General features: G+C 42.9%; 6 protein-coding genes across 11 annotated transcripts; 2 read left to right on the forward strand and 4 right to left on the reverse strand.

Annotated features, from left to right (window-relative positions):
* Positions 1 to 1,619: 1,619 nt before the first annotated feature.
* Positions 1,620 to 50,799, reverse strand: tmcc3 (transmembrane and coiled-coil domain family 3). 3 transcript variants are annotated; one of them, XM_084345832.1, is made up of 6 exons: positions 50,651 to 50,799; positions 49,386 to 49,492; positions 8,727 to 8,891; positions 6,484 to 7,265; positions 4,890 to 5,025; positions 1,620 to 4,271 (listed from the first exon to the last, which is right to left on the reverse strand). In XM_084345832.1, exons 2-6 carry the CDS (start codon positions 49,467 to 49,469, stop codon positions 3,969 to 3,971), a joined length of 1,470 nt encoding a protein of 489 aa, XP_084201958.1. In that variant the 5' UTR covers positions 49,470 to 49,492; positions 50,651 to 50,799; the 3' UTR covers positions 1,620 to 3,968. The 3 variants fall into 3 exon arrangements, with proteins under 3 accessions (XP_084201958.1, XP_084201957.1, XP_084201959.1); XM_084345831.1 differs by lacking the exon at positions 50,651 to 50,799 and adding an exon at positions 50,248 to 50,340; XM_084345833.1 differs by lacking the exons at positions 49,386 to 49,492; positions 50,651 to 50,799 and adding an exon at positions 30,108 to 30,342.
* A 737-nt stretch (positions 50,800 to 51,536) lies between these two features.
* Positions 51,537 to 53,692, reverse strand: ndufa12 (NADH:ubiquinone oxidoreductase subunit A12). Its single transcript, XM_084345435.1, has 4 exons — positions 53,556 to 53,692; positions 52,191 to 52,276; positions 51,925 to 52,012; positions 51,537 to 51,795 (listed from the first exon to the last, which is right to left on the reverse strand). The coding sequence occupies exons 1-4, from the start codon at positions 53,642 to 53,644 to the stop codon at positions 51,615 to 51,617; spliced, it is 444 nt and encodes a 147-aa protein (XP_084201561.1). The 5' UTR covers positions 53,645 to 53,692; the 3' UTR covers positions 51,537 to 51,614.
* Positions 53,693 to 54,889: 1,197 nt separating this feature from the next.
* On the reverse strand, positions 54,890 to 74,346 carry LOC311252559 (FYVE, RhoGEF and PH domain-containing protein 6-like). The gene is made up of 21 exons (XM_084345806.1): positions 74,096 to 74,346; positions 70,204 to 72,277; positions 66,169 to 66,280; positions 65,084 to 65,151; positions 64,958 to 64,988; positions 61,925 to 62,076; positions 60,668 to 60,824; positions 60,197 to 60,284; positions 59,472 to 59,522; positions 59,325 to 59,383; positions 59,164 to 59,235; positions 58,800 to 58,868; positions 58,560 to 58,643; positions 58,245 to 58,324; positions 58,048 to 58,150; positions 57,818 to 57,961; positions 57,629 to 57,731; positions 57,449 to 57,543; positions 57,227 to 57,355; positions 56,986 to 57,134; positions 54,890 to 56,436 (listed from the first exon to the last, which is right to left on the reverse strand). Exons 1-21 carry the CDS (start codon positions 74,103 to 74,105, stop codon positions 56,394 to 56,396), a joined length of 3,873 nt encoding a protein of 1,290 aa, XP_084201932.1. The 5' UTR covers positions 74,106 to 74,346; the 3' UTR covers positions 54,890 to 56,393.
* Positions 74,347 to 74,658: 312 nt separating this feature from the next.
* On the forward strand, positions 74,659 to 89,485 carry vezt (vezatin, adherens junctions transmembrane protein). 3 transcript variants are annotated; one of them, XM_084345635.1, is made up of 12 exons: positions 74,659 to 74,904; positions 76,133 to 76,270; positions 80,955 to 81,044; positions 81,142 to 81,326; positions 81,754 to 82,038; positions 83,277 to 83,434; positions 83,524 to 83,672; positions 83,812 to 84,185; positions 84,405 to 84,598; positions 85,017 to 85,123; positions 85,228 to 85,435; positions 86,656 to 89,485. In XM_084345635.1, the coding sequence occupies exons 1-12, from the start codon at positions 74,869 to 74,871 to the stop codon at positions 87,216 to 87,218; spliced, it is 2,487 nt and encodes an 828-aa protein (XP_084201761.1). In that variant the 5' UTR covers positions 74,659 to 74,868; the 3' UTR covers positions 87,219 to 89,485. The 3 variants fall into 3 exon arrangements, with proteins under 3 accessions (XP_084201761.1, XP_084201762.1, XP_084201763.1); XM_084345636.1 differs by having other exon boundaries at positions 83,289 to 83,434; XM_084345637.1 differs by lacking the exon at positions 74,659 to 74,904 and adding an exon at positions 75,082 to 75,357.
* A 1,553-nt stretch (positions 89,486 to 91,038) lies between these two features.
* On the forward strand, positions 91,039 to 99,029 carry metap2a (methionyl aminopeptidase 2a). Its single transcript, XM_084345171.1, has 11 exons — positions 91,039 to 91,219; positions 94,003 to 94,098; positions 94,190 to 94,252; positions 94,430 to 94,532; positions 95,929 to 96,090; positions 96,516 to 96,697; positions 96,956 to 97,050; positions 97,137 to 97,233; positions 97,467 to 97,570; positions 97,703 to 97,818; positions 97,929 to 99,029. The coding sequence occupies exons 1-11, from the start codon at positions 91,075 to 91,077 to the stop codon at positions 98,179 to 98,181; spliced, it is 1,416 nt and encodes a 471-aa protein (XP_084201297.1). The 5' UTR covers positions 91,039 to 91,074; the 3' UTR covers positions 98,182 to 99,029.
* Positions 99,030 to 101,062: 2,033 nt separating this feature from the next.
* On the reverse strand, positions 101,063 to 111,882 carry usp44 (ubiquitin specific peptidase 44). 2 transcript variants are annotated; one of them, XM_084346404.1, is made up of 6 exons: positions 111,825 to 111,882; positions 107,640 to 109,353; positions 105,939 to 106,137; positions 103,765 to 103,873; positions 102,956 to 103,188; positions 101,063 to 102,795 (listed from the first exon to the last, which is right to left on the reverse strand). In XM_084346404.1, the coding sequence occupies exons 2-6, from the start codon at positions 109,188 to 109,190 to the stop codon at positions 102,671 to 102,673; spliced, it is 2,217 nt and encodes a 738-aa protein (XP_084202530.1). In that variant the 5' UTR covers positions 109,191 to 109,353; positions 111,825 to 111,882; the 3' UTR covers positions 101,063 to 102,670. The 2 variants fall into 2 exon arrangements, with proteins under 2 accessions (XP_084202530.1, XP_084202531.1); XM_084346405.1 differs by lacking the exon at positions 111,825 to 111,882 and adding an exon at positions 111,283 to 111,623.
* Positions 111,883 to 118,415: the final 6,533 nt, after the last annotated feature.

A 118,415-nucleotide genomic window follows, 5' to 3' on the forward strand; every position in this document is an offset into this window, starting at 1 on the left:
AACAGCTTTTAGTATCAGGTAATAAAGATCCTGGATTTTTAAGGATCCATAAATTCACATCTTTAATGACTACACCTCCTCATGAAGGTCATTAAAGCTGAAGTGAAATGAACACGCCAGCTCGCCAATAACTGCGTGACAGGAGGCTTTAAATCAAGTTTTATGTCTCTAATGTTTAATCTGACCTGGTGATTTTCTTTTAGAAGTTCACTCCATGAGTCCTTCAGATAGTTTGAGTCCTTGAACATCAGTTGAGTGATTCTTCATCTCCACACTAACAACATCTGACAGCTACATCCAGTCTGCCCGCCACATCCATCATCACACACTGATCTGTTTATCCACGCTAATAAACATCTCAGTCTGTCCGAGGCGCGTGAGGACGCATCATTTACATTGATAGTTTATGATTTAAGTCTTTGACTGATAGCACTCTTTTATTTTTCTGTGAAACATTAAACTAGTTAGCTTAGCTTAGCTTAGCTTAGCTTAGGAAATGGGGGAACAAGCTACAGTTGCTAACTTTGTCCCAAATTTGACTACAGGAAGTCACTTAACACCTCAACCTGTTGTTTTTATTAGTGAGGTCTTTGTATCGAGCAAACAGACAATAAATAAATAATCAATGAGCTTTATTGGTCGTGACAGAACCAAGCTAGCTGTTTATGCTAGGCTAACCCTCTCTTACTTTAATAAACAGACGCAGCTGTGGGTGTTTTTAAGGGCCAAAACTAAATATAACAAAATGCTTATATGAATAATTATACAAATTACTGCTAATAAATGTATGTTTTTTAAAATAAATGCTTGAATTACTGAATGAATTCTCAAATTAACATATAAACAATTAGTGTCATACATGTGATTTATTTATGCTGACAATTAAGCATTAAATTAAATATTTATTCTTTCGCTAATTTATTGAAGCACTTACTTCAAAATGATATATTCATGAAGCATCGAGTTGTATAATTATTTATTCATTTAAGCATTTTGTTATATAGTTATGTATTTATTTATTTATTTAGTCCTTTATACAATTAATTATTTATTTACTTTTAGCCCTAAAACCGCTCTACAGATGGTGGTATTGACACTGTTGTCATTTAGATATTAGGAAGAAAGCTAGGAAGAGTATTTTAGCTACGAATATGAAGGTGTTTTTTTTTTATTTAAATGTGTGCCAGCTACCTATTTATATCCATCCAGAAAATAAAGGCTAAGCACAGTTAATATTAAAATAACTCTATAAATCTCAGTGACCCAGTGTTTGCTACAATGTTTCTATATGTGGTTCATGTGAGGACGTTACAGCAGCACATAGTGAATAATTCTGAGTGATGAGTTGAGTGAAACACTGAAATATCTGAAATATTCTTTGCAATACTAGAAAGAACAAGACTTCAGAGGTTCAGAGGTACAACAGTGCTCCACGCTGCAGCTGGTGGGTGTTTGTCAAAGTCATTTACACCCATTTTATGTATGAATTCCTTATGATGCTTGCAGAGCGGTTTGATCCCCGTCCTTACATCAGACAGCCCGTCTCGTGGATAATGTTTAATAGATGAGGTTCTCGTAACAGAAAGGAAACCGGCAGGAAACAGAAAAATCAGAAACACTCTTAGAAAAACAGATTTATTTTCTCATTTGAAAAAAAAATAATGTTACGGAAATCCATAACCAAGAAACTAAAGCACACAGAGGAGACAAATGTGAAAATATACATTATGGATTTACAAATACAGCTTTGGGAATGAGGTGCACATCCCTCCTGAGGAGCAGACGGAAATAGTGTTCGAGCCAATTTGGTAAATAAAACATCAAAAGATTAATGGTGAGCGAAAAAAATAGGTAATTTCAGTTTTATTTATAAAAGGCTGAGGTGCCTTAAAAATCTCCACATTTGGCTTTCAAAGGGACGCAAACAAAAGAGGAAATAAGCTGCATTGAAAAGGCATCGGTCCCATTCATCCCCCTCAGCATCACAGTGATACAGGGCTCGGGAGCTACATTGTTCAGTTTCCTCTGTCTGATCTGTAACGCTGCATTCACGTCACGTGGGAAAAAACACTAGCAGAAACTCTTACATCGAGTAAAACAACCAGTTTTCATCCCGCGCGTCATTACAATTCACAAGTCTTTAAATATGACGGCGGGGCAGGACTTTCTGTGCCAGTTTCAGACTTCCTCTCACATGAGTCACTCCCCAGCTGTGAGAGAGAGTCGAGTGTGAAAATGCTGAAAGGAATTATTATGAGCATTTCAAATGTATTAGCAGGAATCACCCACCGTCTCCCTGTGGCTTCAGACAAGTTTCTACAGGTGGGAGTCAAGACTTTGAACTGTAAGAGCATCGCTGCTGTTATTCCCACCGGACACGAGCGCAGCACGGCATCAAAGGCTTTCACACGCGAGATAGCTTGTTCTGTTCGCCTCGTTAAAAGGCAGTTCAATAAAAATCAGGGTGCTCTAATCGCACAGGCCTTCCTCACAGTCGACACGCCAGCTGGTGGATGCTAAAAACTGAGTAAAGCACTCACGGACCAAAAAAACATCAGACAGATTTTACATGACGAAAAACCCCGCAAAGCATCAAATTAACGAGACAGGAGGCAGTCTATGAATTTTTGACGTTTTGGGAAATATGCTTGTCAAGAGTTAAATGAGAAGCTCGATACCAGTCTCATGTCTGTTAGCTTAGCTTAGCTCAAAGACAGGAAACGGCGGGAAACGGCTAGCCTATCCAAAAGCCAGGCTAGCTGTTCCCCTTTCTTTCCACTCTAAATACGAAGCTAAGCTAAGCTAATTGTCCCCTGGCTGTATATGTAAGAATCTAAACTAAAATGATCAACAGAATGTGAATAAACAGCAGTTTTGACATTATCACCCCTATGTGTTGTGTGGCTACTGAAGTTAGCATGCTAACCAGCTAGTCCGTTGCAGTCCAAAGCCTCTGTGCTAGCAGTGTTAATACTAACACTCATCTGGTCCCCGAGCTCCCAGCCTTGAACGGCTATCTGCACGGCTAACTGGCTAAGCCACGGTCAGCAGCAGTTAGCGGTTACTCTCATGATATGCCGCCCCCTATTTGTTTGGAGTATGAACTTGACAGATATTGCACCTGTAATCTTCTCACCTAACTCACTAATAAAGCGAATATTTCACTAAATGTGAAACAGTTTCTTTAAAAAAACACAGTAACGACACACACACACACACACACACACACAAGCAGGCGTACAGTACATGAATGCACACTCCGACACAAACACACCCACAGTTTAAAAGAACAGCTTAAAAAAAATGTCCGTTTGAACGAGACGCACGTCGTCACATAAATACACGGCACAGACACACGGTACAAATCAACCTTCAGGTGGATGTGTCATTGTGTTGTCACAGCTAGCTGGTGCACGAGGAGGCGTACTGTGCAGGTTCAAGACTGATCGACTGGCCGCGTACTGCCAGCGAGTGTTTGTTCAGAGGTGTGAGGCGGTGCTATAACAGATACACTTCCCTTTAAGGGCAGGAAATAACCACTGTATTCCCATGCCACAATAAAAGCTCACTCCTCTATATTTAGGTTCAGCGTCTGTTGTTGGTGCGACCAGATGAGAGCGGAGGGAGTCCAACATCCAGTGACACGGCTTTCATCCGAGTCCAGCTGATTCATCTCCTACTGGACCGTAGCGATACTTTGCACCTTCAGCCTCGTAGACAGCATGTTGTAGAGGTTTGTCACAGTTGTTATATCAGCTTACATCTGTGTGTTGTTTGTTAGAATTACTGTGAAGGTGCATTCTGGGAAAGGCTTTGTGGATTCGCATGGACCCCATTTAGACATGCAAACACAGAGCCATAAATCAAGTCACTGTGGAGCCTGAACTCTCCGGGGGACTCGGGCTGGTGTAAGGCTACATGTAAACTCTTCCCCAGGCTCGGACAACGTCTTTAAATGTGCTCCTCCATCAGTGCGGGAGGACCAATCGTTCCAGAGCGCACTGTAAATGTTCCCAGTTCTTCCACAGCAGCGCTAACACGGACAAGCCCACGCAGGTGAGCGCCAGGTGGAGGCGGCTACGCAGCAGCGGGGCGGTGAACTTGGCTGCCGTGGACACGCACACCAGGATAACGGTGACGATGGCCAGCATGATGTTGATGCATTTTCCCAGCAGCACCTTAGCGTCGGCGTTTTCCACCTGAACCGTCTGGTTCTGCTGCTGCTGCAGCTCGAGCTTAGAAACACGAGTCTGACACGACTCCAGCACCTCCTGCAACACACACACACACATACAAATACACAACATGGTAAAGATTAGGGAGACGCTGGAGAGCAGTGACTCAGAGGCAGGGATGCTGACAGGGAGGGGACAAATCAGGTCAGCTGTCCTGGACACTGGGTCATGGGAGGGCCCTAAAAATAATCTGTAGTTCATCCAAACTGACCAAGAATCTGAAAATAATGAAGTGAATCCATCAAAGCTTCAGACTCCAGTCGATGTACAGTTGTTCTTTAGCTTCAGTGTCTGTGGGTGGATGATGCTTACAGAGATGTACGTCGGGATTGCAATGGTTAACTTATGTTACATACGCAAACAACACAACGTTTGATCTTTTGTACTGATAATTCAGCACATGCGTGTCGAAGCCATGGAGATGCTCCAACTCTCAGTCACCACCAACACTGTGTGCGAAAGCTACTTTTACATCAGCAGGGGCGGCTTAAATAGCTCCTAGCGCTCGATAACTCAATTCCCAGCACTGTACTTCAAATATATGTCAGTTAAACGCTTAATGTAAGTGTGTGATGTATTATACAACTGCTACTTATTGTATAGGCTACGTGTGTGTGTGTGTGTGTGTGTGTGTGTATACAAAACACACATTACCTGTATGTCCCTGGCCCTCTCGTAGGCCTGGTAAGCCACCTTCTCTTCTATACTGGCCAGCTCCTGCTTCAGATTACTGGTTTCATGCTGGTGGAGCTCCGTCAGGTCGTTTAACTGGTCCTCCAACCGCTCATACCTGACAGACGGTAACACACACACACGCACACACACACACACATACACACACACACACACACGTAGAGTAGGTGGAGGCAGAGAGCCAAGGAGAGAGGGAGAAACAATGCGTAATTGAGTGTGTGTGTGGGCGACCAACAGTACAGCAGTTTAGCTACTACTTGCAACTAAGCTGCTGAAAACATTTGCCCTTGGTTGACTTAGCAACCGTCTGGGGGTTTGTGTGTGTGTGTGTAAGCGCTGCCATCTATTTTTGGTTTACAAAAGCTGGTAATAACGGCCCCTCTAAAACTGTCAAAAGCTCTTTAAACTTCAGCAGCAGATGCACAAACAGACTCTGCCCGGATGGGAGCGTTACAGCCGGGGTGAGAAACGTTGGATTTTCTTGGGATTTGAGACACCCGGAGCAGACGTGTGAATATCTGTTGGCATCGTACTGATGTGTGGGGATATTTAAGGCTGTAATAAACAGCTGATCTTCATTAAAGATCCCCTGCAACCTTCATCACTGGTTACAGTGCAGCCGAGCACTATGAGCTGTTCAACCAAAGACTAATCTTTCCCTCTGGGAAGGTTTTCAGAAGGACTTTAAGAGGCAGCAGGAGAGTTTCTCCTTCTTATCGCTCTGATCTTCATTCATCTTGAGTCATGGCCTTCCTGGTTGGAAGTCACTGATCTTTATTACAGGACAAGTATTTATAAAGAGGCACTGAACGGATTTTATGAGTCAAATATTTACTTGAGACGGCAAAAATAGTGAAAACAGCTGTTAAATGTCTTCTGTGGCTCATTATTATTATTATTATTATTGTGGCTCTCATTATCTTGATCTTCTGTCAAAATCATTCAGTTTCATGTAATTAAAAACAAGAAAAAGGGACAAATTAAGAAGCTGAAGCCATGAAATGTTTCAGAAAAATACTTATGTATATAATATACTTCGTCCTTCATCAAAACTGTCACTGATTCATTGTTTGACCACTGACTGTTTTGAGCTCTTGTTTATTTTTCTTCATATTGCATCATATTTTCTTCTGTTCTCCGTGTTTTGAGTACAAATTCTTTACTTTTAAAGTAACTAGTTACTGCAGCTGTGAGATAATGTAATGTAGGAGTAAAAAGTACTGATATCGCTCACCTGGTCATCATGCTTTTGATTTTATTTATCTAAATTAAAGGTTTTGTCACGTTTTCCCATGCTGATTCAGTTGTGATTCATCTTGTTGTACTAATCACAGTGGTGTACATGATGTGCAGACTGACTGTGGATGAGGCTTCAATGTGATCATGTTGTGTACGATGTGTGTACTTTAAAGACTCCCTGTCCTCACACACTGAGGAGAGCAAAGCCTAAAACATCCATGTGATTAGTTTTGCTTTTAATTTAACAGAGTGCTGTTTCAGTTTTTCAATCTCTGGTACGTGTGTCCTCGGTGGCAGAGGTCTGTGCTGTACCCACCTGTACCGCTCCTCCTGCATCATCTGTGTGAAGTAGCTGTAATCTCGTTTGAACTGTGTGTTCAGAGTCTCCATGTCCTCTGCCAGCTGGTGCTGAGCCTCCCTGATCTCCCGCACCATGTCCAGCACCTCCCCAATCCGCCCGTTGGAGTCTGACCTCCCTGGACCTCCAGACCCCGCCCCCGAGCCTCCGGCTGCGTTCCCATTTGATTCTGCTGACGCAGACGTCCCTGTGGAGCACTCGTCGTCACTCGGGTACTTGCCCGCCTTGGCTACTGTGGTGGCGCTCCCGCTCAGACCCCTCGCCCCGCCCTCCACCTGCAGCCCTGAGCCCGACTCCATGGAGCTCTTGAGGTGGGCGATGTTGTCTGCGCTGCCAAACTTGTTCTTGATGAGGTTGGCGAACTCTCGCGACTTGCTGAAGAAGAACGGCGGTGAAAGCGACACGCCGGGCCCAATTGTCTTCACTTTATCCAGCGCCGGGTGCCGGCCAGTGGTGCTGATGTCCTTCAGGCTGCCCTCCTTGCTGTGAGTCCCAGACTCCTTGCTGCTGCCATCTTTGTGGCTGTGCTTCCCGTTGGTCTCGCTGTCCTTCATGCGACGGTGGTACTGCTCCAGCTTCCTCTGCAGCCGGACGATCGACTGCGCCGACTTCTGGTTCTTCTTCTCAAAGACCTGACGTATCCGTCCTACCTGCTGCTTGTCGGCGTTGTTCACCAGCTTCAGGTACTCAGCGACATTCTGGTCACGAGCCGTCTGCTCCACCTTTATCTGCTCCGTCACCTGAAGGGAGAAGACCCAAAAATGTAAACCTCTGTGCAGATGCATGTATGTTTCCAGAGCAATTTGAATTTCTTGATGCAAAATGTCAAAAGGCCCCGAAACTTAAGGGCGGTCCACGCCATCTAAAAGTGACTCCAAAAAGACAGTTTTTACATCATCATATTTAAACGTATTGTTATAGTTATTATTCTTCATATCATGTTAGAAAAGTAAAGGTAAAGGTCCAGTAAAGGTCTATCACTGCCTTCAAATGAAAAGAGAGGAAGTGGGGAAGCATTAGCCGTCGCTTGTGACCTCGTGTGGCACTACTGAGCTGTTTTTCTCTGACAGGGTACCTGTTGTGTTCGTCTTGTACACATGAAGGACGCACATGCACATTTCACACTATCCCAGTGATGTGCAGATGGTGGTAACGCACCAGTAAACACAGCAAGGTGCCAATAAATGCAAGGAAGAAAAACAACCAAGCCAGTAAACATGGCTGTCAACAATGCTGGTTATAAAACGTTTTTTAAAAAAAGCTTTGCAAGCATTTTATGAGAAAGCAAATGCAGTCAACAATTTAGTTTGCAGGGCTCCAGGTTGCTGTAAAGTGCGACTGAACACTCAGTGACTTTTTTTTTAAACACAATTTTAAATAATTGAGGTTGTCACCTTTTCTTGCTGTGTGTGCTGTGATGAAAAACATTAACCTGCACCTTTACTCCTGTTTACAATCATTTACATAATGCGTTAAGAAGTGCAACCAGCGTAAAAAGTTAATCTGGAGTCCTGGTCTGACTTAATCAAAACAGATAATGAGTTTTGGTGAGTGGACAACAGCGAATGTAAACATCATTTTGGTTTGCTGACAATAAAAATCCACAAGGCTCCTTAATGATTTGCTTTGTCGACAGTTACAGTACTTTGCTCACTTTTTGTAGCTTGCTGCAAATAAAAAACTTTTATTTTTACTTTTCATTGCTTTGCACAACTCAGTGGGAGTTGTAATTCATAACATTATCCGTTAATCATCTCTTCATTTGGTTTCAGTTACGGCTCCAAAACCATTTGGATCAACCACAAAATCAGCTGAAAGTGATCAAACTAAATTGCATTGAAGTCTAATCCTCCTATGAGGGAATTAAATTTCACTCTGAAAAACCTTTTTTAATAAAAGCTGAGACAACAAGGACGAACATGAAAATGAATCAGAAGGTGAGGTGCAACAGAAACGCTTATTAATTCAGCAAATTAATTTAATATCTTTTTGATTGGTGTCTCTTGTATCATAGCTGAAATCTAAATGGGAAACAGCTGATTATTGGATTAGAAGATACAGCTCTACAATCTGAGCCAACCAGGTGTTCAATTTAGCCTTTAACCCCCGTGTGATGTTTGTTCAGAGGGTCCACGTGTCACATGTTCACACAGTGAATCTACAAAGAGATCACGCAGGAGGGGACTCGTGCTTCCTCTGACCTTGAGGATCTTCTGCTGCAGGCTGTCGATGCCCAGCGCTCCTTTGGTGAAATCCAGGCCGACTCCGTCATCGCCGACGCTGTCCACCACGTCGAGGTTGGACTCTGAGCCGCCGCGACGGATGGGCACGGGGATGCTGAGGACATCGCAACTGCTGCGCTCTGCCTGTGGACACGCAAGAATGAAAGTATATTGAGAAAAGAAGCTTACACCATAAATGTTTTGTCTTGTTCCAACAGCCTAACCCCCCAAAATGATTTAGTTCACAGTGATATACGGCAAGGAAGAGCAGCAGATCGTCTCATCTGAGAGCCTGAGACTAAAGTATGGTGACATTTTTTCACAATTCTTTGAGAAAAATCAAATTACAAAGTATTTTATACAGCAATATTTGTCTTAGATATTTAGGTTGTGTTATTTATTGTTGTGTCTATTTGTATTGTGCTGGTCAAAGCAAATTTAATTTCCCTGGTGGACAATAAAGAACATCTAAATCATCTACAGTAATAACTTTCGCCCATCTGAGGGTTTTCCTGCTGCATCACATCTTTTGTTGCTCATGTGTGTATTTATTTGTCTGTGTGTAAACCCATAAAATCGATTATCAACATTACTGTAATAATTTCTCTGTCCATTGACTCATCGACTCAGCTGTAATGATGTCATTTGCAAAACAAGGATTCAAGGTGTGACTATGAGCGCAGCCACAATCCACAGACGCATCACCTTTCAGAACAAGGTGTACCTATGATAATGATACCTGTGGTAATAACTGCTTGTGGGACTCTGAGAGGCGCAAAATGACATAATGCCTCGTTCAACAACCTCAGAGAGAAAATGACAGCTCTTCTGAAGTAAACTGAGGGAGTGTGATTGTTAGAGAAACTCGAGAGACAAGAAATATTTTCATATTTTTCAGACAAAAAGTCCTGTTCTATACAGGCTTTCAGACTGAACTGTGTGCCAACAGACTTTCTTTTGTCAAACAAACTCTTGATTCACTGTTATACATGACAAATGAAAGGCAGCAAATCGTGACATCTAAGAAGCTGGATCCAGCAAATGTTTGACATTTTTGCTTGAAAAGTGACTGAAATAATTAGATGATTGTTGCAGCTCTAGTCTGTACAACCCTTCAAAGAGTTGTCGAGATATTACAGTCCGGACAACAGTGGTTGCTTGTTGAGTCTCATTCCCTGGATGTCAAATAGCAACATTTTGGGTTGGTAAAGCATCACGAGTGGCATTTCGAGGGAGACAGCTGCAGATAATCCCTCTCTGTCTGTTTCTGTCTTGTTACATCTTTTACGTTGTTTTGTCTCGCTGCGTCAGCCGTGCGTGGTATGTAGTGATAGGTTGACATCAGTCGTGCAATGACGCCAAAATAATCAATAATTCCCCTCAAATGCATTTTAAATAAAGTAACAAATCTGTTTTGAAAAATTAAGAAGTAGTCAAGTAAAGTACAGACACCTGAAAAATAAGTACAGTAAAGATGTACTCTCTGCTTAACACATATTGTATTGTATTTAGAAATTTAAGAATAAGGAAAAATGTTTAACTCCTACTTTCAGAGGCATACTGACAGTGAAAATCAAGGAGGGATATAAAATACATACAGTATATTGCAAACAGAAAGCGCAACTTTGGCGTCAGAGGCTGCAGTCTGTGCAGGCTCTCAGGCCAAAAACCTGCCGCACAATCCTGCGCCATTGATATAAAACATCAAGTGTGTTTATGTTGCCTCGCGAAAAAGCTCTTAGAAAGTCCACACAACCATGTTGGCAGAGAAGAGAAAAGAAAAAAGACAGAATGAAAAGAGCATTGAGTGCATATTCTTGAGAGTCTTCTTGTGTTTAGACTGGAGGGAGGGAGGAGGAAAAAGGCAGCTGATGAGACAGTAAATCTGTCTGAAGACTCAAAGTGGTCAGTTCGTGGAGCAGCGAGGAGCCCAGGGCTTCGAAACAACCGGCCCCCGGTGCCTCTTGCAATGAAAATCCACTCTCTATTGACAAAAGCAGACGATTATGTAAGGCAAACTAAAATATTAGTATGTGGTAACTCTTGTTGCCACGGCAGCGAAGCACACAAAGACAGATGAAGCTCTAAATCACACACACACACGAGCAAACTGCTGACATACCCCGAAGGCGGCTTTTTTGGCTTTATTCTTTCGCCTTTTTGCGACTGAATGCGTGACGCTTTAACTGTGTCCTGTGGCTTTCGGCTGAACAGCCTCTCATATGTCATACGGAGTCCGCAATCACCATCCACAGCAGTGAATTAAAGTCCCACAGCATCGATGAGTTCGTAACTTAAAGTGTTTCTTAATAACCGAGAGTCATTCATGTGACTTCGCCGTTCTGAATCAAACTGGACTTCTTGCCACTCCTGAGTACAGATGGCTATTACCGTCAGAACATCACACGTTCATCAGTCCAACCAGACGGCCAGAACTGCAGCCAGAACAAACCTGTGTTGTAAATAACGCTGATACAATCAACATTAAATTAAAATATCGAACATTTGCTCTCTGTCGCTTCAAAAACGGAGGATTTGTTTGGTTTCTTCTCTTTCAAAAGATGATTTTTTGACTGCTGGTGCAGACCAACAAAACAGTTTTTACACTCTGGTAGCTTGATATGAGATTTTAACAATTTATAGCCACGAGGTTCAGGACTTTAACCCTTAAATGCCAAATTCCCTGAAGACTTCATTTGTTCACTCTGCCGCAAAAGATCCTCACTGAGGGCTGGAGCAAGGATCTGAGAAATATTGAGGTCATGAGTCCAAATTATCCCCTTAGAAATAATATACTCGCCACTAAAAACGTCTGTAACATTTGCAAATCAATCTCTCTTATTATTATAGTTGTGTAACAGTTTATTCATGGAGTATTCCCTCCCTACATGATGATCTAAATGGAGTTATTGAGAAATGCTCCTACACATCCCTTAATTTTAATTTACTTATTTATCTTTGTGTGCCTGAAACACAATCCACTGATTTTGCAGCTCAAAGTCTGTTTACAGTTCTCAGAGAGAAAAACAAATAAATCTGATGAATCTTAAAGGTCAAGTTGGAAAGAAGTGAGCGCCGCAGACCATAACCGCCGCTCAAAAGTTTATGTTTTTCAGGAAAACTAAACTTTATTTCATCAAATGAAAATACAGTCTAGACATGAACAGAGCTAGAAATAATACGTTTTACTCAGAATAATAATTCTGCCCTTCAAACTTTGCTTTTGTTGTCTTTGTCTGTGTTCTTCGCCCATCCTAATCCTTTTATGGCTTCTTCTCTGCCAGCGTCATGGAGTCGCCTCTTCTCCACTTAATGAAGCCGCCCGCTGAGGACCTGTGAGACGTCTGCTTCTCAGACTAGACCCTCTAATGTACTCGTCCTCTTGCTCAGTTGTGCACCTGGGCCTCCCACTTCTCTTTTCTATTGTAGTTTGAGCCACTGTGTGCTGTTCTTATGAGATCTTTAGTTTCCTGAGCAATTTCTCGCGTGGAATAGCCTTCATCAATCACAACAAGAACAGGCGGACAAGTTTGAGAATAAAGCTCTTTTTTTTTCTGGCCATTTTTCAAGACTTGAATTGAACCCACAAATGCTGATGACTAAGGAAGGCTGAGCTAACAAAATGTGCCCTTGGACCACAGAAGAGATGCTTGATGACAATAGCCCTCTGTACACCAATGTATTATAGATGTTCCAATAAAAATAAACTATTTCCAATTGGAAAAATGTGCTTTTCTTTCACAAATAAGGAAAAAGAAAAAGTGATAGTGTAGTCAGTATTTTTCTGCAGTTACATGGAGACACAAATATGTGTTCAAAATTGATATATTAAGAAGTTAAGACAAAAAAAAAACTTTTAACTGTATGTCCATCATGAGTCTGACAATGTCACAGCTAAATTAGCGGACTAAGATTGAGATAAATGAATAATTAAACCTGATTCAGTCAATTTAATTGCAGCATGAGTTATTGACACGTCTCTAATCATTTTATCATCATTGTAATGCAGTATAAAATAAACCTCCTGCTTTGGACTCTCATTCACAAAATAACACAACCTTGAAATCAACTGGATTAGACTCAAGGTTGTGTGTTTGTAAAACATTTGTGGCCAGATCACGCTTTGCATTTGCACAAATCAACATTTTTTTGCCTTCCCCTCCTTTCCTGCCTCTGACACACACCAACAGCCTGGTCATAAATCAGCCGGCTGCAGGAGATTCAAGCGTTTGAACACGCAGCCTCAAACTCTGCAGTCCGAACACGTATCGAACACACACTGGAAACTGGGTCTGAGGGTGAGAGTGGGGGAATTATTAACATGTGAACACACAGAGGCACCATATGTCTCAGAGGACACACGTGTCTGTTTTACAGAGCAAATATCTGGCCACTACTGGCCCTGTGACCCCCGCCTGCACTGAGGCCATTTAGATTATCATACAGATGGGTGGACACACCGCCAAAACACACAAACACAGCGGGGCATTCGTCCACTGAGAGATAAAGAGGAGAGATTCGGATATCCGATAACTTGTCAGAAACAAGACAAGTCTACTTTTAGAAATGAAAAATGTATGAATGGATGTGAATTCAGAATGCACTTGACAAATGGGCTCCAGTCCTTCTCCTTGGAGGGAACTAATGGTCGTAACACTGACTGTAAAATTCCTCTAAATTTGACTTTAAAGACAAGGGAAAAGGCTGATTGTGTCTTTACGCAGAGATGAGCAGACACAGACCGACACAGAAAAAAAAAACCCTCCCACACAAGATCATCACACAAGTCAACAGTCCTTTTGACTTCATTGTTGCAGAAGGAGCAACGTCCTGCTTTTCCAGGAACACATAACAGGCTCTCCGTTATAAATTCATGAGGTTATTACAAGCTCTGAGTGTAATTACAAAAGATGACACACTTTTTTCCACTTCAGGCACTGGTTTAGTTGTTGAATTTTCATAACATCTGCTGCTTCCTTGGTTGAAATCTAAAGAAATCTCATATTCTCCTCAGTGTTTTGTTTCTTTCAAGGTAGAATGATCTTCTCAACTACAAACAGTGACATAAATACATGAATACTCCATTAGCCGATTAATTAATTTGCAGATGAACTGCTTTAGTAATCATTTAGTCATTCATCAACCACGACTCATTAAATATGGCTGCTCTGCTCATGGGAATGCACCTAATATTTTTTTTTTAGACCTTTATTAAAAAATGCAGATGTACCGTACAAGAGTAAAAGGGTCAGGGGACAAACAAAGGTCTGCACATGTCACACCATCTGGTAGATGTCAGCCATGCTGTAATCTATAGATTAACTCATAATGGAAAAAAAACTAATGTTCAAATGCCTAAACTATCGCAATTTGAAGAAAAAATCAACATGTAAGCATATGAGATGAGGCAGATATAGTGTGTCTGTGCGTTGGCGTGTGATGTGCATTGGCAAGACTAAAGACTAGAGAGGAAGGAAGCTTGCGGTGTGTGCTGTATGTGACAGAGACAGAGTGAGCCAACAAGTAATACTCCACCTCCCACCAGGACAGCTCATTGATGGGAGCTGGGAGTAGGGAGCTTCCCATAGGGAGATGACGGCCTGGCAGAAACACGCAGGAAAAAGGTGAGGGAAACCTTTCTTTTGTTGCACCCAGCGTGGAGTCAGAAGCTTTCTACTGCTGCATCCGATCCATCAATTTATTTTCGACTAACATGAGCCAGAGGTAGAGACAAATCAGAAGCACGTAATCTATGAACTTGAGTCCCTCAAGAACAACGCAATCATCCTCCTCAGCCAATCAGTGTGATGTCGTCAATACCGAGAGGTGAGACTCAACATTTTGTCAGAAACCAATCAGCTGTTCGACAGTGAGGGATGAAGAAATCGATCCACGACACCAGTCCATCAAGTCAAGGCCGTCGATAGGAACTGTGAAATCTATAAGCAATTCATAAGAAAAGCATTGAGAAAATAATCTTCAGTTTTACTGATATAAAAATGATTTATCTGCAGCCCTGCCACAGAACATAAACCAGCTGTGCTTTATAACCTTTCTTTAAAAAAAAAAAAAAGACAAACATTTGCTGCTTTTGGCTTTCAAAGGGTGAAAACTGACCTTCAGACAATTAGAAGACAACTTCTGACAATAGACAGATCAAATGATTAATCAAGTAATCAAATAATTAAATAGTATCAGGGCACAAAATTAGCTCAAGCACCAGCCAAATGCTGGTTAAATCTTCAAATGGACGGTGGTTATCAAATGAGTGGCTGGTAAAGGTGGACAGAAGTTAATATTGCACCTTGCATAGTATACATAAATAAAGAAAACTGGTATCTCTGTGCTCAACACCACTGAATGTCACAGAGATTTTCCCACATTAGTGGGCTCTAACTCAGCAGTGTCTGAACCAGCACACCAGATTAGCATGAGCCGAATTAAACTGGTGTGTGTTTGAGTGTTGGGGAGGAAATAATGGGATTTGGGTGAAGCCAGATCAAGAGATTTAGTGGAGAAGATGTAGCTTCTTAAGCCAATGACATGAAGCCACATCACCACAGAGATGACACGCAACCGCCTCATACATGGATAGAAGTTGAGTAGAAAACACATATCTGGACACCATAAAGACATGCAAGTAACCATGGCAACTATCCTCATGCATGATGTGACATCAGGGGAACCATAAACCATAAACTTCAACTGTGAGATTAACAAAACATGCGGTGTACTTTACAGTCTACAGTCATGCTAGCAGGTCTGTGAGGCTGCACGAAGTCAGGACACCCTTCCCTCAGGTGTGACGCGAAAAACAGAGGCATGGGGCTAAGTTGTAGGGGCGAGGGTTGATTGGGATTTGGTTTTACTTGCCAAACATCATTATATTTGGACCCTGAGTTAGGGAGTTAACAACCAGCGGACTGATAGACCAAACTCCCTGGAGCCACATCACTAGATTGGCTAAAAGGACGATGATTTAAAGTTTTTACGGTTTGTTTTGTTACGTAATTGCCCATGCCATCAGTCCTTTACTCTGCCCTAAAAATCTCTTGCCTCTGCTCTGTCTATATATGCACAATTACCCTCTCAAACAGTATCTCTTTTCCTAGCTAACGGCACAGAGTATACAGCAGCCCTTTGCACAAATATGGAGATGTGCTCAGACAATTTAGATACTCAGGTTTTGAAAGGCTAAAAGCAGCAAACTCTGTTATGTGTGCCAAGGCCACTCTGTTCCAGCAAGACTTGAGAATAACACAGATGAGTATCCCTGGTTATTTATGACTTCCTGAGGGCTGCAGAGAAAGGCTCATACATTAAGGTAAAACATTGTGCTGCCAAAAAACCAGGTACCTGTTATACAAACCACTGCATCAGGAATTGAATTCAAATCTATCCAGCGAGACACACATCAGCACTGAAATGTTGAGCAGGGTTTTGTGCAGGCTGATGACTAAAACTAATCAGAACGGGTAAAAAAAATTGTTTGTGCCTTATGAATCATAAATGAAACGCAGCCTCATACTGAGTTTTAAGAGTGCTATTCATCATTAAGATTATATTGTGCACTATGTGGGCTACTACACACTGAGCCGTACACTTTTCACATATTGTTATTCTGATTTCCTAGCTTTTCCATCACCACTGCTGTGATTTGAGGGCTCAGAACTTCTCCGATCTCCTCAGGCGACTTCAATAAAAACTAATTTTAATAATAAAGCAAAGTAACTTCCGATTTTCAAGTCTCCAATTAAAGCAAAACCTCTGAGTATCTTTATACTGCATGATTTTTTAATGTGTGAGATGATGAAATAAACAATATAATGAATATTTGATGTGCTATTGTCCTATTAAATTAGGGGATTTACTTGTGCCAGGACAGACAGAACAAAATAACAACTAGCTTGGATTTTGTGACAGAATATCTTCTTTTTTAGCCGTTCTCATGTTTTAAAATGTATTCAAATCACGCAGAGAGAGAGAATAGAGTTGCGAGTTCACCTATGATAAAAAACAGGATGGTATAAGGTGAAATGAGACATTCAGCTCATGTGAATTGGACTGGAGAGCTTCCTGCCCGGAGGGGATCAGCCGTGACTCTGTGACCAGAGATAGGAGTCTCCTGTGGGGAAGAGGAGCTGGCAGACAGCCACGCCTCCCCATGGGAGGGCTCCAGAGGTACAACAGAGAGACTACCCAGAGAATACATGGGGAGCAAAACAGACACACAACACACACAAAATGGAAAATGGGCTAGAATACACACAGGGACAGTTGAGGAATTATTCATTGTCGCAGTCAGAGGTTTGACCCTTTGAGGGGGAAACCAGAAGAAATCATTTCACCCTCGCTGAGTCTTTCCTTTTCTGATCCAAGGGTGTAATGATAGAGGTTGTTATACACTCTACAGGTGGTAAAGACCTCGTGATTTGTGTGTTTACATGATCACAGAATATCCTGAGAAAGCTCATACGTGGAGGCTAATGCATTTTGTTGCCAAAGAATCAAGTAACAGTTTATAAAATGTCACAAAAGTAGTGAAAATGCCTGTCACAGGTTCCTAATGCCAATAATTACACTCCAAAACCCAAATATATTTAATTTTACTATCACAAAAGACAAAAAACAGCAAATATTCTTCGTATAAAAATTGTTCCCTCATTGGTTGACTGACTAATCCTTTTACTTGTAATCTTGACACTGATTGAAATTGTCAGGCAGTTGGTTTAAAATGCCTGTGGGGACCTGCCTGATGAACTCAGACTTCCCCTTTAAAATCATTTCTGAAAACCTCCTTGAGTCACAGCCTTCTTGTAATTAAATATGAGTACATGTGCATGAAAATATATGCAACATTTATATGTGAATATTGGAATTTAATCAATCATTTTACCGAGGTAGACACTCGATAATCACTATCATACTTGATAAGTGTGGCTGAGACTCAGCAAAACAGGGAGATCCACACGCTGTCAGATCCACACACACACACACACACACACACACACACACACACACACACACACACACACACACACACACACACACACACACACACACACACACACACACACACACACACACACACACACACACACACACACACACACACAGAGGCCAAACCCAAGGTGGGGCAGAAGGGAAGTAAACATTGTGAGCCTGATTACTGTGACGCTGCATTAGCTGAAAAAACGATTTCAAGTCCGAACAGGCTGCCCTCGGCACACACCCACACACACACATTGAACTCTTGGCGAGCTGAACAGGACACGTCCACAATATCTGGAGGCTAAGACACACATAATTCAACATCTCTGGCCAAAAGGTGACGACACGCTGCAGTATGCACCGAGTTGCCAAGTTGTTCAATGCATCTTTTATCACCTTACTTAACAATCATTTACAAATTACATTGGCACGTTACATGTGTAATCCTGCTCCTAAAGCCACTTTATACGATTCAATAGCACTCCAATCATATGTCAAGTTATTATAGCGTCTAGAGAATTAATGGAAAGTATATGAATGCATTTAGCATAACTGAACAATGAAACTAATGTACAAAAAGCTAAGAGAATTTATAAAAAAGGTTTATTATTGAAAGAGGATTTAATTTAAGGAGGTCACTATTAACATTTTTGGCTGTCTTGCTTTATATGCAGAGGAATGAGGTTTAAAAGGTAAACAGGCGTTTTACTATATTACAAAACAGAAAAGTTAACAAACATCTGGGAGTGGGAATCAAAAGCTCTAACCTCACGTAACTGAATAAAATTCGCATTATACTCAGTGCTTTACGACACTTCAGACGTCTGCAGTGTGTTTGCTGTGAGATAAGACATAAAAAAACATTTATGGCCGTGCTCTGTAGTTTCTCAGACTGAGATGTTTATGCAGTATTAAGGTGTCATAGTGTTGCAGTAACATGGCCTAAGAAAACCCCCCAGAGCCTCATTAACTAAACACAGATGGAGGGATGAGGCAGGAGAGCACGCCCTCCTCCTCCTCCTCATTTATTCCCCTTTATACTGGCTGTAAATTCAAACTGTGATCAGTTAAGATGTACCCAGAGGAAATATGGCCGGGGACTACTGGTGCACACTCACACAGCAAAGATGAAATGCATGAATTTGAAAAGTCTGTCAAGGTGCTGCTCGAGCTAATACATGCTTGATTTTCAGCTGCATGCAGAGAAAACTGGGAGAGTGTTCATCGACAGTTAAATTATTCAGACAAACATCGACAGGAAGAGTCATTCAAACAAAAGAACAAACTAGTCTGATGCATTTAAATGAATATGACTAAGCGTCTACAGCCATGCTCGCAGCGCTGTGAGGCTGAAGATAATGTCAGCATGTCAACATGCTGCTGAGGTTCAGAAGGTATAATGATGGTTCACATTAGTCATCATCCCTGCACCATTGTACCATTGTGATTTAAAAGGAGCTCCACCAGAGAGCACAAAAATGAGTCTGTCCCCTCAGAGGTACTGTAAGGCAGAGCTGTTGGTGTCTTTTTCGCGTGGGAGAGAAAATGAGAAGAAGTTTGAACGTCTCGATGTCCTGTTTATTATCTCCTTATTAACCCACTTAGGAAAACCCAAGACGCAGTGCTCCTTTTACGTGGGCTGCTGTAAGGGTGTTTTTCTCAATCCTGCCGTTGTGATTTCCTCTTTGTTGTTGCTTAGCTTTTTCAGCATAGCAAGCCAGCTAACTTTGCTGCAACCTTCTAAAGATGAACACAGCCAAGTTACAAACACGAGGTGCGGATACGAAGACTTGACACAGGGATTTACTGTACGTCAGACGCTCACCAGGCAGAGTGAGAGCTAATCTGAGTCTCTTTGCTGACGAGGGCCAAGACGACTCTCTGCTGTACGAGACAGTTGGGGGCTGCAGTCAGAGCGTCAGTGGGGAAACAGCAGTGACTAATTGAGGGCTAATGAGCAACTCCTGTTTTATGGCAACTCTGTGGGGACAAACTACTTCAAATTCAGAGAGACAGTCTTCATTAACAACCCTCCCCTACCAGAGATGGCATCGTCCAATGCGATTGGTAGAAACTGTGAACTCCAACAACACCAAATTTGTGTTTGCGAGTGTTTTGAGGTTCATTAAAAAACTAAAACCGTGAACCTCATTATGGCACCGGATGAAAAGTCAGGGAATCACCGCAGTCAGCGTCTGGAAACCAGGAATATGTGTACAAATTGTTGTGCCGACAGATCTAGATTAAAGTGGATTAACCGACCGACCAACCAACCAAATGACTAACCTTTCTTGCAGCCAAACCTCTCATGTGGCCTAAAACAGTGGTAGATGAATGTGCTCTGCACTGCATTTTGTTCTTCAGACCACATTGCTCTCTGACTCAAACAGGATGCTGCTACTTGTCTCTACTCTCCAGCACTTCTCTGCTGCAGAATGAGAAGGATTAGAGTTGATGAAAGCCTTTTTCAAAGCATGAAGCCGACGCTACCAAAGCAGTACACAATACAGGATCTGCTTAGAAATGATGCACAATGTTAAAGAGAGTGTGCAGCCGCCAATCTTCAGTAATTTGGTTTCATCTGTTTGTAGTAATTAAGATAATGTCTCTGAATGCGTGATGTTAATGACATTTAATGACACAGTGCTGTTTTAAGAGAAAGTTTATCTGATTTCAAACAGCGTTGATATGGAGCATTTTTCTAAATTTTAGGGGATAATTCAAGCTTGCTCTAGTACAAGCCTAAATAAACCTTACGTAGAGCTCTTACAGTCCATTTTCATCAAAACACAGAGGAGAATTAAAGAGCAATGCTCTTTGGGGATGAACACTGTGAGGTGATCGAGTCAACTGCGTTTCCATTTTGACCACACCAGAGAGAAACTATGTAATACAGTGAATCGATGAATCACAGTCCGAAAGAGAAACAGAGTGGATATCGAGTTAAAGATCAATGAGCGGTTGGCAATCCATTTACTATCTAGGGAGCTCAGCTTCAGCTAATGACTTGAGCTGACCATTACAAAATCTAACAACACACGTACACAGAGCTTTCAATCCGAGCACAGCATGTACAACACGAGCTAAAGAAGGGTTTATCAGTATGTGAGATAACTCTGCAAAATCTGAACCAAGTGTATGTCGTATATGACGTGCTTTACACACACACACAGGCAAAATAAAGTTGTAATCCCTCCTCTTCTCTCTCTACCACTCTTGTAATCTGAGATTTTAATCTCTGCTTTCCAGAGCAAAGATTACCCAGCAGCCCTCACTCTCATTGAAGCAGGGACCTAAAATGCTCCGGAGGAAAAAAAAAAAAAAAGAGGATACAGATGTGTGAGGGTGTAATCTTGAGAAAACGACTGAAATAGTGGAAGAGATTTAAAGGGCGTGGAAGCAGAAGTGATGGAGATACGGAGTGACAGAGAAGAAGGGAGTGAGCGAAAAAGAGAGAAAATCCTGCTGGAACATGGCGAGGTCAATGTTTGAACTCCACAGGTGGACCAGCACAATCCGATTAGAGATGGAGTACTCAAACGAGTTCGGGTCAGAGTTTATAGTGTGGCCTTCAACTGAGCATTTGGCCATTTTACATTTCTATTAAAATGTACAGTCTAGTCAGCTGGACTTAGCCTAGTTTACACGACCCCTTAACATACTGACATAAATTTTGATGAATAGATGGATGACTCATTTTATGGCCCATCCTTCACGAAGATTACTCACAAATATTATGATATTTTTACCCAGCACAAGCTAACAGCACAATAGATATCCAACAGGGGGGTAGAGAGCCTTACCTTAATAGTAATATAAACCAAAACTATAAATACAAACTAACTAGGGCTGCGACTAATCATTGTCATTATCAGTTAATCTGGACATTGTTTTCTCGGTGAATCAATATATCGTATTGTGTGTAAAATGTCCCATCAATCAACAGTCCAGGAGGCAAAATGATTCTGTTAATCATCACATAAGACAAAGAAAGGCAGGAAATTCTCATATTTGAGAAAAAGAAACCAGCAAATGTTCACATTTTTGCTTAAAAATAATTAAATATCTCAAAATCAATTGATTAAATATTAAAACATTTGCTAAATAAGTTTCCAATCAACTTATCAAAGCAGCTCCAGAACAAACTGATCTGAAAGTATGACGCTTTTATCTCTCTAAGCTTCAGGAATATATTCAGAAAACACAAAAACATTGATGTAAAGGTATTAAATTACTATATAACCCTGTTTAAACATCACGTCAAGATGTCCCATGACCTGATGACTGAGATTCTTCGCCTACATCAAGTTTGTTTCTTTCAGTCTGCCGGGAGACGTCACGGCAGCTCACACCAGCTTCTGACATACAGCGAGTGAAGCTTATTATTTATTTATTGCAGGGCTGTTTCAGCTAGGCGTACCTCATAACCTGTCAATCAGGTTCAATGTCAATCTAGAGAGGAGTGTCAGCGTGAAACTATTCTACCTTCAACTCCCACATGAACTAATACAAGTGTTAAAATAGATGTATTTTTACCAAAGAGACAAGTTAGTGGCGCTGTTTATCTGCTGAGAAGCAAAGCAACTCTTTCTTTAAATGTTAAGTGCTTCACTCCTTTCAGTCAATGACGCACACAGTTTGGTTAATTACTTTTTCATGCTACTCTGCAGCTCAGTCGCAGCGCTGCGTGTGAAGACCAGCTTCAAGTCTGCTTTTACAGCTAAAGAAAAAAAAAAACAGGTGAGAAAAATCTGTCTTTTGCATCCCAGTCAGCCGGCAGCATCACCGAGAGCTGTCGACCACGACCATCAATCAGTGCTCAACTTACTCACTGAGATCTTATCTTTATGGTACATTTATTTTTAACTTTATTTTGCTATGAGTAGCCCTCCTGTTTCCTTTGTGCGATGCATTCTGGGAGAATAAAAAAAACAGTACTCTCAAAAGTCAGAGGAACACGTTCGCCTACATTCAACACCTCTACAAAGAGACGCTCCATTTTTGGACGCCCGATTGAGAACATAGCACTGCTCTGCACTCAAAACACACACGCTGACACACCGCTGTACTCACTAGACTTGAGTACAATGAAATGTTGGCATGAGTACAAGCTGGAGCTCTGCTGATAGTAACTTTGAATGTGTCCACGCAGTCTGAGTGACCCTGCTTTCTTCTGTCAACAGAAAACCACATGCAAACACTCCCTGCGAATTACATAACAGTGACTGGCAGCTGTGTGTGCAGCAGTGACTCTATATTATTTATGACGCAGACTTAAGTCATACTAGAGCTGAAATAATGAGTCGATTTTTTATATATTTCTTTTTATTGACCAACAATTCTCGACAGTCAATCAGTCTAATGTTAATAACGGCTGGTTTTCTAAGTTTTTTATGATAGTTAATTGAAGTTTGGGGTGTTTCGGGGCTGTTGGTGATTATTTCCTAAAACATATTGGTTGTTGCAGCCCTTATTTACACACAGTGCTTTTGCTGGAATATGTATACTGCCAGGGCTGCAACAAACTTTTTATTTTGGAATAATCAATGAATTATTTAGTCTGTAAAATGTCAGAAAATGATGAAAAATGCAAGAAATCACAAATTCCCAGAGCCCAAAGTGATGCCTTTAACATCTGATCGTAAGCATAAAACAGAAAATCTTGGGCCCTTCTTAAAACAATCCATCTATCGTGTCAGACGTGTTTTTCACTTGCTCGTCTCACGCAACAGACACGCTCTCATTTTGAAGCATGCAGCTGTCTTCACCAGCTCCTGCAGGCTCGCATTACACCTCTGTCTCATGGACGTAAACCCAACATGAGGCGTTTAATTCAAGCCTACATTTTCAACATTATGGCTGTAAACGTGAGGTTGATGCCCACTAAAGAGGCACTGGATAAATATTGATCTACATTTTGCAACCTAGGTGGAGCAGAGTGTGCTGCTGTTCGTCACCCCACAGACTCTCCCTTCAGTTTTGCCCAGCAGCTGGGCAGCATGACACGGGCACTTCTTAGGGAGGAGCTGCAGAGTTTATTAATTGTCAAACTGTAACCTACACTGTGCATTTATTGCCACAGAGCAACTTCACCTCCACCCTTTTCCTCAGCTCCTATCGCCAACACTTTCTGCTCCGAGTGCAATAAGCCATGTTTTACTCTTGTAACACAATCACATGCATCGGTGTTGATGGAAAAATGTATGAGGAATAATCAAACGCATCAAAGGAAAACTGCACACCGAACAGAAAGTGCTGCTGCTCTGTAACGTTTTGAAATTCACGGACGAGATGAAACGGGTATAAACGGACGCTTCACTGTCTCGTGAATGTTGTCGTCACATGAGCGCACCTCTGACGTGACGTCTAGACACGGGGTTACACAACGTGGGCGCTGGGTGTGAAAGTGACAACTGTGTCGGTCGGAAACTGGCAATGACACCTGGACCTTAATATTATAGAGAACAAATGGCCACAATTTGACAACAACAACAATTGTCTAATTGATTAATCATCTATTCATTTCCGCTTCAAGTGCGACTGCACCGTGCTGAAGGGTAACCAAATGTTTCAGTTTTCAGGGTAGAAACACGAGCTGAGCCACACATTTCCACATTAATGTGTCAATTACACTCCTGACTAATTATAGCAGGTTGTGATGACTATGCAGAGGCGGTACTGTTGAGTTTGAGTGGTTTCAAAATAAAACACCAGAGCAGCTGAACCAAATTTAGGCCGCGAGCTAAATACATCTGCTCACAGAGTGTAATAATTGGCAATGAATCAGCTTTACATGATATGACTACAGGGAAAAGGGCCATGTGTGCGTGCGTGTTTGCCCCACACAGGATCTCGTTGATGGAGTATTTGTGTGTTAGTTAATACACACCCTGTTACTCGCACACCCTGCATCACTGCTGGTGTGTGCCTATTCACTGTCAGCTTATCCCACTCAAATCCTAATCCAAAACACAGAGAGAAAGAGGCAGAGAGATAAACCTGTGTACCTACATGTGAAATCATTTACATTTCACAGACTGCCTCCTCTTGTTGCACTCCTGCCTCCTCTCTCGCTCGCGTCCTCCCTCGTTTTTTCAAAACGTGCGAGGGTCGTTTTTTTCCAGGATGCCGCGCAGATTCCACCAGTTGCCCCGACAACGGACGCGATTGAGTAGATTGCACCTCGCCGTAATAGCCAATGAAGCGAGTCGAAGGCGAGGACCATCAGTCACCTCCCATTCAGCAACATTCACTCCTCCCATTCTGCTCCCTCTCAATGGCCAAACAATGGCCGTAGCTTAGCTCATCACTGTGATTTGTGGTGCTGATGGGGGGGACTTTGTATGTGTGTGTGTGTGTGTGTGTGTGTGTGTGTGTGTGTGTGTGTGTGTGTGTGTGTGTGTGCTCGCAAGCTTGCCCATAGGCCAACTGCAAAAACTGGTTTCCTGTATCCTTCAGAAGCGGGGCAAAACAACAAGCCCTGACCTGCTGGGTATAATTAAATGTTTGTTGTTAAGGGCAATAACTATCAACACCCAAGGCCAGGAACACATTAACTAGATCTATTTTGTTTCTATCTATAGTCTGCTTGTTCATGAGAGAACATTATGATAATATAGTCTTAAATGAGCCACTCCTAATGGGCTTATGAGAGATTACGAAACAGAAAGTAAACTAGAGCTCATTTTCATTATTAAGTGCGAGTGCCAATGATTTAATGAAGAGAAAAATAAGAAGACAAACACCTGATGTGTGAATTTATGGGACTTTTTCTCCTGGCTTAGCCCTGAAAGATTACAAGACACTAAAAAAAAGGCAGAGAGTAGAGTCTGTTCCTGTCTTTGTTTTGGTTGTTGTGCCAGCCAGCAGTAAAGGGAGCTGCAACGTAGGTTTTTTTTTCTTTTTCAACAAGTTTGATAATCAATTAATTAAAGTATTTTTTCGAGCAAAATGCAAAAAAGCACCAAGATCTTCAGCTTATCGTTCTCTTATCCGATTGTAAATGAACTATTTGGGGGTTTTAAACTGCTGGTTGGACTAAGCACGACTTTTGTAGATGTCACCTTGAACTGTCAGAACAACTTCTGACATTTTATAGAGTGGAAATCCGTCAATAGTTTTTAATTAACCACAGGTGAAAACATAACCTCCTTGGCAGAGGTAATAACTGTGCTAGAAGGTAGCACTGTTACAATATCAGATTTAATAGAAGAATTCACAATAACGATATTGTCGTGCGACTAGTCTCCCTCTTGTCTGTTATCTTCTTTGACGTGATTTTGTACAGCAGTCGTAGCCACACATTGTGGCCGTAACCAATCACTGCGTCTTCCTCTTTTTTCGGTTTTATGCAGGTGGCAACAAGTATTAAGGTGCATTACTTCCACCTACCCTGACAACGAGAATATAAAAAAACAGAAATGATTAAAGAGTCTATGTATTATTTACATGATATAATCATGTGCATTATTAATATAGCAATATTCATTATATATCTTGACAGCAGTACAAGAAGGAATACTTCAAGACTGCATCTGAAAATAAAGATAATCCATCACATCCACTCATGTTTGCCACAAGGTGGGATAAAGGATCATGCACGGTGAGATTATTTGTTTTTCCTGGATATCTATTGATCTCACACAGAGGCCTGGTGAGGAACGTCTCCCCAGGGTGGATTACTAAGTCTCTGCACGCAGCATTTCTCAGCAAAAATAAACTGAACGCATGAACAACCCGTAACCTGGTTTGACTGATGGCTGACGCGTACTATTTCAGTCGTAAACAGTTCCTCTTATCTTTCTGCCGAGAAAATGGAATTAGTCCTTGGGCGAGGTAGACGTCTCTTTATTGACATGAATGTAAAGAAGAATAAATAAAATCTTGAAAAACACACTGCTGCCAAGAGGGGATACTGCCAGGAGCTCAGAGGAGGAAACACACCCTCATCCTCATCCTCTTTCCTCAACATCAAACACACAAACACAAACACACACACACACACACTGAAGTCAAGGCAGAATCTTCCCCTGTGGAAGCGATATAATGACAGAAAAGGCTCCTCGATGCATTAATTATACACCACCACCCCCCTGCACACACACTGTTTAGGCATATGCAAACACACGGGACTGGGCTGACCTTTAAGATCCTTCCACATGGATATTTCGATATACCAAGTCAACTCTGGTGCTTCTACCTGCCTGAACAAATCAATTTCCTCACTGATATCAGTCGCGTTCCCTCTTCATCGCCGAGGAGGTGAACTCGGCAGGTCTCCTGCATCTGTGTGATCGGAGAAACTGGCCCATTAACACACATACTGCAAAACAAGTCTCTGTAGCTGCTGATCCTTAAGAAGACCACGACCTCTTGAACTGAAAAGATGCCGAGGACATGCCAAGTGTTTGAGAGTGCATTATGTAGAGACACATTTTTCTCCCAGCTGTATCATATTTAGGCCTCCAGCAATGAATAAATATCCTGTAAAGGGAGCTTAAACATCAGCATTAAGCTTAGCCTATTCAATATTGATATTACATTTTGGAAATTATCTGTGTGGGAGTTTGTATAAATTTAAATCTATTAAAATTAATTGTACCAAGGAGGAAAATGAACCAGAGTCCCATTAAACTTCACAACGCAGGTTTGAAAACATGCTGAAAACATTAACGTTTTTTATCATTGTCCATTTATCTGTTGATTATTTTCTTGCCTAATCAATTAGTTGTTTGGTCTATAAAATGTGTGATAATGGTGAAAAATGTCCATCGTAGTTTCCCATAACCCAGGAAAGATCTAAAGATTCATTGATAATTAAAAGTAATCGTTAGTTGCAGCCCTACTTGAATTAAAAAAAATCTAATTATCCGTCCTAAATTGAAAACAGCTGAAAAAAACTGGTTACTGAGACGTAATGAAATTCAACCAGTGAAGAGAAAGAGAGAGGTGTAACAGCGAAAACAGTTTCTGCAAGCTTTAGTGTTCAGTAAAAAGATACACTACTCTCTTCTGCCTCGGCCACAGACACTACACTTTCCAGCTACTGTCTGGAAAATGTGCTTGAGGAAAATGACTAATACCGAATCTTTCTACAGCAACTACCACTCTGGTGCCCTTTGGCAGGGATCCTCATCCTGCACCAACAGAGCTGCTCAGCAGTAAGATGTTTGTGCTGGTCAGCTCCCAGGTGTGAATGTGAAGCGTCGCTGGAAAGATGCTCAGTCGACACTCTCGTAAGTATCCCCTGGGTGTTGTCAAATAAAGGTTAACACCCGAGGACGGGATGGTCTGCCTCCAGTCACTGAACAGCTCATAAAGATGTCATGAGTTGAAAAATGCCTTGGTGTACTATCTAGTGTACCTGGTGTACTGATGCCTAACACACAGCAGGACGATGTACCTCAGAGATACTTGTAAGTGCTTTATAATGACCTGGATAACTGAGGACCTTCATCAACATCTCAGAGATACTTTTCAAAAGGTGTGTATGTGGGTGTCTCAGCTGGCAAAACATGCTGTTCCCATCTCTCTACAGCTTGTGGGGGCTTGAATGGCTCTCTTAACAATTACATTCAAATTAACTGAAGAGGGAAATGTGATTTTAAACTAATTTCTTTGAACCTCTAAAATGGGGTTCACTCAAGAGCCAGTGCACCACTATGGCGGACCAAACTCGATCGGTACAGGTGTTTTTTTGTGTCCAATTGCCAATAAATTAATTTAAAAATGAGCTACTTTGGCTCTGATGCAGGATCCTCACAAATCCATGATCCCACTCAATATCCCGTTCACGACACTATCTGATAGGTTTACACATCACAAGTAATGGGCTATTAACACTGAATAATCTGAGTCAAAGTAACAAGTAACAAAAATGATCAAATAAATGTAGAGGAGAGGAAGTATAAAGTAGCAGAAAATGGAAATATTGCCTCAAATGTGCCTCAAAATTGTGATTAAGTACCTGTACACTAAATTTTAACAAAAAAGATTTTCATTTTTTGGTTCCAAATATTGGTTCTCTCTCTCCTCTCTTCGGCACATGTAATGGCATATTGATTCGTTTATGGGCAATTTATTCATTTTTTATTTTGGCAGCTTCGGTCCTCCATACACTTCATACACACTCTTTCGAAAGCTGTCATACACCTCTTAGCATTGAAGTATGTTTTTCTGTACAGAGCTACACACATTAGCAGCGATCTGCTTCCTGTAATTGGGTCAGAGAAGAGTCTGTTTGTCTGTCATAACACGGTAAGTTATTCACCTTCAGGAGGAATAACATAGTGACAGAAGTATGTCACCATAGCATGTGTTGCATCCATTCAACACATAACAGGAAGGCACATTGCTGGATGGCCAGTTGCCTTCTTCCAACAAGCAGCCTAGTGATACAACAGGAACTTTAACACAACTTAAGAAAACAGAAACCTCCCATGGCATCTCTTTGTTTTCATATGATGACAGAGAAAAAGATGAAGATCTTCACCTGAAATATATGAACACCTGCAGACAGTCTGGATAAACCTGCCCCACCACTTGGCTTTGCCTGTGGGTGCTATAATTTGCTTCGCCAACGGTCTATATGATAAAAATGTCTAGATGATACAAGGTCACCTGAGCACAGTTGTATGACGGGCTCAATGTCAAATGATCTGTAAGAAGCTCAGCTCAACTCCACCAAACTCCATTAGAAAATCACCCAATTTAAGGTTGCCTCGCATATTGGAGCAGATAGGAAGCACCAGCAGATAGGAGCGCTTCCAGAACAGGCTGACACTTTTCCAAACGGCTAACGGCAATGCATTTTGGCAGACCACGATGATGGGCATGAGAAAACAGCAGGAGACCCATATTACAAATGGAAAATTTGAGGGAAAATGCAGTGACAGGAGCACTGGACCTTTGCCGAAATGCACAGAGGCTCTTGAAGATCCATAAGGAATGTGTACATATGTTGTGATATTGCCGATATGCACATTGTGACACTATAAATGAAACATGTACGAGTTTTTAAATGAGCTTCGGCATGTTTCTCACAGACGAAAACACAACGTGTCGGGACTAGTCGGCTGAAAGCGGTGTGTCAGTTGTTTCACGGCTGATTGGAAAAGAGGATGATTTCCAACTCCACTTGTTTTCTACTGACAGAAACTCGACTGTTAGCTCGTTGTAAACACATTTATGCGCTGAAACAACTTGTCTACTTTTGGTGTGTTTGTTAAAACTGGACGTTGACGTGGCCAAACGTGACACAACGAGGCAACAACAAGTCAGTTAGGTTTACCCCTTTAGCCATTTTGTTAAAAACAAGTTTGCTAACGTTAGCTTACTTAGTGATAGCAAAAACACAGAAATCATATTTACCATATTAGCCCCGCTGGTGTGAGAGTGTCCCTACTTCTGATAAACTTTTCTCCACAGCAGCACAACCAGCTCCGGACATAATCTCTGGACACAAACTGGGTCTCCCGGTTTGTCGTCCTCAGGTGTAAAGTTGCCCGTTGTCCGCTGACACCGCCGGTGAAACACATGCCATCACGGCTCCCAGTTCTCCACCGCTGCCGCTGCTGGAAACTGACCCACGTCGGCAACGGTACGTTTCGTTCGCCAGCCAGCCCGCCGCGGTAATCCTCCTAAAGCCAGCGAGCCAGGGAAGCACAATGTGTGATCACGCCCCGCCCACCGCGTTACACCGAGGGAGGGGCTGCGGGGGATATCGAATACACCCACATGAATTAATTCATGACCACAGAGTGAAGAGCTGTGAGCTCCACCACAGCAAAACAGCTGTTTTACTCAGATCTGATCTGTTTTTTTAAAGGCTTTTGAAGTCAGAGCAGTGGTGGAAGTATTTATATATATTGTAAAGTATTCCTTTAGTGTCAGTATATAATTTACATACACTGGATTACTATTGTTATTAATGACACATTACTATGGAAGCAGAATTTTAATGTGGCTATTTAAAATTTAGCTACTTTTCACAACTTTGATGATACCTTATAAGTATTCACTGTATACGACATGTAAGATAAAAGCCAATCCAAAATAGTTGTATCGTGATATTGTGATCTCCACCTCCCTACACTCGAATTTATATAATCATGTTGGGAAAAACTACTGCTGGACCGCTCTAATGCGAAATAGTGCGTGGATACCAGACCCGAACCTGTTGGGGAGCGATCGGTCACATGAACTGACATTATGCTTTCAAGTTATTTTAGGGTATTTTCGTGAAAATATAGGCTAATGTCAAAAAAATAAATACATTTAGTGTAAAAGTAAGTGATATTTTGTGATAAACAGCATGCCTGTTGAGTCCGGGTCAGTCTCAGTTACTGCTTTTTCAGACTGAAAAATGCAGCCCAAGCTACACTCTAATGCGAAGGTGCCTCAAACCTGCATTCTTTCTAATGGCCAGCAAGGGGCGACTCCACTGGTTGCAAAAAGGAGTCCCTTTGTATGTAAGCTTATGAGAAAATGACCCCACTTTTCTCTTGATTTATTACCTGAGTAAAAACTTTAGAGTAAAACAGATGATAAAGCAGGGAAAGCTTTAGGCGAGTGGGTGCCTTTTGACTGACGAGGTGCTACCACCTCGAGTTCTCTGTCAGATCCAATCGGGATATCCTCCCCGGCTCCACGCTCTCCAAATATAGTCACTTCTGGCTTAAAAAAACACTAGGATGGCGACAGCTGAAATGCCAAACCCAAGGTTTTAAAAGAGTTATCTGCAAATCAATGAGTCACCTTGGGTTTGTTTACTTTCCACCGCTGTAAGTAGAATCAAACATACTGTTAGTTATGTGATGATTCATGCATCAGGTGGTTGCTTGTCATCATCAGCTCCTGGTTATTTTAACCTGATAGGCATTTCTAAATATAATCCGGGCCAGTAATCCTCAACTCTTCTCTTAAGTACTTTTCCTTTCAGTGTAGGCCAACTTTTTTTAATCAGCCGATGATCACAGCTGACAAAAACACACAGTCATCTTGATAATTAGAAACAGATAGCTGAAATAGATAGACATGACACCGGCCATATCTCAAGTGAAAGGATGGATGAATTACACCACAAAGGTCTGGGGAATGAGTCATTAATAATTTAAATGCACGGCAGGTCTGCTCTGGCCCAACTGATAAAGAAACCAATTAGTAAGGTTAGTGTCCCTGTCATCTGATAGGCCTGCTGATAGTTTAATGTCCAAGACTATATTTTGTATTCCCCCTCACAAAAACAGCCCACTCTTCCAGCTGCCATCTTAGAAAACACTGACACACTCACAGAGGTTTTATCTCTGTCTTACGCTCCTGTCATTCCCCATCGACCTGAAGCATCCCGCGTTATGAGGACGGTAGTGAGTCAGCCACCTGTTAATCATTGTGACAAGTGTGCGAGCTGACAGGTTGGACACTCCGAGGCCGGGTGATTCAGCCTGCAGGGCAGCCAACAGCACCTGGCACAGAGGCTGCCTCCAGGGGACGAGAGCTATTGAAATTTGAATCTGATCCAGGCTGATTCAATCACTCCCTCCCGTGAGTGCGTGTGTGCATATTTAGAAAGATCATTGCATAACTCTGCGATTGATCCACAACATATCTTTCTGCTATGATCAATCCTAATAACCTAATACACTTCCAGTCCATTTCCTCTGGGTATTAGTTTATAATATCCATGCGTGTGCATGTGCGAAAGAGACACAGGAGGTAGAGAGTTAAATGTGACATTTAATTAAGTCCAGATTTGTACTTTGGGAATTGATTTTGTGCGGAGAGGGCACTGGCTGTGAGTTGACAGGAAACAACTTATGTAAATGCCATTAAGAGCAGATCTCTGATGGATATTGCAGCACTGCTTGATACTTGTGAGGCTGGAAACAGCTGGAAAACGGCATTTTAAGACAAGTCTCTCTCTGCCTGCTTCGATTCACTGCATTCACACACGTACACACACTCTCTGACATTGCAATTATTCATTCAAATGTCACCACATTTGACTTTTAATAAGTGCAGTATAGTTCAAAATCCAATTATCTGACAAAAAGAGAGATGTGGCACGGCACCTTCTCTGACCTGCGGTGTACTAATGTCCCAATTTGTGGTGAGACGATGATGTCAAATATGTGTGCGTCAAGGATCGAAGCGTTTGCGTGTGTATCCATAAAATTCACTCTGCTAATCACAACATGCTATTGTTCCTCTTCCTTCACCAGCCATGTTTGTGTTCTTTAAGGGCTTCCTGCAGCGCTTCCTGTCTCCATCTCAGCCGTGACATCAGCACTGACCCACGGTACACCAGAGACTTCCAGACAACTGACACCGGTCCGGAGAATGTAGGCGGGGACGAGCATCAGAACGTTCTGTTGCGTCTCTGGAATGTTAAGGTGAAGGAATCAGAACGTTCCCGTCGGATCCGAGAATGTTCAGAGGAGAAGCTGGAACGGTCCGTGGGGATCTGGAATGTTTAAGTCAGGCGTGGTTCAGGATGTGCTGGTGGGATGCTGCACACTCGGGTCAGAACTTTCCGGCGGGATTCTAGAATGTGTAAGGGGTATCGAGTTATTCTGTAGGGATTCTCCGATGCCAGGGTTCAGAGGTCAGAACTTTCTGATGGGATTCTGGAATGTACAAGGGGGATCGGATCAACTCTGTTGTGGTTTCTTGAATGTTTTATCGTGGGGGGTAAAAATGTTCTGGTGGGGTTCTTGTACAAATTATATGTTAAAGGGACCGCTCACAGTGACGAACCCAAAGAGAACTTTCACCTGAATTTGTGGTTCTTTCAGATCAGTGTTCACGGCCTGTAACTTCACTGTTCTGATGCTCTGATAAACCAGCTGTTCGCTTCCTCTCCAGCAACAAATGAAAGACGGTCATAGTCATAGGGGGCCTTTCCACCAACATGGAACCGGTTCCGTTCCGGTTTGTGCACCAATTTGCAGCATTTTGACCAAAAATAAATTGGTTCATAATCTGAAATGTTCGTTCCCAGATGCAAAAAAACCTAGCAGGTTTTTTCCTTGACCTGCAACCAAATCACCAGAATAAATGTTAGCTAAGTACATTTCTGCAAACCCCAGATAAGTTCAAGCTGAACCTTTCTTTATGTTGCAAATTTCCATTTGTTTAGGTTGAATTTTCTATTTCTCTCTTGTCAGTTAGCTTAAAATACCAAAATGTCTGACTTCCCATGAAAAACACTCGCTAATGATGTGTCAAAAAAAGATGGAAATATCCCCAGGTCCTCTTAGTAACATCCACTGATAAGACTCAAAATGGAATCTGCCTTTTGGTGGCCTTATTGTCTGTAATAACATTAATACCTAATAAGCATTTAATTTGAAAGTGACGTGCCACGTTTGCCACACATGTCAACCTTGGACTTATCTGTGGTTTGCAGAAACACTGACTGGTGGTTTACCGGTTCAAACACCAACCATCATTTGGTGGAAAGGGTGTAACTGGCTGGTTCTCTGAGCCTGAGTTGATGTCTACAAAATACCTGCAGTCTAAAACCCAAACATTTTCAATTTGCAAAGATAAATAACAGAGAAAAGCCGCTTATCCTCACAATTGAGAAGCTGTAACCAGAAAATGCTTTGCAATCGTCTTGATAGCCGACTGTATGACGAGGCAGAATTTATCACTGCAGCGTTCTTTATTGTTGATGTGCAGCGTTGTTATCTTTATGGTTGCTGAGTGCGTCTTGGGTCCACCATATCCGACATCAATGCTACTTACAGTACGCCACTTACTGGCAGTATAACCACAAGCAGCATTAACGTCACTTTCATGCCAGTGAAACTGACGTAAATACTAATATCAGTTCCCATGCATCACTGAGTGACTTCATCCAATACGTGTGGGAAATAAAGTCAGACACCGAGTGAGAAAGTGAGACAAGAAACTGAGACTTAGAGCTAATTGACAAACAGCTGTTCTAATCCGGGCTGGTTATTGCTGTGTCTCTGAGTCAGACAGGAAGGGAAACTCTCCAGAGCAGACTGTGTGTTCTGTCTGTGAGAGGACACGTCTTAGCTTTCTCATTTCCTTCTTCCTTGTAAGACAGCGGTGCTACTCAGACAGAGCTGGACACACAGACAGACAGATAGAGGCACACAGTCACAATTTATGGGTGTAATACAGACTGTGACATTAAGTGATGGCGCGGAGATGAGATTAAACCCGGGAGAGGTCATGTTTAATTAATCCTGCACTCGTTTCTATTCATCACAAAGACAGAGGATGTATGTGCTATAGAGTGCCATGACAAGTAAATAATAACATATCGTATTTACTCCAGGAAGAATGACTTATGTGGAGAGAATTACATTAAGATCATCAATATTTCACAGTTATGACTACTGCCTAATGTCTCGCTCATATCGCAGTCACAGAGACGCTCTAATGTGTTTATAATTGAGCGCTCTGTGATTGCTATTGTCAGTTGGGAATACAGTAAGCCTCCATCCAGATGAGCACAGAGGCAAAAAAAAGCTGCGACCCACTGCTGCGCGCATCCGCTGATATAACTCGTCTTTTATCCCTCGTGTCACGCAGAGCGAAGACAGAATTAACATCAGCTCAGTCAGAATCAATTGAACAGGGAGACGTTTGCACATATAATTGAAGTTGCGGTGTAGTTTTGGGTTACGTAACCCCCAGAGAAGCCTTATCCCAAAAAAAGATACATCCCTTTTTTCATTTCATGCCCCTTTTCATCGCCGTGTGATGCATGTAACCTCAAATCACTCTCTCTTCTTATTAAATCTGTCAACCTCCTGCTCACTCTCTTTATTATGTCAATGCTTTAGTGCCAGCAATTACATTTTCTCTCTTGATTTGTCTCCTTCTCAAATGATAATTTCCCCTGTCTCTTTCACCTCATGGCTTTTATCTCTCCGACAATCTTCCCTTCCTTTCCCCCCTCTCTTATTGCTGCACCTTTACAACGCAGCTTTTCATATTCAGCGGGACCTTAAAACGACTGCCGCCTCGCTTCAATCAAAAAGAGCGTGTCACTCAGTTTCACCCTGACAAAGTACAGCTACTTTCGACCACATAAATGTTCTTTCCACCTTGTGCTATTGATGCCCCCATTAGGCTCGGCAGAGGACGAGTAATGATCCCTACTCGCACACAAACACAAACATGTTGTGACAGAGCAGGGTTTAGAGGGGAGTGAGGGAGGCCGCTGCAGTTGTGGCTACCGTTTGGCAACAGGGACGGTGTCTAATCAGTCCGAGCATCCACATATATCACCAGGCGGAATTAATCAGCGGGGATGACATGGTATTATCAAACAATGCTCCAGTGGCAGGGTCAGCCACGGTACCAAGTCAGAATGAAATGTAGAGCCAAGGACACAGAGTCGGAGACCGAGACCGAGTTGTACCAGCCATGCATAAATCCAAAACAGTGCATCCACGTACTCCTCAGATCGTCCAATATCCCGGTTTCGGAGATCTTTATGAGCTTTCAAGTCGTAAAGTGGAAACAACATGGACGCTACAAAGATGTGTTGTATTATAAAGTGATTTGTTGCGGACTTGTTGTTGCACCACTACAATCCCCTAAAACTACTAAGCTATAACTTTACCTGACCTGTAATCAGGGCAAAAGCTGACAACAGGTTTTCTAACAAATCTAGATCTAGTCACTCTACATGGACAGCAATGGTTAATGCTGTCCGCATTAACCATTGCTGTCCATGTAGGGAATATCTGCGTATGCTAACCTCATGCTAACATCATTGGGTCATTTAGCTAGTATAATTGGCTCATCACCTTTTAGCACTTTATTAACATCCGGTGCACATGCCACTGTATCACTAATTCAGTTTGCTAGGTAGCAGTTACACCATAACAGTTTCTATCATCTAAAATCTATGCAATACTTATTAAATGTACATGTCCACATAGTAAAGAGCTTTTGTGATCTAAGTTTGAACCTAAGAGCTGGCGAAACGTTCTCCAGACCCTTTTTTTAAATCACTTTCCACCTTGCGGTTTTTGCCTTATCTCCTGTCTTTGCTATCTCTACCTATAAAGCAATTCTTTCTTTCAAACGACTTAAAGGAAAAAGCTTCACTCCTCATCTGTTGCTCCCTCCTCCTCGCGCTCCTCAAGGTCTTTTCAGCCTCAATAATAGACTTTCTTCAGGGAGGGCTAAGGTTCCCTGCTCTCCAGCCGTTTCTTTTGTCCCCGCCTAGTCGGGGAACTAAATCAATGGTGTGCTTGAATAGACATGCTGGGGATGGAAAAGGGTTGACCGTTCTTCAGGGACAGCTGGCGGTAAATTTAAGCTGACTTGAGTTGAAGCTCTGCAGCAGATAGATGCAAACCTGTCAAGGTTAATCACACGGTCACATTTTCACAAACCCGGACGCAGTTTTGCTGCATACAGTAGCTGCACAAATGGCGCTGATGATGCCAGTAATGATAAAAATACAGTGGAGCATTTATTTGACAATAAAACAGGTGGTCCTCTGAAAAGACAGAACAGAGACGGGGGTTTTTGTTGCCCAGAGATGAAAGGACCGGGTTATAAATCCCACATGCTTTCGCGTCTCTTAGAAACTACTGCAAAACTGTATTCACAATAAAGTAAAATCATCTGATTATGCCAGTAAACACTCAAACTATTGCAGATAGGATCTCTGAAGTAGTTTTCTCTGTTTTGTTTGTGTGGAGTTTACATTGAACAATTAAAATCGTACACATAGTGGACATTTTACAGGCTGATAGCAGCGTTTTAGTCTTAATATTCATTTATCTGTCTACCTTCAGGTCAACAAAAATACATTAATAATGTTTAATTTAACAGTGTATATTCCTTTGACTGTGAGATGTCTTCTTCTCTTTCAATTGTGGACTTAATCTCTTACTTTCATTTCATTTATTGAACTAATATTTTATTTCCTGAAGTGATATGAAGGTGTTCTTGCCACCGTGTCACCGCCAGCCCTTTCTTAAAAAAAACAATACTGCTTGTTGCATCAGTGTTAAATGAAATCCCTTGCCTGAGGGCTCAGACGCACCAAACTGACATCAAAGAACTTGCAGCAGCGAAGGCTGGATGTTGCGTCACCTCACATCAACTTGTGTCTCGGCCAAAATGCTGCACTTGAACACACCGCAAAGACCACAGCTGACAGCCAACTGCACGAGAGGACACACGCTCCATACAACCAGGAAGTCGTAGTCTGTACCGGTAATTCAAAAAGGGAAACTGGAAAACTGACTGTGTTATGATAAAGCAGCGTGGTTTGACACCACTCTCGCTGATATAGCCATTTCTAATCAAGAATATATCTAATAAAAAGTGTCAGTGCATTGCATTGGCATCCATAATGTATTGAAGACTAACACCCGGCTCGATAAATTATTCAGAATTTCTCCACCTAGATTTTACTCCTGACAGTGCTGGGACAACTTTAAAACATTTAGATGTTCAAGATGGGAAATAAAATGGACAGAAAATACAACTGAACTGTCAACTGAATGAATAAAACAAAAATGACGTCTGGGAGGCTCCCGACTTCAGTATTTCTAAAATCTTGGCCACGTGCCTTGTTGTGGATCACCACCCCGGGTCTCAGCATTTCAGGGGTTATTGAGTCTACAAGTGCTGCACAGTGATGTGACTCATTGGTGACACTCGTTACTTTATCAAACTTTGCTGCCTGGAAGCAAAATTATTTTTCTGCCACATGTCTACGTGCTATGTCATCAGAAAGCTGCGCACACCCGCAGGCAGCTTCTGTCTGTTTCCTCGTCACTTTGTTCTTGATGCACGAGAAGCCTTTCATTACGTTTCCTCTCACATTTGCATTTGCTTGACACCTTTACGCTCGTGATCATCATACCAATCAGAAATCTGTTGTCTCCCTGCTGACTGCATGACGCTGTAGTATAGCAGCAATTACTAAAAATGACATGCAGTTGAAACAGCAATGCTGCAAATTAGGGTAAGCATATTCTATTACATGCAGGCATAGAAAGACAAAAACATGTCTCTAAAAAAGGTGCCTGCACACTGAGTTGATGATGCCAACTTTGTTTTGTCCCTTTATCAGGATCTGTACCAAAAGTTAACTGGGTTTATTCTGGGCCGAGACCCATCCTCCATCCAAGTTTAGTGGAAATCTGTTCAGTAGTTTTTGTGTAATCCTGCTGACAAACCAACAAACATACAAGAGGAAACTTTACCTCCTTGGCAGAGTCTGTACAGTAACATCTTCCAATCCTCAACATTACTATAATCATGTGCAAATATTTTTATATTCATATATTTAACATGTTTAAAGTGGCAACAGAAACTTTCCCCCCTAATGTTTGCAAATAGTATTATTCATGCTGCCACTGTTGCAAAGATAACTGGTTAGTTTCCATTTTCCCCAGAGTCGCAAATAACAACAACACAGGACAAAACATCAGTTTATTCAGTCATTTAGTCTATTATAGAAAGTTAACTATGTATTGTACGGAGCTGCAACAATTAATCAATAAATGATTAATTGTTTCAGCAGTTTATAGCAAAAAAGTCACATATTTATCGTTCCAGCTTGAAAAATAGGAGGATTTACTGCCTCTCTCTGTTTTGTTATCATTGTAAGCTGAATGACTTTGGGTTTTGGACATTTTGTTGGACAAAATAAGACATTTGAAGATATCAGCCAGGCTTTTGACATTTAACAGACAACTAGTTGACTAATTAATTGAGAAAATAATCAGAAGATTAATCGATAATGGAAATAAACATTAATTGCAGCCCTACAACTGTTTTTATCTGTTTTTGCAAATGCATTTTATCTTCTCATCACATGTGGGGTTTACTTGTGAGACTGGATTGTTTGAAAGCATCATTGCTGACGATCGTTGGTTTCATGTGATGCCTGTTGCATATTTTAACCGAGCTTTTGTCTGCCGCCTCTGTACTTTGCGAGCTGATCAGACTATGAGAATGTGTGAAAGCTTTCATAAAGGACAGTGTGGCCTCTCTGAGCGAACGCGGGCACCAGAGGCCGTTTGAAATAAATATCTAAGGGGTCACACTTTCAAAGCGTGTGGAGGAGGAGGAGGGACGGAGGACACCAGCCACGCTTTCATGTGCCGTCTCGCTACATGCCTACATCACCGCACGCCCCGCGCCACCAGCTTGTGACATTTCAGCCCCTTTTGTCTTCGACTGAGTGGTTCGAGGTCTCTTTGGAGAATTAATTTTTTTCCAGAGTAAATGACAGCTGCTGTGAAATGTAGGCGTAGCGAGAGAGACAGTTAAAGGTGCTGAGAGATATAGAGGTGTGACATTAAAGAGGGAGGTCAAAGAGATAAAAGGCGACAGGTCGACAGACTGACATATGACGACATCATCACCATGAATCTGTCAAGATGTCACATAACTCAACGGACAAATCTCTAATATTCATACGCTGTTTGGAGCAACAAAATTCAACAGAACCAAAAACCACAGCCTCCAAAATGATTTTCAAGTTGTTTCAACACCTCTAACAGAGTTTGAAACAAAACTGAACATTAAAATCTTCATGAAAGTGCGATTTACGTTTGTACCAGAGCGAGGAAAATCTAATAAACTGGCAACTGCAGCGTGCGTGAAGACAATACAGCGTGAAATTAAGAACAAAGGGAGATGATAACGTTTCTCTTTTCTGCTGACTTGACTCAGAAAACAGATGACGACAGAGAAAAGAATAAACCTCTGTTTACAGTACAAAGCCTGTTTTCCCCCTGTAGACGAAGTAGCTGGAGGCTACTGACACAGACAAGGTTATATGTTAATGAAGATGAGCACACACACAAAATCCACCCCCCCCCCACACACACACACACTGTTCTGTTTAACTGTTATTTAACCAGACAAGTCCAAATATGAATAAATCCTCTCATATCTGGTGTCATGTCATTCACACGAGGTAAGAAAAACGTGCTAACTTGATTTAATTTTAAGGATAAGGATATCACGGAGCAGTGAGGAGTTAAAGCAGCTAAAATATAACGAGACGGATGTCGTCCGACCCGAGCTGCCAACCCAGACCATCAGTATTTGATGATCTGGGAATGAAACTCAACATTCAACGATCTTCATCCAGGAAGTTTCATTTTTTTTTGTTTTAAAACCAGCTGAACACAAAACACGAACACTTTAATGCATCAGGAAGGGGCTGTTCCGCCTGACGGGTAATTTCATTTTTGATGAGTACATTTTGCTGCTACTTTATCTCAAGTAAAATGTTGAACGCAGAAGTACAACTTGTACTTTGAAGTGTTTTTCAAGGATCTCAATATTAATACGATGCTAAGTTTCAGATGTTGAGAATGAGGACGTTACTTTTGGAAAACGACAACAGTTTCCTCCACTTGTCTCTTCAAAGGATTGTGTAAACGTTAAGACTTAGTTTTAGGGTTTGAATTCGCTGGATATTTTTAAGGAGCCCTGCGGAAATCTCCAGACGTTTTTGTGGCGACCCAATCCGGCTATTTTTCGCAGGAAGTTGGACCATCTCCATCTGTGAGCGTGGCGACTAAAAACAGGATACTAAACTAATAATAACACATAAGACACACACGCTGTGGCTGGGTTATAGGTTAGGGTCAGAGGGAAACAATGACAGTCCCCACAAGAACAGAGAAGCAGTCATGTGAGCGTTATTATACGTGTGAGTTGGTGTGATACAGCTGAAGCCAAACGGTCATCAGTGTGGAAAGACAATCAGTGGCTGCTAGCATCATGTTCCGTTGCCATGGCGATAAATTGAGTGGCGCAAACATGATGAGAAAAGGATGATGCATGACGCTAAATGACGACAGCTTACAGTTTGTTTGTGTGTGTGCAGAATTAGAGGCTGGGGTCTGCGGATGTAGCCTGCAACAGAGTATTTTTTTTAATTGGTCGTCAGTGAAGGTCATCATCATCAGGGGGATAATTGTATACACGCTGAGACAAAACACGTAGGCCCGGGTCTAATCAGTGTGACCATCTCGGAGGGAGGCCTGAGGTTGATGAGGTCGTCGTTCAGGTTGTGTAGGTCTGCGCTTTGTGTCCTCGGGATGTTGGTGACGGAGATGCAGCGGTTAATACTAACACTTCACGAGCATTTAAAGTCTTTTATGCATCAAATATTATCTGGTTCCTGGATCTAAAATATGACTTTGCCTCTGTTCTTTCTCTTTTTCTCAAAATATTTTGGCTTTTGACTGTTCATTGGACAAAAAAGCAATTTAAGGACGTCACATTAGACTCTTGGAAAATTGTGTTTGGTGTTATCTGGACTGTGGACTATTTTCATCCGGCTTTCATTGTTTTATTGTGTCACTAAACTAGGTCATCTTAAAGTGGCTGCGATCAATATTTTTCTTGTTGTGAATATATCAAACGACAACGTGAAATGAGATTATTATCACCTGAATCTGCAGCTTCACTCGGCTCTATGGAGCTCGATAGTGAGATTAAGCTCATTGTTTCGCAGTCAACTTTACTCTTTTGGTTCCCTCGCTGCTCTCAGGCGTCATTGTGAGACACAGCAGGCAGCAGATTTCAGAGAAAAGGCTCTAACAATCCACTGTACACTCGCTGCTCAACAGCAGACAGAAATGGTCGGCCACTAGCTAGTGCACACAAAGAAGCATTTAGCAGCTAAAGAGCCAGATATTTCACTCAGGAGTTGGTGGAGGCCAAAAACAGAGCGGAAAGACAGACATAAATTCATCAGACGCCAGGTTTAACAACATTTGTACATACACTACACATAGCACAACATACCATAGTGCAGCCATGGGTTCGGTGCCTGTATGTCTTCGGGAACAAAATACTTTTTTGGCCTCTAGGACCCCAACTTGATGTCCAGATGGGAACAACTCAAACTCTGAGTGCAGGGGGCGTGAGATATCTGCACTTATCTGTTTTGCCTTTCTATGTACAGCCCTGTCAAATATATTGCAAAGTTATTTTTGTGACATGTCAATCACCTTCCCTTCAATACTGGCAGAGAGCTTTTATTTTGCTCTTTGCACTCAAGTTGCCGTACCGAGCTGTTATGTTAAATGACAAACTACTTTCAACCGAGCTCTTGTACGCCGTTTCAAATATATGTTATCTAACAGCTGCACGGAAAAACATGCTGAGAGGAAGACGCACAAACTTGAACACTCTCCGACATTTATCGCTCCCTTGCTTCACTTTGAGGCATCACAATTACTAAAACTGTACTCAACATATTGCAGCCACTGGCCGTTCAACACAGCGAGTCGTTTCTGGTGCAACCAACCTTTTTAAAATTCAGATAAACTGAAAAAATAATGTCAGCTATGAGCAACAGCAAATGAGAGTGTGGGTTGACTTTTTCCGCTCAAAGCACGGCTGACAAACTGAATACACTTTTAAATGTCTGGTGGCAAAAATGGAAAGTAATTACTTTAGCTGGAAAAGGTGAGTGATAATGAGACTGCACTTTAGCAGTGGAGACAAATAATGAATCAGAACCAAACATGAAATATCTTCTTTTTTTCAACTAAATAATTGAGATGCTTATTTTGTTACGCCGGGGATGAATATTCCCATTAAAGCATCTTTCCAATAATTAAGATGACGTATGTTTTAGTTTAGAAACACGGGTGCAGACCATTATTCGCTGAGGGAGAATTAATTTTTATTAGAGCCAAAAAGCAGCAGCGTAGCATTTAATCACTGACGTGGGAATAAAAAAGTTGCAGGAAGTCTTTGGTGATTTTGACCTCTTCTTTAGTTTTTTTACTTCATGCTAGAAATCCAAAAGGGGAAGCAGCTTCACAGGAAACACACACTTGTAGAAAGCACTGGGGAAGTATAATGTGCACCAGTGATTTGACACTATCTCTCAACAAAACCTTTATTTAAATTTTGGTTTCAGGGGCGGAGGTGGGGGGTTTTTACAGTCAAACTATTTAGGGACAATGGTGCTTGAGCTAAATGCTATCATCAGCATGCTAACATGCTCACAACTGAGCAATGTTTAGCAGGTATCATGTTCACCATGTTGTGCATATAGAGTGCAGCTCAGTCCACATTTATCTGATATCTTTACTTTTACTCCTGTATGACTTTCGGGAACACTGGTATCAAATTTCATAGCAACTAATCTAATAGTTACTGAGACATTTCACTTAAAAACAACTAATATCAACCTCACAAACCTCGAGCCTCACAGCTAGCATACATAAAAATCCAATCTGGTTTACCTGCCACAAAAGGTCTAATACACAGAGATGTCAAAGGAAAAGCTGCAGTGCACACGGCGTGGGAAGAAATCAGGCTGTTGACAACTTAATGTCATCTCACTTTATATATCATCAGGTCCATTAACCTGCTTCAGTTCTAATCTAAAAAACCTGGAAAATGTCCTCACAGGGTCATCATCATTTTCTTCCTGAGAACATTTAGGTGCACGTAAGGATAAAAGCACAACAACACACTCAATGAGCTGATGTTGACACGTTACACCGTGATGTCCTCGTGAGATCTGTTATGGCATCAACACTCGCAGCTTAATGAGAGAGAACGGGGGGGAAATAAAAGCAGAGCTGACACCGAGGTCTTAAAAGCTGTGTGTCTGAGACACAGCGATGGTTACCATGGTAAACTGATGGAAGTGACCACAGCAGGAGGGCATCTGCATGTCTGAAGCTCTGAACGCAGGATTAACAAAATATCAGGGGTGCAGAAGCTGTGAAAACAGTGATCAAGGCTGACGAGAACTTTTCTGCAGAGGACGGTGAAAACACACAACACAACGACGTCCTGCTGCTCCTTCCTTCAACTGTTTCCTTGTTTGTGGCTTGACAGGAAAAGCCCCATTATACTGGAAGGCTTACATAACATTAATTTTTATAGCGTTTTGTTGTGCATGTACTTGCAGACTGAGGCACATAATGAATGCACGCACGAAAAGACACAGTGTCAGCACAATAAGGGCAGCCCAGAGCACAGGCAACCAGCAAGGGGTAAGTCTCAGGGACGGCTCTGTTTTAGCTACAGAGCGCAACAACCGGAGATTGTGACGGACAGATTAAGACAGGAGGAACATAAACATGACCTCCTGCTCGAGCACCGGGAGCCAGAACGGAGAAACTTCTCTGAGGGCGAGCCAGACAGAGAAAGAGAAAATGAAAAGTGAGCTCTGCAGTTTTAAGAGGTGTGCATGATCTATGGCGGGCTATACACATTCCTGAGATATTACTCAAGTAGCAAAGGCCAATCACATGCTTCAAACAGACACTAATAGAGAAAGAGACGTGGTGAAACTTGTCTGACTCAACTTTCAACTGTTGTCAACCAACTTCCTTGATTATATCCAATCGCAAGACACAAAAGAGCTCATTTATTAGGAGTTGCGATGAGGACGGTCAAGAAAACCAGAGCTTCCCCGACAAAGCTATCAAAACAATAACTTCTTCTATACAGTTCCTCATGCGCCTTGGGTAAACGTCAAGCCCAAGAGGGCAATAATACACTGCTGATTGCATGTGACTCTCGCCTGACTCCATTCAACCTTCCACAGTTTTTCACTCATGCAGCAGAGATTTAAACAAAAAAGCAATAGATTCCCTGATCGATCGCATCAAACACACAAAAACCTCAACGAACAGAAAATTTACAGTCGTAACAAATGCAAAACGCTACCTCTGTCACATAGATGAGCGGAGTAGCACTGTAGTTCTTCCTCATGCCTCCTCTTCCTCACAGCCTGAGGTCAAAGTGCATGCTACAGGAGCTCCACGAGAAACCCCCTGCACATCAGACAGCCCTGTCTGCCTCTTTGAAGTTTGAAGGACTACCCTCTGAGGGAGGAGGAGGAGGAGGAGTGTGTCTGCCTGCCTGCCTGTCACTTATTGTGAAATCTTTTGCTTCCTGTGTGAGCAGCAAACCGGCGGCTCCCTGTGCATCTCCTCACACTCAGATCCCAACCTGCACTACGCTTCCTCGTCCTGAGGTGCGTTCCCAAGCTGCACTGCTTCTGCCCGGCCGGGGGAAAGACCACCTTAAAAGGCATGAAGCAGCACGAGTAGGAATTTTTATCAGCCATATCAGGCACCCTCCACTGGGCCGGAGCGCACACTTCGCCACGGTAACAACAACCTCTGGCTGCCAATCGGGAGGGAGCAGACAGGATGGATGGAGAGCCGGTGACGGCCACCGAGAGAGGGGGGGAGGAAGGGGAGAGATTTAAGGGGATGAGTGAATGTGGGAACGTTGAGTTTGTGCAGGAATCTCCTGGCAGACTCGCTCCCTGAGGGGTGAACGCACTCTGCAGGACGGAGACAGCAGTTCTAATCTGCAGAGCCAGATAACAGCCAGTGTGTGTGTGTGTGTGTGTGTGTGTGTGTGTGTGTGTGTGTGTGTGTGTGTGTGGACTGCATGCACCCACTCCCACTCATGCTCGAAGGCAGTCTTAACGAGTGGGAAGGGAAGTGACTGCACATAAGTTAACTTTAAGTAGATTTGAGGGACTTGGGCTTTACTTGAGTCACAGAAGGGCCATAAAAAAGACAGAGTAAAGAAAATAATCACAGAAATATAAAGAGGAACTAATCAATTAATCAACTAATCGTTTTGATTGACAGAGAGTTAATAGAGTTAACAGAGAGTTCCCCCTCAACCAGCTACAGCCCGCTTTTAGATGAATGCATGAGTCATAATAATCTATTTTTCTGCATTGAGTACTTTTACTTTTAATCCTTTAAACGTCCAAAAAGGTGTAAGAAAGTTGTTTTTGCGTCTCATCCCCGACTCATCAAATACTGACGACCTTTAAGTACAGGACTTTACTTTTACAGTTTGGTATAACTTTTACGTAACTGCCACTCGGGGTCTGTCAATCATGGGAGCTGCTGGCTTCATTTTTTAAACAACCACGACTGCTGAGGAAAAACCATCTACACGACTCAGGTAGAAATGTTCACCGACGAGGTCATTTAAAGTTTTATCTCAACTTTCTTCATCACTCTCTTCAGTTACAGCGACAGGCGACCAAATGTTAGAGTGGATCATCGAGTGCTGAGTATTCAAGGCTATTTGACTTCCTTCAGGTAAATGTCACCTGCCTGGTCTTAATCAGGAATCAGTTACAGGACTTGTTAGCTCTGGCTGGCCTTTAGTGTCCATGAGGTTAGATTCACAAATTTATCTTGGGACAAAATACTTAATTTCAAGGTTCAGATGGATGGATTAGATGGCTTTTATTAATTATTAATGATTACATGCATGATCCAGGCACAGACAAAGTGATGAAGGCAATGAAAATGGACTGAATTTAAAGTAACTCCGTCATTATTTGTTGGAAGTGTCAACAAACATCAGTCAGTCCAAGCAGAGGGATCTCTCTTCATCTTTATCGCCACATTAAAGACTTTTTTGGGGAGATTTCTTTATCTGGATCGAGAGTCTAAAGGAAAGAGTTTAGGCAGGTTGTTCACACCTTTCAGGCAAACTGTGACTTGTGACGCTGGGTTATATAAATAAAACTGACAGAACTAAAAAGACCTGTGAGGCTGAAGGTGGAGCGATGCTTTGACTTGATGATGGCGCGAGATAAGTCGCCAAAGTCATTAAGAACTTTTCTTTTAAATAAAGGAACAATTAGCAGCTTCAAATAAAGATGTGGCTTTAAATGTGTTTGTGTTCTCACAGGAGACGTTTTGACATTTCACAAGCTGTGGGTGTAAATGATAAAACTAATGATGTGTGAATGTCATTTAACGGCTTCAGTTTCAGGGTGATCTTGTGCATCACCGTCACGACTCACTGGGACTCGTGGATAGAACAGAACCATTTACACCTGCGCTATAAAAAAGTCCTGTAACATCTGGCAGATAAGATCCAGCATGTCAGGCTGAGGCTTTACTCCTTTTTTAGTGGTTTAAACATCAAGACATTTCTTTGTTTCAATCTGCTGTTTTCGTTCTGTAAAGCACTTTGTCACCAGGAAAGTCTTATATTAATACAGTTTATTATTATGGTCACATGTCCATATTAATTACTTCCCACTTCACACTTGGCATTTAGGAGATTTAGGAGGCTACATGTGCATGTTGCAGCTCTGGTAATTACTACTGATGGTAACACCTGTGCTGTTTCTGCAAACAAGTCAAAGACGACCTTTTTCGCAGCAGTCATTCTGACGTGAAACAGAAGGTAAACATTAAACACTGGTGTTGCTAACGACGTTAACGAAGGTTGCGTTCAGTTAATTAATCTGATTGCTAACACCTGTGTTTCCTGGCTGCTGTGAGAAAAGGTCCATATCTCCTAAATGCCAAGTGTGAAGTAATTAATATGGTGAATTAACATTTGCTGTATTTAAGCTTTTAGTTTAGCAGCGACAGTGAAGACCTTGGCTTCAAAAAATGTGCCAAATGTGTCTTGAGCATCTGAACTGTGTGCAGCCATGTTGGTTGTTTATTTGCAGTTTAAAGTCCTCGTCTACTTCTGTTGTTCAGGAGAACGCTGCAAAGATGTTTTGCTGACTTTTCACCTGACTTTCCATTTGCATTTTTGGGGGAAAAAGAGGAAAAACTAACACTGTTAGGCAGAAAAAAGAATAGTCTGCGATCTACAGTAAAAAACAAGGAGGGAGATTGTGAAACAGCAGCAACTGGCACAAAAGATTGAGACAAAATTCAACAAAATCTTCCTCCATCTAGCTCCACTTCCTCCCTCTTCTGTGCAGAAACACTCGTGGGGGAGTGGACAGAACTGGGACGCTGGTATTTTTGCACCAAAATGCTCTGGGGTGGCCTAAAAAAAAATAAAAGACCCAAGGCAATGACTCTGACCCATTAAGCACAACGAACATTTGGAGGGTTGGAGATAAAAAATGGGAAGTCTGGAAATACTCATTAAGGATCTCACACTCGACTCTGGGAGTCAAATCCATGCGAGGGAGGAAGTCGGGCATGAATGATGCAAGAGGAGAGGACGGGGAGAAAAAAGCAGAAGACAGTGATGTTAAAGTGAAGGGATGGAGAATCGAAGAGGAGGAGGAGGGGAGCAGATATGACAGTTGGCAGGAGGGAAGATGGGAAGAGGAGCGAGGGCCAGACGTGGAGTGTGTCTCGGCAACAAGATGACCCTCTTTATCCTCTTTCTGGTGCCGGGCCGGCATCACTGGCAGCTGCCACTTCAGTATACTGCTGCCTCAGCAATTATACGCACTGGGGGAGATTATCTGCTCCATTTGCAGAGGATGAATCAGACAATGGCTATCAGCTAATGTAAGATGCAGACAAAACCGAACGATTCAGTGAATACAAATGTAAAATCTGGTTACCAGAGCACATTACATGCCACTCAGGGCTTACTGTCGTCTGTCAAAGCTCTTCTCGCCCATTATTCTTAATTAATTGCAAAGGATTTGAATGAATCTGCCTCCATTCTCAGAGCAAAAGTCTGCTCTGGTTCCTGAATAAAGACGAGAGAGGATTGTTGCTGACTCGAGAGGATGCCAAAAGCCGTTTTCATTCTCTCCCACTGATCCTGCAGTGATACAGCCGGGTGACAGGGGCTGACTCACAGGCGTAAATCAACAGGAACGATGCCCCCTCTTGGACATTAAACACTATTACAGACAGGGTGTGTGCTGGAGCTTACATTGAGCTGACTGTCCTCTTTCTCTTCATCTTCCTCCAGAGTATCCCCTCGAGGAAAAAGGGATGAAACAGTGAGCCTCCTCATTTAACAGCTCCAGATCCCTGAAACTATCAGAGCAGATAAACTCTGTTGAAACACACATTTAATTTAATATTACCATCATGTCATCACTACAATCAGTCCCTTAAATTACATTAATAGACATTCGGCTCAGATCTTTTGCTGTATGACAGTTTGATGGATGCATTTCTTTTGCAGGTGTATGAATGGAATATTAAACCAAACTCCATTCAAAAATATCAGAATTTAAGAATAGACACAGATGAAACGCTCATATCTTTTAATTGATTAAAAGTAACAACACTAAAGTGTAAATAATCACTTAATTCATATTTTGTTTTAACAATCAAAGTATAAGTTAAAAGTAAGCTAACAAAAAAAGGAAATACTTAAGCAACATTTACAAGTAGCGGTTGAATTAAAACTAACGGCTAATGCTAGTGGAATTTAGCTTAGTTAGCTAGCCACATTCAACCACTGCTGCTGGATCGAGGACGTTATATTAAATAAAAATAAACGTTGGACACATAAAAGGAGGCGTCAACATATAATTCCAATGTGTATAAATATAGACTGAAACGTATTTCACCCACTTAATAACTATTTAAACAAAGTAAACAAAACACTGCCAGCTAGGTGCTTTAAGCTAGCTAAACGTTAACGTTAGCATGTTAACCCAAGTTCACCTGCTAACATTTGCTACGTAGCAGCCCAGTTCAGTTGATAGGAACGTTAACTAGCCTTATGTCTATTTATTTGGTCATAACTCAAATTATTGGATAAATTATAGTAATTAATTGACCTGTGATGGCGCCAGATGAAAAGCCGAGGCTCAAAGTTAGCATATTTCCCCCTCAATGTAAATCCATTAGTAGCTAACATCATGCTAGCTCACGTTTTTTGTGTTCAAAGCGAAATTAATTCAACTTTTGGGGAGATATTAGTTTGCATATCCATACATATAAACAGGGTGGACAAAATATTAGAAACGCCTCTCAGTATGATGCAACATACTGTAACAGCAGCACAAACTACATCCTCCAACATGACTTCTCTTTTAAACAGGTCCAAACAAACCTGAACATCAAAACCATCATGGAGGTGGGGTTGATGCAGGACAGCTGTATCAGATTACATTAGTTCACATGGCAAATGCTAGAAAATACACCCATAATAGTGAGGAAGGAGATAATCAAAGCACCGACCTGTCCTGGTCCTGGTCCTGGCTGGAGTTTCACAGAGACTCTGGCACTGACTCATTATGAGTCTGTTGCACCTCCAGTCACTTTCACACACTGTGACCAGGCGGCTCTGGAGGATCTCTGCACACCTCAGTGTGAAATGCTGCAGCTTGCAAGTTTCTCTCAGCTCAGCATAATCCTCCAGTGATTAACACGCAGCAGAGACACAGTGCTGTAAGCTCACTGCGACACTGGACTCGGGCTCGGCTGCTTGTTCTGACAACTGTCCTCACAGTCAGACCTGTGTACAGATGTGTGGTGCTGATGCAGATGTTTGATCACATCATCTTTTAGATTGGTTGTCTGTGTGACATTTTCATCAAATTCTTTACAAATATGCACGAAATATCATTACAGGGCGACAAGTACACACTGAGGAGTGAGCTGTTGTTACTTTAAGAGACAACTACCAGCATCATAAACTTGATCTGGGTTATTAAAATGATATTTTTTTACTATTTTGTGACATTTTATGAAGAAAACAATACATCTGCTTATTAGAGAAGACATTTGTAGATATCCAGCAGCAGGATAGATATCCAGTGGATGTTGGGAACACATGGTGAAATGTCCCTGAGTTCCTGAATCAACATCCTTCAAGAGTTCACTTGTGTAAATTGAGTTAAATTAGGAGTGAATGTGTCTGACACTGCCTCACATTTATTATGTATGTTCCTCCAGCTCTTTATTAAAAGCATTTTTCATCAACTGGAAATATTCTGGAGGTCTTGTGCATCATTTTCCCTCCAAGTTTGTTCCTCACATCATGAAACTAATGACTCATCTGTGAGATAACTGAAGCTCAGACCAACACATATCAAGTTTCGTTAAAGGACTGACGCATCATAAATGTCAGTATAGAGATTTTATTCAGGACACGGTGGATACAGCGGCAGGAGACCATAATTTACAAATATGCAGTCAGAGTTCACTGAGCTCCGGCTTTGGGTGGAACCCACTCGTGGATCTTCTTGCGGGTGGTGGAGTAGGGCACGTACTGCTGCGCGCTGCCGCTCACGTTGATCTGGTGGACCTCAGCCAGGAACTTCTTGGGCTCGGGTGGGTGTGTGGTGGGGGGGTCGTCCGTCATACAGTGCAGCCAGCGATGCCTGAAAAGTGAAAGAGAAGAAAGAAACTTTAAGTTTAAGTTTAAATAACATCGGTTTGCAAGCTAATTCTGCATTTTTATTCATTTTTGGGTTTTTTCAAGTGTTATTTCTATAAACTGCAGGTCGTACCATTCAGCTGGAACCATGCTGCCGTCCACCTCCCACAAGGTTTTCTTTCCGTTCATCTCTGTGGTGTAGATCACCCAGCGATGACGTCCTGGACACATTTTTGACAGAGACAATAGTTTATTTACCAAATCACACTTGTGTCACTCAGACACAGGTGAAGTGTTTGTCTGCTTATAGAGAAGAGTGAGAAAACAGCACACACATCTGAGCATCCTGAGCAAAATCCTCCTGAAACTTCAGGAAATCATGCACATTTGGGGACTCACCAAAGAAGTAGTTTTTGTTGTCCTCAAAGTATTTATTTCCATATTTATCCACACCGATCAGAGTTCCTACCTTCACATCATTCACCCTGTCAATGAAATGATGATAGTCAGGTTGACTGCTGACAGACATATAGACCACTTTTATATACTGAGGACAGAGGAGCAGACTTTTAAAATCAATCAATCAAAAACATTTTCCTCCTGATTAATAAAGGCAGACACACTCAGTTAAGCAGGTCTGTACTACCGCAGTGTGAACCAGTGACATCAGCTCTAGTAAACAGTGGTGGATGACTTTAACTTGTTGGCCAAAGTTATCAGTGCTGAAGTGACCTTCAGCAATACTGGAAAGTAACTAAATGTAAGATTTTTCCAGTTTCACTACATTTTTAGAGGTAAATTTACTTTTAATCCACTGTATTTCTTTCATCATTTTAGTTAGTAGTTACTAGAGCCTGATCGATTACCCAGTTGGTCAATATTACCAGTTGATTTTGGCCTATTACAGACATATTAGTATCGGCATATATGCGCCCGTGTGAAAGCTTTTTATGATAAATTATAATATAGAGAAAGATGCTTTGGACAATTTATAATCTTTAAATACACAGTGGAGTTTACAGCGTCAGTATACAGATGTAATTTTAGACGTGGATAGTTAGACTGTAGTATATCCTGCCTTTGTTTCATATTTTTGGCACATGTTTGATAATCACATTTGAGGGATCATTGCAAAAAAATGTGCATACATCATGCATCCATGTATCTGAATCTGAATCTTACACTTCCTAATTCTGATTTTTGCATCAGCCCCAAGATTCGAGTATCGGCGGGCTCTACTTGTGACTTCACAGATTGAATATAAAATATAATGAATTCATACATGATGCATTATTGTTTTATTATTGTATTCATATTTAACAACCTTTATTCTGAAATTGGCCAGACTGCACGATGAGTACTTTTATTTTGGTACTTCAGGTGTATGTTTATGCTAATGCTTTTATACTTTTACTTGTTAAAAGTTTGAATGCAGTATTTTTACTTTGTCAGAGTATTTCTTCTTTTACCTCAGATTAGAAACGACGAGTACTTTTACCAACACTGACATTCACCATGTTTAAATCGGCAGAACTGGTGCTGAACACTTCCTTAAATTCAGAGATTTTTGAACGGGGTTTGGTTTGCTTCAGCCGTTCACAGGTTTGACATCATTAAACGTTTGTTGGTGCTCCTGTCTCAGTTAGCTGTCAACATGCTAACTGGGCTCGGAACATAACACCCGGGTCACACATCCTTCTGACGCCTTCACGGTCACCAACAGAGGTTCAGTATATACATTTAAACTTTATTAATCCCACTGACCTGAACAACTGAAGGAGTAAACCTCGGACTCCACCATGACCTCCTATTTGCCCCAAAGCCCTTCGGACGAGGTTTGCATACTCCGCCATCTTGAGACGGAAGAATTACGGAGACGGACTGTTCCGCGTTAAAACAGGTCCGAGTACAACCAACAAGAGGAGGAACCTTTAGCATTAGTTCCACATGCAAATACAAATGTATGCGCTAATAATAATACTTAATAATTTATACCATCACAACGAGAAACGATTTTTAGTCTTTTCCTTATTTTTCCAAAGTTGTATGCGATATTTATTTAATGTTCTACACTAAAATATAAACAATTTGACTTTTTTTACCTTGTAATATATCTCATATTTATGACTTTTTATTTAATATTTTTTACTCTTTATCTCATAACAATGACATTTTATCTCATATTTATGACGATGTCTTATAATGTTGACTTTTTTAATCTCATAATGACTTTCTATCTCATAATTCTTACGTTTTATCCCCTATTTATGATTTTCTGTCTGATAATTTTGACTTTTTTATCATACAATAGTGACTTTTTATCTCATATTTACGACTTTCTCTCATATTTATAACCTTTTAACCCATATCTATGACTTTGTCTTACAATCTTGACTTTTTAAAGTCTCAATATGATTTCTTGTCTCACAATTTGGGCTATTTTTATCTTATAATATTGACTTTTTATCTCATGATTATGTCTTTTTATAGCAGAATTTCATTTCTTTATCAAACTTAGTTTTCATCAAAAAATTTTTTTTCTTTAAATGCTGGTAAATGGGCTTCCATAGTAAACAGACAAAACATAAAGAACATCTAATAAACACAAACATGTTAACAAAGAGGTGGTATTCAAAGTGGAAAATCAAATGGGTAAATCTGCAAATTCAGCATTAACCCTGAAATATTTGGCGGGTTGCTCGAGGACACTTCAGCAGCAGAGTCCGTCTGCTGACACAGCGTTGAACTCATGCCTCTCAGTTAAAGGACAGCCTCTTGACGAGCTGCATCCCTCTGCTGCCCGGTAGGGAGGATCTAACACGGCCACAGCTGAGGGAGATGGAGGGGAAGTAGAGCATGAAGCCACAGTAAAATTCAGTCGCTCATTAAAAACGCCTTATCTCTCAGACCGGCGCTTTGATCGCTGCTCAAAGGGAGACCCAGACCATAGATACATAAGACAGACAGTTGAACCAGCGACTCCCACATTCATCTGTCTGCACTCTGCAATTAAGTAGTGACAGTTTGTGACGCTCCAGAGCTCACAGCTTCTCATCTTTGAAGTCACAAAACAGGAAATGAATACAGCAGGACAGGAGTTATATTTATAGATATTTTATTAAAAACTGTTGCCTGACAGTTTAGACTCATTGCTTATAGGAGACTCTAGATGGTCACTGTTAATGTACAATCATGAAGAAATGTGTTTTCATACCAGGCTGCAGCACATTTCTACCTCCCTAGACTAAATCTACAGCCAAAGATCCATAACGACAGTATTAAAAGTAGGATTTGGGTTTCTTTAACCGAGTGAAATCAACTAATTTGCCCTAATGGGGTAGTGCAACATATGGCAACTTAACCAAGAAGAAACAGACTTGTCATTTTAAAGCTATAAACCCAGAGTACCCTGGTTAGAAAGTGAGTAGTCATGCTTAAATTTGTCCTTACTTAGTGAAGAGCACCTATATTATTGCAATTTATCTCAAAACAGGAGATGTAAGGCACAATTTCTGCAAATGTTTTTTTCCTTCTGAGCATTTCCTAAAGAAATATAGTTCATGCGTACTTTCCACAGCATTTGCTCATTAAAAAAATCTCCTTTTCTGTAAGTTTCTCTTTTAGATTTAAAAGAAAAATGATTTAAATGGAAAAAAATATTTCCTAACAAACCCTGACTCCCAAAATAAGTGGCAGCCTGTGCTTTTCAAACAATAAATCTTCCTATTTTATAAATATTAGCTCTTGGCTTCCATATAAAAAAAGGTCAATGTTGCTCTCTCATGTCCATATACACAGTTTTACCTGTTAACCATTTAAATGTGGCTAAAAAAGGCAAAAACACATTTTAACTGTATGAAAAATATCTACAATATCCATGATAGTTCCAGTTTTCTCCAGGATGCTGTTTGTAACTCATGATTTAAATGTTTTGTATGTTAAATTTAAAAATACAGGAGTAAAATCTCTTAACCAGAGAGATTGACCTAAAGAGCAGAACATCAACTTCCTGTTTCTCTGTAGAAGCTGGATTTTCACAGTAAAATCCCACCTTGTTACATCATTAAACTCTTGAACACACATCAGTGAGACTTTGCATCCATGATTGAAATTTGTGTACATTTTTAAAAGCTTTCTTTAGATTTTGCCTTGTGGCCGATGTCAACGTGCTCGAATGAAGGCGCACAGTTTTGTTTATCTTGTTTCACACAGAAGTAATTCCTTCATCCGTTTGCAGTTAAAAATAATTCCCAGACTTCCAAGGATTCCCGAGGGCTTTAAACGTCCCTGGTTCTGTCTCACTTCCACACACTTGCTTCTGGACTTGACCTTTGACCCACAGCTGCGACAAACAGCATCAGTAGATGTTGTTGGTAGAAAATATGTTTAGAGAAACAGAATCCAGTTCTTCGAGGGAAAAGCAGTCTGGTTTTTCCACATCCAGTCTGTGGCGCTCTGCAGTGGGTTTCTGTTCAAAGACAACAGTCCGTCCGGAGTCACTTCCTGAGCTGGTGACCCTCGACCTGACGTCAATCAGGGGTCGTAAGTCGTCCATCAACTGGCTCCGGGGCTGTGATGTGACTTCACTGCGGTAAAACCAAGTTACTGTTCGAGAATCATCGCCTCTTGGAAGGCTTCGATCCATCTAGAGACAAAAATACAGAAGAGAAATCTTGAAACCAACGGGACAAACATGTTGAAGTACCTTCAACTATTCCTGAAAAAAGACAACTGAAAAGAGAGAAAACTGAAAAAGACACACATGCAGACAGCCTACTAATGTCAAAAATATTAAAATAACTTTTTATTCTTGCACAAAATGTATCAATTGAAGCACTTTAAATGACCCATGTCTATTTATGTCAATATAAAAAACATTTTCCTCAAAGTCACAAACATTCAAGGCACCTACAGTCCCTTTTCTACATTTACTGACACTGGGTCAGTTTTAATATTGCGAGGCAACACATTTTTCTGTGCTCTCTACTCCGTGTGCAGCATTAAATCAGATCACAGGTACGGTTTTCTTTCTCCAAACAGCTTGAGTTTGTTTGGCTGCGCTGTACTCAGATACACCAGCTGCCCGAGGAGCGTCTGCTGTAGTGTTAAACTGCACTTGTTGTTGCCACAGTAACCAGGACTGAAATCTCTTGTAGGATTATAATCTTAAAAGGTATCGTCTCGGTTCGGATACCTCTGTGCGGTGGGGATGTCGTCAGCTTTAAAGATGTAGAACAGCGTGTTTTTGTGATACAGCTTAAACTGCAGCTTCTGAGCCGGCCCGTTCTTCTCCTCCCTCAGGAAAAACCCGAGCAAGGGCTGACTCTCCAACGCTGCAACATCCTGCAGCGAGAAATAACAAGTCAGCCAAAGGGTACAAACACTTCACAGAGTTAAGAAAGTAAAAAATAGGAACAATCACACAGTATGGGTACCTCGCTGGCAGCGTAGGTGTACAGGACTTTATTCTTAATGACAAACCACAGCCTCTTCCACTGCTTCTTGTTGCCTTTTGACCTGTTTAAGTAGCCGCTCATGGAGGAGTTCTCTGTGTTGGCGGAAACCTGGAAAAACCATCATGGGAAAATGTAATGTGTCAATTCATATACTCACGACACGAAAAATTAGAAAAGCTGAACAGACAAATAGTTTCTTGCCTCTTTTAGTGCAGCAGGAATTTTCTTCTGTTTCCTGGTGAAGGAGAAAGCTCCAGATTTGATGGGAGATACTGAAGATGAGGCACAGCGGTCACCTAAAGCAAGAAATGTATTAATTGGCTGTTTTGGTAAATAATGGACTAACGCTCCAATCTAATGGTCCAATCCTCGTTTACTTACTGTTCTCCTGCAGTTTGGCAAAGCAGTGATCGCACACTCGTGCTGGCTGGTTCTTCAAATACTCCAGGTAGTACTTATTGGCAGAGCATGCCTGACACACCACCTATCAGACACACATGTAACTGTGGTGAGAAGGAGGCTCATTAAATCATGTGTTGTTAGAGTCGAGGTAGTCAGAGTGGTACAGACCTTTCCACAGGCGCGACAGTGATGCCTCCTCCAGGTGAGGGTGAACTCGCAGGTGCAGATCATGCACATGGTGGCCCTCAGGTCGGGGATCCAGATGGGAGCCTTTGAGCCTAACGGGGCCCCGCTGTCAACAACGCACTCCGCCTGAATCGAGAGAGACTGAGGGTCACCATGGAGGCATTCAGGAGGATTTTATACTCAAACACACCTGCACAGATTTATAGTTTTACCTCCTCCTGACTCCGACTTGATATGAAGGTTATTTTCTTCTTTGTGTAGTCATCGATGGCCTTTGCAATGGCCTCCAACCACTCGTCTCTCTCTGTAGCAGAGCTGCGAGCACAAAACACATCAGAACTCTGAGCAAACACGGAGCAGGCATTTGTTCGCAGCTCATGATGTGAAAAATCGGAGGCTGTGTGCTGACCTGGCTGACAGGATGAAAGAGCGCTCAACGCTTTCGATGTTCAGCTCGTTCTGATAGGCCTCCTGGCTGGGTTTACTCACCTGGAGAACAGAGCAGAAATCCATAAAAAAAAACAAATTACCACCAGAGACCGTGTACACTCGAACTCAGCATCAATAATTCACTAAAGCCCATATTTCATGTGCTGGTGTGGATCAACACCAACACATTTATGGACTGGGAATCAAAAACAGAGCAACAACATCCAACATGAGAACAAAATCTGATAACAGAAGAAAAAAAAAATGACTGTTGTGTTTTCAGGTTGTTTCTAACCTTCATCCCAGCCAGAGAGAGGACACTGTTGAGTTTATACTGGCCAGACTGGACCGGAGTGGTGTACATGAGAGCATCATTAAACTGAAACACGGGAACAATACAACTTCAGAAAGATTTACGGAGGAGCAAGAAAATGTAAACATATATGAAACTCTTTTTTTGAGAAGAAACACCAGTAAAAGCATAACATGAACTGGATTTAATCAGAGGCAATGACTGAATCCATTTATTGCTCACCAGGAAGAACATCCGTGGCTGCATGACTTTCCTGGACAGCTTCATCAGCGTGCCCTCCTTCAGGAACACCTGCAAACATAGACACGTTTGGTCTTAATGGGCTGCTTTTACAACATCTAAAGTAGTTAAATTATAACTTTTGATGACTTTAAAGAATTTAAAATAACCAAAACCAAGAAAAAAGACAAAGCAAAGAAGAGGGTGATTCATATATTAAAAGATTTTTGGTTTACATGAGCGATTGTGCTGAAACACCAGACTTCTGTGAGAATTTACACCTTTGTGAAAAACTGTCCCACTGTGACAAACCTAACTGTGAGATGAACTGTGGTTTGGGTGAGATGTTGAGTTCGTCCTGACTTACCCTGCCCGGCTGAACGATCTCATGGTGACCGTTGAGACTGTACTGAATGTGCATCAGCTTCTGAAAGTTATCCTGAAAAACACAACATCACAGGAGGAACGTGAAGACACGGGAGGCTAAAGAAGACAACACATGAAGCTTGGTATAGAATCAGGCCTTACCCCTTGTTTCATGATATCATTAGCATGGTTGGCCACTTCCTTCACGATGCTGAGGGCAGCTGCACGGATGGCAAAGAGGAAATATTAGCGTTTCTCTCTATGTAAGGCACAAATGATCGTCCTGGTGTGTGTTGTCTTTTGTCTAACCTTGTGTGTCTTTATAATCCTCAGAGTCTTCTGGGAGGTTCTTAAGATAATCTGGAAAAGAGCAAAAAGGTTTCAGTTTATAGAAACTGCAGGACAAAAACAAACAGTAAAAAAGAAAAAAGGAGTGGCCACGGATATTTTCAAGATCCCAGAAGAACTTTTAAATGCTACGTTTTAACGTGCGAGACAAACATCAGGATAGATCTACACTGCTGATTAGCACAAAAGCTTGATTCAGTGCAGTTTGATGGATGAGTGGACTCATTCAAGGGTTTGCGAACAAGGAATGTTTTGTACACAGAGAACAAAATGGTTACAACCTGTTTTCTATCCTGTCATGCAACAGTGTGGGGACATCAACTACACAGGAAGTTTAAGTCATTTATTTATTCTGTTTTTTGGGCCGTAACTATTTCTTTCAAATGTAAAACATACATTTGGTGAAAGAAAAAGAGAAAAACATCAATATAATAGTTTAATTTGAATAACTGTTCTGCAGAATTTGTCTCTTGCGTCAAACATGTTTCTATGATTGTCCACTGGGTGTCAGTATGGTACCAAAACCTGACTGGAGCCAGAACAGACGGACCTGACTTCAGTCCAAGTTTGCTTCACGTGTGTTCAATAAAAGAGCGCCGTAATTCAATAAACCCCGGACCTTTAAACTGCAGAGGTCTGTAGAACAGAGCAGAACCAGGACTGATTGTGTGTCAGGGTGTTTGTACCTGTGAGCAGCAGCTGGTACTGAGGGATTCTCTGCACTGGTTTCAGCAGGTAGTGTTTCAGAGCCAGGCTGGCACATCGTGGACTCATCTGAGATAAAAACAAAACAACAAAAAGTTGTTTACACACATGGACAGTGAAGCTTCCAGTCAGCTGCTTTAGATACAGGGGTAGAGTGATTTTACGACCGTGAATGAAAGCAACAAGTCTGGATTGAAGCTGCAGATTTGTTTGACAGTAAATCACAAAAATTCTTAATCAAGATTAATTTAGATACCAGGAAAATAAAAATGTGCTGGTTACCGATGAAGAAGAAGAAAAGACTTTAATCGACAAAAAAGAAAGAAATTGTTAACTGGAGCCTTATTTAACAAATATTACAATAAGAATCAATAATGATGTTCTGAATTTCGCTTTAAGAAAACACAAAGTACTCAATAAAAGCAAAAACACAACCGTTTCTCCAGCTCTACCTCAAACTCTTTGACGACAGCGGCGAAGGCGGTGTTTTTCCTGCACTGCTCGTCTAACAGCGCCACGTTGTTGTCAAACTGGCGGATGTAGGTGGAGTACATCTTCAGGTAAGGACCCTTCTGGACAAAGATGTCTGACAGTCTCTGGTGATCGCTCCTGTAAGCACACAGACATAAACAGCTCCCTTCAGTCAGCGAAAACAAGTCATTCATCATAGTTATAGAAATATAGCCACAAAAACAATTTAATTTGGAGAACAGTGTTCAGTTATTGATACTACGGTGAGATTACTTCTTTTAAAGGAAAGTTACATAGTTTTTTATCTTTTTAACCATATTCTTTGCAGTGTGTATGATAATGTTTCACTCACATACTCGACTACATGCTGTAACATTGCTAAAGATCAGTGCAACAGAGCCTCAGAAGAGCACTGAAATGATGTCAGAGGTTGTAAACAAACATCCAGTAAACACAAAGTAAGTAAAAACGCTTATTTAGAAGAAAAAAAAATAACAGTGACTCTACCGAAACTGATCATTACATTTTTTAAATTGCACTGTAAAACTGCACAATGACAGTGATTACAGTCAGACAATGTTGAACCAGGAAACTGCTCTGCAGAAACCAAACACTGGACAGCTCGGACGGTGACTTAAGCGTTCACCTTTGTTTAAACTAACTTACAAGTGGTTCAAATGAGGGGTTGTCAAACTGTGAGGTGTGCGTGGGAGAGCAAAGACACTACTGAGTTAGTTGTTATACTTGGTGCCGGTGGTTTGGCTGCTAGTCAACAATACTGCAGTTGGAGCTGCAGCAGAGGCCATGACACACAGCTCATGGAGATATTTAAGGTGTGTGCACTAAAGATTTCAAATCTGAATGCACAGATCTCATTATCCCAAACGTCCATTAATCTGCTTAGAAATCATAGAACATATAACTGCAGAACTTCATTGAGAATCTTCACATTTTTAAGTGTTTTTCAGGAGTAAAGTAGTCGAGTGATAGTTGTCTGTGCATCCATGGGCACACTGCAAACAAGAACTGCTAATAGCTAATTCGGCATACTTTAATGCTGAAATAATCAAATAAAGGCTAAATATAGGAGTGGAAGTTCACGTCATAACTCACTGATTTAATCCCCCTGAGCTCCAAAACTTAAGAGCGTGATCAGAAGTAAAGCCGTGCCCTCTAAACACTTTTTGACATTATTAATTAACATCAATGAAAAAACAGGTGTGTGTGTGTGTGTTTACCAGTGTGCCACCCTCTCCTCCAGCTCCCTCAGCAGGTCTCTGTTGAGCTGGTACAGTTGGGGCAGGTAGTACAGGATCTGACTGAGGATCCTCTCATCCACCACCGGCTTCCCATTCTGACGTGTTGCCTTGGCAACAGCATCCCGAAAGTCCTGAAGAGACACGAGGGGAATTATATCATTATTTGACACACACACACACACACACACACACACACACACACACACACACACACACACACACACAGGGTGTGGGTACAGGGTGGGGTGACACATGACAACATACTGTATTGCAGCTTAACAGGAACACCTCGTAAAGTGCCTCCTCCTACACACCGCTGCATGTATTCTACAGCACACACACACACACACACACACACACACACACACACACACACAGAGCAGAGCAGAGTCAGCACTCTTGACTTTGTCCTGCGTGCCAACACACACATCCACCTGGAAGGAAGCAGGGAGGCCACGCAGGATCCTAAAGTCCTGGTTAACATGTTGTCTCTCTCTCGTTGTCTCTCTCTCTCTCACACAAACACACACACACGTGCACACACACGCACACACACACACCAATATTAACTTTTATGTGACAAGCAGAGTCCGACTCGACATCACACCCATCAGTGACATCTTTTTTATAGATGCAATCTGAGGTGATGTCACTTTTCAACATGGCCACATTAATGTTTATCTTGTTCCTCCTCACTTTATCATCACATCTAACAATTGTCGAGCATTTTCTCTTACTTACACAACCACCACTTATCCTTGTCAAATCTTAATGATAATAAACATCCACGTCCAGTCTTCTCCAGGTAAACTTAATATTCACAAAACACGTATGAACTTTGGTTACAAATAAACCACTTCAAAAGGGGACAAAAATGTAAACACTTTGGATGACTTGCCACAAGTATGAACACACAGTCACCAACCCACGCACCCACCTGACACATGCAATACATACTGCACGCACGCACGCACACACACACACACAGGGGATTATCTGAGGTATGTGTGTGTCTGGAGGTCGTCTCTGTGGCCTGAGGAAGCAGCTGCTGTGCGGCCGGGCCGTCCGCACACAGAGAAGAATGCAATCTGACCTCCTTTCTTGGACAGAGCTCGACGCCTCGCCCTCCCCCCCGTCAGCCACAGGACGACGTTTTCTACTAATCCTGTGGAGGTTTCACTGAAGCCACGTCTGAGGCTGACAGACAGGTGGGCCCTCCGCCCTCAGTGAACCCTCTCACCTGGGATTCCCCTCGGGACAGACCGACCACAGAGTCTGCCCTTGACTTAAACAAATGCTGAGCTACGCAAAAAAAAGTAGTCAAGAATAAAAAGAAACACATGAGGCCACTTGATCACTTCGAGGAGTTAATATGGTGTAGGTCCAATTTAATGCCCCAATCAAATCACTTTTAACAGCAGTACATGAACACAGAGCTCAGCATAAAAGCGTAAATGTACAAATAGCGACTTTAGAAGTCACAAGACCGGCCTGAGCACGCTCATGTCATGTCTACAACCACCGGGTCACATGGTTCCTGTTAGTCTTGCCTTCATTCAAAACAGAGAAGCATGCAGCATAATGGGTGGTAATAATACTAGAGTATTTTTGGCAGATTTATTTGGAACAAAATCTTTCAGCAGAGCATGAACTGTAGGGAAACCCTGCGGTAGTTAAAAAAAAATCAAAGTAAGTTTTTTAAATGTTGCAGCTAGGGCTAATTATTTTCACTGTCGATTAATGTGTTGATTATTTTCTCGATTAGTAGATCAGTTGTGACATCTACAAAGTGTTTGCAGTGAAGTCTGGACTGCAAAAAAAAAACATATGACATGTGATTTTTGCAAATCGGATCCAAACCACATGTGGAGGTGGTTTAAAGTAAGATTCAAATCGGATATCTGGACAGAGAGACAAAGTCCATCAGGGTGGCTACTAGCAGAGCTGTATGAAGACAACACAGACAACAACAGTCTGTGGACAGTCCGGCTTGAATAAACTGTTTGCTCTGCGACTTGACAGCGTGATTGTTTGGAGGGGAAGATGATGGATCTATATTTCTCATGTTTGTGTGTTGGAAAGACGTGTCAGCATTGTGACTGACGCCAATATCGCATCACCACAGCGACCCATGATGAATTGGTGCTGTCTGGATATGAAGGTAAATATGTAAAATTATTGTGATTCAGATTTTCCTACAAAGTCTTTCAGGGTCACACTAAAAAAAACAATATCTACAAAATAAATATATTCAGTGTAGTGAGGTGAAGTTGCTCTTTTGCTACATTAAACACAAATAAATGTGTGGCACAGGATAAATCTCTCTTTATTCTCTCTTGGCTGCTAGCAAGAGAGCAATCGTCAAGAAGATAAACTGCATGGAGGAACAGTTTTTTACTACAAGATGAGTGATATAAAAAGTACTGGAAAAGATTTACTGACCCTTCCTGTTCAAGTAAGGTGTTGCCTGTTTTACCTCACTCATTAAACTAGATTTTAATGAAAATAAAGCGGGAAAACAAACATTTTAGCATTCAGACAGACTTGACAGACACCAGTCAGAAGACAAACCAAGAACACCTCAACAGATCCAAACCAAACCTCAACAGAAAACAAGCTAATAATGTCTCCTTTTATGCTTTCATTTCCTCACACAGAAACACACATACTCTCTTGCCTGACTGTGATCTTCGTAATGCGCCTGATCAAAGCGCCGCCCGCCCACTCGTGGCCGTGCATTTACCTGCCCACGGCTGCCCCCAGGAAACCAAAATCCTCCGACGCAGCAGCTTTAAAAGCCTCAGCTGTGCAACAACTGCATTATTCAACTCTGAACGGGCACTTGAGCAAAGGCAACACTGGCCGAGACCTCATTAATTCGCGTCCGTCCGTGAAGAAAAGCTTTGATCGCCATTCAAAACAATCACACCATACAGGACTATTTATTATGCTAGGCACTCTTCTTCCCTCGTCAACAACATATTCCTCTAATGTAATAAACGGGACACTTACTATGTGAAGGAGCTTGAGGACATCCACAAACCTGATGAAAGAGCAGAAATACATTAGTTACAGCCATAAAATGCTGCACATTTCATTCACTTTTTAGCACTTTAGGGGCGACATAAAAGCACTCACACTTTCTCGGAGCTCATTATCTCCTGGGCGATGTGCACCACCTTCTTCCTCTTCATCTCGTCCTCTTGCTGAAAGAAAGAAGAGAAACACAAAACAGTAAAGCAACGCGACAGAGAAGCTAACAGCGACTGACTTTGCTAAATCTGATCACGTACAGGCTCACTGCAAATCACCATGATCACAGGATCCCGTTTTCACTCGGTAAAACCATCAGGATTGAGTTTAAAACAACGGCTCAATCAGGCCTGAAAGTAGAGCAGCGACCTTCCCCTTCTCCCTTCTCCCTTTTCCCTTCTCCCTCCCTCTCTCCTCTCCCTGGGTCTCTCTGATGGTGTGTGTTGTTGAATGGTAATAGGGCGGTCTTTCAATGACTTAATTTGGACAGTGGCCTTGGCCCCCCGCTTGACTGAAATGTCCTACTGGTCCCGTCGGAGCCTGCGTTTGTGATACCCCGGAGCTTTGAGTGGCATCAGACACAGGCGCTGACAGTATCATAGAGAGGGTCACATTGGACGAAGAACGAGAGGAAAAAAAAAAACTCTTTCAGTCACCGGGAGAGCTATTCTTGAATCTGTGTTTGCTCACCATCCCCCCCTTCCAACGCACACACACCCTCTTCTAAAGCTGTGACAGACAACAAACACAGTTGGCAGCGGACATGTGCACAATCTCCAGTGGCTGCAGTCACAGTTCATGATACGAGACGTCACTGTAATCTGTAAACGTCATGCCAGTTTAACATGTTGGCATCATGTCTGAAAAGTCTTCTGAAGTGTGTTTCCATGTATCTAAAGTGTGAATAAAAGCAGCCACATGAAGGGGAAACCACAGAGGGGTCGCAAGATAAATCTGAGCAACAGCTGATTAGCTTTTTAACCAGATCTTTGCTAGAATGAGTAACCTCTGCTGTTATGTCAGTATAGAAACCACCTGAATTTCCATTGTTTTGGTATAAAGCATAAAAACAATTCGTCATCCTGTGCTGGAAAACGCTTCGGTTTCATTTTTACACATACCTAATTAACTTCATAGTCTTTGCTGTATAATGGCTGAACTGCACTCACAGTTCAGAAGGAGGTGATTACCTGTCGGTCTGCCTCGTCCAGGTGCTCCTTGCTGGAGGTGGAGCTGTTGTCCTCTTCGTCTGAACTGTGGATCTCCTCCTCCTCAGAGTGGACGTCCTGCATCGGCCAGCCGCTGCTCGCCAAAACACAGACACCACACATTGAACACTACAAACAGTGACGGAGTGACGGTCAGCAAGAAATTAGATGGTACATGCAGCAGAATTTAGCTCCGCTTTAGGAGGAATGTTAAAATGTGTGAATGAGAAGCAAAGCAGCGCTGGAGAGGAGCGTGAGTGTGTTCAGAAAATCCCTCCCTGGATAAACAGAGATTAAAAACAGTCATGTGTAGCTTTTGTGCAAGAGTTGATAATTGAACACACTCATAAGAAGCATATGAGTCAGTTAAGACTCATTCAGAGATTTTTTACAATGGAAAATACTGATTACGCTCTGACAACATTCAGACCAGTAGGAATAATTTCACCATCGTAACTTTCGAGGTTTAAAGAAAATGATACAATGGTTGGGAAGATTTTTAAAGTCTTTGAGAGATAAAAATGCTCTCGGAAAAAAAGATAATCAAACAACCCCTAAAAAAAGAAACATCTTATTTGATTTGTGCCATTGTTATTACTGTTAGCGTTGAAACAGTGAGGTGATGAATCATTTAGCAATACTACTGACCTAAAGACAGTCTGCATTAACATCGAACATGACAGCTGGTGAACGATGACGCGTTCACTTGCTGTCGTACACACTATCTTTGCCTTAACTTAACTAAATCCTAACTTTTGCTTTGTCACATCATAAAACTGTCATTTGGAACAGTGACGCATTCAATTACCTTTGAATGCACTGAATTACCTTTGAACAGTGATGCTTTCACTTACTGCTGTATGTAGTGAAAGCACATGAACTGTGATGTGTTCACTTACTGCTGTAAATACTGAGGTGCATTTGAACTGTCATGCAACCATCTAGCTTAGGAAGAAAAGAAAACTACATCATCAGTGACTGAAATGATCTGAATAAGCAAAGTGAATTGTGATTTCCACCTCTCATCTTTTTGGTATCTATTAAAAAAAACAGCTGGCAAGGCTCTTCATTTTTAACTGTAAGGTTGTGTATAACTGCCCGATCGTGATATACAGTATTGATTTCTGGTCTCCATCTCCAAAACTTTTCCTGCCAAAGAGATTAAAACTTGTATTTCTGTTTTCTGCTGCGTCTTCAATCCAGCTGTTGGCAACGAGACAACATGTTGGCTCAGCTCTGCCAGCTACTAGTGTTGTCTGCCAGGTTAGTACAAGCAGCAACATGCGTCTGTGTGTCACTAATGTCTTCATCTATCTCTCATCGTCTGTTCTGTGGATTTAGGCTGTCTGATTTATGAAGTGAGACAGCAGAAGAGGAGGATTTAATGTGTTTTGATTTTGCCTCTTCAGTCCTTTCCTGCCCAACTTTCTGTTCAGAGGCCTGTAGATGTTGTACCTTTGCAGAAAGGGGTGATGGCTCAGAATAAACATGAGATAGGAAAGACTGTGGGACTCCAAAAATCCTCACATTTCCTTTCACTCTCATCAGCAATAGCCCGCTCTCTCCACTTCCTTGTTTTTCTTAAGAGCCTCCTGACAGTTTCTTTTACCTAAATCGAAATCCACACTCCCTCTTCCTCAGCTTCTTTCTCTATAGTGGAGAATTCCAACACACTGGTTCAGGCACAGAGCGCCACTTGTTTACAGCCTGAGGCTACTTACATAAACTTAACAGGCTCAGATGCCTGGGAAACACTACAGATTCACTCGCTCCCTCGTCTTCCTCTCAAAACACACAAACACTCTGCCAACCACTCTGCATACCAGACAGCATTAAGAAGCAGGGTACATCTTAATTGTTTTAGCGTCTGATTTCACTCCGCTGTATCTCATCGTCACCTAACGTAGCCTCGATTTCATCGCAAGTAGGACACAGTAGTGCCACAGTCTGACAGAGGGAACATGCCATCTATCATGGGAACAGTCTCGGCTGACCATCAAGAACGGATTAACTCAATGGGATCTTAATAGCATGAATGTGACCTGGTGACAGAGTGAAATTTGCCGGCGGTGTCCATGAACTGTTTTATTAACACTTATTACTGGAAAATAGTGCTGAAGAGATTAATCAATTCTGACAACCAACGTGTGCAACGTACCGGGCAAAGGTTTTAGATTCTTAAAGCTGCCATAATCAATATTTTTATGTCAACTATGGAGCAAATGATTATACATAATGTGAACAGGATCATCATTCGACTCACCAGTTCTACTCAGCGCTTTAGCATCTTTCAGCTCAATGTTTTGGTTTTCGGTTAAAGTTTGTACCTTTATCTTTTGGTTCGGTCTCACTATACTCATCAGTGTCGTTTTGTAGAAGACGAAGGCAGCGGTTTTCAGTGGAGCTGCGATGCTTAGTATGTTCTGATAAACCCACTGAACGCTACATGCCTAGCTCTTAGTGGCAAGTAGAGAAAGTTAGTGGCAAGCGAGTGAAGGTACAAGAGCATTTAGCAGCTAAAGAGACAGATATTTCTCTCAGGAGTTGGTGGAGAACAAAACAGAGCTTTAAGTAGTGTCAATATAAGACATTTTCATCAGGTGGCCAGAAACACGACTCTAAATTGATGATTATGTTGCTATTTGTCTGCTGGATGTGTGAAAAAGCAACTTAAAAAGGTGATATGTCAAATGTTGTTTAAAGGTCTTTCTGCTGCCCCCAAGTGGCCAAAAAAATAATCAATTAATGCCGTTTTAAATGTTTTACATCACTGAAAATAACTAGACATTTTTGACACATTTCCATAAACTTTGGTGAACAGCTGCTTCATGTCTTTAGGCAAGAAACACTTAACTGGATGTCATAAATGTCATGAAACAGCTCGTTTGAAACCGGTTTATTGCTGGAGGTGTCCTGATGTGATTGCTGTTGCTCCCACGATAAATCATGCCTAATTTTTTTTTAAATATTTTAATGTATGCCTCTTCTGTTCAATGTCACTTTTATCTCCAACTTAAATATTTTAAGTTTACCTTAACTATTTCACTTAGATCACTTCTCCTGCCATGCATAGTTCTCAGCAACCTGCTGCTTTTCCACAGGTGTGATGTGAAAAGATGTGTGCGTTTACCAGGATGAGAACAAAACTCACTTCAGATCTTCTCACAGGGGAGAAAAATGGAGTGATGAGGTTAAGAAGAGGCTAAACAGAGTGCGAGGGCGGGCAGCGTCAGGAGGAGGAGGCTGGTGGTTGCTGGAGGTTTATTTTCCCTGTTCTAGAGAGCTGTGTGGCGTTTCTGCGATTCTCAGACATTTCCTGCCCTGGCCACTGAAAATAACCCACAGGAAAACAGGCCGACCTGCTGCACATCAATGCTCTATTCAAATTCACTGCCACTGGCTCAAAGGCTGACTTTCACACTCTTGTAGATACAAACCACTAATGTCACCTGTGCAACCTGTCGCACTCAGCGGTTCCCACACTGAAGCTACAGGTCGGCTGAAATTACAGGTTAGCAGCAGGGGTTAAGTGCCGTACAGCAGGTCTGGACCTCGTGCCTACTTCCACTTTCTTTTTCCTCACACACACACACACACACACAAACACAAGCAGCCATTGTTTGTTGTATGAAAATGTCGCCTTTCTTCGACTTTTCTGGGAAATGTCTTTGATAATTGCTGTTAAACAGACATGTTTTCAGCCTTTTTATTATACTGAGATTGTTCTGATTGAGACTGGACATAAGTTTTAGATACGACACCTGTTACTGCTGGATCACTTTAGAGATCATCTATCCAATTAATTTATCTATTAGCTGTTCGATAAAAAATAAATCATCAGGGTTAGGGTTTTAACTATTGATCAATTAGACATACATCACACTACACTGTGTGAGTAGAGAACTGTAATCTTCATTATGTCATTAAATGACACACACATAATGAAAATAGACACATGGATCAATAATAAACAGAATCTTCAGTTAGACAAACTTCTAAACATGTGAATCACCGTACCTCTCGTACTCATGGTCCTGGTATCTGTGATAGGGATCCTGCACCTCATAGATGTCTGAATCATCTGCGTCGGAGTCGTGTGGCCAGCCCACCCTCGCACTGTGAAACGGCAGGTTCATGTACTCGGGGATCTCCTCATACAGTGGAACGTTCTCGTACTCCACTGACTCCTCTCCGTCTCCACGAAAATCAGCCTCCCCTATGCAGCTCTTGGGCCGCTCCAGGCTCTTGTCCCCCCGTATTGACTCCGTGCTGGTACAGTCCAGAGACTGGCCTCCCTTGGCCAGCAGCTTTGGCAGCATCTTGACCGACAGCCTGAGCTCCAGCAGCTTCCGGAAGGAGAGGCTCCTCTTTTGAGAGTCGGCCCGGGTTGCCAGGTCAGCTGCGGAGAAGGACTGTGCCCTCTGCTTGCCCCCCAGAGCTGGAGCTCGGCCCTTTGGCGGCACGCTGCTCCTGGTGGGCATCTGTCGGCTGAAGAAGGTCACACAGGGTCGGGTGAAACGCCAAGCTGTTTTCTCCTGGGGAGGAGCAGGCAGCTCCCTCATCGGGGTGTTAGCATGTGGAGGTGCAGGAGGGCAGAAGGAGGGCGGAGGGGGTGCTGGCAGGCTGTGTCTCTGAGGTTTTCTGGGTGGTGCCCTCGGCGACTGCTGATCCTCGGCGGAAAAGGCTTTTCTCGCGTTGGCCAGAGGAGGGTGACAGCCCAGTTTGATCTGCTTGGGGAGGCTGTGAGTGATCGGGTAGCGCTCAAAGTCGCCATACCCGTCCTCCTCATCCTCCTCCACCCGGTGGTACTCGTCCTCTTTTTTGTGGCTCGTTGAGTCAGATTGCGACAGCATGACCAAGGAGTGGGAGGCGTTTTTGTTCAGAGAGGGGACCGATCTGTGAAGGCGAGGTGAGAGGGAGGTCTGTCGAGGAGGGGGGACAGGAGCATCGATCTCATCCTCTCCTAAACCTGAGTCTTTCTGGGGTAAAGTATCCTGACATGTGTCCTGTTTGAGCTCCTCGCTCTCTGAACTGAGAGACAGACCAGCTAGACTCAGTTTCCCTTCAGCCTCTCCCACCTCAAGCCCCAGTTTTTGTTCCTCCGCCGCCACCACCTGATCCTGGGCACTGCCCTCCACACCATCCTGCCTCACCAGGGCCGGCTTTTTAAGTTTACGTGGGTGAGGGACCGGGAGAGGCTTACTGGGGGCAGCAGGGACCTGTGAATCAGGGTGTAACCTGGTAGAAGATGCTCTGCTGATGGGCTCACTGCGTTCTACATGAAGGAGTTCAGGAGGGGACTCATGGGGGGTGATGCTTGAAGAGAAAATGATGCTGCCTGCAACATCACAGGCTGACTTAGAGTCTGTTAAATCTGTGTTTTGGGCCACAGTCTGTACATCCACTTTTTGAACATCAGGCTCAGAAAAAGCAATGGCTTGATGTTTTACAGTCTCAGAAGCTTTCCCATTCTGGTCCTCTTTGTTTACTAAGACCTTATCCAGGTGTCTCTGTCTTTGAGGCTTATCCCTGGGCTTTCTGCTCACCCCTCCACCCTCACCCTTCTCCACAGCCACTCCCTCCTCCCTGTGTTCTGCTTTCTCATGCGCCCTCGACCCTGTGAATCCTTCTGTAGAAATCCCATTCTGCAACACCTCTTTGAGCAAACCGCTCTCATACTCAGTTGTACTTCCATTTTCCAGATGCTGGCACTGGGAAGAGTCCTCGAGCCCACAGGAGCAGGTGTGAATGATGTAATCCGACTCACGTTTGTTAGTCTCTGATAAAATCCCATTTTTGGAGTTGAGAAGTGAGAGGCTGTCGCCTAAAGCCTCCTCCTGTTCCTGAGATAGGATAAGGGATTCCCTGGGTTTGGGAGGCAGGGGAGAAACAGGGGGGGACGAGGCTGTGGATCTGCGAATGCATGGTTTGGGGGCAACAGCCGGTTTTGTCCTCTTGAGAGTAGCAGGGGAAGGTTGGGAGACGACCGTAGACTGCGTGAGGAGACCTGGTTTGGGGGCGATGGGTGGGGGAGAGGGTTTGGTGGTTGAAGGGAGTTTAGGTTTGGGAGCTAATGGAGGCTTCTTCACACCTGGATGTAAAGAAGAGGGAGGAGAAAAATTATTTACTCACACTTCAAATGAATCACGCAACACCAGCACAAAGCACGCTTCACCAGCCCCTCCTTTAATATAAGCATCGACAGCTGCAAGCTGTGGCTAAATCCAGGGTCAGGAGGTCAGTCTCAGGGTCAGAGGGGGAGAAGTGAGGGTCGGAGTGATGCGTAAAATAAATTCAGGGATGGAAATTAGGATCTATATTTAAAAAAAAAAACATTATGAAACTCACATCTGTCATATCTCATCAAGTTATCTCCTGAATGAACAGTGATGTGTTTACATCTCACTTGTGGCACAAATGCAAAGTAAAATGGATTATTTAATTCAGATTCAGAATTGAATTTCTCCTTCCTGTTGTTGAGAGAGCTTGGAATGCCTGTAGGTCTTGTCTAAATTAAATCGGTCGCGACCAATTTCACAGATATAATGAATATATTTCTCTTGCGTCCTCCTACTGACAACAGTTTTTCTCTCTGCCTGCTCAAAACTGTACACTTGCTGTTCTTCTCTTTCTAGAAATCATGGTATAAATTACTCTTTATTGCGTGTTTTTATTATGTTTTGTTGTCAGAACTACTTACAATAATAAATACTAATACTATTGTAATATTGGAAGTTTATGAGGGAATCTCACTGGGATTAACCTTGTTAAATAAAGTTTAAATAAAAAAACAGACTCTCTACACTAATAAAAAGCTGTGAATTGAGATTGTAGGCCATATTTTCCGCTCTACTGGCTGAAACTCCTGGCTGGCCGACACCACGAGAAGTGGAGTCATCGAGCGGATGTTTCCGAAAAGGCCAACGACCAGAAACCGCTCTGCCTCCCCATACACGCTGCACACTCGCCGAACTCAGTTCAAAAACCACCACGTTAAAAGTCGTTGACCTTACAATCAATAATATCTACGCGATGGGACTGTTATAAACGCTTACTACTAATCATTTAGAGTCGCTTTTTATTTCGGCACACACACTTCAACTTTAAGAGCTTGTTCTCCCAAATTTATATCAAAATCCACCATGGATGGCGGTGATGAGCAGGGAGAATCAATCCAAAACTTTGCCGAACTCTTAACTTGGGCTTTTATCTGTGAGCCGAATTTGCCAGTACATGCTAGTGATGGCATTAAAGTTAATAAACTATGTCTTCGGAGACGTAACCCTACTTATAACTGAAGCGGCATTAAACTGACAGGTTTTTTGAACGGAGTCTGGCCTTATGTTTTCGCTGTAGTAGGCAGCGCCAGGTATCTGGACCCAAACCGCTCATGTCGTGGAAAGAACAATCATAAAAACTTAATGGCACTTATCCAGTTTGGTGACACGATTACATCACTCTTTATACGAGCAAATGTTAGCCGCTTTATATGAGATGTTAAGTCTGCAGCTCAGTGTCGAGTCCGACTTGTTGCATCAACAGCAGGACAGATGTTTTAAGACAAAGGATTTAACCCCCTCCAGCTGCAACAGTAGCTGTAATAACAAAACGGAAAGAGACATTTTTGATTATGAGTTATGATGGCGTATTTAGAAAGCAGCTCAAATTGAAGCCTGTCCTCTTTTATATATCTTTGAAAGCTGTTATTAAGAAAAACTGTAATTAGCTGGGGCTGGGTAAAAATAGAGTGGATGCTACCGTCCGTTATAACGTTCAAATTCAAACGTTTTTCCAACTTCTGCGAATAAACTCAAAGAGGTTATCTGTGTTGGGTTTCATCTGAACACAAAAGGCGCTTGCACAGCAGGATTTTTTTGCTAAGTAAAGTTAGCTCCCCCACGAAACAAACCTGTGCTCATGACTCCCGACTGGCTCCTTTCTCCATGAGTAAATATACTTTCAATGGAATTGTGAGAAAATCTGCGTTTTTCCTTCCTTCGACACCATTGTCAGTTTGGAGACCGCCGCCGCGAGAAAACGTGAAGATCCATCGCTGTTGTTTCTTATCTCGCCAGCGGATGCGCGGATAAACTCTTCACGCCTGTTACTTTTTCCATTTTTCCCGAAGTTTTCAGTTTCAGCCACGGTGCTTTTCCCAACGGTGTCAAGCAGGACGCGACGAAACGACGCACGTCCGCTTGAGCGCTTGAAAATAAATCGATTGCTGAAGGAGATCTGTTTTCGTTGTTTGAATATGACGCGAAAGCACAGAAGCGAGCGTACGATTGTGTTCAAATGCACATTTAAAGCAAATTAAAATGTTATTACGGCTGTTTTGACTTGTTTTCCTTTCACATGAATTTGTTTGAAATATGTAGTTTTTATTTTGAAGGCCATTTCCGGCTTTAACCCGGATGTCACACGCTAACTTCACCTTCCCTTTCCTTGCCAGGCGTTCCAAACGGTTGGGCCGCTGCCTCACGCGCCCACACGAGGCGCTCGACCAGTGGCACGAGCACTTCGCTTCTTGTTCGCGGTTGAAGACGAGGATCATGGGAGTTGTAGTGTTATGCTAAGTTTAGCAACCGGCTAAACTACCAACTTCTAAACGGCTGCTATTCGCGACTACTGTGCCTACAACTTCAGAATGCAAAACGGGCTGCGTATAGATGGCGGAGAGCAATGACTGAGGAGTTTGATGAAGATGTGGTATTTGAGGTTTGTATTCCCGCCGCTCGTTTGTTCTCGAAACTTGTAACCGATGCTTTGTCATACTGGGGTAAATGTAGCCCAGACGTTTGGTTCCATCTGCTAGCTTACACCGGATAGCGTAGCAAGCTAGTAGGCACGTTAGCCACCTCGCATAAGCAGCCGCTTTCCCTTGTTGCCATGCATTGACAATCCAAAACAAATCCCCATATTTGGCTGGCTGCTAACTGTGCGTCTGCCAAGGAGCTTTGGTGGTCATGAGAGGTGCTGAGCCGGGGCTTGGGTGCGCATTGTTGTTGGTGTTTCATCATTACTCGACTGGTAGTTAGAGGTGGGGTGGGGATGACCAGGTCCAATGCGTCGGTTCTGGAAGAAAAAAAAAAACCTTTCTCACACACACACACACATCTACCTACATCTGGATGGTGACAACATGAGCTGCGACTTCCTGTGACAATGCATGTGAGTAGCATTTCAGTTGTTTGACAGCTTATCTGTACATTGTTGTGATGGTTATATTCATTACACTGAGATGAGGCTGTGCAGCTGTTCACAGGCATGTTCAGCAGCTGGGGGGGAGAACTGGGTCAGGCATGTTTTGGATCCTAGCACGGGATATTTGTCCTGCGCTCTGCTTATTTCATGGCTGATTTGGTTGTGAGCTTTCTTTGTTCAGGGTAGGAAACAGCGTAGCCTGTGTTTATACCTCCACGAGACGCTTATGACATGATGAATTGTGCTTACATTTATTCCAGTTTCCATGCAGGAGAGGAGGATTAGGGCAAATCTTTGGTGCATGGAGAGGCTCAAAAGACAGTCCTGGTGTCTGTACGAGTGTCTGTTGATTTACAGATTCACATGTGAAGGCACTTAGGCTGTACAGCATTCCTCTCCAAGCAGAGAGGTAAGCTGCATGGAGGAGAGAAGAGGTGAGGGTGGAGCCTCAACTTCAGCTGATGAATCCTGAGGGAAAGTAGACTCGCTTGACAAATCGGTGATGGATTTTCCCTCGCTTATCAGAGGCATGACACCTTCGGATTCACACTGGGGCAAATCTAGGGCGAAATCGGGATGAGTGTCAGCTCAGCCCACATCAGACTCATTACTTAATCACCACATTTTCTCGCTTTCTCCTCCATCTGGCGCTATTTTATCTGTCTCCGTTCTCCCCCTTCTTCTCATGTATCGTTCCCCAACGACTGCTCAAATGTCCGGCCGTCTCTCTTTCTCTTTGCAGAACTCCCCTCTTTTCCAGTACCTGCACGATCTAGGCCACACAGACTTTGAGGCATGTCCAACGGCGTCGCAGGAGGACGAATATGGCGGACAGGAGGGAGACCTCAACTCTCCCGATGAAGATCCACAGAAGTCTTCAGTGAGTTCCTCCCACGCTCGACACAAATCTCCTACATGCCTGTCTTCTCCTTTTTAATACTGTCTCCTTCTAAAAGTATATTGCCTCTCTTCAAATCAGCTCCTTGAGTTGATGGAAACATTGCTCTAATTTCGTCTCTCGTAGCTGAAGTTTATTGACCTCCAAGGAAAAATGGATCTTGCAGCCAGATGAAAAGCAGAACACACACAAATGTAATAAAATACAGAAAACCTCTACAAAACAAGCTTTACATAAAACAGTGTTTATCAGTGACAGAATACATGAACAAATCCTAGTGAACAAACAATCATCTTATCTTACAATTAATTGCTTTTTTAGTGATGAACCTCGTGTTTAGATTGACTAACTAGACATTATTATTGTTTGAATATCATTACATGTTATTTTCAGTAGACATGGTTATCATTTTGACCAATGACAAATGGCTGTAATTATCCAGGGTAAGTACACATCAATAAAGATGGCTGTAAATGTGCCAAAAGACTTTTATGGACGTGCTTGAAGTTGCACAATTCGTCCACTGTTTACGGATACTGGCTACTTGTGCAGTAAAACATCTTTTAAGTTGTATACAGGTGTAGAGGATGCTGCCGGGAAGCAGCAGGGTCTCATTTCTAATAAATAAGTTATGTGGTATTGGATCGGTGCAGACACGTTTCTGAGATTGGTATCGGTGTCCAAACAACCCTGCTTGTTGCGCCCCAACACCAACAGTCCGAAATACAAAAATATTTAAATTATCTATCATGGAAGGCTAATGGAGCAAGTAAGTCCACACTTTTGCATTTCTGCTTAATAAACCTACTTTTGAAAGAAATTCAGATTAATTTACTGTTGATTGATAAAACTCGCGACAGCAAATAGTTGATTAATCTGTTTATAATCTATTAATCATTTTAGACATTTTTTCATGGAAAAATTCTCTGCTTGCAGGTTTTATAATGGAAGGATTTGCTGTTTCATATGATTTAAAAACTATCCCTAAAATATCCCTTGGTTTTGCACAGTTTGTTGGAAAAAATTAAGACATTTGATGACTTCAACAAGGACTCCGTGAAATGAAATGGGCTTTTTTTGGACATGGTCTGCAGATTAATAGATGATAAAAAATGAGTGTCAGTTGCTGCATTGGATTAATCAGATAAAGTGTTTAGCTGTAGATCATTTAAGACAACAAATCAAAAAAAGGCTTCTTAGTTCACAAAGAACTGAACAAGTCAAAATAAGTCGGCTAAGTGACTAACAGGGGGCAGCCCTAACAAACAGTCTGACCTGGGGGCTGTGTGTGTGTTTGTGTGTGTGTGTGTCTGCACACGTGTTCACTGTTTGATATGTGCAGTCAGACAGAAGGTAATTAATTTGACTATTGACTCCAAACAGTGACACATATTGGCACACAACCACACACAGACCGTTATGCGCTCTGGTTTATTTCACTTCACTTCAGTGAGAGAGGACATGACAACAAGCTCTGCGTACACACTCCAGCAGGTATTTTGTGTTGCTTGTTCTTTGCTCTTTAATCACACGCAGCAGATTCCTTTTCAAAGAGAAGACCTCTCGTCTCTCTCGCGTCTCTCTCCTGCTGTTGTTGTGATTTTTGAAGAGATAGCCCAAATGTGATTACTGCGGCCAGTGTCTGCTTTCTCTCCGACGTTATATCTGCCTCTGTGAGCTTCCTCTTCCAAACAGTGTGTGTGTTTTGCTGATATTTACATGTGTTTGCCAGCTTTTAATGGATCTGTGTGCCCTTCAACTCTGCATCAAATGACCTTGTGAACTTCGAGTAGCACTTGCATTAATACGACCGTTGATGACTGTAGTTTGAGTCGACCCGTGAATCATACAGACGAGAAACGTGTCCTCAGGATCACATGACTCTCCTCGGTCTCCCCCACCTCCCGCGACGGGAAACGGCGTTGTGTTTGCTTCGTCCAGGAACTTTCCGTACGTGTCATGCTTCCTCCCTTGTACGCTGTTGTTCTAAGGAGTTAAGGAGGATGAGGGGTTCAGATGAGACAGGAAAGCTTTTGGGTCGTCCCTCGGTGATCAGTTTCCTGGAGCTCAGATAAAGTCGGAGCCGAGGCAAAACACCTCGTTGACGGAGACGGACCACCGTTTTAAGATTTTGGAGGTCATTTAAATAAATGTGTATGTTGAAGCTGGTGATATTTAAATTACATTAAGAGGGGAGATTAGGCCAAAGTCTTCTGGTTCAAATCCTTAGGCTGTTTTAAATAAATGTGATTGGTGATTATAAACTTCTGTGACCACCAGTATGGGGCTTTTACCATAGTGTAGCTGTGTGGAAAGTGGAAAATGATTTTGAAGGTTGATTTTCCCTCAATAAATAAAGCTAGAAAATCAAAGGTATGTGTCTGATGCTGACAGACAGGAGACAAAGTAAGGTTTTATGGTTTTATTTAGTGTATTTTGATATTAATTAATTATACGACCATATTTGGTGTATGTATTTATTTGTGATGATACTGTTTAAGTTGAAAAATGATGGTAAATGTACTTTGGAGAATTGTTTCTAACCAGTATGGGGCTACAACTAACAATAACAACTCTAATGTAAACTTGCGTAACAATTCTCCAGTCCCTCCTCTCCTGGTCTCGGTGCTCAGTATAAATGCCTTTAGGGCTGCAACTCTTGATTATTTTCATGAATGATTAATCAGTGATTTGTTTAGTCTGTAAAGTGTGACACAATTGCAAAGAGCCCAAAGCGAAGTCTTCATATTGCTTGTTTTGTCTGACTGAATTAGAAATATATTCATTTCACAGTTATATCAACCAAAGAAAATCAGCAACTTTTGCATGAGCAATAATCAGACACACAACCCCGCCATGAAACTACACAGTGTTATTCTTTACTTAGGGGTTTGTGCAGAATAGAATATAGATAGTATAGTTTTTGAGCTTTATAGATGCTGGTAGGTGAATTTTGTTACCTTTTAAGCAACGTAGCTGTTAGCCTGTGTTGTCAGTCTTTGTGCTCAGCTACACTAACCGTCTCTTGGCTCCAGTTTTATACTGAATGGACAGACATGAGCGAGAGTGGCATCAATCTTCTTGTCTAACATCAAGAGAGCCAAACAGAGTTTTTCCCAGATTGTCAAACCTTTCAGCAGTTCATGCTTTAGATGTGCTGAGATGTCGAGACACACCTGCAGGCAGACGATCAGAAACCTGGATACTGCCATGATTATGTAAACAGGAATATGAACAACCAGGTTTTTTTGTTCCATGTAAATGCCACATCCCTGAAATAATCCAGAACGTGATTGCAATGCACATTTAAACGCACACAGACCTGCTATCACAAACAGCTGTCCGTGCTGAGCGTATCCATTCCCTCACATAGTAGAAATCATTGCAGTGTGTGGATGCTGGAGTTATTCTCTGTGTGACAGCAGGAGAATACTGATGAGCAAGAACTGCCTGCACCAGGATGTTATACAGGATGAGAATATGGACATATGTGAGATAATCTGTACGTGCTTTACATCATCTCGAGTGGGATTAACCGCTTTGATACCGCGAAGACGAACAAGAGTTGTGGCCTACTTTGAGGGCTGATGGGCAGTTGTTGTGTGAATGCCCAATCCTGAAGCTCGGTCTCCCAAACAGTAATCAATACTGCTGCGGCCTTTAGACTAATAACACTTGTGCTTTCCCCTCCAAAAAAAAGGGTCAGCTCGCAGGCGGCCCAGTCTGAGTCGATAACGTCATGAACTGGAAACGCACTTCACAGGATGGCGTGATTCTGGTTTCTGCAGGATTTTTAGTTTTGAACTTGAGCAGGAAAATAATGAACGCGTGTCATTATTAAAGCCTCAAGATACAAACACCTTTCAGAATGAGGCCCACAGCACGAAACACTCTAAGCGGATTAGTGAATAGTAGATCCTATTCATGATTAGGCTTTATTACACTGTGTCTTTTTAGGCTCTTAGCACTCGCAGGAAACACTTGCAACATTTCAAACAGCCGGAGGTTTGTTTTGCATCGAAATGTCAGCGCACTCTAACATATGAGGTGTCACTCCGGGTGAGTTTGGATGTCTCTGACTGTTTACAGAGGTAGTCAACAGCGCTGGGGATAACTCGTAGGATGCGAGCAATAAAGCGTGCGAGGATGTAAGATGTACAGACAGCCTCCTTTTCTTGAACTAAAAGAATCCCTTCTCTCCGTCTGTCAGCTTTGTATTGTGAGACAATAAAAGTTTGAGTTTTATTGATGCCGAAAACGTAAACAACGTCGGTCATTTGCAACACCACAATAAGAATTCAACAAACCGAAGCATTCATGTGGTTTTTGTGCCACAGAAGAGCTATATGAGACCCGGGAGTGGGTGTCTGTACAAACACACATTGCACTTATTGTTGTTGCCTGAAAGCGTTTGTCTCCTGGGATACTCCTTTGAACCGTGAGCGCGCATGTTCGTGAGCGCACACAGTTGTTATTTAATGGCTGTGTGATTCCTGCGAAGTAAAGCCAGGGTAGCAGAAACGACTTGCAGGTGAATCATTTAGTATTTGTATCAACTTTGTATTTGCTGATCCATTGAGCTACGTCAGGGCATAAAATAATGGAAAGCCCTGCGTAAAAGTTGAATTAATTGACTGAATTAAAACTTTTCGTGTGTGGTTCGCAGGGAGGACGCTTGTGGAGACTGGCTGAAGCCTTGTGGAGATGGAGTCCGATTCACCAGGCGGCTGCATCTCGTAAGATGGGCCAGCACCTGGTAGGTACAAAACTGAAAGGAATGCTGGCAACTTCTCTTTTGTTTTATTTTGGAAGGCATGATTTCTTTTTAAGCACTTTCGTCTGTTTTCTCGCAGGACTGCGTGTTCGGCCAGTACTCGGTGAGGTGCATTCTGGACCAGGACGTGCTGCTGCAGGAGGACGTGGAGCTGATCGAGCTGTTGGACCCGAGTCTGCTCACCCTCGGCTCTTCGCCCTCTGGCTCGTCCGGCCGAGCGAGCACCCTGCCCAGACCGAGCCTCATAGCCAGGCCTTCCCTATGGTGCGTTTATAAGGAGAGAAACACACAGAGCTGAACAGTGGACGGGCAACATAATTGGCTCACCAGAGAAAACCTGAAAGTATGGCTTCAAAAACAAGAGAGTGAACTCATGACAGTTCTCACAAAAGTAGGAAAAAAGGAGCTGCAAGGAAAAGATTCTGAAATATTATGTCTTGAAGGGAAAAAGCATTGGAGTGTGTTTATATTGTGTAGTGTTCCTCTTAGGCCATCTCATTTATAATACGATTTTTGACTTTATTAACTCGTGATCACAGGATCTTAGTGGAAGATGTCAAGAAAAGAGACTTTGACTTAAAAATAACATGTCTAACGAATGGATTGTCTCTTCGATCCTACAGGGATCCAAACTGCCAGATGACAGTTAGTGGTTGTAGTAATCAAATTCCCTGCTGCTCTCCTTCCTCAGGGACATGGCGGGGCTGGTCGGCCTGGCTGCAGTGCTGCTGGGTCTCTGCTCCGCATCCGAGGGCCTGTGGTCGCTGGCTGCGGCCCCGTGGGCCCTGGCGCTGCTGGGCTGGGTGGGGCTGAGGGGGGTCATGCTGTGGAGACTAGGCCGCATGCAGAGAGCCGTCCATGCTCGGGCCACGCAGCTCCAGACGCTGATCCACAACAGCAAGACTCTGACCGGACTGTCCCGCAAAGCTCTGCGGCTGGTGCAGGAGACGGAGGTCATCTCCAGAGGGTTCACCCTGTAAGTCGTTTTATATCCATCTATTTGCATTTCACCCAATCACATAATGCTAATGTGCATTTCTTATCATGACTCCAACTGTCACTGCCTGATTCAAGCCTGCTCAGTTAATTCACTCCTTTGTTGTTAGTTCACCTAACTCCTCAGCTAGCGTGTCTGGAGGTGTTTAATTATTTATGTTAGCACTAATTTAAGATCACTGTCTGTGTCTGTCAGCGTGTATAGCCTTAGCATTGTCCATAGAAACAAATGATGTAGCTTTACACTTCAATCACCAAGTAAAACAGAGGAATGGTTCATGATTTTGGGGAAACTTTCACTATTTTGCTGAGAGTTAGAAAAGAAGATCGATGCCACTCTCATGTCTGTGCAGTGAATATAAAGGTAAAACCAGACGCTAATTAGCTTAGCTTAGCATAAAGACTTGAATCTGAAAATCCTCCTCCTCCGGTATTGGTAGATACATTCTGTTAATTATTGAGCTTCAGAGGTGTTGGTAGGTGGATTTTTGTTTTAGCTGTTTCCCTCTGATTCCAGTCATTGTGCTAAGCTAAGCTAACCAGGTGCCTTTAAAGCTTCATATTCACTGCACAGACACGAGAGTCCTATCATGTAACTCTTGGTAAGAAGCGAATAAATGTGCAACCTTGATTCCAAAAAAGTTCTGACGCTCTGTAAAACATAAATCTAACAGAATTTGATACATTTCCAACCTTTTAGACACCTAAATTTATGGTTATTTCGAATTTCATGGCAGCATCCTGTTTCACACAAGTTAGAACAGGGGCAACAACAGACTGGGAAAGTTGTGCAATGCTCATAAACACCTGTTTGAAACACTCCACAGGTGAACAGATTAACTGGTAACAGGTGGTAGTGTCATGAATGGGTATGAAAGGGGCAGACTCAAAAGGCTCAGTCATTCACAAGCTAAGATGGGGCGAGGTTCAACACTGTTGTCAGCAAGCAGTTTGTTAGTGAGTGGTTGCATTCTGGTTTTTATTCATGTTTAACATCTTTTCAACTTTTTTGGAATTGGGTTTGTATTTTCCAAAATGTCGAGCTGTTCCTTTAACAGCATGTCATTCTGTCTTGTGTTTCTAACACCTGTGTGGTGTCCATGTCTGACATGTCTCAGTTTGTTAGTCTCGTTGTTAGTGTCGTATCGTTGAGTGTTGTGTGTGCCCCCCTGCTTCTTTGGGACGTCTCCACAGTTGTATCACATTTCACTTGTCAAGTTTGCTCGACAGGGTGAGTGCGGCCAGCTCCTTTAGCAGGGCGGGGCCGGGGGCGATGCCACGAGGCCAGCAGCTGATCGGACTGAGGAAGGCCCTGTACCGGGCGCTCCGCACGGCCTTCAGAGCCTCACGTAGAGCCACCTGTCACATGCTCAAGGCATATCCTTTATAAATGTAGTTTTATGAGAGAAAAACGGGTGCACGCTTTGTTTTCACAAAGGTGTGATGTGTCCTTAACCCCTCCGAACGTTCCCACTGAACTCTGAGATCGATAACGTGACCAACTACGTGTCTGCGGTGCCTCTGAAGGAGCTGGGGCTCGGCCTGGGAATCGAGCACCTGGGCGACGAGCAGGCTCAGGAGCTGACAGATGACTACAGCCTGCCTGCCCTGAAGGTAATGCCTGAGGGTTGTGTGGACACAAGTATAGGAGAGGAAAGATAACAACAAAACAAACATAAAGGGTCATAATCCACAACTTTATTAATGTTAATGTTCAGCTTCATGTTTCGATTGTTGTTTTGTCCTGCTGTAGATGCTCTTCCAGCTGTGGGTGGGACAAAGCTCTGAATGTTTCCGTCGGCTGGCTCTCCTCCTGTCGCCACGAAGAATAGAGGAGCCAGAGGAGGTTGCACCCAAAGGAGACACCTCCACCTCCAACCCTCCTCCTCCTAATCCTCCCCTGCTGCACCGGTCCATCGCGGCAGTGACAGAGCCCCTCCATCACGCTCTGGCCAGCTGCCTCGGAGAAGTGCAACGCAGCTACGACTTCCACAGACACTTCGAGACCCAGCTGAGGACGACGGGCTCCGACAGGACAGGGAGGACCAGGGAGAAATGCCGAGAGCTCAACACCCTGCACACCTCCATCCGAAGCCTGCAGCTGCACCTCAAGGCCCTGCTCAGCGAGTGAGACACACACACACACACACTCACACACCATCCTGACTGCCTTCTTTCTACACTTCGCATAAGATGTGATGAGACTTCAATGACCAGTGTGGGGAAACTGGGTCACTTCATCATCACCAGAACTTTAACACTAGACTTCAGTCTAGCTCGAGGCCGCACTCTCTGTTTCATGTTGCAGTAACGTATTGTATTGAAAACTTGCCTTGATCTCGTCAGGATGATCATCCTAGAGGACGACCTGGAGAAACTGATGGTGTCCAAAGAACAGCCGGAGTTGACGTTCGAGGGCTACCAGGACCTCAGCGACCGGCTCCACCAGCTGCAGCCGCACATGCAGGCCAGCGCCGGCTGCTGGGAAGACACCATCTGCCAGGTGGAGCGCATGCTGAGACGGGTCAACGCCTGTCCAGGTGGGCTGGGTGGAACACAGACACACACATAGAAAACCAACTGACATTAAGGGCAGACACTGTAGGTGAACTGGCAACATGATGATGAGGAAATAAATACCTCTCTCAGGGACCGATAGCACAAAAATGCAAAACCAGTGTTGTCCTATGTCACGGTGTGCCATAAAATATATAGACCACAGAACAGTGACGTCCCCTTTAGTAGTAAATTGGTTTCCATATTTACACTGACCCTTTTTTTAGACTTCCTCCTTCCTTCACAATGACTCAAGACTATAGCCGGTCATGGAGGAAGTAGCTCCTTCACAATATAGGACAAGAAGCGGACCAATCAGAGCAGAGCAGTCAACACAATACCAAGTTGTTGAGCTCATCTGTGTTATTTTTGCAATAACGTCGGTCTACATCATCTCTGCAGGTAATTCTGAGGGCCTGGAGCAGTGTGGTCCTCCTCTACCTGAGATCCCTGATCCTCCTCCATCCTACCCGCTGATCCTGGACAGAGATCCTGTCCCCGAAGAGCTGGTGAGATCAAATGTCCACCGCAACAATATTTGCATCCAGATTCTCTCAACACATTTTAGTTCTGTTTCCCTGTTGTCAATCTGCCTCTGCTTCATGTGAACCAGGAGTGGGAGGCCTACGTGTCCGACTCGGACTCCGACGGCGAAGGCAGAGGGTCGTGGGCAGACATGTTTTCACCGGAGGAACGGGAGCGGCAGCGGCGGGAGAGGGAGGAGTCCCGTCGCGTCCTGTCAGAGCTCAAAGCTGTGCTGGGCTTCCGTGCGTCAGAGGGGGAGAGGATGAAGAGGAAGCAGCTGCTCTTCAACGACCAAGGTCTGCACTCGCCCATGTCATCTCATCTCGCTCCTGTCATAACTGTTCATATTTTTGGAATGAGGCTTTTTTATTTTTTTATTTACAGTCAAAATATACACACAAAAACAAACAAGATGACAAAGTAATATCAAAGCAGCCTTGCTAGAAACATGGGTTTTTCCAAACTAGTGTGACTCACAGGATGTACACCGTTGGTACAAACCTGCCATTGGTCGACTATTTCAGACGCCATTCTCTTTTACTTCCGCTATCTGTGTGCTACTGTTGACAAAATCCCCGTTTCTATGGGAAACAACACCAACAGCCTCCAAGGTAGCAACCCACACTCTGAAATTGGCAAGTAGTCCTAAAACCCTAACCTGGTCGCCAGCTGTACAGACCTAAACAAGCTAGCTGCTGTCACCTTTTCTTTTGCGGCGGTTTAGCCGTTTTAATGCCAGGGCTCGCCGCCCCACATGCAAATGTTCCACACAAAAAAAAAGTTCCTCCCTGACACTATCATGCAGAGACAACATTGCTGGATCCTGGGCTCTGCGCCACCCACAACGATTGTGGTGGGTTTAAAGAAATACAAACAAGCCGGAGTGTATTTGTCCCCAAGGCAGAATGATAATGCGTGCAGACAGACCTCTCTCCACGGTGTTGTTAAGCGAGGACCAAGCAAGACTAATTTGTAACTATCTTTGGAAAACGAGGCAGAAGTGTTGTTTTCCCGTCTTTGGGTGTTTGTGTTTTTTTGGCTATTACTTTTTCCATCATTAAAGCTGATTGTATATAAGGAGAGAGAAATAAAGTGTCACTCAAGCATCTGAAAATAAAATCTCTCTTGGGAAGCATAGTCGTGTTATATACAGTACGGTTTGAAAAAAACAAAATGAAGCTAACCTTGGACACATTCTTTGATAATGTGCCTATTACAGAACTGAGACTCTTATCACAAATTAAATGTTACTTTTTATTACTAGCAACATTTTTGAAACTGCAGATTTTATGTGAAAAATGTATAAAGTTCAAAGAACTTGAGGCTGATTTTAGTCTAAAACCCCAGAATGTTTTAATTTATGATGACCAGCTGTACCCAGAAGATATTTGGTAATTTTTCTGTCTTTCTTTTCTATCTAATAATCAATCATTTCAGTTTTGAAATGCAAAGTTAAAACTGGAACTTGATATATCGATTCAGCCTTAAATGATTTATTTCTTCTTCTTTCTTGCAGCTGCTGTGACGCCGTCAGCTCACCCTGAGAGTTCAGATCCCGCCTCAAATCCATCCGACGCTGCGGCTTCTGTGGGATCGGTAGAAAGTAGTGACGAAGAAGGAAACCACCTTTCAGAGTGCCCTGCAGGAAACGAAGGGGAGGAAGAGGAAGGAAGAGATGGCAGGGTGAGGCCTGACCCCTCCACGGAGCCGGTGACGGAGTTCAGCTGTGGTTTGGAGGCGAAGGAGGGGGATGTGGGAGGCACTTTGGTCTGTGCGAGAGGAGGAGGAGGAGCATCCGAGCTGCACCAGTACGACGGGGTCCTGGAGGAGGGGGAGGGCCAGAATGGTCTGGACTGCTTCCTGAACCCTAAAGTCCCCGCTGTCACTATAATGGACAGACTGACGGAGATCCACGGGTCAGCGACGCTCAGCTTCAGCTCCGCCCTCGCAGCTCAGGTGGCGGCTCGCTCCCACTCGCTCGTCCACATGGAGGAGCAGACGTTCGGAGATGATGAGGAGGAGGAGGAGGAGGAGGAAGATGAAGAAGAGAACGACAGACGAGCCCCTGAGAAGGACTAAAATGAAACCCCGCTGCTTTAACGGAGCACTGAGCAGAGACTGTATTTATGTCTGATTGTCTTTTATCGATGGGTCTGTGTTCCATCTTTACTGTTTCTGGTGTGGAGGTATCTCAAATTTACGCCACTATCACCCATCCGTCCATGTTACTGTACATTACCCACAATTCCTCCTGCTCTTTTGCTGTTAAAACTCAGGTACCAGAACCACTAAAACAAACATGACCTTTCAGCGTGAAGGTCAGAAGAATGTCGACAGTTTACTCGGTGACATCCACATAGTGTATATTGATCACAGTCGCTCAGTAGATGTGGAAACAAAGATTGTAAGAAACAAGCGATTGGCTCCATACATAAAAAAGAAAATGTGTAAAAATGAGATTTTTTAATTGCAGTTTTCTCATCAGTCACTATTATCAAAGCACTCCAGTCTCGAGTTACTGTGGAGACGCTACAGGCTGGAGGAGTGGAAAGACTGGGAACATTTTTCTGAGATACAGTGGGATTAACTGTGTTCAGACAGAACACGAAGATATCGCCCGCACGGCCAAGATCCGTCCTTGTGATTATAAAACATCTCTTCTTGAGCTATAATTGAGTTTATCCCAGGGCTTCATGAAACAGAAATAAGAGGACATGGAAATAACAGAAGGAACGGGAGTTTCAAACAGGCACATTCCCCCAGACACGGCCATTGCATCTGTTGCTCGATAGCTAACAATCAATAATCTATAATGTCAGTTGGTCAGTGGTGGATATGGTTACAGCGGAACGAGATTTTCACAGTACTCAAAAAATGTAGAGCAAATTGCCCAGTTGACTAAAATCATTCTTAGGCTAAAGGTGCTGCTAGCCCCAGGCTAAAGGTGCTGCTAGCCCCAGGCTAAAGGAGCTACTAGCCCCAGGCCAAGCAAGCTTTCACACTGGCCCAATCCTAGGGCTGGGTATCGAACTTTAAAGCTTTTATGTCCTCGAAATCAATCAAACATGGGGCTTAAAGGTGCCAGCGTGAAAGTACACAGCTAAAGTAAACCTAAGGCCTAAGAATACAGTATTACACAATATTAATATAATTCACATTGACCCTTTAAAGGTATGAAAACAGAGCAGTTCTTATGCTTTATTCTAATTTTTTTAAATATTATGTCCTGACAGGCACTTGACAGAAACTTGATATAAACTTGACATTTTTTTAATGACACTAACACGGTAGAATTCAACACTGACGATAAGCAAATGTTCATGAGATGATGACCGTGAGTTTTCATACTGCAGTATACTGTGAAACCGATACACCAACAGAACAAGTATTCAGATCTTTAACTCAAATAAAAGTAGCTATAACTTACCAAAATGTAAAAAGTACTCTATTAAAAGTAAAAGTCCTGCGTTCAGAATTCAACTGAAGCTTATTGCCGGTGAAATGTAGCAAAAGCGTCACAAGTACTTGTTGTGCAAATGAGTTAAAAGTTAAAAACTGATTTTTCAGGACTTCAGAGGCCTTAAATTGTACTTAAGTATAGTACTTGAGTAAATACTTTCTTTCCCCACTGCAGTTGGGACATTGGATGTTTTGGTCACGCTAACACACGATCACTTTGCCTTCTATCTGAACACACCTCGAGCAGGACGTTGATCCCAGAAGACATTAATCCTTACAGATTTGAGAGGGAGCTCTGCAAGAAGAGGAAGTGAGATGCTATTTTTACTATCAGCTCTTTATTTTTATCCATCTCTCTGCTGTCTGACCGGACACAATGGGGGGGGGGGGGGTGACGTTAACGCGGACACATAGCCGAGCACACGTTCACGATCCTATTTGGAATACAACACTATTGTTGTCTAAGAATAATTCATGAAGACTGAAAAAAATCTGTGTTTACAGGGGCACACTCGGAGCAGAGATAAAGACGGACTTGTTTGTGACTCGACACTTTAAAGACTGTGGCATGAATTCACTGAACTGTGCTGCTGTGAGGTTTAAAATCAAATACCTGTACGGGTATAGTAATAATTAAAAAAAGGTTGATTTTCTCTCATGTGAGGGCAATCTATAACTTTATGTTTCATATGAAGTTGCCATAAGAGTCTGACAGCCCTGATGTATGTCCCCCACCCTCCTCCTCCTCCTCCTCCACCTTCCCCGTCTTTCTTGTCACCATGTCTGCCTTGTTCTGACCCTTGCTACACCCTCTCTCTCTGTCGGGGTGAGGTCTACCCCCCTCCTGCATTTTCCAACGTGAAATAAAACACCATTCTGGAAGTGTTCGTTGTATCCTGAAGTCTTTTCTGGCACTCGTGTTTCAGAGACTCTCACGCTGTGGGGGAAAGAAACAGGTTTGGTGAGTCACCTGATATGTTATGTGGGATTTTGCACGGCAGCTGGTGTTCCCCTTTAAAGCATTCATGCCTTTGGAGACTTGCATACAGACGTGATGTAGTGGGCTAAGGACTTAACATGTGAGAGCCCCTGTCTTGGGATTTAATACATTTAAGAAGGGAAGCACCATAATTCAGTAACTCAAGCGCTGACCTTTAAGTTGGGCATTAAACACATCAGTAAAGGATCTGACTCCCACTAAAACCCCCCGCACTGATTGTGTTGTGAAGACAATACAATGTGCATCAAGTGGGAGTTTACCTGCTTCTATATTTACCACACAGCTTTATCAGTGACATTGTTTTATTAGGTTGTTTTGTGTTGTAGCGGCGCCACCTAGTGGTCAATTCTGTGACTGCAGCAGGTGCTTTTTTTGCCAGTAATGCAGTTTTTTTTGTGTCTCAGCTTCTCCAACTTTGTGTACAAATGAATTCATATATTAATAGAAATCAATAATCCTACTATATATTACTACTACAATATGTAATTAAATATTAGTTTCCTTTACTTTGTTTAGCTTTAAGCTTTAATGAATTTGTTTTTTCCCACCCACACTCAGTTAATGTTTCCATTTCTGATATTCTTAATTACATGACATCACTGTAGTTTATTTATACTTCTCCTCACGTTTCTTCCTCATTAGGTTCAGTTGACAGGCTGCCCTTCAGCTGATTCGGCATGTTTTACTTCGTGCTGCCTTCATGAGCTCACGTTTAGCTCCGATTTCTGAATACACAATTTATGGATGCTATCAAATGTTTTTAAAAGGGTGTGAAAAAAGTATAACACACCTGTAACAAAACCTTTGACTGTTGTGGACTATTATTTTATTTTGCACTAAGCAGTGCTTTGTTCATTAGAGAAGAATAAAGAAAAAACAGAAACTGTGACACAAAATCTGCTTTTTTATGCAGGGGGTAAGGGGGTAACATAACACTAGAGCAGTGGTGCCAGACTTTTTGCCTTGGAGGGCCACAACTAAAACTTAACGGCAGGCCATGGGCCCAAATTAAACACCTATTGTATCAATGATGTCATTATGAAAAAAATAAAAATAAAAATTAGGAATGCTGCATTTTTAATGATCATTTTGCCTCACAAAAAATAAAATTTCCATCATTTTCTATCATTAATATTGTGTTTATTTCACTAGAAACATCCACAGCAGCTTTGAAGCAGAGTTAAAGTTAGATAACCACTGACTGTAGCTACCGTTTGCTAGTTAGTTAGCTCAGTTAGCCATGCAGGTAGCGGTCCAGACTGGGAGCTCGGAGCACCAGCATGATAACTTCCATGGATATCATTGCAACACAATACATGATGGTAATAATAATAATAATAACAATAATAATTATTATTATTATAATAATAACGTTTTTTTCATAAGTTTATAAAACACCGAGTGTCCGTGAAGGCAGCATCACACACAGCACTCCCACAGTCCCTCGCGCTTCCTTTTCCAGCAGCGCCTGCGATCATGGCGGACGTGGTTGCGGAGCAGGCAGCGGACCAGAAACCAGTGCTGAACGGGGAGGTGGAGGACAGAGACGAGGCCGACCCTGTGGAGGAGACAGCCAAGAAGAAGAAGAAAAAGAAGAAGAAGAACAAGTCAGCAGCGACAGGTGAGCCCGGCCTGGTCAGCTTCTTGCTAACAGGCTAACAGAGCTAATGTTACTTATTAGAGCAGCGGCTAGCTACCCACAGTTAGCTGCGACAGACTCGGAAGTCAAGGAGTTGCCTTCAAAATAAAGGCGTGCAAGTGTTTCTACTGCATCGATGGTTAACTAGAAAAAAGGTTGCAAGGACTATGAAAATAGTGTTTTTCTATTGGATGTTTTTCAAGGTGCATTTCATTGAGTCAAGTCTAATCCAAATAAATAAAAAATGAAATAATAATAATCCAAATGTGTCAGTGTATTGAAGTATGTTGTCAAATAAATGCCAAATATCAGGACAGAAAGGACGTGTTTTTGTTTGGTTTCTAACGTGAAATCAAACATTAAATAGCAGCATCACATTAGAAATGTACATAGTAAGTATACGTTAATTATTAATTAATTGATATTTCAGTTGGTCACAGTGTCTCACTGTCATGGCCATATTTTGCATTTCTTGAACGATATTATAATATTTTATCAAAACCTACAGTTGGAGAAATATATGCGAGACTAAAACGGCCAAAATAAAAATAAATAAATAAACCATTGTCTCAATAAATAACATACTGTGTCAATATGCACAAAAATAATAGTAAAAAGTAAAAGTAGGAATTAATTAAGTTTATAAAATGGAACAGATTAATATTCCCGTTTTAAGGTGCTGCTTTAATTCATATATTTTTATATTTATTTCATTATTCGGAGTGTGTCATGGGGTCAGGTTTTCTCCTCGTGGTTGATCTCAATCAGATTGCATGTCTCGACAACTGCTGGCTCAGCGTTCGACGTTTATTTTGAAAGTCCTGCCGGACGTGTGCTCCAGGAACACGTGTGGCTTGACGCTGATCCTCATTAGCCATGCGGGTCGAGAGCGGTGTGGACGGTGTTGCTGTCAGGGCCTTATGAAACACACCGGGCTGTAGTCAGATCCTCATCCAGGAGCACTGACACTCAACACAATCGATACGATCATTGATTTATTGGCCATTTGGAGAGAAAACAGCAGAATGTGGTGATCGATCTGCTGCCTTCAGTAACTGTTTGCTGACTGCTGCTGAGCCTCAGCCAAGTTTTCCTGTTTCGTAATTCCCCCTATGTCAGAGTTATTATGTAAGGAAGAAGATTTTTAATAGATCAAAACATCATGAATGCTTTTATCCACCTTTTATCTGATTTTATTACAAGAAAATTAGAGATATTTTGCTTCATAACTCCCAGAAGAAACCACAGGAATATTTAAAATAGTGATAACAGTGTGTCCTGTTGATTTAGTTTATGTAAATCTGTTGCTGTATTACCCGACAACAAACCTGTTTTGGCAAAAGATACAAAAATGCCATTAAATGAGGGCTGCACCCTTCAAGAAATCCCCGAGCGGGTTGATGTAACACATGTTTTTGTACAGACTCGTCATTTAAAGGCCATTGTAGTGACACGATCCGGCATCAAAAAACAATCAGCGTCTCGACAACTAATTACATGAGCTCCACTTTCTGTAAATGACTCAACTGGGTTTTGCTGCTCATGAAAAGCAACTGATTTTAAAGCCTTTCTACGTCCATAATGGTTAGTTAGTGTAGCTGCCACTTACAGAAAACAGTAATTATTGAACAGCTGTCAAACATTAGAGGGATCCTCCACAATACATTCAGTGTTTTCCTCCCCAAACTGAAACAATTAACAACTCATTTTCTTCAACTTTTGTTCTTCTAACCCACAGATTATTTATTTTTTGTGTTTTTTTAATAGACGCTGTAGAGGAGTGGTTTCCAAGCCACACCTGTAATCGTATCCATGCCTCTGTAACACGTGTTAACAGCTGTATTAATCATTAAATACTTGAAAAATGATTCAAGAATTAATTTGAAACGTATTAAAATTACACTAAAGCAGGCCACAAATTTTATAATGAGCTGAACTGCTCCACAGAAGAGAGCGATCCATTTTCCACCATGTTGCATTCCTTCACACTGGCTGTCAATCAGAGTCTATGATGTGTCGCGCTCTAATAATTCCCACCAGCTGACCGTTGCATGAACGGGGAAATACTTCGGTTCCATCGAAGGTTGTTAAAGGATTTATAGGAGTATGAAGCATTAAATTACCCGTAAGAGACGTTTGATCCCGTTCCTCACATTGTTTAATAACCGAATCATATTTTAAGTTCAGCTGAAATGTGTGGAGTAGCATCGTAGACACAACAGGTCAGTTAATAATCAGTTTAACTCACTAGTGTTTCTGGTCAAAGCTAGCGAGTGTAGTTATGTTTAATCGGCTGGTCGACTAATCGTGCGCATCCCTGACTGTTTCCCCTTTCAGTCACATTTACAGGCCGCTGTCTTAGTTTTCAGAGCCGCTTCAGCATAAATTAGTTCCAGTATAAAGATTTAAACTGGTACTCGGTGTTGGTAGATAAATGAGGTTTTGTAATTTGTATCCGGAGGGAGAAAGTTGGGTCTGTGCAGCTCAGAGTTTTTAATATCTTTTTCTTTCTACGTTCCTAGAGGTAGTTTACAATGGTTCACTCTCAGCTGCTATAAAACACATTTAAGAGAGCTGCGTTAAAGTACGATGCCAGTGTAAGAACTAACGTTTGTGTCTTTCGTTCTGCCACTTTTTTCTTTTCCCACATCGGCCTCTACATCCCACTGCTTGTGCTGATGCAGCACTTTTTTGACTGCTCGCGGTTGACAGCTTGTTGGACTGTGTATGTGCTCCTGTTGTTGATGATCCTCTCGCTGCTGCAGGCGCTGAGGCGGAGGCTGATGGAGTGGCCGACGTGACCAAACAGCTGGAGAAGCAGGCGATAGAAGACAAAGAGAAGGAGGAGGACGGCGAGGAAGGTGATTAGTCGTAACACCCCATGTTGCACATTAGCGCACGTAAACGTTATACCTGGTAGCTGGTGTTACAACAGTATCTTCACCTGCACAGATGGAGACGACGGAGAAAACTCGGCAGGGAAAAAGAAGAAGAAGAAAAAGAAGAAGAAAGGACGTAAGTTGGCCGCGTTGTGATTTGTGAGTGCTGCAGAAAAAAAAGAGTAAAGCTCTGATTCATCCTGCATCGCTGTGAAGAAAATCCCTGACTGTGTTATAATTGAAAAGGAAGAGCGCTCGCTGTAAGACGCCAGTTCGTCAGTCTGATGGGCTGATTTCTCTTCCTTTCTTCCAGCCAAATCTCAGACCGATCCCCCGTCTGTGCCCATCTGTGAGTTATACCCGAGCGGTACTTTCCCCATCGGACAGGAGTGTGAATACCCCCCCTCACAGGACGGGTAAGAAGCGCTCACACCTACACCTCGATCAGTGTTCGGGCAGCTAGTTTTATAAATGGGTCATTAATCCTGTTGGAAGTGAAAGTGATGCGGGTTCTGCTGGTGTCGCTCCTCGACTCTGGAGGCCCGATCAGTGATCAACCTTGAGATGAATTTGGATTTTTCTACACTGCATTGCACAAACACAAGATCTTATGTAGTATATTTGTCTGATTTGTAGTCAGAAATAACTTGTTACACTTAATACAAGACAAAAGAAAGTAGTCATTTTTTCTTTTCCGCTTTATTTCTTCCTCAAAGGACCGTGTAATGTGCTACATAATACCGTAACAGTCAGAGGAGTAGTAGTATTTGCAGGTCATGTAAGAAGTCTGAAATTGTCAGCTGATACTTTTCTGTTTCAGAGCACTAAAACGTTCACACATTGAGTTAAAATATTACGCAACACTTTTGTTTTTCCTCCCATTTTTTTTTTTTGCGCATTTTAGTTTGGCCTTTATTGTGCAATAATGTTTAGTTAACATCCTGACATGCCAAACGACAAGCTGTAAGGTGGGTGGAATAGCGTGGCCAAAAAAGAAGTGTTCATGGATTTTAACAAAGAGATATAAGACTTTTAAAGGCACAGAAAACGTCAGATCTTTTATTTTGAACTCTTGAAACATGAGAGCAAAATCAAAAGTGTTCAGTGTGGATAGTTTGTTGTTTGCATGTGTTTACATGTAGCATTAAAGGGAGCCCCAAATCTTAAATTCAGTTTTTATCTTCTCACCCTCATGCTGATAGAAAGTCGGGTGAAGTTTCGTCGTCCACAAAACATTTCTGGAGCTTCACAGCAAAACAGTGTCGCAGCGTTCTCCGAAACAACTGAAGTAGATGGAGACTTGTTTTAAGGCTCCATAAAGCTCGGTCAGCATAATCCAAGTTTCCAGAAGCCCTAAGATCATAAATTGATTTGGAAAAGGCTCATCAATCTCGATGTGTGCTAACGCTTTAAGCTTTAGCTACTGTGATTACAGCATAATAAAGGGTGTAAATAACGTCTTTTCAATTCAATTTGGGATCTTCTGGCTTCTGGACACTTGGATTTCACTGGATGAGCTGTATGGAGCCATTTTATGTTTCATTAGGTTGTTTAGGAGAGTGCTGCAACGCTGCTTTGTTGTGATGTATGCTTCTGTGTAGATTAACTCATTTGGTGTGGTCAGGTGATGGAGGCCGAACGATGAGTCATGTTGTAAAACCAGTCACTGCAGGGGTAACTTGATAACCCCTCACCACTGACTCTCCAGAGCTATCAGCATTTTTAATCTATAATTGCTCCAGCTCGAATAAAACATCGTCTCCTCTTGAGGCCAGCTATAAAAAATGTGTGTCCTCCTCCATCTCTCACCAGTCGCAGCGCGGCGTGGCGTACGACCCACGAGGAGAAGCGGGTGATGGATAAAGCCAACGAGGAGGTGTGGAACGACTTCAGACAGGCGGCCGAGGCCCACAGACAGGTCCGCCAGCACGTCCGCGGCTTCATGAAACCCGGACTGACCATGATTGAAATCTGGTGAGGCTGCCTCTATCACAGCGATCCATCTCATCAGTATTATTATGAACACGCAGATGTGACTGAGCTGAAATGGAGAGCAGCGGGCCGGCGCTCTGAAAGCAACAGGAAGTTAATTATTGTGTTATGGAGAGCAGAAATGGCTGTTTATCAAATAATTGTAAAAAGACATTTCTTTTAACATCAGAACTTGCCTGAGAATCATCAGAATTTAAAGTTTTCTTCAGTTTCTAAATAATCCAGTGATGATTGTCTGTACGTCCATGTTAACACTGCACACAGGAGCTGCTAATGGCTAATTCGGCTTACTTTTAATGGTGCTAATTGGAAAAAAATGGCTTAAAAATGTTGTATCCCAGATCTGCACTCTAAGCTTATCTCCTCTGTTGAGTTGTGTTTAAAATCCTCTCATTTCATCTCCCCAGTGAGCGGTTGGAGGACTGTTCTCGTAAGCTGATCAAGGAGAACGGGCTGAACGCCGGCCTGGCCTTCCCCACCGGCTGCTCCCTGAACCATTGTGCTGCCCACTACACTCCCAACGCCGGAGACACCACCGTCCTGCAGTACGACGACGTCTGCAAGATCGACTTCGGCACGCACATTAACGGTACCCGATAAATTAAGTGCTGCTTCAGCTGCGTTTTGTGCTGATGGTTAAAAGATTGTAGCCATAATGGGCGTTCAGAGTAGCTGCCTGTAAAGATTTACATTACAGGCAGCTAAGAGTTTACGTTCATTACCGCGCAAAATGAAAATCAATTGTCTGGTGGGTCGTTAATCACACTGAACAACTTGAGCTGGTAATCATTTTTCCATCTACGTCAACTGAAAGATGCTCTTCTCTCTGCCTGATGTCTGTTTGCAGGGCGAATCATTGACTGTGCCTTCACTGTCACGTTTAATCCAAAGTATGACAAGCTGCTGGAGGCCGTGAGAGACGCCACCAATACTGGAATCAAAGTATGATGAACACACGCACGCTTCGCTCGGATGCGTTTCAACTGTACGCTGCCTGCAGCTCCTGACTTCCTGTGTCTTTGTTGCAGAACGCCGGCATTGATGTGCGTCTGTGTGACGTCGGAGAGGCGATTCAAGAAGTGATGGAGTCGTACGAGGTCGAGCTCGATGGCAAAACATACCAAGGTCGGTTTTTCTTACTACAACCTGCACATTAGAGATATCCTGCTTCATTGTTGATTAATCTGTTGATTATTTCCTTGATTAATCGATTAGTTGTTAGAAAAACGTGAAAAAAAAGTCAATCAGTGTTTCCCAAATCCCAGCGTGACGTCCTCAAACGTCTTGTTAAATGTAGTAATAACTTGTCTTCATCTTGTTGCCTGAACATCTCTGAGATTGTTTTTCTTCTGCTGCAGTGAAGCCGATCCGAAACCTGAACGGCCACTCGATCGGTCAGTACAGAATACACGCTGGTAAGACCGTGCCCATCGTCAAAGGAGGAGAAGCTACGAGAATGGAGGTGAATAGTACGGCTCAGATCACCTTTTCAACAATTCTTATATTCTCTGTAGCTGTGAGAGGATAATGTAGATAGATGTGAAAGCTTTTAGACTTCCTGTTATTGATTGTGTGTTTTCTTTTCCCCCTGCAGGAGGGAGAGGTTTACGCCATCGAGACGTTTGGCAGCACAGGTAAAGGTGTGGTCCACGACGACATGGAGTGCTCTCACTATATGAAAAACTTTGACGTCGGCCACGTCCCCATCAGGTAAGAGCTGGTCCGTCTTCATGACGTAATACTGTACGCTTTTATTGATTACCCCATGGTGTTAAATAACTGAAGTTACTAAATAACTTCCCTCCCTCCTTCCTCTCCAGGCTTCCCAGAGCGAAGCATCTGCTGAACGTCGTCAACGAGAACTTCGGCACGTTGGCGTTCTGCCGGCGCTGGCTGGACCGTCTGGGCGAGAGCAAGTACCTGATGGCCCTGAAGAACCTGTGCGACCTGGGCATTGTGGACCCCTACCCTCCGCTCTGCGACACCAAGGGCTGCTACACCGCTCAGTTCGAGCACACCATCCTGCTCAGGCCCACCTGCAAGGAGGTGGTGAGCCGGGGAGACGACTACTGACACCCCCAACCCCACCCACCCTTCAACAGCACCACACCCTCCCCCGTCACCACCACCACACAGCACCTCCAAGACCCCGTTAGCAAGTCCTCCTTCAGCAGAAAAGAGCTTCTAAAACGGGACGTGGTCGTCTCAGAGCAGCTTTGAGGGATGCCAAATGCTACTGTATTCTACCCACAATGCACCACTCACAGCTTGCAAGGAACAAGGACTGGCTTTCTGAGTTTTGTATCATCAACCACAGCTTAAAAAGTAAACGAGCCAACACGTCTCTGTCGGAGGAAGCATTGTAGTTTCCTCCAGGACCTCATTTTACACATTGAAGAGTCAACTGTCACACAGTTAAACATTAATTTAAGTTGCCGCTGAATCTAGTGCACCCTCAGTATTCACAGAGACGGTGAGCGTGGGACACCTCCCTCTATACCTCCCTTTTTCATTTTTCAAAGTTTGTATGGCTCCACTCTGAGCCTCCAGTACTGTTAGTGCTCGAGTTAAATTAAGCACAAATGCTACTGATGGTTTTAAGACGTGGTTAGGCCACATGCATGGCCAGAAATCTCCGCAAACAGACGATTCCTAACATTTAAAGCTCGGGGTGCCGTTGTAAGAAACGCCATCTTCACACATACAGACACCGGTGCATCTGCAGCTGTATGTTTGGCTTCTGTCGCTACAGGAGGGAACTCTGCACTCTGGCCCCTCTAGTCATCCTTTTCTTTGATATTTGTAAAATATCTTTGAAACGGTTGCTGCCACTGTATGTTCCCGATTACAATGCTTCATTTTGAACTCCCTGAAAATGTTTTTGTAAGAAAAGAAAAGATGATTAAAATGATTTTGCTCAATGTGGGGCTGTCCTCCTCTGGTGTGTCTAATCAAAAGAAATCCAATCTCACAACAGCATGTTGAGGTTTTTTGATTAACTGATTGATTAATCTGCTTTTTATTTTCTTAAAGACTTGTCTGGTGTTTAAACTGTCAGAACAGAGTGAAAAATGCTCAAAAAGGGGTTGCTAGTTCAACATTTTGGGAAGTACATGTATTTGCTTTCTTGCCACTAGTTTGAGATCAACAGCACTCATCATGTGGCTTCTGAAGAAGAGCTAGCAGTCGGGTTAGCCTGGGTTAGGCTAGTAAAACAACCAGAAATGCGGGGAAATGGCTAGCAAACATGCCAACCTTGTGGCGGTACTGGCAGTAAAATGCTTACAGGCCAGCCCAACCAGAAAAACATGTCGATCTAGGAGAAATGTCAATGTCTGCTACTTGGACCTACAAGCCCCAGAGTAATAACATGTCAAACTGAAGGTGTGTAGGTGCTTTATGGTTTCAAGGAGTTCCCAAATAAATAGTTTCCTCACTAGAATGACGTGGAGCAGCCAAGAAAACACAACAGGGCCCAAACAGACCAGAGTTTCTGGCTGTAATCTAAAAGGACGAGGTTCTCAGTGAGTCAGGGACAGATCCAGAATGAGGGTCAGAGCCACCTGGGTGCCGTTCCCCACCTCTTTTAAGCCTTCACTAAAAGGCGTCGTCACACCCTGATTGGCTGGGAGGGAATTGGCCCAAGCTGCTTCCACTCCTCAATCAGGAGTCAGTCTCCTCACCTGTGCACAGGTGATCTGAATCACCTGCAATCAGTCCAGAGGGATTTTTTGAAAATCAGCCCAAAACAAAGAAAGACAGCAAGTCTCAAACAATGGGACAGCTCCAACCTGGTTTTTATACTTTGTGTTTTGTACATATCAAACAAATTACATATAAGGTGTTAATTGGTGGGTTTTGGAGACGTGTCAATGATACGTCAAACTATTAATTATAAACAAAGTCAGTCACTGGTTCCAGCTTCTCAAATATCAATATTTGCTCTGTTTACTTTAAAATAAGACTGTCTTTGAAATTTGGACCATTGGCTGGACAAAATAAATCTGAGAATGAAAACTCGGTTAATTGAGAAAATTAGGAAGACTTGTTCATCTTTTAAATAACATTAACTGTCAGTTGCGGTTAAACTACTCAGTAAAAAGTACACAAAAGTCATACTCGAACATTAGAGTACGTGCTTATTTACTGTTGTATCAAAGTAACTTTCCTGGCAATACAAATACTTCAGTAATAATAACTTATAACAATAACTTTATTTTTTAAGCAGTAGCCATCGAAAGTACAACTAAAAGTAAATAACACATTAACATGTTTACCACATACTAGGAGTCAATAGATTTATAGTTATTTAGCCTGTTTCTGATTATCAGAATCTTTTTGGATTGCCAAAAAAATATTTTTTTCAAGAAAAGCTACTGTGGCTCTGATGTAATCTGCAAAGTAACTGAAGTTACCAAATAAATGTAGAGAGTAAAAACTACAATATTTGTGACTGAAAGTAAAAAGTAGCAGAAAATGGAAATGAAGAGTACAGTACTTGAGTAAATGTACTTTTAATATGTAGTTACATATTATTCAGCCTTTTTCTGATAATCAGAATCAGTGTTTTGTTCGATAAAATACAATAATTTTAAAAATGCACTACTTTGGCTCTGATGCAGCATGCTATGTGGAAAGTAACTAGTAACTGAAGTAATCAGTAAAAAGTACAGTATTTGCCCCAATGTGTAGCCTACTGGAGGTATATGGTAAAAGAAAAATGAAGTTAAATACAAGTACCTTAAAGTTGTACATCAGTACAGTACTAGGTAAATGTACTTTTAACTTAAACTACTACTTTGTTTTTAGCAATGATAACTTCTATTGCAACTCTTATTTGATAAGTGGTAACACAAACGTTAATGTAGTTTAAATTTAGGATGAAGATAAATATGATTTCAGCAGCTTCCTGTACACAATGAGAAAATAAAAGCACGACACCAGCATCTTTTGTAGAAAAATGAAAAAATATTCTCATTTATTGAGGTAATTTTCTCTAGAAAAAATTGAGGTAACAATTTGCATAGTATAACTTCCATAAATTTACACACACACACACACACACACACACACACGCACGCACACACACACATCCATGGAGTTGTAACCAAAATGCCAACAAACAAGGTGTCACATCTGACGGTGGAGAAGAAAACAAAAACACATGAAGTTTCCCCTCTGATGGAGAAGCCAGAGGGAACATGGTTGAGGTGGAGAATATCTTTTTCTTTTGTACAGTTTTTCTCCAGTATGGAGATAAATATCACAATCTGTGTACACTGCAGAGATCCTGTTACATCTGGACAACACGGTGAATGAAACACAGCATGTACACACACACAGTACACACCTCGTTAATGATGGGACAACAGTGAGATCTCTCACGTCTGCTGGTGGTGTCGAAACAATCAGCGTTTGTATAAAACTTTTAAAAAACAGCCAGTGGCCTCTTTTTTTTCTAAAAAACCTCTGAGAAGGATTGTATAAAAATACATTCATAATCTAAATGCTGGTCTGGATGGGACTGCAGATGTGCAGACGCCACTTTGCTGATGTGATATGAGCTATAAAAATATATCTGCTGTCTGAACACAAGGGCACTTCTCTAGTTTACTAGCGTCTGTCTGGCTGTGGATGGTTAAGACGATTACATTCTGGAGCACAGAGGTGGCAGCATTTAGCCAAAAAGACATCCCTTTGGAAACTGTTCCTCCCTCCTCTCGGTGAAAGAGGGAGGAAAAAATAAAAACATCCAGCAAATGTTGAACCGTTTTGGAAATGCTGAGAGGTTTTTCCATACACTTCCCCCCAAGGCTTTGGCTTGAGGTCTGCCATTTTTTTTTTTTTTCTCTGACAGACCCAGGAGTACTTTCAGGGTGAAAAATAAACTTCCCGCCCCGCTTGTGTACGGATCGACCGAGTAAAAACAATGCTGACAAACCTATTCTGTAGAAATTAGTGCATTTCTGGCAGGAAAGGTGGCGAAAATACAGCCGTGTTGTTAACATGTATCAAAACTTTACCTGTCTAGAACACAGGGAGGCCATTTTCTACTGAGTGAACGACGTGTTTACAACTCTACATCCAGTTCTGTGACGACTATCTAAAGTGACTGAGAAACATTTCAGCTGATTTTTTTAAACAAACAAACAGCATTTACAATCAACGAGCCACCAAACGCAGGCAGGCAGACGTGTGAATACACCTGTACGACCTGTAGAGGACACGGCCGGAGTCTGTTGGCTGCTACTTGAGACACATCTTGGCTTGATACTCTCTTCTTTATAAAATACAACTATACACAAGTCACAAACATCAGCATTTGTTTTTAAAAATACCTACATATAAACACCATATACAAGAAGTTCACAAAGCTGAACCAGGTTTTAAAAAGGAGTCCTTCCTCTCTTTTTCTTTCCATATTTAGAAAAATAGACTAAAAAGACCCGTCCTCCCAGGATATAAAATGCCCAAAGAAAGAGAGGGAAGAGAGAAAGAGCGATAGGTGGGGCTGTGCTGATATCTTCTCGAGGAGGAGGAGGAGGTTCAAGGGATTGTGGTCCTATAGCGGCCGGTCTTTGTCCTGAGATACTCGCTGTGTGTAGAAGAGGATGTAGGCCTGAGCACGGCAGACCTCCTCCACCGAACACACGTTCATCTTAGAGTCATTACAGTGAACCCAGAAGCCTGCAGGAGAAAAACAAGGAAGAGCTACTGAATATGAAGGTAGAAGAAGAAGCAACATGAACGTGGATCTCCTCTGATTAGGGCTTCGGATTTAAAAGGTTTCCACAAGGAGGCCCCAGATCATCAAAAACCCCACTTCACTTAAATCTTCTGTACTCACCTCCTTCTGTGTTGTAGCAATAGGAGGTGTAGTGGCCCGAACCGAAGCCCTTCCCATGATGCATCACCACAGCGGAGAGGTCGTAGAGGAAGTGCTTGGGGCGCGGCGAGCCCGCAGAGCTGGGGCTGCTGGGGCTGGAGAAGGGCTCTCGGCAGCAGTACGGCTCCATGTTGAGAAGCTGGTCGAAGCTCACGTGGACGCCGATCTTCTCTCGGTGGTTCCTCCCAGACCACCTGAGGAACGACCACAAGACGGGACGCCAGTCAGCCAAACATTGAGAAGAAATCTAAACATTGTCAACGTTGCACAGACTAAATATAATCTTATTTAACTGCAATGCATCTCTGATTTTAGCCTTGAGGTTCTAGACGGAAAATATAAATCAAAAGTTGAGAGGATGCTCTGCAGTTAAGAGCATGAGAGTGGCTGCTGATGCCATTTTAAATGGGCCTTAAATTAGCAGTATTTGCTTTTTTGTGCAATAGATGACATCATATTAAATTTATTTCCCCTGTATGCTGCACTTTTCCAACTGGAAAATGTACTTCATGTCATCTTTCAGTTGATAAAAAGCTACTTGGCCCCAGTGTTTGGCATCAGACCGGCTTCCTGATGTCTGAGTGCAAGGGAGTAGTTTCAGGGACAGATAAAACAAATATACGAAACATAAATCACACAAGATTTATGTTGCGTTTCCAGCTAAAAGCATGGCAGCTGGCAGAGATCAGGCAGGGTCAACTGTCATGAAAAAACAGCCTTCGAATATGCGTCTACAAAGATGGACTGAACATAATGTGACATCATCATACCTGAAGCGTTTGAGGTGTAGCCGCAGGACCTGAGGCAGTTTGTGGACCATCAGCTGTTTTTGTGCTTCGGTCAGGAGGACCGATTTGGAGGAGGTCCGCCGTCGAGCAGCTGCAAACAGAAAGGAGAGAGTTAACACGCAATACAACATCTCATCTGACACTTTTATTAACCTAAATGTTGATTAAATATGTCTCACTTACAGCCTAATTAATCTGACTCACCTATTACGTTTATAAGCTAAAATTACTGATACGATATGAGACGTTAGGAACTACAACACCTCTGTTACAGAGTGGAGGCTCCTCGCTCACAACAGTAGAGACACCAGCTGCAGACGGCGCACAAACCCAGAAAACAGACACGTTTAATGTTTGCCTGTTCTCAAATTACCCACAGAGCATTAATCAGTGACAGCTGTTATGTGACCTGCTGCCAGCAATGTTGTCATTTTAACAGGTGAACCTAAAGGCTAAAAATAAGACGCTGCGACCCGACAGCACACTGCTCGCTTTCTCTCGCATCAGGGTTGGCCTACTTGCTGGAATAGTAAACTAGGTTTCATCACATACAGGAGTCCAATGTGACTGATTGTTTTTCCAGTTATTAGTCAGACCCCATGTGTTTCCATACGTGTAACACTTAGGGCTGCACGATATGGTCAAAAAGTGATATTGTGATTGTTTTGACAGATACTGCGATTGCCATATAATTCATGATTATTATGGATGAATACATTTTACATCACAATATTCATTGTCATTAAAAAACTAGTAAAATCATGATGATGTGGCGTTTATCTCCCGGTCTCTGCCAAACAAACATGTTTTATTACATCTGGAGAACAGGCTTTGCTGGCCAGAGCATCTCTGCAGCATTATCTCTACAACATTTCACAAGAACATCGTTTTGTGACACATTTTATCTTCAACATGAATACGCTCTGGTTATGTCATCTATTTTTGATGGCAACATTTGTATAATTGCAATATTGCAATGGCGAAAGATACAGAAGTACAGAGGTGGGAAAAAACAGAGTACGAATACTTGCAAGTTACTTTAGTTTGAATGGATTTGAGGGGAATTATCAAATATCTTTATATTGCATTATTGCACGGCGCCTTCCCAACATCACCAGATTGATTTCAACCCATCAGTGCACATCACATAGCAAGACGCAAGGACGTAAAAGAAGTAAGAAGACGTAAACAGACAGAGAGGGAGACTGGAATGGGGAGAAAAGGCGTGTTAGTGTCTCGTATCTGCAGAGATTTTCTTATTTTCTCACTTCGTTGCTGCTCGGGAGGCTTTATCAACCCAACATGTGGATATTTGACGTCCTGGGAATGAGACTCAACAATCAACTATCTTTGTGGTGCGTTCAGGAACAGCTGGGACAAATCCTATTAATTCTACCTTTAACTTTAATAGTCTTTGAATTATATAAATATGATGTGAGCTTCCACCAGACTAAGGAGCAGCTTCTTTCCTCAGGCTGTGTGACACCATGTTGTTGTACAATGACTATTAACTGAACCTCTGAACCTTTGAAACAAACCATTCCCGTCATTTGTGGCATGACAGTGATGCCTCCAGAACAACCACAACAATAAGAAAACCTGTTAACATTTTGTCTCACTAACACTGCTGATAGTTTTCAGGATTCCTCAGACATGTATCAACATTTGCTTGACATGTTTTCATCCAGCATTGTGGGTAAACAGTCGTAAATGAGACGATGATTATCACTTAAGCCTCCGTTCAAAAGAAACAGATCCAGGACATGTTTGGACGAGCTTAACACAACAACTGGGATTAGTGAGGGAACAGAAAAAACAGACCAGGCCGGTCTGGATTTAAGGTTCATATGAAAGCCAGATGTAAATTAGGGCTTCAACTCACGATTATGTTTACTGTCGACTAATCTGACGCTTATTTTACCAATTAACAGATTAGAAAATGGTTTAAAATGTCGATCAGTGTTTCCCAAAGACCAAGACGACATCCTGAAATGTCTTTTTCTGTCCACAACCAAAAATCTTCAGTCGACTGTCATTGAGCTTTAAAGAAACCAGAAACTATTCACATTTAAGGAGCTGGAATCAGTAAATAAGTGATTAATCACCGCAGCTCTAATGTGAGATATAAGTGTATATGTTGACATGAGTTCACTCACAGTTACAGTGGTCACAGGCGTAGATGTTTCCCTCCAGCGCTTCAGTCTCTGTGAACTTGGCCAGCATTTCCGTCAGATGGCAGGAAGCCTGAGCAGCCGACTCCCTGCTATTACTGTGATACCGCTCCGGGAACTCCAGGGACAGATCCCAGAACGGCTCCACAGTGTTGGAGCGATGATCGCAGGCCAGGCACGTCACCTGCAGACGAGAGGCAGGGGGGGATAAAAACATGAGCGTGGTCACAGAAGATGGATCTAACTCTCCTGTCTACCGTCTCGAAACTATAAAATATAAAACACCATGTGGGACTTTAATTTGCATATGTAGTACAAATTTCAACCGGGTCCGAGTCAGCGCTGTAGTTAACAGCCACAGGGCCGAGATACCCCCAAACCTCCACGGACACACAGTCCTCTATTCAGCAGGAGCAGGTGTCGCAGTGTGTGATCAGCCTCCACAAGTAGACGCTAATCTGTTGTCCTCGCTCCAACTCCACACACACTCCCACACCTCTCCTCCACCCGTTACTTTAAGTGATACAGAGTCGTGGCTCGCATGTCTTCAGAGAAGCGAAACTACAGGTAGCATGCTTACACCTACAAAGGCGTTTTTTGTGCATGAAGGCGTAAAATTAGTTTAATTATTATTAATGTATGAGCTTTGTTATTTTGAGGACGATATAGTCAAGCAAACGTGGTGAATAGATGAAAAAAACACCTCTATTTCTATCGGTTGTAACTCAAGGAGCAGAGTTACATGACCACAAAGTTGTACTCCTCAAGTAAGGTGTGCAACTAACAGTTATTTTGTTTCTTGATTGATTGAATAGTCGATATAATGCCCATCGCAACTTTCCAAAAATGTATTGCTTTGACAGTCCAAAACCCAAAAAGTACTGGATTCTTAAATAATGACAAGAAAACCAGCGAGCCACTCACGAGAAAACTAGAATTTATAGCTTTTTTTCCTCAATTTTTGCTATTTAGTCTTCTTTTTGTGCCGGAGGAACATAAAATCATGATAAAAAGCAGTTTTAAAGTCATTCAGCTGTTCAGAGTTGAAATTAGATCATACAAATTTATGACACAACCTTTAATATAACCTTCTCTCACATGGAAGAAAGTAATTGTTTCAAAAGGCCTTCTGGACTTGCTTTACAACAACCAGTAGCTGATGAATACGCCCACACAAAAGTCACGCAACACAAAACAGAACCGCTGCACTGCCATCAGTGAATGCCAACAAGGTGAAAACCAATTTTCGCCCAATCAAGTTAAATGATTATCAGAATGGTGGCAGATTATTTTTCTAGTAACGCTTCAGCTCTCCTCAGTGTCAAAGTTCATCACTGTGAATGTGCTACAAGTTTGGAAGAGAACAACTCGATCTTAGAAATATAATCAAAAAAGTTTGAACATGTCAGAGCTGGAAGCGTAACATTCACTTCAGGTTTTAAAGTGCCTGATGAATCCATCAGGGTCGATTTACTCTGAATGATAAAGTGGATACAGTTCAGTCAGAGTTGACGATGGCTGATGAATTAACAACTCAACCGGTGTGTGTGGGCGGATCTGAGTGGGTTCAAGTGTGCAGGCATCGTGATGTGTGAGTCAGATGGAGCTTATGATCACTGCGGAGTTGGTTAATGGTTAAGTAAAGGTGATTGCAGGTAGGTGTGTGCGCGTGTGCGTGTGTCATACCTGGCTGAGGAGCTGGCCATGAAAGATGGTGTTGACCACACTGAGCACCTGCTTGATCAGCCGTTTCTGTGGGACTCCTGCGGTGGTCGTGTGCTTGCCGGTGCTCTCCAGCTCGTGCTGCACCTTGTCCAGCAGCTCACACAGGAACTCCTGCGCGTCCTGCTGAGCGTAGCCCCTGAACGCCGGGATCAGCTGCCACACCGAGTGGAGCATGGCAAAAGGCGATACCAGCGCCCACTTGCCAGACCACATAACCTGGAATAAGGTGTGCAGCTCGTGGCAGAGAGAGATGTGCTTCGAGCTGGGCTCTTTGGGTTGTATCAGCTCCATGCTGCGGCCCCGTGAGGCCCCGCCGCTCAGCCCCGCCCCGGAGCCTGAGCTGGCCTGGAATCCCTTCCTTTGGGTCAGGTTGGACTGCGACGAGGCCTTCCCCGCCAGTTGGCCGTGGACGGCGGATGCTAGTAGCTCCAGAGCCTGGGTGAGATCCAGGCGCAGAAAGCACTCCCTGAAGACATGCAGGTGGCTCAGCACCTGCAGGATGGAGTTCATATAACAGGTGTTGCCTAAATTCCTCAGTCCCGTCACTCCAGGCGTGACTGTAGGGCGTCGTTTAAAGGGCGAGCCGTCCTGTTTGGTACTCTGCTTGCGGCGAACAGGTGTTTGGGCAGCGCGGGGGGTCACTGAGGGTGCTTTGGGTTTAGATTTGGTGGTAGAAGATCGGCTCCGTGTTTTAGGCGTTGGTTGGACTTTTTTCGTCCGTCCAGCTTTCTTGGGGGTAGCGGTGGCAGGGCTTTGAGTCCTCGGCCTGCGGGTGACAGACGGGGGCGCAGGGGGTTTTGTTTTGTGGCGTACCCTCAGAGTCGGTGTCGTGACTACAGAATCTGCAACTCTCTGGCTCTTCTTACGTAGCCGGCGACTTTTCCTGAGAGGGGCATTCTCCAGCTCCTCCTGTAGCTGCCTCTTTTGAGCCCGCCTCCTCTCCCTTGCCTCCCTTTTCTGCTCCTCCTCCTCCTCCCTCTTTCTCTCTTCTTCCTCCCTCCTTCTTCCGCATTCGGTCAGTCCAAACCAAAAGCGGAAGACGCGTCCCATAAGCGTCCTGCGCCGGTGCCAAAGTGCAGTAAACATCCTGTCCTCGTCCCTCAGCTGCAGCTCGCGGGCTCCGGATGGCATGACGGCGTCAGGGGCGGCGCTGGCAGAGCGGAGAGTGCGCCCACTGCGGGTGGTAACCTCATAGCGCTGGCTCTGGATGGCGCTGAGCGTACTACGAAGCAACTTCAGGTCTCCGGTGGCGTTATCATTCAGGACATAGTCGTCACACAAATAACAAAAAACATAAAGTTCGTTAACCTCGATAGCCAGCGGGTGGTGCTGCTGCTGGAAATGCTGCAGAGCATGCTCCTCGATGTAGCGCCCACACGCCACATGAGCACAGCCCAGGCAGGCCCATATCGACTCGGTGGTGTTGCAGTCCACGCAGTGCCACTTCTGGGGGTTGAGGATGGAGTGGTCTGGGGCCAGCCGCAGCCGCCCCACATGCTTACACCTGTCCATTACACACGCCTGCCGGCCGAGCTGGCTGGCTGGCTGTGTCAGTCAATAACTGACGGTCTGTGTGTGAGTCTGAGTAGGTGTGTCAACGTTTCACACTGGCTTCATATCACCATGGTGACCATGGTGAGCTGAGAAATGGGACCCTCCCAGGGCATGGTGGTTTCTAGAGGAGAGGGAGGAAACAGATCTGGTTGGTCGAGATGAATAGATTGAAGAGGAAAGCAGGTGCAGGGAAAATAAATTGAATCTGTGCTTCAAAACAGAAAAAACCCAAATAATTAAAATGCCTTTTCTGCGTTCACTTCATTTCACTATCTACCAGGACGGGCCAAAAATGTAGTTAAACTAAAAAAGGAAAAAAAACACACAAATGTGTTTTTATATCATAATGACATCCTGTTTTTTTTTCCTGGAAACACGTCGACCCACGCAAGAAAAATATTATCTCAAAGCCACTACATCTAATCCACGACTCTCTTTTATGAGGCCATAGCTACACACAATAAACGGTGGCAAACTGCCCGGTGGCCAGCAGGATATAAGATTTCCTCACAGAAGCAGAGTCCGACAGTAAAATAACTGGTTGATAAACATGTCTGCGCTGAGCCTGACCAGGCACATAAAACAGAAAGGTGTCGTTAAGATGGGCTTTTGAACGTGAAATCCTGAAGCTTTTCCAGAGATGATAACTAAGATATAAAAACACAGACACGGTGACAAAAGCCACAGCGCCTTCACAAGGTTAGGAACATATTTTCCTCTATCAAAATGTTCTTATGTGATGGACACAGAAGGTGCAAGAGCTCCAGGATTTGTAATCCCAGCTTCCAACTGCAGGAGAGTCGTTGAACAATCAATTGTAACCCGGTTTACAGGCAGAATAACAACTTTCCTCGAGCAGAGAACCAAACAATCGGCCTCTTCTGGCTTCTTTTCACATCCCTGGGGGTCTGCGGACCTCGGCGTAGAAAAGTGGGGATCCTTGAGTGGGCTGAGGGGCGATCAACCCCCCCCCACGGAGGTCAAAGAAGTAAGATTATCCAACAAAAGGGGGACTGAGCTTGCAAAGTGGTGCACCTTTTGTCTGGGTACAGGACTACCTTCGCTGGGGGAAATGAAAGAGTGGAAGGCGAGGGAAGAAAACTGACTGAGACGGCTTCGGTAACAGAGACGGGAAATGATGGAGGGACCGGAAAACCACCGACTTCAGAACTGTTTCTCTTTCCGTCGTCTCTTCGCCATTCGTTCCATTAAAGATAAGCAAAATAAGCTTTAAGAATCGAGGTCAACGAAGGTGTCTGTTTATCAAGTCGTAATGTGCGAGTGGGTGTGTTGATTCAATAAGTGCTCGTCAGATTGTGCAGCCGCTTGAGGAACAAATATAATCTCATTGTTGTCAAGGATCCAAGGGTTGATATAGCTCGATAAATCAAAGAGCACGACATCTTTTAAAGTCGAGTCTTCAGGCGAAGGAAAGACGCAGAGGCACTTTGTTGTCGCTCTGGTCATTAACTTCAACGCCCACGTCATATTCATACTGTACATCACAGTCATCTCCACTGAGCTTTAGGAATAAAGTTATTATTGTGTTGTGTTCATCAGATTGTGCAGCTGCTGAGATATAAATAAAATCCCACTGCTGTCAATGATCCCCAGAGTTGATGACTAACCTTTAGTCTTGTTAATAATCATAAATCACAGATAATAAAATGTCTTCAGGTTGAATCAGGATAAACAGTAAAGATGAGGAATAACGTGGCACTTTGTGGTCGCCCCAACTTTACTGTCCACATCAGAGCCTCACACTGAGGATTACCCACATTGTACATTACAGTGATCACCACTGAGCTTTAAGGATATAGGCAATCATTTCATTTATACATAAAGTAAAGTAAAGTAAAGCAAAGAGTGTGGAGACTCTCGGCAGAGTTGTCCCAGAGTTTCTACTGTCACCAAAGTTTTATCAGCAAGTTAGCGCGCTTTGCCCCGGTTTGTCCTTGCGACTGCATGGTCTCAAGTGGCTGAACACCCCGCAGCCTCACACTAACACGGGTTAAACAAAGCAACAACAGCCACCGTGAGCGTGTCCTACCTCTCAACGAGCCGTGCGACAACACAGCAAAGCGAGACGCGGGATAAATGTCGTCGAAAAACAGCCCCCCCAACTTTCCAGCGGCGCTACCTCCGCGGCTAACGTTAGCTACCTGCCGCTAGCGCGTAATTGATACAGCCACGGAGAGTTGCGATCACAAAAACACTGAGATGATTCGCGAAGAAAATGTAAACCAGCGCAAACCGTGCCAAAAATAATGACACAAAACAGCGGGCGGTCACGTACAAGTGGCGCACACACCCACAGGCGCCACTCAGATTAGCTCTTTAGGTTTTATTGTATTAATTCAAGAGATTAGTGCTCACTAGCTCTCCCCTGCTAGCGTTAGCCTAGCATGCTACCTAGCGCCTTAGCCGTAATCCAAACAAGTTCACGCTGTTAGCCGGAGGTCAGCTCCCAGCGGCAGGCTGGGCGTTATAAACCGACCTGCCGGCTGTGTCCGAACGGGAACAGACACACGATCGGCCGCACTGTGACACATTTAGGAGAAAACGACTGTGAGCGAGAAGAAAACAACATACCGAGCCTCTCCTTCACGGCAGCACCTCCTCTGTTACTAAAATGATCGCCATCTTGTCAGTCCTCGTCGCGTGGTGTGTTGGGAGCGCGTTCTCGATGCGTGACGTTGTTGTTGTTGTTGTTGTTGTTGTTGTGATGTGAGGGGGGTTAAGATGTTTACTTATATTATCTTCTATTAAAACTAATGTTTAATTAAAGCAGTATTATAATTGTAATTCCACTGTTTTTAGTATTAATTTAGTTTTATTGTAGTTTAAATGTTCATTCGTGTGTTTTTAAATGTTCCTGTCAGTTGTGTTGTACTTGTTTGTGCCTCCATGTTGTAAGCTACTGCTGTCACTTGTTGTTTGTTGTTTGTTGTGTCACTTTTCTGAAAACAATCAACAAGCTGAAGAGGGGCTGGACAAAAAAAAAATCACAGCTCTGCACTCATGTTGAAACAGAAGTAGTGCGAGTTTTACACCACTAGAGGGAAGTGTTGCATCATTTACCCCCAAAATAGTTTATTATCAGAGACAAATCAATATTTAATCAAAACAAGGAGCAATGCCACAGGATGCAAAATGTTAATTTAGATTCCTGCAGTCACAGTTTCCTCAGCAAAATGTCTTTAAAGCATCCAAAGTAAAAGTACTCATAATGCAGAAAGGCCTACATTAGTGTTATATCATCACGTTATATTGATGTATAAATGTCATTGAGTAGACATAAAGATATATTTGTGTATACATATATATTGTTGTCCAACCTGTGGACCTTTGCTGCGTGTCATCCTCCCTCTCTCTCATCCCATTTCCTGCCATCTCCGAGGCGTCCTATCAAAATAAAGCCATAAAAGGTGCGAGAAAATACTTTATACTACCAATAAAAGATACTCACCTAAAGTAGACCAAAGGGCCAACCTAATTGGCCAAAAAGCAGCTGACAAGGGCCGACTCGTGCCAACGGACACGCTGCAACAACGAGGGCCATCACCAACACCAGACATTGGACAAGGACGTTGGTGGCTGGTTCGATTCCCTGGCTCCCCTCAGCTGCACGTTGTTGTATCCTTGAGCGAGATACTGAGCCCCAAGTTGCTCCTGGTGAGAATGTCGGCAACTTGCATGTCAGCCTCTGCCATCAGTGTGTGAATGGGTGAGCTGTCAGTAGGCTGGAAAAGCGCTGTAGAAATGCTCCTCCATTCAACTTTAAGGGGTTTTCACACTGACGTCCACTGAAGCGCCTGACTTTTAAAAAATGCTTTGCTCTCCGGGAGAATCCTCCTCTTTAAAACATTAGCGTTTACACCACTGGCGACAGATCTGAGTGAGTAAACTTACATATAGCACCTTTAATGCATCAATAATAATAATAATCCAGTCATAAAAAATATATATAATTATAATAATCCAGTTGTCTCCCGCCTGTAGCCCTGAAGAAGCTTCTTCCTTTCCATTAACATGGATCACAAGTGTGTGTGTGTGTGTGTGTGTGTGTGTGTGTGTGTGTGTGTGTGTGTGTGTGTGTGTGTGTAATCTCCTGCCCTCCGGCCCTGCCGTTGTACCTTGAGGAGGTATGTTAACGTCCTGTGTGCTGCTGTGGGGATGCAGGTGCAGCACTGCATGCTGGTTAATGGGGGCTGGGGGCTCTCACCGTGTTAGATCCTATCAGGGCTTTTTTATAAGACGACACTTTAATGTCTCCTGCAAAGTCTCAACTCCAACACAAAACCATATCAGGGAAAACATAATTACCACCTCAGTGCTGTTATTATAACACATTGTGAATCGCTGCGTCACTATTACAGTAATCTCACGTTAGGTAAACGTCTCAATGAGAGAATAATTGCAGTTGAGTTGATTTTTCATTCAGCCTGAAGGAGGAACTTTTAATCTCAACACGCTGCATGTGAAGAATCCCTCTCATGTACTGATTAGCGGGGAACTGATCCACACAAGCCTTCCTAAACCCCCCAGTGAACGAGGCCGAGCGTGGTGATAGGTGTGTGTTTTGATGAAAGTGTGTGTGAGAGAGAGATTAAGGGGCGTTTGTGAGTGACTTAAAGAAAGAGGTATGTGTTGATGTGCCATGCGAATCCTGTGAATCACCTCTAATGTTTTTCTCCCTCTGTGTCCCCGGGCCTTCAGCGCCGTCATGTCCACACATGCTAACTGTCCCTCCCTCCCTCCCTCCCTCCCTGTCCTCTTTTCATCTGCACACACACACACACACACACACACACACACACACACACTCTCCCTCTCTCTCACACACACACATTTTTCTGTTTCTATACCTCTGAGGACCTCATGTCGATTCACTAACTTCTATCTTTAAAGCTGCGTCAAACAACATTTTTGTCATTTTAGAGGTTTATCGCTCGGTGTTACACCTCGACCTTGCTTCTGTGCCCCTTTTTGCTCGTTGTTTTGGTTTCACAGCATATTTACAGTATGCCTCAGCGTCCCCTTTTCTCACGGACCATTGTTTTCATCAAACAAACCGATAAAACCCGGTTTACACTACCTACCCGGCCTCAAACAGTAAACAGATAAAGTTAGCTAGAAGCTAAAGAGGATGAGTAGTTTTTTTTTCCCAGGAGTTAGTGGAGATTTAATGGAGATAAAATGTCAGTGAATATTTGATTTGTATTCGTCAGGTGGCCTGAAAAATGACTCACACGGGATGATAATGATGTGTTGTCTCTGTTGAGTGGGTGAGTAGGCTGTATTTACTGGCACGTTAGGTTATTCCTTTCATTCCTTTTGGATGAAACTTGGTGTGACGGCATGGCAGACGATTCGTCACAAGTCCTGAAAATTTCAAGTCTCTAGCTCTTCTTGTTTCTGAGTTATGACGTCTGGTTTCACCTCGTTTTATTGCCTTTTTCTAACAGTGTAATTTCCCCCTCTAGTGGTCAAAAATCAGCTAATGCTGCTTTAAAGCTGCAATATTTAGGAATTTTCAACAGAATGTGTAGTTTGACGTCATGTCACAGGAGTCTATGAAGTTAGCATGCTAACTAGCTAGCCAAGTAATGGCCCGTCTGGCTCCCTTGCTCGTGGTATAAAAACCAACACTACTCTGGTGTTTCGAGCATTTCAGGCAGACTTGAGTCAGATAACAGGACCACTAGCTGCAGTGCTAACTGAGCTAACTAGCTAACAGCTGCTACAGTTACTCTGGTGATATGCTGCACCCTAGTCGTTTGGAGTCGACAGGTGCCTCAACTCTGGACAGATAGCTGTACCAAGGTGAGTTTCCGACTGTGTTCACCTGGAGCTGCCAGTCTGGGTAGTGACTGCTGGCTCCATGACTATGGGGGTAACACACATTTAGTGTTATTGGCTGTAAACGCTAATCAATATCCACCACAAGTCCGTCTCTAGCTGCCTGTTCCAACTGGAAACATGTAGCTACAGTATGACGAAGCGTATGGCACACCCACCTGCTGCTTCAGGGGAACGTTAAGCTTTTAAAGCTTAAAGCTCTAATCTAATTCTTGACAAGAAAACTAACAAGCATATTTCCCCAAATGGCTGAACTATTCCTTCAACATTTGCTGGTCCTCAACAGCTGATGTTAAGTCGCTCTTTCCTCCGCCACCCAGGGTTACATTCAGGGCAGCAACAACAACCTTGTGTTTTGAATACATTTGAAACTGGTTGCATGACTGAACAAGGCAAATAACTCTATCAACAGTGGTGCTCGGGCAGATGGGACTGTTTGCATAAATCCTCATCAGTGCATTTAATATTAACTTCTGCTGTTGTGCTGGCCTTTGCAAAAGTTAAAGGATAACTTCTCCTAAAAATGATAATCCAGTCTTTATCTCTTCACCCTCTGATGGAAAGTCGGGTGAAGTTTCATAGATCACTTCTGGAGCTTCACAGCAAAACAGTGTTGCAGCGCTCTCCTCAACAACTGAATGATGGGGACTTGTTTCAAAACGTAAGAAAAAACAGCCAAAACAGCACTTAGTATGGTCCAGAGTCCAGAAATGTGTTATGGACTGGACTTTCATGATTGTACTTTCATTTTTGAGTAAACGCTTTCTCAAAGAGCAACAAAGGGACCTCGTAAGAGCAGAAATTCATAAACACACACAGCGTTCTCGATGAAAGGTGGAGGTGGCTGATAATCTGAGTGAAAGGAAGCCATTCCGGTGGTTTCATGGTGGTGTTAACGCAGCTGGATACGGTGTTGGTTTTGTGGCGGGTGAAAACACAGGTGCCGGCGAGGCCGGGGGAAATGCTTTACAGCCTGTAAACAAACTCATCTCCTGTAATTTCTGCCCTGAGAGCTGCAGCCCGCCCGCCCGCTCCGGTTGGTGAGGCTGAGTGTTAACGTTGGCTACCTGACAGCTTCTGGTGTGTAATCTGTTTTGTTAGAGTGTCCTGACTAGTCGCGAGCGCTTGTTTTTCCTCCCGAGCTGTCTGTCTGTTGTCACGTTGATATGTGGGCTCGCTCATAACGACTCCATGACATCAGGCGCTTGTTTGCCGTATAATAATCAGCAGTAGCGTCTCAATCACTCTGCTATGTCAACATCGGGCCTCCCTGTCCTGGCTTGCTCCGATCAGGTAGGGAAACATTCCTGATGCGTGTCTGCATGCATGTGAGTGTTTTTGTGTGCAATTAAGTAAAAGACCAAAGAGCGTGGATGGTTTCTGAGGACACAGTTGAATATTTTCAACAGTTTCAACCTGGTTTCCTTTCACCATAATCTTCTCATTTCCTCTGTAAGTGAATCACAGCTGATGGGATAATGCTGACCACATGACTCACTTATCCAGCGCACACTTCCTCTCACCATATTCCTGAGAAGAAATCCCCTTCTTTTCATATTCCCTGCCTTTATTTTCCTCCCTCTGCCCTCCTCGGGACCTCTGGGTGCCGGTAGCCGTGTGACACCCATAGCAGGCCAGTTTTTCGGGGCGTCTGTCTCAGGGTGATGGGTGCTACCGAAGAGGGGCATTGTGACTCCCAGCGAGAGGAGGGGGAGGCTTGGGCGGGGGGGGGGGGGTTATTGTCCCCGAGCCTGCGGGAGCTGCCATGCACTCCGAGGCCAATAGCAGCACAAGAATGCTGACAGGACAAAGGCCATAACTCCATTCTATAGCGACACAAGCGGGGCATTGTGTTCATACAGGCACGCACACACACGTATGCACACACTTGCATGCATTCAGCGTTACTACAATCGCACACACATAAACTATATCGGGGCAAACATGCATCTGTGCGAGCATGCCAAACGCTCATTCATCAACTAGTTTCCCACACCATGCAACCAACTCCCCCCCACCCCACCCCCCACAGGACATCTCCATCACAGGCTGAGAATGGCCAGTCAATCTGGGGACAATGAGCGAGCGAGCGAGCAGGAGAGACAGTGAGAAAGAGAGAGAGAGGAGAGGAGAGAGGAGGTCTGTGGTTCAGCTGCAGCACTTCATGTATTTGTGGCTCCCTGTTGCGTCTACGCTTCGAGGCCAGCTCCCATCACATAAAACAACTCCTTCCTCGAATAACCTGAAGATCTGCACTCAGCAGTCAGTGACGGAGAGATTCAGGTACTTTACCTTTAAAAAAAGCTAAATAATGACAAATATATGTGATGCACTTAAGATTGTAGGGCAGATGTATCACGGCCTCTGATTGTTAATGTTCATACGGCAATGTGAGGGAAGGATTTTGCTGTTGTAACTCGTCATGGTGGAGCTAGTTTTAAATACGTTACATACATTTAATCCAGTGGTTGCCAACCTACAGGAGTCAGACCTCCTGCAAAGGGTCGTCATAGAAAACACAGATGTTATAAGATGATTGATGGGGCAGGAAAGAAGAAATATAAAGCTCATTTGGCCCTCAAGTAGTTATTTAAAGGTAAACTTTCTCACATTAAAACATGAAACAAACAAAAACGCCATATTCCCATCATGTTTTCTACAGTTTGGCTCTTTTGATTACGTTATCTCATCGTTTACACTTCTTTGCAACGGCACAATCAGCCCATCCTCGTCAGAAAACAACCACAGCAGCTTATTTACTGTATATTTCTTGTTAGTCGGCGACCTCTAGTGGTCGTAATTACTACGGCTGCAAAGGAGGAAGTGAGGAGCAGTAGTATACAGTCGTGTAATATCCTTTTTTAAATGTCTTAATGTCTTAATGTTTTAAAATCAATTTTTCCATAGAGACACAAGTAACTCTTCTTAAGTTTGGTGGAGTAGAAATTTAAAATAGCATAAAATGGAAATACTCAAGTAAATTACAAGTATCTCAAGTACAGTACATTAATACTTAGTTACTCTGCAGCCCTGGCACTGAGGCATTCCCTCCAGTCACATTCCTCTTCCCGTATGCACTCGTTCACCTCCTCCCCTGCTGTCTGGAAACAGCTTGGCAGAAACGAGGAGGGGCCGTGACCCCTGTGCCACGGATCTGTGAATGGGCCGTGAACGAGGAAACGTGGGTACAAGAGGCTATCCGGCCACGGCTGTGAAAAAAACATCCACTCCCGCTCACCTCTGGTTGAGGAGGCGAGGCCGGCAGACAGGTGAGCGACCTCCGACCCGGCCTGCCGCGGAGCGCGGCTCGACGCGCCAGGA

Source organism: Pagrus pagrus, assembly GCF_965226575.1.
Source record: "Pagrus pagrus genome assembly, chromosome: 23".
Classification (NCBI taxonomy): Eukaryota; Metazoa; Chordata; class Actinopteri; order Spariformes; family Sparidae; genus Pagrus; species Pagrus pagrus.

Coding starts and splice junctions, on each gene's coding strand:
- metap2a (XM_084345171.1), top strand. CDS start 91,075: ATGGCGGACGTGGTTGCGGAGCAGGCAGCGGACCAGAAACCAGTGCTG. Junction 96,698..96,955: donor CTTCGGCACGCACATTAACG/GTACCCGATAAA, acceptor GTCTGTTTGCAG/GGCGAATCATTGACTGTGCC. Junction 97,571..97,702: donor GAGAAGCTACGAGAATGGAG/GTGAATAGTACG, acceptor TTCCCCCTGCAG/GAGGGAGAGGTTTACGCCAT.
- vezt (XM_084345635.1), top strand. CDS start 74,869: ATGACTGAGGAGTTTGATGAAGATGTGGTATTTGAG. Junction 81,045..81,141: donor GTAAGATGGGCCAGCACCTG/GTAGGTACAAAA, acceptor GTTTTCTCGCAG/GACTGCGTGTTCGGCCAGTA. Junction 85,124..85,227: donor ATCCTGTCCCCGAAGAGCTG/GTGAGATCAAAT, acceptor CATGTGAACCAG/GAGTGGGAGGCCTACGTGTC.
- usp44 (XM_084346404.1), bottom strand. CDS start 109,190: ATGGACAGGTGTAAGCATGTGGGGCGGCTGCGGCTGGCCCCAGACCAC. Junction 106,138..107,639: donor ATGGCCAGCTCCTCAGCCAG/GTATGACACACG, acceptor TCTCGTCTGCAG/GTGACGTGCCTGGCCTGCGA. Junction 103,874..105,938: donor CGCCTGTGACCACTGTAACT/GTGAGTGAACTC, acceptor TTCTGTTTGCAG/CTGCTCGACGGCGGACCTCC.
- tmcc3 (XM_084345832.1), bottom strand. CDS start 49,469: ATGAGGAGGCTCACTGTTTCATCCCTTTTTCCTCGAGGGGATACTCTG. Junction 8,892..49,385: donor AAGAGGACAGTCAGCTCAAT/GTAAGCTCCAGC, acceptor GCGTGTCCACAG/GCAGAGCGCAGCAGTTGCGA. Junction 4,272..4,889: donor AGAGGGCCAGGGACATACAG/GTAATGTGTGTT, acceptor TGTGTGTTGCAG/GAGGTGCTGGAGTCGTGTCA.
- ndufa12 (XM_084345435.1), bottom strand. CDS start 53,644: ATGGCGGAGTATGCAAACCTCGTCCGAAGGGCTTTGGGGCAAATAGGA. Junction 52,277..53,555: donor TTACTCCTTCAGTTGTTCAG/GTCAGTGGGATT, acceptor TTTCATTGACAG/GGTGAATGATGTGAAGGTAG. Junction 51,796..51,924: donor AGCATGGTTCCAGCTGAATG/GTACGACCTGCA, acceptor TTCACTTTTCAG/GCATCGCTGGCTGCACTGTA.
- LOC311252559 (XM_084345806.1), bottom strand. Junction 65,152..66,168: donor TGGACGAGGCAGACCGACAG/GTAATCACCTCC, acceptor TCTTTCTTTCAG/CAAGAGGACGAGATGAAGAG. Junction 58,644..58,799: donor AGCCACGGATGTTCTTCCTG/GTGAGCAATAAA, acceptor CCCGTGTTTCAG/TTTAATGATGCTCTCATGTA.